Source organism: Mytilus galloprovincialis, chromosome 11 (genome assembly GCF_965363235.1).
Source record: "Mytilus galloprovincialis chromosome 11, xbMytGall1.hap1.1, whole genome shotgun sequence".
Lineage (NCBI taxonomy): Eukaryota > Metazoa > Mollusca > Bivalvia > Mytilida > Mytilidae > Mytilus > Mytilus galloprovincialis.
The window spans coordinates 48317177-48461355 of record NC_134848.1 but is presented as its reverse complement, the minus strand read 5'-3'; the positions used below and the strand labels follow the sequence as shown (position 1 = coordinate 48461355).

The 144179-nt window shown below is 32.5% G+C and overlaps 4 protein-coding genes across 5 annotated transcripts; 3 read left to right on the top strand and 1 right to left on the bottom strand.

Annotated features, from left to right (window-relative positions):
* Positions 1-21701: 21701 nt before the first annotated feature.
* LOC143052301 (uncharacterized) lies at positions 21702-40329 on the bottom strand. Of its 2 annotated transcripts, XM_076225316.1 has the most exons (31): positions 40234-40329; positions 38634-38663; positions 38159-38209; positions 37223-37264; positions 35877-35924; positions 35126-35182; positions 34539-34586; positions 33655-33861; positions 33217-33246; positions 32600-32650; positions 32349-32405; positions 31949-31984; positions 31504-31572; positions 30950-31012; positions 30439-30492; positions 28969-29076; positions 28592-28645; positions 28240-28293; positions 27903-27956; positions 27469-27495; positions 26972-27079; positions 26606-26686; positions 26163-26216; positions 25847-25873; positions 25525-25632; positions 25128-25208; positions 24557-24718; positions 24003-24092; positions 23440-23484; positions 22708-22767; positions 21702-22439 (listed from the first exon to the last, which is right to left on the bottom strand). In XM_076225316.1, exons 1-31 carry the CDS (start codon positions 40304-40306, stop codon positions 21769-21771), a joined length of 2700 nt encoding a protein of 899 aa, XP_076081431.1. In that variant the 5' UTR covers positions 40307-40329; the 3' UTR covers positions 21702-21768. The 2 variants fall into 2 exon arrangements, with proteins under 2 accessions (XP_076081431.1, XP_076081432.1); XM_076225317.1 differs by lacking the exon at positions 37223-37264 and having other exon boundaries at positions 40234-40321.
* A 31834-nt stretch (positions 40330-72163) lies between these two features.
* On the top strand, positions 72164-95812 carry LOC143052300 (uncharacterized). The gene is made up of 32 exons (XM_076225315.1): positions 72164-72246; positions 73890-73904; positions 74278-74295; positions 76171-76215; positions 77509-77568; positions 78234-78296; positions 78774-78833; positions 79322-79378; positions 79945-80082; positions 80470-80526; positions 81036-81092; positions 81553-81606; positions 82064-82099; positions 82448-82516; positions 83318-83380; positions 84490-84543; positions 84990-85016; positions 85449-85529; positions 86023-86076; positions 86480-86533; positions 87214-87294; positions 87706-87813; positions 88308-88442; positions 88655-88789; positions 89102-89182; positions 89364-89525; positions 91157-91246; positions 91605-91649; positions 92323-92373; positions 94236-94276; positions 94730-95030; positions 95403-95812. The coding sequence occupies exons 1-32, from the start codon at positions 72177-72179 to the stop codon at positions 95747-95749; spliced, it is 2709 nt and encodes a 902-aa protein (XP_076081430.1). The 5' UTR covers positions 72164-72176; the 3' UTR covers positions 95750-95812.
* Positions 95813-101612: 5800 nt separating this feature from the next.
* On the top strand, positions 101613-111509 carry LOC143050781 (uncharacterized). The gene is made up of 3 exons (XM_076223897.1): positions 101613-101642; positions 107389-109723; positions 111039-111509. The coding sequence occupies exons 1-3, from the start codon at positions 101613-101615 to the stop codon at positions 111485-111487; spliced, it is 2814 nt and encodes a 937-aa protein (XP_076080012.1). The 3' UTR covers positions 111488-111509.
* A 17708-nt stretch (positions 111510-129217) lies between these two features.
* Positions 129218-138926, top strand: LOC143052299 (uncharacterized). Its single transcript, XM_076225314.1, has 20 exons — positions 129218-129302; positions 130601-130648; positions 130988-131134; positions 131703-131777; positions 132170-132529; positions 132854-132907; positions 133200-133268; positions 133530-133673; positions 133985-134119; positions 134392-134499; positions 134802-134828; positions 135199-135306; positions 135579-135740; positions 136002-136109; positions 136320-136400; positions 136597-136758; positions 136960-137130; positions 137451-137464; positions 137860-138055; positions 138353-138926. The coding sequence occupies exons 1-20, from the start codon at positions 129242-129244 to the stop codon at positions 138850-138852; spliced, it is 2730 nt and encodes a 909-aa protein (XP_076081429.1). The 5' UTR covers positions 129218-129241; the 3' UTR covers positions 138853-138926.
* The last annotated feature ends 5253 nt before the right edge of the window (positions 138927-144179 follow it).

Below are 144179 nucleotides of genomic sequence, written 5' to 3'. Positions count from 1 at the left end.
ATAGTTCCTACGCATGAGTGTAAAATTCACAATATATAGGATATTTAGGTATTTTTGGCATCAAATGAAAGCTAAAGGACTGGTGATCATTGTAGAACACTTTTGGACTTTTATTTTTAAATATTAAAAAAACTGCACCAAATTTTAAAAAGAGGGTACATTTAGTCTGTTTGTCAGATCTGAAGTACCTGTTTTGGTACATCCGAAGTTCTGGGAACCAGTTTTTTCTTATATGCCATGTAAGGTATGTTGATTTTTTCAGTAGAAGACACCATAAAGTGTCGCTTTGAAATGCAATGATTGCCACTTTATTTAAAATTAAAATGAAAGAGGTGTGCCTGGTTGAAATGGAGGAATTTAACATAGAAAGTAATGGGACCATGAATTAGTGGTGTACTTCCATTATTATTATTATTATTATTATTATTATTATTATTATTATTATTATTATTATTATTATTATTATTATTTCTTCCGCCTAATTTTGTTCTCGCGTAAAATTTTTGTTTCGCAAGATGTCGCTTAGATATTTCTTATATAGTATCATACAGTTTATGAGCTTTTCATTTTTACCAATTCTAAATCAAATACTTTTCTTTGTAGGAGTTATGTCCCCGAACACTGTTTTTCCTCCGTAACCGAAAAAAAGCGACAAATTTATTTTATAAAATTGCTCGTTATATCCTTCGCATGATTTGTCCTGTTTTGACCGAAGCGATATGAACACTCCATATGAAAGTTATTTTCCCTTATGCATTTGATATAAGGGAAATGCATTTCTGTCTTGTAAAATATAAGTAATAGAGACCTGGGATCTTTTGATTTGAGGTCCTTGATAAACAAAGAATGAAAATTATGTCGAGGTCAGAGGTCAAGCTCATACTTTGGATTTTGATTTTGGCTTATTTTTAATTCTTTTCAAAAACCGTATAAGATATCGACAACATATTTTTACTAAATTGTAAGTTGCGACATGTCGTTACACATAAAATTTTTAGTTGAAAGTGTACGCTAAGATAAAATTGGAGTTTTTATAATGATATAACTCATTAACCATATATAATTAAGACCTACAGTCTTTTGATTTGAAACCCTTGGTTTGTGACCTTAAAATTGACCCCAAGGTCATAAGTAAAATGGACGTCCTAGATTTTGACATTTGCTTTTACCTCATATGTATACATGATAAAGCCATGAGACTTTTTGCATTACGTTGCAAGCCATTTGACCGTGGAAGAACCAACCGGAAGTGACCTTGTGTAAACTAAAGGTAGCTATTTTTTGTACTCATTGAACAATATATTTTTGGAATCAGTATCAAGTAAACTATCAAATAAAACCGGAAGTGACATATTTCAAACCGGAAGTAACAATTTATCTCCGTTATTTAGAAAAAAATGTATAGAAATCATATATTTTTTTAATCAGTGTACAATAAGCTATCATTTGACCTCAAAATTAATATATATATATAGATCCATTTTGTTACATCTTGTGATCAATTTTATTTGGCAATCACCAATGGCAGTCAGCAGGGTTAAAGAACATCAGTTGTTCGACCTGTTAGTCAAATGCGTTTTGTTTAAATATACTTTTTCATTTTTTTGGTCTTTTGGAAAATGTTGTTTGTGCTGTTTTTAGACACTTCTACAATGAAATTTGTTTTACATGCACACGTATAAAAATTGCGGTTTTCATCCAACGCAATCATAGGTTTGAACGTAGTTTTCGATTTAGACTTGTGTATATATATATATATATATATATATATATATATATATATACAACTCGTCTAAACATCAACCCAACAATGTTAGATCTGTAAATTTGCTTTCGCAAATTTTGGTTCTTCCCTCGCCGGGATTCGAACCCATGCTACTGTGATATCGTGACACCAAATCGCCTGCACTGCAGCCGTCCCGCTAGACCACACGACCACCTGGGCTCTCAAAAAAAGAGCTTTCGCTGGCCGTGTGTTACCTTTCCACGTCAGTTTTAATCTAGCGGCGTACTGCAGTACATGATATATAAGGCATGAAGATGTTATTGTTACAGATCAGCTAAATTATCTATAGTAAAGGATCCTACAAATGAATGTAAGATACAGTCACAGAAAATAATTATATTTATAAGTACGTCTGAGTCAGTGAAATATATATATATACAAAATGATGATCTTGTGGACAACATATTTACGATATGGTTCCAGTGAGGAACTTCGTGTTCGTAGCCATAACTTAATCTCTTTTCGTCTATTATTAAGTATCGTGTATTTCATTGCATGCAGTTCATTATTCAGTTCTACTTAATATGGTACCCAACAAATGATTTATTTTTTTTTTCTGTTGTTCTCTTTGTATATTTTCCTTGAGGGGAGATAGTACGGATAACTTGTATGGCGGAATGTGTGGGGAATTTACCGTACTTACCTTAAAGTCAGAAAACGAGACATTTTCCGAAGCACCTAATAGGAATTATCTTCTCATCAATCATTTTTTTTCTATTACACTAAATACGTTTTCCCTGTGAACAAAATTTGACAATTAAGCACAACATGTACATTACAGCTTCGTGACACATATTTTCATACCATTTAAAAAAGCATTATATTAACTATATTTTGGCAAATAATCGAAATCGAATAATCACACAGACTTTAGTTTAAATTAATGAACTACTTTAAATGACAATATATATATTATCGAAGATAACGGGAAAATGTAGGCATATACAATTTACTAATACATTAAGCTAGATCGAAATAATGATGCGCTTCTTGGAAGTTCTAAAGCACTTAAATGACCATTTTTACCAATTTTACTAGTTTGTATTACCGTTGTATCAGGAACATTGAAAACAAATATAGATATTGAACAAAAATGCAGCCATGATGATCAAAGACAGGAAAATATGTGACAGAAATCGATATGAATGTATGTTGGTTTGCCTAGCTGTTGATGTCTTTTTTCACTTATGATTTTTTTTCGTCGATCTGTTAGAATCGACCATTTTTTTTTTATCAGTTGATGTATTTCTTTACTTATGACGTTTTTGTCGATCTGTTAGAATCCTCTTACTTTTTATCAGTTGATGTCATTCTTTACTTATGACGTTTTCGTCGATCTGTTAGAATCCTCATACTTTTTATCAATTGATGTCTTTTTTTTACTTATGACGTTTTCGTCGATCTGTTAGAATCCTCTTACTTTTTATTAGTTGATGTGTTTCATTACTTATGACGTTTTCGTCGATCTGTTAGAATCCTCTTACTTTTTATCAGTTGATGTCTTTCTTTACTTATGACGTTTTCGTCGATCTGTTAGAATCGACTATTTTTCATCAGTTGATGTCTTTCTTTACTTATGACGTTTTCGACGATTTGTTTGAATCGACTATATTTCATCAGTTGATGTCTTTCTTTACTTATGACGTTTTCGTGATCTGTTAGAATTATCTTACTTTTTATCAGTTGATATCTTTCTTTACTTATGACGTTTTTGTTGATCTGTTAGAATCCTTATACTTTTTAACAGTTGATATCTTTCTTTACTTATGACGTTCTCGTGATCTGTTAGAATCGACAATTTTTTAACAGTTGATGTATTTCTTTACTTATGACGTTTTCGATACTCTGCTATAATCATCTTACTTTTTATCAGTTGATGTCTTTCATTACTTATGACTTTTTCGTCGACCTGTTAGAATCCTCTTACTTTTTATCAGTTGATGTCCTTCTTTACTTATGACGTTTTCGTCGATCTGTTAGAATCCTCATACTTTTTATCAATTGATGTCTTTTTTTTACTTATGACGTTTTCGTCGATCTGTTAGAATCCTCTTACTTTTTATCAGTTGATGTCTTTCATTACTTATGACGTTTTCGTCGATCTGTTAGAATCCTCTTACTTTTTATCAGTTCATAAATTTTTTTACTTATGACGTTTTCGTCGATTTGTTTGAATCGACTATTTTTCATCAGTTGATGTCTTTCTTTACTTATGACGTTTTCGACGATCTGTTTGAATCGACTATTTTTCATCAGTTGATGTCTTTCTTTACTTATGACGTTTTCGTTGATCTGTTAGAATCCTCACACTTTTTATCAGTTGTTGTATTTCTTAACTGATCACGTTTTCGTTGATCTGTTAGAATCCTCATACTTTTTATCAGTTGATGTATTTTTATACCTATGACATTTTCGTCGATCTGTTAGAATCATCTTACTTCTTATCAGTTGATGTCTTTCTTTACTTATGACGTTTTCGTCGATCTGTTAAAATCCTCATACTTTTATCAATTGATGTCTTTTTTTTTACTTATGACGTTTTCGTCGATCTGTTAGAATCCTCTCACTTTTTATCAGTTGATGTCTTTCATTACTTATGACGTTTTCGTCGATCTGTTAGAATCCTCTTACTTTTTATCAGTTGATGTCTTTCTTTACTTATGACGTTTTCGACGATCTGTTTGAATCGACTATTTTTCATCAGTTGATGTCTTTCTTTACTTATGACGTTTTCGTGATCTGTTAGAATCGTCTTACTTTTTATCAGTTGATGTCTTTCTTTACTTATGACGTTTTCGTTGATCTGTTAGAATCCTTATACTTTTTATCAGTTGATATCTTTCTTTATTTATGACGTTTTCGTGATCTGTTAGAATCGACTATTTTTTATCAGTTGATGTATTTCTTTACTTATGACGTTTTCGTCGATCTGTTAGAATCGACCATTTTTTATCAGTTGATGTCTTTCTTTACTTATGACGTTTTCGTTGATCTGTTAGAATCCTTATACTTTTTAACAGTTGATGTCTTTCTTTACTTATGACGTTTGCCTGATCTGTTAGTATCCTGATACTTATTATCATTTGATGCGTTTCTTTACTTGTGACGTTTTCGTCGATCTGTTAGAATCATTCTACTTTTGATCAGTTGATATACTTCTTTACTTATGACGTTTTCGTCGATCTGTTAGAATGCTGATACTTTTTATCAGTTGATGTCTTTCATAATTACTAATGACTTTTTCGTGTTAGAATTCTCTTACTTTTCATCAGTTGATGTCTTTCATTACTTATGACGTTTTCGTCGATCTGTTAGAATCATCTTATTTTTTATCAGTTGATGTATTTTTTTACTTATGACGTTTTCGTCGATCTGTTAGAATCCTTATACTTTTTATCAATTGATGTCTTTTTTTACTTATGACGTTTTCGTCGATCTGTTAGAATCGACTATCTTTTTATCAGTTGATGTCTTTTTTTACTTATGACGTTTTCGTGATCTGTTAGAATCGTCTTACTTTTTATCAGTTGATGTCTTTCTTTACTTATGACGTTTTCGTTGATCTGTTAGAATCCTTATACTTTTTATCAGTTGATATCTTTCTTTATTTATGACGTTTTCGTGATCTGTTAGAATCGACTATTTTTTATCAGTTGATGTATTTCTTTACTTATGACGTTTTCGTCGATCTGTTAGAATCATCTTACTTTTTATCAGTTGATGTCTTTCATTACTTATGACTTTTTCGTCGACCTATTAGAATCCTCTTACTTTTTATCAGTTGATATCTTTCTTTACTTATGACGTTTTTGTCGATCTGTTTGAATCGACGTTTTTTCATCAGTTGATGTCTTTCTTTACTTATGACGTTTTTGTCGATCTGTTAGAATCCTTTCACTTTTTATCAGTTGATGTCTTTCTTTACTTATGACGTTTTCGTCGATCTGTTAGAATCCTCTTACTTTTTATCAATTGATGTCGTTTTTTGACTTATGACGTTTTCGTCTATCTGTTAGAATCATCTTACTTTTTATCAGTTGATGTCTTTCATTACTTATGACGTTTTCGTCGATCTGTTAGAATCCTCATACTTTTTATCAGTTGATTTATTTCTTTACTTATGACGTTTTCGTCGATCTGTTAGAATTCTCACACTTTTTATCAGTTGTTGTATTTCTTAACTAATCACGTTTTCGTCGATCTGTTGGAATCCTCATACTTCTTATCAGTTGATGTATTTTTATACCTATGACATTTTCGTCATTCTGTTAGAATCCTTTTACTTTTGATCAGTTGATGTCTTTCTTTACTTATGACGTTTTCGTCGATCTCTTAAAATCCTCATACTTTTTATCAGTTGATGTATTTCTTTACTTATGACGTTTTCGTCGATCTGTTAGAATCCTCTTACTTTTTATCAGTTGATGTTTTTCTTTATTAATGACTTTTTCGTCGATCTGTGAGAATCCTCTTACTTTTTATCAGTTGATGTATTTCTTAACTTATGACGTTTTCGTCGATCTGTTAGAATCCTCATACTTTTTATCGGTTGATGTTTTTCTTTACTCATGACGTTTTCGTCGATCTGTTAGAATCCTTATACTTTTTAACAGTTGATGTCTTTCTTTACTTATGACGTTTTCGTCGATCTGTTAGAATCGACCATTTTTTATCAGTTGATGTCTTTCTTTACTGATGACGTTTTCGTCGATCTGTTTGAATCGACTGTTTTTTATCAGTTGGTGTCTTTCTTTACTTATGACGTTTTCGCCCATCTGTTAGAATCCTCTTACTTTTTATCAGTTGATGTATTTCTTAACTTATGACGTTTTCGTTGACCTGTTAGAATCCTTATACTTTTTATCGGTTGATGTCTTTCTTTACTCATGACGTTTTCGTTGATCTGTTAGAATCCTCATACTTTTTATCGGTTGATGTCTTGCTTTACTCATGACGTTTTCGTTGATCTGTTAGAATCCTTATACTTTTTAACAGTTGATGTCTTTCTTTCCTTATGACGTTTTCGTCGATCTGTTAGAATCGACCATTTTTTATCAGTTGATGTCTTTCTTTACTTATGACGTTTTCGTCGATCTGTTTGAATCGACTAATTTTTATTAGTTGGTTTCTTTCTTTACTTATGACGTTTTCGCCTATCTGTTAGAATCCTTATACTTTTTATCACTTGATGTCTTTCTTTACTTATGACGTTTTCGTCGATCTGTTTGAATCGACTATTCTTTATCAGTTGATGTCTTTCTTTACTTATGACGTTTTCGTTGATCTGTTAGAATCCTTATACTTTTTAACAGTTGATGGCTTTCTTTACTTATGACGTTTTCGTCGATCTGTTAGAATCGACCATTTTTTATCAGTTGATGTCTTTCTTTACTGATGACGTTTTCGTCGATCTGTTTGAATCGACTGTTTTTTATCAGTTGGTGTCTTTCTTTACTTATGACGTTTTCGCCGATCTGTTAGAATCCTCTTACTTTTTATCAGTTGATGTATTTCTTAACTTATGACGTTTTCGTTGATCTGTTAGAATCCTTATACTTTTTATCGGTTGATGTCTTTCTTTACTCATGACGTTTTCGTTGATCTGTTAGAATCCTCATACTTTTTATCGGTTGATGTCTTTCTTTACTCATGACGTTTTCGTTGATCTGTTAGAATCCTTATACTTTTTAACAGTTGATGTCTTTCTTTCCTTATGACGTTTTCGTCGATTTGTTAGAATCGACCATTTTTTATCAGTTGATGTCTTTCTTTACTTATGACGTTTTCGTCGATCTGTTTGAATCGACTAATTTTTATTAGTTGGTTTCTTTCTTTACTTATGACGTTTTCGCCGATCTGTTAGAATCCTTATACTTTTTATCACTTGATGTCTTTCTTTACTTATGACGTTTTCGTCGATCTGTTTGAATCGACTATTCTTTATCAGTTGATGTCATTCTTTACTCATGACGTTTTCGTTGATCTGTTAGAATCCTTATACTTTTTAACAGTTGATGTCTTTCTTTACTTATGACGTTTTCCTGATCTGTTAGTATCCTGATACTTATTATCATTTGATGCGTTTCTTTACTTGTGACGTTTTCGTCGATCTGTTAGAATCATTGTACTTTTGATCAGTTGATATACTTCTTTATTTATGACGTTTTCGTCGATCTGTTAGAATGCTGATACTTTTTATCAGTTGATGTCTTTCATAATTACTAATGACTTTTTCGTGTTAGAATTCTCTTACTTTTCATCAGTTGATGTCTTTCATTACTTATGACGTTTTCGTCGATCTGTTAGAATCATCTTACTTTTTATCAGTTGATGTATTTTTTTACTTATGACGTTTTCGTCGATCTGTTAGAATCCTTATACTTTTTATCAATTGATGTCTTTTTTTACTTATGACGTTTTCGTCGATCTGTTAGAATCGACTATCTTTTTATCAGTTGATGTCTTTTTTTACTTATGACGTTTTTGTCGATCTGTTAGAATCCTCTTATTTTTTATCAGTTGATGTCTTTCTTTTTTCATGATGCAGGGTGGGAGACAAGACAAAGAGGTTGGGAGAAAGGAGAGGAGGGGCGGGAGAAAGGAGAAGAGAGGCGGGACAAAGGAGAAAAGGGGTGGGAGAAAGTAGAAAGATACCCCCTTTCCGCTCCCTCCTATATTATATACAGATTTCGAATTGAGCATATAGAAAGTATTTGAACTACCTTTATGTAATATATACGGAGTTATTTCCTAAAATATCTTATATATGACATATACGGTAATAATAGACAGAAAGACAAATTTTATTTTACCTTGATATCGACTATTTTTCATCAATTGATGTCTTTCTTTACTTATGACGTTTTCGTCGATCTGTTTGAATCGACTGTTTTTTATCAGTTGGTGTCTTTCTTTACTTATGACGTTTTCGTCGATCTGTTAGAATCCTCTTACTTTTTATCAGTTGATGTCTTTCATTACTTATGACGTTTTTGTCGATCTGTTAGAATCATCTTACTATTGATCAGTTGATATCTTTCTTTACTTATGACGTTCTCGTGATCTGTTAGAATCGACAATTTTTTAACAGTTGATGTATTTCTTTACTTATGACGTTTTCGATACTCTGCTATAATCATCTTACTTTTTATCAGTTGATGTCTTTCATTACTTATGACTTTTTCGTCGACCTGTTAGAATCCTCTTACTTTTTATCAGTTGATGTCCTTCTTTACTTATGACGTTTTCGTCGATCTGTTAGAATCCTCATACTTTTTATCAATTGATGTCTTTTTTTTACTTATGACGTTTTCGTCGATCTGTTAGAATCCTCTTACTTTTTATCAGTTGATGTCTTTCATTACTTATGACGTTTTCGTCGATCTGTTAGAATCCTCTTACTTTTTATCAGTTCATGTCTTTTTTTACTTATGACGTTTTCGTCGATTTGTTTGAATCGACTATTTTTCATCAGTTGATGTCTTTCTTTACTTATGACGTTTTCGACGATCTGTTTGAATCGACTATTTTTCATCAGTTGATGTCTTTCTTTACTTATGACGTTTTCGTTGATCTGTTAGAATCCTTATACTTTTTATCAGTTGATATCTTTCTTTATTTATGACGTTTTCGTGATCTGTTAGAATCATCTTACTTTTTATCAGTTGATATCTTTCTTTACTTATGACGTTTTCGTTGATCTGTTTGAATCCTCTCACTTTTTAACAGTTGATGTCGTTTTTTGACTTATGACGTTTCCGTCGATCTGTTAGAATCATCTTACTTTTTATCAGTTGATGTCTTTCATTACTTATGACGTTTTCGTCGATCTGTTAGAATCCTCATACTTTTTATCAGTTGATTTATTTCTTTACTTATGACGTTTTCGTCGATCTGTTAGAATCCTCACACTTTTTATCAGTTGTTGTATTTCTTAACTAATCACGTTTTCGTCGATCTGTTAGAATCCTCATACTTCTTATCAGTTGATGTATTTTTATACCTATGACATTTTCGTCATTCTGTTAGAATCCTTTTACTTTTGATCAGTTGATGTCTTTCTTTACTTATGACGTTTTCGTCGATCTCTTAAAATCCTCATACTTTTTATCAGTTGATGTATTTCTTTACTTATGACGTTTTCGTCGATCTGTTAGAATCCTCTTACTTTTTATCAGTTGATGTTTTTCTTTATTAATGACTTTTTCGTCGATCTGTGAGAATCCTCTTACTTTTTATCAGTTGATGTATTTCTTAACTTATGACGTTTTCGTCGATCTGTTAGAATCCTCATACTTTTTATCGGTTGATGTTTTTCTTTACTCATGACGTTTTCGTCGATCTGTTAGAATCCTTATACTTTTTAACAGTTGATGTCTTTCTTTACTTATGACGTTTTCGTCGATCTGTTAGAATCGACCATTTTTTATCAGTTGATGTCTTTCTTTACTGATGACGTTTTCGTCGATCTGTTTGAATCGACTGTTTTTTATCAGTTGGTGTCTTTCTTTACTTATGACGTTTTCGCCGATCTGTTAGAATCCTCTTACTTTTTATCAGTTGATGTATTTCTTAACTTATGACGTTTTCGTTGATCTGTTAGAATCCTTATACTTTTTATCGGTTGATGTCTTTCTTTACTCATGACGTTTTCGTTGATCTGTTAGAATCCTCATACTTTTTATCGGTTGATGTCTTGCTTTACTCATGACGTTTTCGTTGATCTGTTAGAATCCTTATACTTTTTAACAGTTGATGTCTTTCTTTCCTTATGACGTTTTCGTCGATCTGTTAGAATCGACCATTTTTTATCAGTTGATGTCTTTCTTTACTTATGACGTTTTCGTCGATCTGTTTGAATCGACTAATTTTTATTAGTTGGTTTCTTTCTTTACTTATGACGTTTTCGCCGATCTGTTAGAATCCTTATACTTTTTATCACTTGATGTCTTTCTTTACTTATGACGTTTTCGTCGATCTGTTTGAATCGACTATTCTTTATCAGTTGATGTCTTTCTTTACTTATGACGTTTTCGTTGATCTGTTAGAATCCTTATACTTTTTAACAGTTGATGTCTTTCTTTACTTATGACGTTTTCGTCGATCTGTTAGAATCGACCATTTTTTATCAGTTGATGTCTTTCTTTACTGATGACGTTTTCGTCGATCTGTTTGAATCGACTGTTTTTTATCAGTTGGTGTCTTTCTTTACTTATGACGTTTTCGCCGATCTGTTAGAATCCTCTTACTTTTTATCAGTTGATGTATTTCTTAACTTATGACGTTTTCGTTGATCTGTTAGAATCCTTATACTTTTTATCGGTTGATGTCTTTCTTTACTCATGACGTTTTCGTTGATCTGTTAGAATCCTCATACTTTTTATCGGTTGATGTCTTTCTTTACTTATGACGTTTTCGTTGATCTGTTTGAATCCTCTCACTTTTTAACAGTTGATGTCGTTTTTTGACTTATGACGTTTCCGTCGATCTGTTAGAATCATCTTACTTTTTATCAGTTGATGTCTTTCATTACTTATGACGTTTTCGTCGATCTGTTAGAATCCTCATACTTTTTATCAGTTGATTTATTTCTTTACTTATGACGTTTTCGTCGATCTGTTAGAATCCTCACACTTTTTATCAGTTGTTGTATTTCTTAACTAATCACGTTTTCGTCGATCTGTTAGAATCCTCATACTTCTTATCAGTTGATGTATTTTTATACCTATGACATTTTCGTCATTCTGTTAGAATCCTTTTACTTTTGATCAGTTGATGTCTTTCTTTACTTATGACGTTTTCGTCGATCTCTTAAAATCCTCATACTTTTTATCAGTTGATGTATTTCTTTACTTATGACGTTTTCGTCGATCTGTTAGAATCCTCTTACTTTTTATCAGTTGATGTTTTTCTTTATTAATGACTTTTTCGTCGATCTGTGAGAATCCTCTTACTTTTTATCAGTTGATGTATTTCTTAACTTATGACGTTTTCGTCGATCTGTTAGAATCCTCATACTTTTTATCGGTTGATGTTTTTCTTTACTCATGACGTTTTCGTCGATCTGTTAGAATCCTTATATTTTTTAACAGTTGATGTCTTTCTTTACTTATGACGTTTTCGTCGATCTGTTAGAATCGACCATTTTTTATCAGTTGATGTCTTTCTTTACTGATGACGTTTTCGTCGATCTGTTTGAATCGACTGTTTTTTATCAGTTGGTGTCTTTCTTTACTTATGACGTTTTCGCCGATCTGTTAGAATCCTCTTACTTTTTATCAGTTGATGTATTTCTTAACTTATGACGTTTTCGTTGATCTGTTAGAATCCTTATACTTTTTATCGGTTGATGTCTTTCTTTACTCATGACGTTTTCGTTGATCTGTTAGAATCCTCATACTTTTTATCGGTTGATGTCTTGCTTTACTCATGACGTTTTCGTTGATCTGTTAGAATCCTTATACTTTTTAACAGTTGATGTCTTTCTTTCCTTATGACGTTTTCGTCGATCTGTTAGAATCGACCATTTTTTATCAGTTGATGTCTTTCTTTACTTATGACGTTTTCGTCGATCTGTTTGAATCGACTAATTTTTATTAGTTGGTTTCTTTCTTTACTTATGACGTTTTCGCCGATCTGTTAGAATCCTTATACTTTTTATCACTTGATGTCTTTCTTTACTTATGACGTTTTCGTCGATCTGTTTGAATCGACTATTCTTTATCAGTTGATGTCTTTCTTTACTTATGACGTTTTCGTTGATCTGTTAGAATCCTTATACTTTTTAACAGTTGATGTCTTTCTTTACTTATGACGTTTTCGTCGATCTGTTAGAATCGACCATTTTTTATCAGTTGATGTCTTTCTTTACTGATGACGTTTTCGTCGATCTGTTTGAATCGACTGTTTTTTATCAGTTGGTGTCTTTCTTTACTTATGACGTTTTTGCCGATCTGTTAGAATCCTCTTACTTTTTATCAGTTGATGTATTTCTTAACTTATGACGTTTTCGTTGATCTGTTAGAATCCTTATACTTTTTATCGGTTGATGTCTTTCTTTACTCATGACGTTTTCGTTGATCTGTTAGAATCCTCATACTTTTTATCGGTTGATGTCTTTCTTTACTCATGACGTTTTCGTTGATCTGTTAGAATCCTTATACTTTTTAACAGTTGATGTCTTTCTTTCCTTATGACGTTTTCGTCGATCTGTTAGAATCGACCATTTTTTATCAGTTTATGTCTTTCTTTACTTATGACGTTTTCGTCGATCTGTTTGAATCGACTAATTTTTATTAGTTGGTTTCTTTCTTTACTTATGACGTTTTCGCCGATCTGTTAGAATCCTTATACTTTTTATCACTTGATGTCTTTCTTTACTTATGACGTTTTCGTCGATCTGTTTGAATCGACTATTCTTTATCAGTTGATGTCTTTCTTTACTTATGACGTTTTCGTTGATCTGTTAGAATCCTTATACTTTTTAACAGTTGATGTCTTTCTTTACTTATGACGTTTTCCTGATCTGTTAGTATCCTGATACTTATTATCATTTGATGCGTTTCTTTACTTGTGACGTTTTCGTCGATCTGTTAGAATCATTCTACTTTTGATCAGTTGATATACTTCTTTATTTATGACGTTTTCGTCGATCTGTTAGAATGCTGATACTTTTTATCAGTTGATGTCTTTCATAATTACTAATGACTTTTTCGTGTTAGAATTCTCTTACTTTTCATCAGTTAATGTCTTTCATTACTTATGACGTTTTCGTCGATCTGTTAGAATCATCTTACTTTTTATCAGTTGATGTATTTTTTTACTTATGACGTTTTCGTCGATCTGTTAGAATCCTTATACTTTTTATCAATTGATGTCTTTTTTTACTTATGACGTTTTCGTCGATCTGTTAGAATCGACTATCTTTTTATCAGTTGATGTCTTTTTTTACTTATGACGTTTTTGTCGATCTGTTAGAATCCTCTTATTTTTTATCAGTTGATGTCTTTCTTTTTTCATGATGCAGGGTGGGAGACAAGACAAAGAGGTTGGGAGAAAGGAGAGGAGGGGCGGGAGAAAGGAGAAGAGAGGCGGGACAAAGGAGAAAAGGGGTGGGAGAAAGTAGAAAGATACCCCCTTTCCGCTCCCTCCTATATTATATACAGATTTCGAATTGAGCATATAGAAAGTATTTGAACTACCTTTATGTAATATATACGGAGTTATTTCCTCAAATATCTTATATATGACATATACGGTAATAATAGACAGAAAGACAAATTTTATTTTACCTTGATATCGACTATTTTTCATCAATTGATGTCTTTCTTTACTTATGACGTTTTCGTCGATCTGTTTGAATCGACTGTTTTTTATCAGTTGGTGTCTTTCTTTACTTATGACGTTTTCGTCGATCTGTTAGAATCCTCTTACTTTTTATCAGTTGATGTCTTTCATTACTTATGACGTTTTTGTCGATCTGTTAGAATCATCTTACTTTTTATCAGTTGATATCTTTCTTTACTTATGACGTTCTCGTGATCTGTTAGAATCGACAATTTTTTAACAGTTGATGTATTTCTTTACTTATGACGTTTTCGATACTCTGCTATAATCATCTTACTTGTTATCAGTTGATGTCTTTCATTACCTATGACTTTTTCGTCGACCTGTTAGAATCCTCTTACTTTTTATCAGTTGATGTCCTTCTTTACTTATGACGTTTTCGTCGATCTGTTAGAATCCTCATACTTTTTATCAATTGATGTCTTTTTTTTACTTATGACGTTTTCGTCGATCTGTTAGAATCCTCTTACTTTTTATCAGTTCATGTCTTTTTTTACTTATGACGTTTTCGTCGATTTGTTTGAATCGACTATTTTTCATCAGTTGATGTCTTTCTTTACTTATGACGTTTTCGACGATCTGTTTGAATCGACTATTTTTCATCAGTTGATGTCTTTCTTTACTTATGACGTTTTCGTTGATCTGTTAGAATCCTTATACTTTTTATCAGTTGATATCTTTCTTTATTTATGACGTTTTCGTGATCTGTTAGAATCATCTTACTTTTTATCAGTTGATATCTTTCTTTACTTATGACGTTTTCGTTGATCTGTTTGAATCCTCTCACTTTTTAACAGTTGATGTCGTTTTTTGACTTATGACGTTTCCGTCGATCTGTTAGAATCCTTTTACTTTTTATCAGTTGATGTCTTTCTTTACTTATGACGTTTTCGTCGATCTGTTAGAATCCTCTTACTTTTTATCAGTTGATGTCTTTCATTACTTATGACGTTTTCGTCGATCTGTTAGAATCCTCTTACTTTTTATCAGTTCATGTCTTTCTTTACTGATGATGTTTTCGTCGATCTGTTAGAATCCTCACACTTTTTATCAGTTGTTGTATTTCTTAACTGATCACGTTTTCGTTGATCTGTTAGAATCCTCATACTTTTTATCAGTTGATGTATTTTTATACCTATGACATTTTCGTCGATCTGTTAGAATACTTTTACTTTTTATCAGTTGATGTCTTTCTTTACTTATGACGTTTTCGTCGATCTGTAAAAATCCTCATACTTTTTATCAGTTGGTGTATTTCTTTACTTATGACGCTTTCGTCGATCTGTTAGAATCATCTTACTTTTTATCAGTTGATGTCTTTCTTTACTTATGACGTTTTCGTCGATCTGTTAAAATCCTCATACTTTTATCAATTGATGTCTTTTTTTTTTACTTATGACGTTTTCGTCGATCTGTTAGAATCCTCTCACTTTTTATCAGTTGATGTCTTTCATTACTTATGACGTTTTCGTCGATCTGTTAGAATCCTCTTACTTTTTATCAGTTGATGTCTTTCTTTACTTATGACGTTTTCGACGATCTGTTTGAATCGACTATTTTTCATCAGTTGATGTCTTTCTTTACTTATGACGTTTTCGTGATCTGTTAGAATCGTCTTACTTTTTATCAGTTGATGTCTTTCTTTACTTATGACGTTTTCGTTGATCTGTTAGAATCCTTATACTTTTTATCAGTTGATATCTTTCTTTATTTATGACGTTTTCGTGATCTGTTAGAATCGACTATTTTTTATCAGTTGATGTATTTCTTTACTTATGACGTTTTCGTCGATCTGTTAGAATCGACCATTTTTTATCAGTTGATGTCTTTCTTTACTTATGACGTTTTCGTTGATCTGTTAGAATCCTTATACTTTTTAACAGTTGATGTCTTTCTTTACTTATGACGTTTGCCTGATCTGTTAGTATCCTGATACTTATTATCATTTGATGCGTTTCTTTACTTGTGACGTTTTCGTCGATCTGTTAGAATCATTCTACTTTTGATCAGTTGATATACTTCTTTACTTATGACGTTTTCGTCGATCTGTTAGAATGCTGATACTTTTTATCAGTTGATGTCTTTCATAATTACTAATGACTTTTTCGTGTTAGAATTCTCTTACTTTTCATCAGTTGATGTCTTTCATTACTTATGACGTTTTCGTCGATCTGTTAGAATCATCTTATTTTTTATCAGTTGATGTATTTTTTTACTTATGACGTTTTCGTCGATCTGTTAGAATCCTTATACTTTTTATCAATTGATGTCTTTTTTTACTTATGACGTTTTCGTCGATCTGTTAGAATCGATTATCTTTTTATCAGTTGATGTCTTTTTTTACTTATGACGTTTTCGTGATCTGTTAGAATCGTCTTACTTTTTATCAGTTGATGTCTTTCTTTACTTATGACGTTTTAGTTGATCTGTTAGAATCCTTATACTTTTTATCAGTTGATATCTTTCTTTATTTATGACGTTTTCGTGATCTGTTAGAATCGACTATTTTTTATCAGTTGATGTATTTCTTTACTTATGACGTTTTCGTCGATCTGTTAGAATCATCTTACTTTTTATCAGTTGATGTCTTTCATTACTTATGACTTTTTCGTCGACCTATTAGAATCCTCTTACTTTTTATCAGTTGATATCTTTCTTTACTTATGACGTTTTCGTCGATCTGTTTGAATCGACGTTTTTTCATCAGTTGATGTCTTTCTTTACTTATGACGTTTTTGTCGATCTGTTAGAATCCTTTCACTTTTTATCAGTTGATGTCTTTCTTTACTTATGACGTTTTCGTCGATCTGTTAGAATCCTCTTACTTTTTATCAATTGATGTCGTTTTTTGACTTATGACGTTTTCGTCTATCTGTTAGAATCATCTTACTTTTTATCAGTTGATGTCTTTCATTACTTATGACGTTTTCGTCGATCTGTTAGAATCCTCATACTTTTTATCAGTTGATTTATTTCTTTACTTATGACGTTTTCGTCGATCTGTTAGAATCCTCACACTTTTTATCAGTTGTTGTATTTCTTAACTAATCACGTTTTCGTCGATCTGTTAGAATCCTCATACTTCTTATCAGTTGATGTATTTTTATACCTATGACATTTTCGTCATTCTGTTAGAATCCTTTTACTTTTGATCAGTTGATGTCTTTCTTTACTTATGACGTTTTCGTCAATCTCTTAAAATCCTCATACTTTTTATCAGTTGATGTATTTCTTTACTTATGACGTTTTCGTCGATCTGTGAGAATCCTCTTACTTTTTATCAGTTGATGTATTTCTTAACTTATGACGTTTTCGTCGATCTGTTAGAATCCTCATACTTTTTATCGGTTGATGTTTTTCTTTACTCATGACGTTTTCGTCGATCTGTTAGAATCCTTATACTTTTTAACAGTTGATGTCTTTCTTTACTTATGACGTTTTCGTCGATCTGTTAGAATCGACCATTTTTTATCAGTTGATGTCTTTCTTTACTGATGACGTTTTCGTCGATCTGTTTGAATCGACTGTTTTTTATCAGTTGGTGTCTTTCTTTACTTATGACGTTTTCGCCGATCTGTTAGAATCCTCTTACTTTTTATCAGTTGATGTATTTCTTAACTTATGACGTTTTCGTTGATCTGTTAGAATCCTTATACTTTTTATCGGTTGATGTCTTTCTTTACTCATGACGTTTTCGTTGATCTGTTAGAATCCTCATACTTTTTATCGGTTGATGTCTTTCTTTACTCATGACGTTTTCGTTGATCTGTTAGAATCCTTATACTTTTTAACAGTTGATGTCTTTCTTTCCTTATGACGTTTTCGTCGATCTGTTAGAATCGACCATTTTTTATCAGTTGATGTCTTTCTTTACTTATGACGTTTTCGTCGATCTGTTTGAATCGACTAATTTTTATTAGTTGGTTTCTTTCTTTACTTATGACGTTTTCGCCGATCTGTTAGAATCCTTATACTTTTTATCACTTGATGTCTTTCTTTACTTATGACGTTTTCGTCGATCTGTTTGAATCGACTATTCTTTATCAGTTGATGTCTTTCTTTACTTATGACGTTTTCGTTGATCTGTTAGAATCCTTATACTTTTTAACAGTTGATGTCTTTCTTTCCTTATGACGTTTTCGTCGATCTGTTAGAATCGACCATTTTTTATCAGTTGATGTCTTTCTTTACTGATGACGTTTTCGTCGATCTGTTTGAATCGACTGTTTTTTATCAGTTGGTGTCTTTCTTTACTTATGACGTTTTCGCCGATCTGTTAGAATCCTCTTACTTTTTATCAGTTGATGTATTTCTTAACTTATGACGTTTTCGTTGATCTGTTAGAATCCTTATACTTTTTATCGGTTGATGTCTTTCTTTACTCATGACGTTTTCGTTGATCTGTTAGAATCCTCATACTTTTTATCGGTTGATGTCTTTCTTTACTCATGACGTTTTCGTTGATCTGTTAGAATCCTTATACTTTTTAACAGTTGATGTCTTTCTTTCCTTATGACGTTTTCGTCGATCTGTTAGAATCGACCATTTTTTATCAGTTGATGTCTTTCTTTACTTATGACGTTTTCGTCGATCTGTTTGAATCGACTAATTTTTATTAGTTGGTTTCTTTCTTTACTTATGACGTTTTCGCCGATCTGTTAGAATCCTTATACTTTTTATCACTTGATGTCTTTCTTTACTTATGACGTTTTCGTCGATCTGTTTGAATCGACTATTCTTTATCAGTTGATGTCTTTCTTTACTTATGACGTTTTCGTTGATCTGTTAGAATCCTTATACTTTTTAACAGTTGATGTCTTTCTTTACTTATGACGTTTTCCTGATCTGTTAGTATCCTGATACTTATTATCATTTGATGCGTTTCTTTACTTGTGACGTTTTCGTCGATCTGTTAGAATCATTCTACTTTTGATCAGTTGATATACTTCTTTATTTATGACGTTTTCGTCGATCTGTTAGAATGCTGATACTTTTTATCAGTTGATGTCTTTCATAATTACTAATGACTTTTTCGTGTTAGAATTCTCTTACTTTTCATCAGTTGATGTCTTTCATTACTTATGACGTTTTCGTCGATCTGTTAGAATCATCTTACTTTTTATCAGTTGATGTATTTTTTTACTTATGACGTTTTCGTCGATCTGTTAGAATCCTTATACTTTTTATCAATTGATGTCTTTTTTTACTTATGACGTTTTCGTCGATCTGTTAGAATCGACTATCTTTTTATCAGTTAATGTCTTTTTTTACTTATGACGTTTTTGTCGATCTGTTAGAATCCTCTTATTTTTTATCAGTTGATGTCTTTCTTTTTTCATGATGCAGGGTGGGAGACAAGACAAAGAGGTTGGGAGAAAGGAGAGGAGGGGCGGGAGAAAGGAGAAGAGAGGCGGGAGAAAGGAGAAAAGGGGTGGGAGAAAGTAGAAAGATACCCCCTTTCCGCTCCCTCCTATATTATATACAGATTTCGAATTGAGCATATAGAAAGTATTTGAACTACCTTTATGTAATATATACGGAGTTATTTCCTAAAATATCTTATATATGACATATACGGTAATAATAGACAGAAAGACAAATTTTATTTTACCTTGATATCGACTATTTTTCATCAATTGATGTCTTTCTTTACTTATGACGTTTTCGTCGATCTGTTTGAATCGACTGTTTTTTATCAGTTGGTGTCTTTCTTTACTTATGACGTTTTCGTCGATCTGTTAGAATCCTCTTACTTTTTATCAGTTGATGTCTTTCATTACTTATGACGTTTTCGTCGATCTGTTAGAATCATCTTACTTTTTATCAGTTGAAGTCTTTCATTACTTATGACGTTTTCGTCGACCTGTTAGAATCCTCATACTTTTTATCAGTTGATGTCTTTCTTTACTAATGACGTTTTCGTCGATTTGTTAGAATCCTCATACTTTTTATCAGTTAATGTCTTTCTTTACTTATGACGTTTTCGTCGATCTGTTAGAATCCTCATATTTTTTATCAGTTGATGTATTTCTTTACTTATGACGTTTCCATCAACCCATTAGAATCTACTTTTTTTATAAATTCAATCATAGTCTTATTGTACAACTTGTCAATTTGCGTGTATAGCATTTTTTTTTTTTAATTGTTTGTCATCCTCTTGTTTACTTTATTATTGGTAAGTATAGTTCAAAGCGTAATAAAAGGTTACCAACAGACCAATTCTATGGGTTTGCATAACCCTGCAAGTCAACATTATGTATGTGAATGTCACAATCCTGCAGTAGATGTGCATAGTAAATATCAATTTTACTCATGTTGAAATTCGTACGGAGATATATAGTTGTCTACATCAATGTTTGATAGGTATCTTGATTGGTAACCATACTTCATCTCCATATTTTTATATTTAATTTAAATCAAAGCATTTTGATATGTTTATGTCATTTTCACCTCAATATACTATTATGATCCTCTTGTTTTTAATTAATCCATATTCATGGTGAATACATATGTTCTTGTAATCCTAGTTCAAAGGAAAAACCTCGATATCTTTTGTTATTTTCTCTGCATTCGGAGCACTAAAATTTAAGCATAAGACGATGTCTTCCTATCCTCTTTTAGATGTTTCTATGTGAAAATCATGTTAAGTACAGCAACGCATATTAGGGTATATGGCGGTACGATGTTATTATATGAGCTTTACGTTAAGTAAGTTTAAGCAGTCTTGTATGCTGTGTAATGTTTTCTATTAGTTGTATTGAATTTTCTGCAAGTTCTGTCGTGTTCCCTTTGATAATTTAAGTCACAATGATAAAAAAAAAATTTGTGTGTCCAAATATCTAGGACCTCGTTAGTGGGTGTCTGATGTCTTTATGTTTTGTTGTTTGGAGAGTTTAGTTTTGATGGCTGATTCATGTTTTCAGACTCTGGTAAATTATAATACATCTAGGGCCTGAATTGTTCATAAAATTAAGCGAACGTTACTGAAGGGATACTCAAACCCATAAGTCGAAAACAAAATGACAATGCCATCACATAAAACAACAAAGAAGACCAAAGGCTAAGCAACACCATCCACACCAAAACCGTTTGTGATTTCATTTGCTCCTGACATGTTAATTTATTATTGTAAACTATATACTAGTGTATGACCTCCAGATGGTCTTTAGTTAATTCTCTTGTTTGGTAGCATTTATTCACGTTTTCTACATGTGTTATGATTATTCGTTGTATAATCTAATGCATTATTGGTTATTGGATAAAAAGCGTGCACCAAAACGCTGTGAAAAGCCTACAACGTCTAAAATATTGAAATTCAACCAATGATATGACGTTGTTTTCATATTTTTTTTTGTCAGAAGTTATGCTAGCTATAATACCAAGTCAAGAATATGACACTTGCTTTCTATTAGTTTGATGTCTTCTCATGATTTTTCCATTAGTAACTCTCCGATTTATATTTACCATGGAGTTTGGTATTTCTTTTATTTTATTTGTTTAGATACGAGCATTGAGAGATTACCAATAGTCCTTTAGATTATGAAATGGCGAATTGAAAAAAGAACTATAATTACGAAGACTGCAGATTTTAATATTACAATAAACATTCATTTTACAACAAAGAAGTCAATTCAAAGTTAATATCCAGGTTTGTATGGACCTCCTCCATGACCTCCGTGACCTCCGCTTGAAGATGCATGGGCATGAGCAGATGCATGTGCTGAAGCATGTGATGGACCTCCATGATGGATCACACTGTGGAATACGTTGTGTCCGCCGAATGAGTGTGCGCTAGATGAGGAATGACTACCGGCTGAGGCACTTCCACCGCCGAGACCACCAAAAGCGTGTGCATGTGCTCTAGATGCTGCAGATGCTGATGCGCTTCCACCACCGATTCCACCTCCTGGTCCTACATTGAGTACCCCGAATGGTCCACCGCTAGATGCAGATGCTGATCCTGATGATGATGCTCCGGCGCTAGATCCTCCTCCAAATCCACCAAATCCTCCTAATCCTCCTGCTCCTCCTGGGCCACCTCCTACTCCACCTCCTACTCCTCCTGGGCCACCTCCTACTCCGCCTCCTACTCCGCCTGGTCCACCTCCTACTCCTCCGGGACCTCCTGCTCCTCCAGGACCACCTCCTACTCCTCCAAATGGTCCTCCGAATGGAAATCCACCTGCGTTTGCGTTAGCTCCTGATGATGAACCTGCTCCAGCGGATCCACCGGGTCCACCAGCATTTGCATTTGCTGAACTTCCTGCATTAGCTGATGCTCCTCCGAAACCACCAAATCCACCAAATCCTGTGCAATTGAAAATTGTAAAATCAAATCGTGTTGAACGGAAATAAAAGATATATTAATTTGATAGTCTATGTATTTGATGTATTTGATATCTAAATTTACATTTTATTTTAATATTTTGTATACTGTTCTTCTCCTTTATATTCTAGATAATAATACCTGTATATCGTTCTTTAGGAGATTGTCACATGCATTTGTTACAAATTTTGATCAATATGTTAAACTGGGAACCGTTTTTAGAAACTGTATTGTTTAAACATAATCTTACCTGGGAATTCTGCAACTTCTGGTCCTGTTCTCTGGTCATCGATAACAATACGAATAACACCTAGAAAATAAATAAGACATCAATGTTAGAAAACGATAATTTTGAAAACACAAGGGTTGTTGTTCTTTGTTCAACGAGTTGCTATTTCTGCTGTAAAGGGATGTAACTGTATCAAGCTTAAAGATACTGATTCAATACGTATTATAGTTCTTTTAATTGAAAACTGCTCAATGAAAGATAACTCCGTTAGTCTTGTGATCCTTCGTGCTATTTTTCGTTTTGTTTACCTCCCTTTGTATTAATTGCAGTGTCTGTACACAGCTTTCAATGTTGAAATATTACTAAAAAAATCAATCCTCGAGATCAATTAAAGAATTCGTGTTTGCTTGACCATAAAATGACAAATGTGCAGAATAATGAATACACATTTAGCGGCCAGCTGAAGACCGTCTCCAGATGCGGGATCTTCTCGCTGCGTTGAAGACTCATTGGTGATCTCGGGTTGTTTTGTTCTCTTAAATCTGGTTATTGTCTACTGTTGGGTTTTTATTTATTTTGGTAACTTTAACAACTTTATAAGAGTTATAAGACAACCGTATCTTTCCTTATAATTAGATTAAATACTTCAGATGTCTTTTTAATTATGACGTTTTCTGACAAACCGTCAGAATAATATCTGATGCATAATGATATTAATTTTCCTATCCTTTTCCCACCAAATATAATATTTACCTGGTGCTCCTTGGTCTCCACGTGGTCCTTTTTGTCCTGGTGATCCTGTAGAAATAATTAAACTTAAATTAGATAATTATCTCAATTAAATCAATAGGTAGAAATTCAGTTAGTACTTGGACTATTTCGTCCCTCTGCCTTTTTTGTACCAATCGAAAGGTTTTTCGATTTAATGACAATGTTTAATTCGTACAAAACCTAATTTATAAACCTGATATGAACCGTACTCATTTTATGGGAAATATTATTGTACATATTAGTATGGTTAAATAGTATGTTAGTTATTGGCATACAGTTTTTACAAATAGTCAAACTTCTTCACCAGTGCGTTTATTCAATATGAAAATCCATGTATTCAAATAGTTTTTGTTATCAAATAGTTATTACAGAACTAGTACATAATTTTGTTTAGGGGCCAGCTGGAGCACATCTGAGTCCCGAGTGCGGGATTTTCTCGCTGTGTTAAAGCCCCATTGGTGGCCTTTGGCTGTTTTGTGCTCTTAAGTCGGGTTTTTGACTCTTTGACACATTCCCCATTTCCATTCTCAATTTAATTTACATACCTCTTGCTCCTCTTGGTCCATGTGGTCCTTGTGGTCCTGGTTTTCCTCGGCTTCCTGGTGATCCTGATCTGCCGGGTGATCCGTTGCTTCCTGTGAAAAAAAACCATCGTTTAAATGTATTATTTATCAGAACAAATACATGGACAAAATGTTGATTTAAATTATGAGAAGGAGATTTCATTTTTTCCGTTCTAAATATATTTTTTTTTATTCATTACATGGAGTTAAAATACTGTTAATTGAAATTTCTTAGTGTAATGGCATTTTTAGAACTAGAAAACATATTATTTCCCTGTGAAAGTGTTTTCACATGTTAACAATCTGTCTATTTTACAATGTGACAAAAAATATCCATATTAGAAACAATTATGATTCGTCTGAACATTTCAGGTCAGATAGATATAAACCCGATGAACTATTAATCAATGTCAGATTTACTTGAAATGCTCTAGTTTCAGAGATATAACCAAAAACACTGCATTTTACCCCCTGTCTTCTATTTTTAGCCATGGCGCCCATATTGGTTGGCAACCGACACATAAACAAGCACTGACCTCTTGATCCTCTATCTCCTCGTGCTCCGTTTTTGCCTGGTGCTCCTGGTGATCCTTGGTTTCCTCGGTCTCCATTTGGTCCTTTTTTACCTGGTGATCCTGGTGCTCCGCGTTCACCACTTGGTCCTTGGAGTCCAGCTGGTCCTCTTGGTCCTGCTGGGCCTGTAAATCAAAGCAATATTTGTCATAATAAAGTTGAAAATAAATGAAATTAGAACTAGAAACAACACGATGATTGATGGAAATTTTTTTAGATATGTTTGGGTCTGTCCAAACTTAGGAAACTATAGCTTTCTTTAGTCAAGCATGTCTTCTTTTTTTTTGTTAATTTTATATATTTAAGAGTTTATTGTGGCTTTCATTTCGCTTAACCAGTATACATTAATGTGTAGGGGCCAGCTGAAGTAAAATCAAATATTAAAAGTGTGAACCAATAATTTTAAAATTGACATCAAACGAGTGAATAACTCACTGACCCCTACAAACGCTAATCGATCAATATATATTCTTTTGTAAAGAGATTATTTAATGTTTGTTAAGACAGATCGCCTGACTTGAATGGAATACCTACCACTTGGTCCTTCAGCTCCTTGTGGTCCTTGGGCTCCTCTTTCACCTCCTGGTCCTTGTTCTCCTGATGGTCCGGCTGGGCCTATATAAAGTAAACACCATGGTTAGACCATTGTAAGCAATGTGTTTTTTTAAACTAAATGGTAAATTTAAAAATTTACTATACTTAATAGATCTTAATGAGATTTTCTTTTGTGTGCATTTTTTGTGAATAATTTCGACATCACGAATTTCTAACAATATTTTTATGGAAACAAGTTAAAGAAGTGATAGAAACATTTTATACACTAAAACACTGTTCTATAATACACATGCATATGTGCAACATGTATGTTCTAAAATAATTAAACAGATTCCGTATTGAAGTTTATCGAACAATTGTATTTATATATTTTTACCGGCTGGTCCTTGTGCTCCTGTTGGTCCTTTTGGTCCTTGTTCTCCTTGTGGTCCACCTGGTCCGGCTTTTCCTTCTGGTCCCCTAGCTCCTTGGTCTCCAGCTGGTCCTAAAATTTTAAAAAAAACTTTGTAAAACACCTCAAATGTAATGTTCATCTAATGAAACTTGTAGGAACATATGAATTTATTCGCTTTAATTTGAATTTTGCTTATACTAAGATATATAAAAGAAACTAAATTATCTATTAACGATGACTGTACAAACGAACTACAATATGTATTTGGTACATAACTACTACAAATATAAATAAAATATATTACCTTTGACACCGTTCTTTCCTTGTGGGCCTGTAAATGAAAAAAAGTCAATATAACATACAGCCATACGAACCGTGAAACGGTGTTGTTTTTTTTTAATTGTATTGTTAAAGAAACTAAGGAACCAATGCATGACCATGGATGATTATATCTTCTATGTGCGCTTTTACATTTATTACGTATTCTTATATCATGTTTTTCCATGCGTTCCAATTTGCTATTAAACGTATTAATAGTTATTTAAAGATTTGGTGCATTAAAATGTACTTTTTGAAGCGTTTTATTTGTCTTTATATCAAATATTCAAGGGTATATGTACCTTGTGGTCCTGCGGGTCCAGATGGTCCTTGTGGTCCAACTTCTCCATTTGATCCTAAAGATAAAAAAAGGTACATTTTATACATTTACAATTAATTGTGCATTATATAATTATGTATCTTGGCACTGATTTAAATTTATGATTGAGACATAATATTAAAGCGAGTTTGACTTTGGTAGAAACGTAAAACTAAGTCAAGAAAAAAACTTAATAAGACCTTTATTTTTTTAAATTTCTACCTTTCAACCAAGAGGCGAGGAATAACAAAGGGATGTTTAAATTCATAAGTCAACAACAAAACTAACAACGCCGTGGTCATAAACGAAAAAGACAAACAATAGTAGACAAACACGTCTGAGAAAATCAAAGAATTTGCAGAACGACCCCGTCACATCCGGCGGAGTGATCTTAAGTGAAAATTTAAAGTTCCAGTGTTAACTTACCTTGTAGTCCTTTAGGTCCTGGTTTGCCTGGGATTCCTGGTAATCCTCTACCTCCTTGTGGTCCTTGGTCCCCTGGTCCTCCTGAAGACACATTTTGAATACACAGTCAGCATATAAATATCATATCATTTTACATGCTTTTTGGGGCTATGTTAGCAAATGAGGGAAGTTAAATTTCAAAAGTTTTAATAATTGCACAATTGGAAAAGTAAATCAATAATGCTATAACCTGTAATTATCTTGATAATAAGAGCTTTTTCTTATGCACTATTTATTTTACACAGAATTGTTTCAATATAAAAAATCAAGTTGAAAGGATGCAGTGACTATATATTAATGAATAGGTGTTTTAAATAATTGATATACCTGATGGTCCTGATGGTCCGATTGGTCCTCTTGGTCCAGTTCCTCCTGGTGTACCTGGTGCACCTTTGGCTCCTGGTCCGCCTGATGCTCCTGGTCCTCCGGCTGGTCCTTTAGGAATAAACCAAATAGATGTCAAGATGTATTGAAACTACATGTAAGAAAATTCCCCGTTTAAAAATCTAAAGGATTGTGGGTAATGTCATTGTTCGTAACTCAGAATGAAAATAACGTCCCTTCATTTATTGAATTCCGAATGCCCAGAAGGATGTAAGCCAATAAGCTTGTTAAAATTTACCCAGAATTCATTAGATTATTAAACTGAGAACTACAGAGATACATGTTACTTTTCCTTTTAAAATTGTGTTACTGTTTTATTGGTCGATTATTTTGATGTCTTTATTTTTATGATTCCGATTCTTCATCATTTATGTTAAGATTGTCAAAAAACATTTCGTTTTTCATGTTTACTCTCGGAGATAAAAAATGAAAAACATTACCTTGTGGTCCTTGTGGTCCTGTAGATCCTGCGAAAATAAATAAAATATATGTATGATACGTATGAAATATATGTATAAAACGTATACAATATATATATATAATACGTATGAAATATGTGTATAATACGTATACAATATATGTATAATACGTATGAAATATGTGTAATACGTATACTACTACGGATAAATGAAAACGAGATAGACATGTGATACGGGACACATCTCTTGAATTTGAGTAATCAATTTTGAGTAATCTATTTTCAAACATTATAGATCTAAGATACTAAAATTGTTTTATTAAAAAATAACGTGAATGCTTTAATAAAATTATATTGAAACTTAATCTGCATATGATTCTATAACAAAATCGTACACGAAAAATTATTTATTGCTACTAACCAAGGTTCAAACCCTTGATTGGTAATAAAACATACCTGGGCCTCCTGGAGCACCTGGATTTCCTGGCTCTCCTGGATTTCCTTTTGGTCCTGTTAACAAATAAATGAAGATTTTGTTATCGGCATTAAACTTCTAAATGGGTTACAGTGACATATCCAATTTAAATAAAATTATGTGTTCCGTAAATGGAGTTTCTTGATCAGAAGAATCAAATATTAATGATATGTAAAATAATATTCATTTAATCCTTTTCAATTTACCAATCACAAATGATATTGCATAATGCGAACGATTCTGTTTTTGGAGGTTTTGATTGGTCCAAAATTCATTAACAAGGACGGACTTAATAATGGAGTATTATGTCTTTCTCACCAATTAATCCGATGATTCCAGCTGGTCCTCTTGGTCCTCGTCCTCCGGTGGTGCCTAAAAATACAGTTGATGGCATTTAATAGACTGTTAATGAATAAACCAGTGAAATTAGTCATAGAATGTTTTTTCTTATTATTTTTTTTCAAGTTTCTAGATTGTTTTTCATGTATTTGTATTTTAAGTCTGGTACTCCTCGGCTTTGAAGTATTAATTTACCAGGAATTTCTAGTTGACTTTGTTTTGAGGTGTATTGTACACTTATAAAGTAAGATCAAATTAAACAATTATGTTCCTGATTGTCCTGGTATTCATTGGTATCTACGTAACACTTATGGGTATACAATTATTTTACCTGGAATTCCTGGTTGTCCTGGTGTTCCTGGGGTTCCTGGTGAACCTCGTGATCCTATCAATACAACACAAAACATTTGTTTAAGCTAATTTGATAATTTCTGTGTCTAGATTATGATTATCACAAACTTTATTAAAGGAATGAATCTAGGGCCATAAAAACTGTCCCAAAAATGTGTAATGAATTTAAATACATGACAAAAAAATCTGATTTAAATTATGTTGAGAAAATACAAATTTGACAGTTCATGCAATTTCCCATGGCAACAATTACAAACTGTTTATAATCAATTATTTAGGTTTTTTCTCCAATATCTTAAGTTCAGAATTTAATTGTAGTTATGAAGATGATTTTCAGTCTAGACATAATATACTGACCTGCTGTTCCTGGGTGACCTGGTGTTCCTGGTTTACCGGGGTTTCCTGGATTTCCGTTTCGTCCTGGTTGTCCTCCTGCTCCTGGGTGACCTGGTTGTCCTGGACCGCCTGTTATAGAAAACAACAGAGAATCAAATCTTTACCATCCAATCAATCTATCTAAGTTTATTTTGGCCAACATATATTGTGCATGTAATTCAGGATTCATTCCCAGTCCGTATTGGAAATATGGGCCCTATATTCACATTTGATGTATGTAATACAGCATTCAGAACAAATCTGTATTGATGATTTGATGTATGTAATACAGCATTCAGAACAAGTCTGTATTGATAATTTGATGTATGTAATACAGCATTCAGAACAGGTCTGTATTGATAATTTGATGTATGTAATACAGCATTCAGAACAAGTCTGTATTGATAATTTGATGTATGTAATACAGCATTCAGAACAAGTCTGTATTGATAATTTGATGTATGTAATACAGCATTCAGAACAAGTCTGTATTGATAATTTGATGTATGTAATACAGCATTCAGAACAAGTCTGTATTGATAATTTGATGTATGTAATACAGCATTCAGAACAAGTCTGTATTGATAATTTGATGTATGTAATACAGCATTCAGAACAAGTCTGTATTGATAATTTGATGTATGTAATACAGCATTCAGAACAAGTCTGTATTGATAATTTGATGTATGTAATACAGCATTCAGAACAAGTCTGTATTGATAATTTGATGTATGTAATACAGCATTCAGAACAAGTCTGTATTGATAATTTGATGTATGTAATACAGCATTCAGAACAAGTCTGTATTGATAATTTGATGTATGTAATACAGCAATTAGAAAAAGTCTGTATTGATAATTTGATGTATGTAAGTCTGTATTGATAAAGTTGGATTATTCGATAACAGTGTTATGAACTGGCTGTTTCTGTATTGATACTGGTACAGATTATCGGTCAGCTGTATTATTTGCAAATTTCATATAAAAATAAAATATTTACCATCCAAACAATCTATATAAGTTTTATCATATTAGTATGTTTATCTATGATAGTTTAAGTTGATCGTTTGATGAAAAGCCAGCAAACGTATTTTTGTTCTATCATGATTATAAACAAATGTCGGGTTGTTTTTATTTGTGATTTCTCTAATTTTTTGGGGGAAGGGGCTCAAAGCGTTTTTTTTTTTTTTTTTGTATAGTTGCCAGTGCGGTACTTATATTTCGTCAAATTAGCATTATTCAGTTTACTTTTAAAAATCGCGACGTGGATTGAGAGTTGTCTCATTGGCACTCATACCACATCTTCTTATATCTATATCTTATCAAATTTTAAAAATTAATAAAAGTAGATATTATGTTAAAACTAATAAGACAGCAATCCATCAACAGCATCGTTAAACAAACAATGGCATGTAAAGATCTACTTATGTCTCCAATATAGGGATAACATTACCTGGCTGTCCTGGTTGTCCTCGGTTTCCTGGTTTGCCGGGGATTCCTGGACGTCCTGTTAAATGAAATATACATGTATGTTTTCATATATATCGTAATATGACTTGTTTCGTATATTCATAGCATACAAGTGGTACTTGACCTTTGTCTCGCGAATATTATTCACGTATATATCAAAAACGCAAGACTTGAAAATCGTTTTTCTTTTTCTTGCTTATTTTTTACATGACAGTCATGAAATTTCTTTCTTTCCCGGAGCACCTGAGCTCATTTCAATTCTTCATGGCGTTCGTTGTACTCTATTCATTTGTCTGTGCCGTTTAAAATACTCTTCCATAAAATTTTGACATTAAATTAGGAAAAGAAGACAAAATTAATACCCATTATAGTTATCACATTTACAATCGACCCGAGATTTTCGTCTTTTTAGCATTTCACTAAAAGGTGAATCCAGAGAAGCGCATGCTCAGGCGCATGACATTTAAAGTTGTTATTTTTATTTTTTTACATACCTGGGCCTCCTGGTTGGCCGGATCCACCTGGTCTTCCTGCAGAGCCTGGGCGTCCTGGGTTACCTACAAACAATATATAGTATATAAGTATCTAATATATCTACATATAATACATGTTTACAAATTTACGTTTGAACTGTTTTACATTTGTTTTCAGGGATTTTTGTAACATACTATTTGTTATGGGTTTTACTCATTGTTAAAAGGCAAATGGTGACCTAGAGTTGTTTGCTTCTATATCTGGCAAAGAGTTGTCTCGTTGACACTCCTACCATACCTCCCTACATTTATGGATAGTATTTGACCTGGTCTAATTCTTAAAAGCTCATGTTACCATAGCATGTAAACATTTAAATGTTCTTTATAATTTGAAATATGACAGTTTTTAAAAAATGCATAATTAGTATGTTTTGTGAAAATAAAAGCACCATGTGTACTGCAAGACCTGACAACTTTAATATTGTTGTCATCTTGAAACATTTAAGTTGTCCTAATTTTACTATAATTGGAGCTTATGATTCAGCTTTGCAATTACATATTTAATGTATTTTTACCTGGTTGACCTGGTGGTCCGGGGTTTCCTGGTCGACCTGGTGGGGTATTTCCGGGACGTCCTGGTGCTCCTTTATAAAAAAAGCTTAATTTTTAATATTTATTTGTAAAACGAAATAAATACCTTGGTCTTTTTTAATACATGTATATCGTTATTCATTCGTTACAGAAAAAGCAACTTTGAAAAAATGATAGACAGATATCCAATTAACATAATTTGATATAAGAATAAAAGGTTGTGATATGATACGTACATTGTCAAAATGTATAGAATATAAAAGTATTGATCCCGTTAGCATGATATCGGAGTATTATAAATAGGTCGAGTATGTTTGCACACAGTTGCCTTTAAAATGACAGACAAAAACATTAGCTAATCATAAAACATGTTATATCCAAAATCAAATTAAAATGACATGGAACTGGACATTGGAAAAATATGTGTACCTGGTGCTCCTGGTAGTCCAGGTTGGCCTGGTGGTCCTACAATATATGAATGTAAAGTGTATTACATAATGCTATAGCATATACAAAAAATTGTTAAAAAAGTTCGAATGAAAAGAATATCATCGTCATTTTAACGTCACTATAAATACATTTTAAAACGAGTTAAAAAAAAAACGGATAAATTTTAAGCCATACAAAGTCGGAAATATTTGTGAAGTGACTTTAAAATGTTGTGTTAAATACTTCTTAAGTTTGTCTTTGAAACAATATTATTTCATCATAACACACCATTTGTTGAGAAAATATTCAAATTCGGAGACCGTTATCGATCTGTGTCTTATACGCCTTCGCGCATGCTTAATCGACGAACTTCCCACGAAATGTTAAAACAATATGTTACCTGCGTTTCCTGGGGTACCTGGTCCACCGAATCCTCCACCACCATTTGCATTTGCACCTGTCAACACAAAAAAACATATTGCTTAAAATAAATAGAAAGCCTTAACTGTGATAGGTTTCGCGCAATTTTTCGTGAATGTTTTGGCCGATTTTTCCCTAATATTTATTGATAAATCATAGAAATTAACAATAAGATAAGAAGTTGGCATATTGTAACTTTGTCTATTTTGAATGTTTTCATAAAATACTTACGTGCAGCTGCGTTTGCGCTTGCGCTTGAACCTCCTGGACCACCGAATGCGCCTAAAACGAAAAAACAAAAGTCACAAAAGTTTAAAATGGGAAAATATGTTCAACTTCAAAAGACACCTTGCCGAATTAAAAATTAAAAAATTGGGAAAATGTGTTGTTGTTTTTCATTGCCACTTGCCATCTCAAGTTGAAAATGTGTTCATTGCTAACGTCTACAGTTAATATGAGTCTATATATCTATTTGTATTTGTACTGAAAATTTGCATAAGCAGTCAAATTAATTCAAACACACCGAATTGACTCCTTCAATCAAATTATCAATTTAATAATCATATGTAATTCATGGAACAACCATTTAATTCAATGGGGATGATGACTTTAAAAATATTATTCTGATTCCCACATTGATGAAAGCAATATTTTGTTCAATTAGATGAAACAAAATAATATTCTGAATCAAGATTTCCCTATACGTTATAGTGTTAAATTTTGAAAAAAAGAATTTGATTCAGAGCGTTGAATTTTTTTTGTTTAAATCTGACTAAAACAAAAAAATAATAACCTCCTTGAAGTTAAATGGTTACTCCCCAATATTAACATTGAAATGAATAACTTACTGCCACTTCCGGATCCACTAGCAGATGCACCTACAACAAATAAACAATATATATTGAAATAATATTGAATATAAAACAGATTTACGATCCATTTTCTGTATAATCGAAGGAGACCAAAAATCCTATTTATAAATGCAATATATTGACAGAGTTTGTATTAAATGTCATACATATTAAGTTACTTTTCGGTCTTTAAATAGAGGGTAAAGTTTTCAAAATAAAAATGTTTGCTAATTATATCTGTATCATATTTTTACTTTAGTAAATTGAATTAACTCAGTCTCCTTAAACAAACTTAAAGTTAAATACAGTACCGAATATAAAAAAAGGCTATCTTTTTATAGATAGCTATAGCAAGATTGAAAAAAAACATAAAAAAACGCTGAAGATGGTTTTTAAATATAATTTAGCATATTCAAATTAAATGTGTTAGCTTACCTGGTCCGAATCCTCCTCCGAATCCTGGTCCGATTCCGATACCGCCATTACCGCCTGGTCCACCAACGCCGCCAATACCGCCAACACCGCCAACGCCGCCTCCGATTCCACCAATACCTCCTCCAACACTTCCTCCTGGGCCAATACCGCCAATACCGCCGAATCCACCGGAATGAGCGTGGGCGCTGGAACTGCTATGTGCATGAGCTGAAATATAATAAGTTTCGTAAAAAGAGTCGCTTTTTTAGACGAAATTATAATTTATGCACGCAAATGTTTAAAAGATGAATTTGAAGCAAAATACAAAAAAAAAGTAAAATCACAAAAATACTGAACTTAGAGGAAGATCAATTGGGAAAGTCCATAATCACATGGCAAAATCAAATAACAAAACGCATCAAAAACGAATGGACAAGAACTGTCATATTCCTGACTTGGTACAGGCATTTTCAAATGTAGAAAATGGTGGATTAAACCTGGTTCTATAGCGCTAACCCTCTCACTTTTGTAATGACAGTCTCATCAATTTCCGATATTTTTACATTGATGCGTTAAATAAACAGACACAATAAATATAATAGTCAAAATATGGGTACATCAGTCATCATCGTTTAACAATTTTAAAAGGAACAATTTAACAGAACACAAAAACATCTACTATTACGAACACATTTATTGAGTGTCTGACGTCAGAAAATAGTGGGATCTTGACAAGATTTTAAATTTCAAAAATTCAAACAAGATACCAAACATTTATCTGCTGTTAAACAGAAAAATACGTGTGTATTTTTCGGAATATCAATTTTGCGCTAGATGTTAAGCAGCCATTCATCATCATCAATTCGGAACTTAATAATACGTGGTCAAAATGCTAAGACACTTACCACTACCACCTCCTAAACCATTATGGGATGCTGATGCATGGGATGATGCTGTAAAAAACATAATCGTTTAAATTTGTTTACATATTCCATTGCTTTTTTAAAAAGCGTGCAATGCGGTATGCGGTTTTGCTCATTGTTGAGGGACATTTAATTACCTGTTTCTGTTAGCGTTTATATCTCATTTGGTCTCTGATTGAGAATTGTATCATTTATAAGCATACTAATTACATCTTTATATGTGTACATTTTAGTAAACCATTTTCGACCAGTACACAACAATGCTCTGGTTGTATTTTTGCATCATTTTATTTCGTCTAGAGACAAACTATGTGTGATTTCTGTTTCATTTATTTTCAATGCATTCGATTTTTTCTTTTTTGACTTCGTTCCTTAGTTTTGACAGGTCCATTCTCATGATTTCGATTTTGAACGTGATGTTTATACTTTCAGTTATTACCCTTTTAACTAACTTTTACACCGGAACAATTAAAAACTTTTCGAGACATTTGCATTGTTCTATATTCACAGTCAAGTACATCTGCTTTTTTGATAATTCGATAAACATTCGGAAGGTTACTTTTACTTACAGCCAGCTGATGCATGTGAAGATCCACCTGGTCCAAAATGGTGCGCATGGGCAGATGCTAAAAAAAATAACTCGTATTTGAGGCCAGTATCTTTATCATATATCAGTAAATTTTATTTTTCTAATTTTATAGTTTCTTTTTGTAGGCGCGTTGGTTTAATTGTAGTTGATTTCATAATCATAAACATTTTATAACTTTATTTAAAATCCTGGTTTAATGTTTCTGTTGAGAAGCTTCGTTGTTTTACTTGCAATAACAGGGGCGGATCAAACCCACCGGACCACCCCCCTTGGATCCGCCAATGAATGAGTAATGAGAACTTTAGAACACATTCAGATTTTATTCTTAAGAATAAGTAATCATGAAACAAACGAAAATAAAATTTCAAAGTAATTATAGGTATAATTATTAATTGATTTATTTTGTCCAGATATAAATATATTTTCTTCGAATGTACATGAAACAAATTGATGAATTGAAATAATACTGCATTGCAATATATGTGCATTGCAATAAAACTTTTAAAACAAATGTGCATTGCAATAAAACTTTTAAAACATATGTGCATTGCAATAAAACTTTTAAAACAAATGTGTACTGCAATAAAACTTTTAAAACATATGTGCATTGCAATAAATCTTTTAAAACAAATGTGTACTGCAACAAAACTTTTAAAATAAATGTGCATTGCAATAAACTTTTAAAACATATGTGCATTGCAATAAAAAATATAAATCATATGTGCATGTACCTGAAGAGTGGGCATGTGCTGATCCTCCTCCGATACCGCCAATACCGCCTGTATAAAAGGTATGAACAAATATTACAGATATATTCTGTCTCTGTTTGGTCTAAACGGGTATGAACTTAATAGTGCTCTTTTAGCAAATATGAAAAGTATGAACAACAATTATAGATATATTCTGTCTCAAAAGGTTTAGTCTAAACATGTATGCACCTAAGGGTGCTCTTTTAGCAAAAGGTTTACACCAATTTACTATTAACAAATGTTCATTTAAGGAGGTAGGTCCAGAAAGTATCTGTTTTATCCAAGCCCCTCTTCCTCAGATTGTAAACTTTAAAGTAAAAATATCAACCAATTGAATACCCAATGGAAGAAATGTTTATTAGGTGAAAACGTGTTATGGACAATTTACGAAATGCACCAAATTAAATGGAAAGGACTCGTTTTATTGGATTAAAATTCAGCATGTACAAATGTTCTACGCTCATATGAATTGCATTATCAATTACTCCGATATTATAAAAAAGAATAGACAACTTTCGAGTTCGCTGCATTTCCGTCAAAAACTCTGGTTTTAGTGAACGTCATTTGTGCGTTTAGGGGCGTCGTCACTTCCGGTTCAATGTTGAGCGAGTGGTTGGAAAACTATAATTCTATATTGTACGAATATTCAGCAAATTAAATTCTCAAAATTGACAATCAGCACTGCTGTCATTAGGGAATTGTCATTAAGTACCTACAGAACAACCATTATTTCTAGTTTATCCTGCACAACGACGATCACTAAGACGCTTGATGAACGTAAATAGTGCAGGGATACAGGCGATCCCCTCTATCTGGTAAATGACGTCATAAAGGCGCGCATAATTGCCGAGTTTTTGCCGGTGACGGATGAACTCGAAAGTGGTCTATTGCATCCAGCAAGAACATAGGCATATAAAAATTGGTGCGATCTTTTTCTCATTGCGTTAACTTAACAGCAAGATTTACTTTTCTTGTTTCCCATTCTTTGAAACAGACAGCATACTTGAGAAATCAAGCGACAGATGTAAAGCAGTTTAAACAAAAATCAGCTAAATAATCAGTTCCAATATATGCTATAGAGTTTCTTTTCAAAATGAATAAAGTTTTTGTAATACACAATTGATCTTTGAATGTTTGTATGCAGACAGCATACTTGATAAATAAAGCGTTAATGCAGTTAAACAAAAAATCAGCTAATTCATCAGTTACATATATTAGTATCCTATAAAATTGCTTTTAAAAATGCATGATCTTTTTGTATTACACAATTGATCTTTGAATGCTTGCATGCAAATGCAGAAATTATAAGTGCAGCTGAAAGCGCTTACCATGTCCATGTCCATGGTATGGACCACCTCCATGGTGCCAGCCTGCAAATGAAACAATTGCGTCTTCTTTAAATTTGCTAGTCATTATAATACGATACTGTATATTTGCGGAAGCTTTTCCAATTTTTTTTTTTTTTTCTTGCTTTAAACTTGTATTCATATTTATTAAAATCGTTAGCATTGATGCTTGAGCTGAACCAATGTGTTTTTTTTTTTTTTTTTTCATTAAAACATTTTAAAAAGTGCTGAAAACTCAAAAGTAAAAGGGTATGGAGAGAGTAATCTTGAATTTTTGAATTTTTGAATTTTTGAAGATATAAGCGCGCAGAGTTGCTATAAATACTTGTGTCTTGAGTTTTTTACATATTTATACTAACAAAAACCAAGTCAGCATATTTAAATAGTACAACATATTGCAATGATGCACATGCGGCAACATTATTTCGAAAAGTTATTTGAAAGATATGATTAACCCTTTGATTGCTTTTTCTCTATGATATCAAAGATGCTTGATTTTTGTTGCAGACGCATGTTTTTACACTCTAGTATTAATAAGTCGATAAACAAGTGAGAGCTCATGATGGAATAGTGCGTTTTCCCCATTTATGCGCTAGATTTGATTTGCAGAACTAAAACTTAACGATATTCCACGACAATGAGGCTAAGATATTAAAGACTGCATTTAAACTGATTTTTATCAATTTCAATTGTATTGATTATCTATGTTAGTAAAATGCTTTAGTTAAAAACAAGGACTCTGGGGATATATCCAACCTACCAACCCTATCCGTAGTTGATGTTTGTTCCCGAAAAGAATACGTTTTATGGATTCTAGATATCTCATTCTCGGATAATATAAATTAATGAATGAACATGGAAACAATGAAACAACAAATTAAAGATTGGTGCATGTTTAAATTTAAAAACAATACATACTTCCGCCATGGCCTCCACCGCCGCCACCTCCACCGCCGCCTCCGTGGTAGGCTGAAAATTGAAATAAGACAATATACAAATATTCTCAAATTCTAAATGTTGTACATTAAAAAAAAAGCAAATTAGAGGCTGACTGTAAACTGTATACATTTCTTCTCTTAACAATATTTCCAAATTAAAACGGAAAATGTAGTGTACTGAAAGCTAGTATGAAGTAACATGATACTTTAAATATTTTATAAGAATTACTTTTATATAAAGCATCATAAAATGTAACAATCTGTTATTTTTATTAAATTGATGACACGTTGAAACATTGGTACACTTTCAATAACTGTATTGGTCAACCCCAATTTTGCTTCAACAAGTTATTTCTATATCCGGAAACTGTAACTTTTTGGTGTTTTTCTCATATTAACTGGTAATCCTCAATGGCCGATTGGAGTTCCGCATACAAATAATAATAGGTACTTACGTACTACTTTGATTCCACCACCACCATAATCTGTAAAGAGAAAATATTTACGGATGAATATCCGGGACAGATTTCATAGTCGTTTCCTATATGCTTCAACGTACTATTCTGAGGGTTTCCTAATATGGACGTATCTGATCTCTGCGAAGGGGATTGTTTAAGTGTATCATTATTGAATCGATAGTAAACAAAGGAAAACTATATAATGTACGGTTTTTTTTTGTGTGAATATCAAGTATTAATTAAAACGATATAGTTTAGTACCGACTGTCAGATTGCTATGATTCGATCAATCATGATCGTATGTGATCATATTATCACAGATCATCACATAGGATCACATAATGTTGATTGATTAAATAAAGAAAAAGAGCTTTCTTGTTAATGGTTGAGCTTTTTAATAAACTCTGAGCTTTCAAATATACTAGAACACACCCGTATATCGCGATTCCTCACATTGTATTATTAAACCAAAGAATGGAGAGAAATCATTTGCAATTACCTCGAATTTTATTAATAAATCATATTCAACAATGCTTAGTTTCGAATTTAGATTGTTCCTCTATGTTATTAATCAACAAAAAGTTTGTTTATGATTAAAGTTGAAAAATATTATAAGTGCTGAGGAAAACTTATTGCCTACATCAAATATAAATGCTGATGCATAACTTTCAAGTATGAAAACGAAGTCGAATATTTTAAGTATATCCTAGTATTATTATAATTTTCAATATGGTGTACAAGTATATTAATATGTTGTTATTATTCATCTGATTAAATATCTGATTAAGTGTAAGTTATTCCAATATGTAAACATAATGTAAAAATAATGGAAATCTAAAGAAGCTGTGAAAAGACAACATTCGATTTTCTGTCAGTCATGAACAAACACCCATAATTCCTTTCGGTTCATTAACTTCCGTTTGTTAAGCCTTTCTACGTGACAACTGTTGCGTTTATGGGTCGACTTATGCCTAATGTAACAGAAAGGTAAGGTTAATTCTACATATGAAAATACTTAAGTAAAAGCTTTAACATCAAAACTAAAAAATAACAAAAATAAATAAATTTTCAAAATCATTGGAAAATTTAGTCAACTAGTAGAACAGTAGACACATGTACAACAGTAATTGCATATAAAATGATAAATGTTTAGTCTTGCATAAGTGGTGGTTGCTTTGTCATATTTGAATACATCAAATCATTTAGCTATATAAAGATGCAAGTTACAAGTATAACGATATACTTATTTTGCATCTTGTTGCTTTATTTCTTAGAGAAATACCAAGACATCAATATACAAAACATCAAACTTATGTATTAAAAAAAATTATTATGAAAACTAAAAACATATTCAAAAGAAGAGTAACGAAATAGTTTTTTAAAATGTAAAGTAGGATGATTCATCTCATTTGAATACACCAAATTATTTAAATATGTATAAATTCAAGTAAATTATTATCTTTGAATTTTTTTTAAAGAAATACTCAAAGACCAATTTCATAAAAGTAAAAAGTTCAAGTTTTTGAAAAAAATTTCCATGAAATTGGACAACTAATTTAAGTTTAATTAAATGAATTGCCAATTAAGTTCATCTTACCACTTATTGTTCCAGCGAATGCTGTGCTGGTGACAGCCAGTAAAAGTACCGATGCTAGGGAAAACCGAACCATGTTTAAAACCCTGACAAGTGTTGTCCTCGTAAAGTTTGGCTGGGACTCATTCTTTTATACTACAGTCCAACTCATTACCATACCGACCGGTAAGTACTGCGTCATGGCACATAATATCCAATAAGGCCCTAATTGGGAGATATATTTGAACATTTGAGGAAAATAGGATCTTTAAATATTCCACTTTGACATTTTATTGAATATATCATAATAAATTAGAAAAAAACATAGTTCGAAAAAAATAATAAATTTATATTAATTTTTCAGAAGTTTACAAATATTGCCCCAATGTTACCTTTTTCTTCAGATACCTTTTCATACAGCAACAGTTGGAGACAAAGGGTAAATACTATTTATGCATATTTAGAAGTTAAGCTGATATGGAGAGGGGGTCTTGACCCCACTTATTAATGTGCATATGAGTGATTAGAATGATTTAAATGTTCATAATAGTACCAAAAAATCTTAATGTTTTAAACTAGACTTCTCAACTTGTCTGCTTAAGGAATATTAGTAATTTATCTTATACCACTACAAATACCAATATTTCAAATTAAACCTTTCTTATATTACTTAACTGAAGAATATGTACAATAATGTTACATGGCAGTTTGGTGTGTTGTGGTGATAATGTATGTGGCTTTAAGATTCACTCTTAGACTATCTATTTTAGTTATTCCTCGCATACAAATATGTATTTTGGTCGGTACATTTTTAAAATTGCTTACTGGGACATTTTTCATGGACCGTTTTAGAGGGAAACACCTGTTGTTCGGTTTTAATTGAATATTTGAACATTTATAAATCTTCATTAATCTGAGGCAGTTGTGGCCATAGAAGTTATCTTTTGTACGTTATAAATCGTTTCATTATTAAATGATCAAATTGTAGCAACTAGATGAATTTATCAATATCAGAGTATTATAAATTAATCATATATGATATACGTTGAATATCATTTAATCAAAATATTAACTGAATACTACATGTCTGTGAAAATTTATAGATGTTTTCATCATATTACACTAATGCAATATTTGTAAATTGTTTTCTGGTATTAAATTGATAAAATAAACGACCATAACATATGTTTTGCAGGACAAAAGTATTATTAAGCATCAAAAACATGAACAAGTCCCTAACAGACACGGTTACAAGACATTAAAACAAGCTGTATGTTTGTATTCTTGATTTTCAACAATGTTATGACGTGTGAATTGTTGTAAATACTCCAAAACAACGGAATCGCTTCACTGTTTTGTGATATCCTGTGGTGACTGTCATTGATGTAATTTGTTCGTCGTTGTTCTGCTATATGAATGTTGTGTCGTCTATTTTATTATTAGTCGATGCCTTTCTCTGTGATTAATGTTCTTGCTTGTATTTGTGCTGTATTTATGTCACGTAGTATTGTCATTTTAGCGATTTTTGTTAACATTGTTATAAAGCGGAGATGTTGCTAGCTTTTAAATCGGTTCAAACCACCATGGTTTTCTTAAAATATCATATACAAGAAAGGAATATAGACGTTGTTATCAAATTGTTTGTTTCGACGTATGATGGCGTTTGTTTTTGCTGCACTTCATCTAGATACTGAGCATTGAACATTCTTATAAAATACTAGAACACACCCGTATATCGCGGGTCCGTGACTGAATTAAAGTATATAGCTATGCGCAAGCCTTATTTTAGTATTAGTATTGTCATCTGATAAATTATAAAGTCATGCTGATTATAATATACACAGTTTTCTCTGCTTTCAAATCTTTCTGTTTGAACCCGTCAAACTGGAACTTATCAATTATTGATAATATTAATTATTTGGAAAACAAAAGGTCCTGGAATGGAGTATTTTTTAATCAACAGCATTTTCCTATATTAGTTATACATATTGAATTCTTTGATTCGCTGTTTTACGTCATGCCCGCTAATTGAAAAATGTACCTATACGCCTTATTTTAGTCCAGATTTTTAGTATTCGTATTGTTATCTTAGAAAGTCTAACTGATTAAAATACTACAATAGGTAACAATTTGACAATTAAGTAGTGTCAACCCTGTGATTATGACCCGTGTAATACTATATAGCATATTAATCCTGAATACATCGTTTGGTGGTGCGCCTGTCAGATGCGGAACGTACAGATAAGGTAATCGGTAACAGGTGAATATACTATTGGTATCGGTATCGGACTCGACCCGGAACTTCTTAATTATTGGCAATATTAATTACGTGGAAAACAAAAGGGCGAGGAGTGGTGTAATTTTTAATCTACACCTTTGTACTATATTAGTTATATATAAAGTTGAATTCTTTGATTCGTCGTTTTTACGTGATGACAGCTGACAAATTGGACCTCGTAATTTTAGTATTATAGATATTATCATAATATATCTGATTGTACGCTATACATGTGTATATTTATCTTTCATAAAAAAAAAAACGATTTTTATTTTCTATGTCCTTTGTTGACATGTTGTACATGAACATGTACAATTTGCAGTTTTGTGTCGAAATTGTCTTTTAATGCAAATCAACTACTATATATGTCATGTTTTATCACAGTTATAAATACAACTATAAGAGTAGTTTGAAGAGAATATCAGTTAATTTTATCAGTTCGCAGATTGTGATGCAATCATAAGAGAACGCCGGGTTAACTGGCAATACGTAGTGAAACAGAATTTGCTCTCTGAAAATGCATAATATTTGTTGTAAACTATCGAACAATCAACGTAGTCAATATAAAAATATATATATATCATTAAGAAGTAACTAAAAACATGAACTAAATAAAACCAATATATGCACGGGTAATATGTCTTTAAGTGCCCTTCTGAAAACAAAGCAAAAGGTACTTATCGGCTATACAAAACCCTAACTTGAAAAGGGTCAGATAACTAAGCAAAACAAAAGAATAGACAAACAAAGCACTAAACAGAAAACTTATTATATCGATATGAATATGAACCAGTAAAAAAGATAGTCTGTGATATTTGACTGATGAATTGTATCATCTATTAATGTGGAGAGAAATTTAGGGCCAATAGTAGTTCAAAGCTCATAAATCCTTATCGAAAACAAGTTAAGATAAAACCAAATCTGAAGGAATCCCATAAACTCCAGAAGGAGCAAGATTTTGCGCGTTATGCATGCATCATCAGCCAGACCAATGCACAATGAGAAATTAGATACAACTGGCAGTTACCGCTCAGGCGACTATCCTTATCTATACTATTCAACGAGAAGACCTCATTTTGTGTGTCGCTTCTCTTCCTTCCACAATAAATTAATCATCATGCCTCTGTTTTATATAGGTACCATGCATAGTCGCATTTGTCATTTATTCTTATGACTAATCAGTTTTGGTTATATTGGGAGAAAAAAAATAAAGGCATCCAGATATTGTTTCCGTCATAAAATCTTTTACAAAATGTCTCCCTACAAGAAACGAAAATTATTGAATTTAACAGAAAACAAAAAAATAACAGACATTGGAAAAAAGTGAGAGGGTCTTAAAAATTGTCCTGTTTCTAAGTACCTATAAATTTTGTTATCTTTTCTGAAAATCTTTTACAAACATTCTCACTACAACAGTTTACAAACATTCAAACAAGCTCTAAATGCCCGCGAGTGTATTATAGTAAATATATATACATAATTCTAAAACCGTGATAAAAACCTTGTCGTACATGATTTTATACTTTTAAGGATGTATTCTTCTGACTTTTCAGTCTCGTTCAGTCTCGTTGAAATCTCGTTCTTGAATTATTTCCAAAACATGTAATACAAGTAGAAAATATCAATGAATTTTTAAAATGTTATAATCAAACATAACTCTGTGAAAAAATTGTGTATTTACAATGAAAGGTTTTGGAGTAATCCAGTTTTCAAATTTTACGACCAATCAAGTCAGTATTTTTAGCCAAAATTTTGAGAAAATGGGTGAGGGATACAAAAAGTGATTTTACAAGAATCATGTACATCCCATATCATTTTGCAATTGGTCTTTTCAAATTCTTAGATATGTATTTTTTCAATCATTTATCACCAAATAGTTGAAATAATATGCATTTTGTTTTTAGAAATGAGAAAAATCACAAAAATAAAAAATTGACTGCATGGTAAATTTTACACAAAAAAGCGTCAAAATATGATAAAACTTTCTTATATTAACACCTACCTATATTTTTTTTAAGTAAAACTTATTCAGATTGGTCCACTCCATCTTTAGAGAAAGTATGAAAAAAAGTTTAATTGTGGAATTGGATTTTTTTCACGATAATAGCCCAAAAATAGGTACAAATCAATGAAAAATGGGAAAATCATCAATTTGGGCAATTTCAAAGGTCTGTAGCAAAAAAAGAAGTGCACCACCATATGTTTTTTTCTTCACCAATTATTTTGTTACAGTCTTATAAACCCAAAAATCAGGTTAAGAAAAAAAGTTTAATTCTAGAAATTTTTGGCTCCTCAGAGGTGTACAAAATGGTGTACATCCTTAACAACTCACATTGGTCAACCAACTCACGAAAGTGACCTCAAATCTTGTGAAGTGTTTATTGTTTCTCATGTCTCTATATTAGCTTATTAATTTTTTTTTATCAAAAACAAGTACTTTATTCAGAGAGAATGACCTAAACATAGATGAATATATTACGATGAGACATTTGTTATAAGTCTTTCGAAAAATTTGAAGGTGACAATTAATGTTCTCATCAACCCAGTTGACAGCACTTCACTATAGTTGAAATGTATAATTATTGCCATATTTATAAATTTACTGTTTACCAAACTTTGAATATTTCGTTATCCCTGTATTTTTTTTAGGTGTTTTTATGCCCCATTTAATGGCTATATGTTTTGTGTTCCGTGCATCCGTTAGTCCATCCGTCCATTCATTTTTTCTATGATCGGGTTGTTGTCTCTTTGACACGTTCCCCATTTCCATTCTTAATTTTATTCGTCCGTCTGCTTGTCTGTTCATCTGTCCGTCTGTCCCGCTTCAGATTAAATGTTTCGGTCGAGTTTTTTTTTATGAAGTTGAAGTCCAATCAACTTGAAACTTTGTACAAATGTTCCTTTTGATATAAACTTTCTAATTGTAAAGCCACAGTCCAATGGACTTAGAAAATGAAAGTGCGAGTTTCAAGTTTAAGCTGTTGGTCAAGGTAGTTTTTGATGAAGTTGAATACTAATCAACTTGAAACTTAGTACACATGTTTGGTATGATCTTTCCAATTTAATTGCCAAAATAGATGTTTTACTCAATTTCACGGTCCATTGAACATGGAAAATGAGAGTGCAATTGGGACATTCGTGTTCTTTGGATACATTCTTGTTGTCAATCCTTTGGAAATTTGAATCCTTATATATAGCTCTTTATCATCGTATTTTATTTCCGTTTATTTTTATGCCCCATTTTAATGCCCCATTTATGAGCATTATGTTTTCGGTCAGTGCGTCCGTCTGTTCGTTCGTCCGTCCGTCCGTCTGTCAGGTTAAAGTTTTGGTTAAAGTTTTTGGTCGAGGAAGTTTTTGATGAAGTTGAAGTCCGATCAACTTGAAACTTAACAAACATGTTCCTTGTGATATAATCTTTCTAATTTTAATGCCAAATTAGAGATTTTATCCCATTTTCACGGTCCACTCAACATAGAAAATTATAGTGCGTCACTAGTGATTCCTTTGTAGACGAAGTCAGGAGCATCTGACCTATGTTAGGAATGTATTTTTTTTTAATTTTAGTTCATTTATATGTTTCAAGAGTTTAGTGTGACGTTTATTTTCGCTTAACTGTCACATATTTTTTGTTTAGAAGCCAGGCTCCGGGTGAAATTTTTTTTAGCTGTGTTGAAGACCAATTGGTGGCAAGAAAAGCTTGTTAAATCTTTTCATATTTCAAACCGATACTAATTTAAGCAATGTGTTACTTCTTGGTGTTTTTATTTTTTTTTCTATTGTCTACTGTTGTTTGTTAATGCGGTCTGTTATTCTGCATACTATTTTTGACGATTACTACTATCCTTTGCATTTAATTTTACGACGGATGTTGGCATATGTGAATATGGCGTATGAACGATTTATGGGCATTTTTAAGATAGTTTTTTACATATGGAATAGGGGTAGGAAGCCATGCTAGGCTTCCATGGGATTTTACAGAATTTTTTATTAATGATAAAGATGTCATTCCGTTATATATTTTGAGAATAGATTTTATCCTCTTTCCTACAGAAATGTGTTTATCAAAACGTTTCAATGTTCACTCGCCCTTTTTAATGTTCGTAAAAAATATTAAGGCTAGTTCAGATTAAAATCAACACCTTGTAAATAAACTCATCATAGATACAAGGATTACATTTCTTATACGTACGCCAGACGCGCTTTTCGTCTACAAGAGACGCATCAATGACGATCGAATAAAAACATATAAGTGTCAATTAAAAACAAAATCTGTTTAGAAAAAACTCTATTTCTGCTTATCTTATAATGCAGCATCAGTATTCTCTCTTCGTATATGCATTATATTCTTCTGAAGGACTAAAAATTAATTCCAAAGAATTATCAATGTGATTTAAATTGGTGGTAACTTTATGATAACATGATGTTGCCTTTCGTTGCATATCGACTTCATTATTACTTATACCTGATTTGAAAGAGCTTTCAATAAACTGCTTGACCTTGGCCGACGTCTATTCACCTTAATTCTATGAGGTTAAAACGACAGCAAACACTATTATATTGAAATCAAAATTCACGTATATACGCTTTTCATTATTCTACATCGACATATTATATTGATTTTACTGATACTGTATATTTTATTTTACTTATACTGTATATGTTAATTTTACAAATTTCATTCATCTTATTAATTACTTTTGTGTTAAACAGTCATATATTCATACATACGACAATTAATAAGCAAATACTATATATCGTGTTTAACTTTTCTACACTGTGTTTAATTTTTCATACACTGTGAAATCCTTTCGCTCTTAGTTTATTAAATTGGTTATCAAAGGAACCAGGCTTATAATTTAATACACCATACGCTCTTTTCGTCTACATAATGATGCTCAGATCAAAACAGTTAGAAAACAAAACAAGTATAAGGTTGAAGAGAATTGAGTACCCAAAACTCCAAAAATTTGTGCCTAATACTGCTAAGGTAATATATGCCTTGGATAAGAAAAACAAAAGCATTTTGAATATTTCATACTAAAATGTACTATTGCAAACAGAAATTTATCAAAGTGACCATAAAATTGCTGACTACTGGAATGGTGATACAATTGGGGACAAAACGTCCACCAACAGTGGCATCGACCCAGTGGTTTAAATAAGTATCAAAGGTACAAGGCTTATAATTTGATACGGTAGACGCTCATTTCGTCTAAATAAGACTCATCAGAGACGCTCAGATTAAAATTGTTAGAAAGCCAAACAAGTATTAAGTTGAAGGGCATTGAGAACGTGAAATTCAGGGAAAATGTGCCAGTTATGGCTAAGGTAATCTATGCCTCGGATGAGAAAATCCTTAGTATTTCGAATAATTTATACTTTTCCAAACACTTAATTTATGAAAATGACCATAAAATTGATATTCATGTCAACAAAAACGTCTTGAATTATGGACAGGTGATATCCTCGGAGACAAAATGTCCACCAGCTGTGGCATCGACCCAGTTGTGTAAATATCCGTCTTATACTTTGATACGCTAGACGCGCGTTTCGTCTTCATAAAACTCATCAGTGACGCTCAGATCGAAAAAACCAAACAGGCGATTTTAAATTGACCACATCGTACATAGGATTTAAAAGGACAATATAAATATAATTCTGTTTGTTAAAAATAAAAATCATTATCTTAATTCTGCAATGTTTTGGTATGGGCATTTTTCATAATGATAGAACTAGATGTTTTTAAATCGAAAATATTCTTCTTTTTTCAATTAGCCAGCTGCAAAATAAGGTTCAAAAGTGAGATACAACTAATACACGAATAACGTGAAGATATTCAGAACACGAACAAAAGATGGCTAAGTTGTTTTTTTTTTCTGTTATATTTCACCATATATAATTCCTATAAAGGAGCCTTCTCTTTGTTTAGAGTTAATTGTATTGTATATTAGTTGACATTGACCAACGTAAAACTCGTTTCACGTAAATGTTCCACTCTCCAAAAAAGGTTTCATGAAGGCGAATATACGAATAGGAAGATGTAGAATGGTACCAAAGATAAAAGATGAGAAACAATTTAACAATTTTATGTCACCATACAGCCTTTAACAATGAGAGAAATTGTGCATTTCCAAGTAAAACAATTATTTGGATGTTATTAATATTTGACTGTCTGTTATAACTGTTTTTCTTTTAATGCTGTCCGAAAACTTTATGTTTTGTGTTTATATAGGTCCACATGCAAAAGAAAAATCACAGAAATAACTCCAAGGAAAATTCAAAATGGAAAGTCTTTAATCAAATGGCAAAAAAGTTGAAAGCTCAAACACATCAAACGAATAGTGGAAAAACGTTCATATTCCTGACGTGGTGCAAGGCATGGTTATGTCGTTGTCTGTAAAAGGTGTTTATATGGTTAGGGTTTTCTTTGATTTTCAGTCAATATGGTGACAAATACGTACCTTCATCCATGTCACTTCAATTTTTTTAGCATTTTAAATAGGCAATCATTGCACATCTTTTTATCTTATATCAATGACAATACTGTAATGCTTGCTCATTGGCGGTTGGCATGGTCTGGGAGTTAAAATCAACTAGAGGCGTTAACACCTTATTAATACACGTAGTAGTGAGTGATACAAACGATTGCTGTAATCCTGAAGATTTTATGGAACAACTGTAGATCTTTCTAACCATCATGTTTATTGTGTTTAAACCGAAAGATTGAATGATTGGTGTGTTGCTACTGTAGATTTTTGACGATCTAGAGCAGAATTGATGCAGATATTCTTCAACATTTACCATTTCACGACCACCATATTTATCAGGGATTTACCAATCAATCTACTTTTCATGCATGTTTATGTTTTAGTTGAAAAGTGTTGTACCCCTATTTTTGATATTTTTCCCTTTTGCGTCTATTTGTTTTGTTCTCACATCGTTTTGAACTGTAAGCAAACTCCATACAGGTGAGAGGAATCGGGTAGCTATAAAACAAGGTTTAATCCACTTTGTTCTACATAAGAAAATTTCAATATACTAAATAAAGGCAACAGTAGTATACCGCTGTTCAAAACTCATAAATTTATGGACAAAAAACAAAATCGGGGTAACAAACTAAAACTGAGGGAAACGCATTAAATATTAGAGGAGAACAACGACACAACTTAAAATGTAACACACACAGCAACGGACTAAGCATTAGACAACATCCGATGAGAATAACCAATATGACATCAAAACCAAATACATGAATTTGGGATAGATAAGTACCGTGACACGTCTTATAGTAATGTAAATTCACACTCAAAAATAGGAGAAAACAAACGACACAACAGAAACACAACGTAAAAATGTTCCACACACAAAAACGTGTGTTACTAAGTCAGAAATATTACATTTGTTTTGTTTAATATGTTTGAGCTTTTGATTTTGGATTTTTATTAAGGATTTTCCGTTTTAAATTTTCCTCAAAGTTCAGTGTTAATGTGATTTTATTTAATACTAATGCTTATATTTGAATACATCAGTTGAAGAGACATTGACCTAGCAACAACGAAAACACCTCAATTTTTTGTGGTTTACCCAAATGGCTCTCCTCTAGCCATAATGATGTAAATATTTGTCAATAAACTTAGCATTATGACATATGTAGCAATAAAGAAATCGTATTTGTTTGTTGCAAACATTACAAACTGTATCATAAAAAAACAATTTAATAAAACGTTTATTTATTCAATGACGTTTAATCTACCGTCAACACGTTCTACAAAATTATGATTTTATGTTAATGTTTACATAATCTATTAGGATGAAAATTATGTACATCATACCAGACAATCAATTCACTACCACAACTTGTACTTGAAATGAAAAGGTATTTTAAGGTGTATTCAGAGACTATTATGTGGACTATTAGCAGAGCTGCTTCTGGAAAATATACATACAAAATGAAATATCACATTTTCTATCCTTTATCAGTTATTTCACGTTCCAAAGAATTATATTAAGCATTTGTACTAAATAAAACTTTCCTAACATTATTTTTTTTTAAATTATTTAAAACATAACTAAACATATATAGACATAAGAAGATGTGGTATGAGCGCCAATGAAATAAATCTCCATCCAAGTCACAATTTATAAAAGTAAACTTTAATAGGTCAAAATAATTTATTTGTTACTTAAAATTGTCCTTGCACCATGGCCAATATATGTGAGCACTTTTTTTTTAAATTAGTATCGTTTTTGTTGAATTCCTCACCAATTTGAATTAATCTCAATTCAATCGGTTTCTACAGTGTATTGTTACCGTTGAAAAACTATCTGACACAACAGTTTTGGTTAATTAATTGAGACTGCATCGTCTCTTCCGAATTGACTCACATTTTATCGCTCGTTTGCCTTTTATAGAATAATATACGGAAAGGTTTTATCATGACCTACAATTGCTCACATTGTCCTGTTGCCTTCAGTTGCTTTCTCATTGATACAAGACAATAATGCCATATATCCAGGTTGGTTAAGGTGGTACCTAATACTACAGGGAGATAACTCTGTAAAATCAGCTAAACGTTTTAATAACGTTGTGTAGTTAAGGGAATATTAAGCATCTCAATGATCAAAATAGGAGTTTCTCAAACTGCCATATAACCAGTGTAATTTTTCTGATAAAACGGTTGGTTCAAAATTTTTGAAATTTTTATATTTTTGTTAAATTTTATGAAAATTAAACGAGCCAAATAAATTTTAGCTAAAGTGTTGGGTACCACCTTAAGAAATATTCAATACATTATTATCTGGGGAAAAGGGGATGGTAAAAGCACATACGAAATTCACGTTAACTAAAATATAGATGTTGTGGGTCATCAGCCACTCTCAACAATACAAATGCATCCATACAATATGAACAGCTTTACATTACGTTGTGTTGTTAAAGGAGTATAAAGCTTCTCAATGATCAAAATTAGTGTTTGTCAAACTGCTATATAATCAGTGTAATTTTTCTGATAAAATGGTTGGTTCAAATTTTTAGAAATTTTTATATTTTTGTCATAGGGTCAAAGTAAATCGAAATTTTATGAAAATTAAACGAGCCAAATAAATTTCAGTGAATGTGTTGGGTACCCCCTTAAGGTATGCATGTTGCTATTACGAATATTTCAAAACAATAAAAAAAAAAATTAAAAAAAATAAAAGTCGGTACTACATGTACTATAGAAGCTTTAATCATGACATAAACAGTGTTTGAAAAATCCAGATTTGAATATCTACCCTTGTTAGAGTACGAGTGTTCGATATTATTGAGATAAATAAATGCAACAGCAGTATAAGCTGTTCAATAGTTATGAATCGATCTAGGGAAAACGAATCTAGGTCACAAACCAAAACCGAAGAAAACACATCAACTATAAGAAGAACAAATAGAAACGGACTATTTGGTAACAATTACCATATTCCTGACTTGGTACAGGATATTTGAATTGAAACTGGTAGGTTGAACCTGTTTCTATGGCTAGCTAAACCTCCAATTTCATGTTTTTGCATTGTCATTCTCGGTATTATTAGTAAGCATATTTCAAACTGTTTTTTTGGTAAAGAGAATGTTATGTGTGAGTTTTATGCTAGCTTCCATTAAACTGTGTTAACACAATATTGGAAGCCAAGAACTTTTGTGTATAATATATGGAAGATAATTAGCTACATCAAATAAAATCATTTTTGAAGACATAAGACATTTGTCTTTTAAATGACTCAATAGACATATTGTCCCTAGGTACCTTTGATTAAAAATAAACATATATAATTTAATTTTGGATGTAACACGTCTTCTGATTGGCTGACGTTATTTTGTTATGATCCCATATACATAATTTAGTCATGTGACCGTGACGTCATCAACGTTTTTTCATGATTTTCTACGGTTTAAAATGGAATTTAGGATTAAATTATAGGAAATGACTGTAATATTTTTTCTGTCTATTCGAAATAACATAAAAAATGTGGTGCACACTGTTAAATAACCCGCTACGCGCGTTATTCAGTGTGCACCAAATTTTTAATGTTATTTCTTCATAGACAGAAAAAATATTACAGTCATTCCTTAAATAATAAACTATATAAATTTTATAAAAATCACATTGAAAGATAAACACAGCTTCGAAAGTTATTCTTGGTACTCTCGAGTATTTAAATTAAACAACCCATGCACTAAATGGTAACAATACAAATCGCTTGTTGAAAGTGTTAACATACATGTTATATTTACAGCAGTGTAATGGAGTGAACTGAATTTGAAAAGTAACATGATAATACCTTTAAAAGGTTAATTGAATAATATTAAACCTTCCATCTATAAGTAAAGTCAGAAATGGTTTTATGATTATTCGTGCTATAGATCTTTTACTTAAATGTAACATATACTGTGCCCTTCTGTATCTAAGTTATGAAAGCGGTTTTTAAAATCATTTGTTTACGATATTTAGACAAACTTTCCACTGACCAGGAGAAAGGGATCTGTTCTGTATACTGTAAATTCTGGAATCGTTGCGTCCATTTATTATTGCGATTTTCTAAGATTGGACCACACTACAAGAGTAATTTAAAAAATCGGGAAACAAGTTTGTTTTGAGTCAAAATATGAAGTTAAGAAAAAAGCAAGTTAATTGGACGTCATAATTGAAGTTGATCAATCACGGACGGGAATCATACAACCTACTTGACAGGTATACATCTATGTGAAATATGATCAACCTGTTGGGAAATGTATAAATAAGGTGGAAAATCAGGGAACGTTATTATCGGTACTCTCACATATTCAGATTAAACAACCCATGAGACAATCTTGTCAATGATCTTCAACTTCGTACTATACATGTATTTGGCCTTTTTCATTCAAGCGTCACTCATGAGACTATATTAAACCAAGCGCGCGTCTAACGTTAAAATTCCAATCCTTGTATCTATGATGATTTCATTTGTATAAATGACAATCGCTTTATGAAAGTGTTAACATAAATATAATATTAACAGATAGGTGTAATGCAGTGAACTGAATTTGAAAAACATAACATGATAATAACTTGAAAAAATGAACCGAATAATGTTAATCCTTCGACCAATAAATATAGTTATCAATCGTGTTATGAATATCTTTATAATATATGTTTTACATAAATGTAACAATCATTGTCGATGTCTGTGTTTATGTTTTAGTATAAAGCAGAAAAATAGACATCTTTATATTCAAAGAAATAGCACAAAGACCCAAATGGTTGGGTGCTTATGCCTTTTGAAATATATATGTGAGTTAAGAAAGATCATTTGAGATGGTCGATGGACGGTTATTCTAAAAGCAGAGCAATTTTACATTTTGTCTAACTTGAGGCTAGTTTTATTCAGATTGTACTTTATCGTATTATCATAAATATCAGATGTACTACTTCATTAAGTGTGATGCGATATTTCTACAAGAGAGAAAGTGAAATATTCAAATTAATACCAAATGATTTGCTCATCTCTTAAAATATTTAAGAAAGAACAGTCAAAATATGAGAAATATCGTACAATACGATATTCTGTGATGGAGGAGTTTTCGACCTTTGAGACAAACGTTCGCCGATCAGCAAAAACATGTGTTGTTTACACTGTAAATTCAGAAATCATTTTGGAATTCCAATGAATGGACAAAAAGGCCAGATTAATTAAAAAATTGTTATTTAGGAAAATTTGCTAACAATCTGTTTCTGACGTCGTAATATCAAGTTCAGAAGAAATAAGTTAGTTGACGTCATACCTGAATTTGACCAAATGGAGAATTGATATCAAACGAACAACACATTGATTATGAAAATGTCATCGACCATAAGGGACAAATGTAAATAGGGTAAACATTTAGAGCTAGTTATTATCGATTTTCTCACGTATTAAGATTAAACAACCCATGCGAAAATTTTGTCAATTATCTTAAACGTCGTACTTTATTTGACTTTTTTAACGCTTTTTATTCGAGCGTCACTGATGCGTCAGTAGTAAACCAAAAGCGCAAATAGCGTAAAAATTCAATCCTAGTATCCATGATGATTTCAATTGTACCAATACCATCCGCATGTGAAAGTGTTAACATAAATATAATATTTACAGGGGTGTAATTGAGTGAACTGAATTTGAAATGTAACATGATAATAGTTTGAAAAGGTTAATCGAATAATATTAAACCGTCCATCCATAAGCAAAGTTATAAATCATGTTATGAATATCCGTATCTACGATATTTTACATAACTGTAACATCGACTGTTGACTTCTGTATCTGAGTCTAGAGTTTAACACATACATGTTTTGATATTGAAAACTTAACTGTCGAGTGTTTAGAAATATCATATTGTACAGTTCGGTGATGGAAGATGTTTCCTAATGATTTGTTTACGATATTCCAACAAACTCTTACATGATGAACAGAAAGATGTGTATTGTTTACAGTATATTTAGAATTTATTGTGATATTTTTTCTAAGAATGGACAACAATGCGAAATCAACTATTGAAATTTCAGAAAAATTTACATACAAATGGTGTCATTACGTCACAGTAAGAAATCAAGAGGAAAGCAGGTTTATTTGACGTTGTAATTAAATTTGACCAATAACAAAAAAAATCAAAATAACCACACGTTGATTATGAAAATATTGTCCCCTGGTGGGGAAAAGTGCGAATAGGGTTATAAGTTATGTTCGGTACTGTCACGTATTAAACAACCAATCAGCGAATTAAACCACCCATGAGCGTATTAAAATCCCATGAGCGTATTAAACAACCCACGAGTGTATTAAACAATCCATGAGACAACTTTTATCTTTATTTTGCCTTTATTTATTCGAGTGTCACCGATGAGTCTTTAGTTAACCAAACGTGCGTCTAGCGTAAAAATTCCAATCTAAGTATATGTGATCATTGTATTAGTAACATTAGCAATCGGTCGTTGAAATTGTTAACATCAATATAATATTTACAGGGGTGTAATGGAGTGAACTGAATTTGAAAGATAACGAGATAATACCTTGAAAAGGTTAATCGAATAATATTAAACCTTCCATTTATAAGTAAACTAATAAATCGTGTTATGAATATCCGTATCAAAGATGTTTTAAATCAATATATCTGTTGCTTTCTGTATTTATGTTTTAGTATAAAGCAGACTCATTGATACATAAAGAATCAGAGTAAAGACAAGTGATTGGGTGCAGCTACCTATGAAATATATATGCAAATTAAAGAAGATAAGCGGTCTTCAGACTGCAAACCTCTTTTAACTATTAACTGTTGAGGAATAAAATATATCGTATTGCACGGTTTTCGTTGATGGAACTGTTTCTCTGTCATTTGTTCCCGATATGTAAACAAAGTTGTCTGTAAACAGCAAATATGTGTCTTCTCTATACTGGAAAACTGGGAATAAGTGCATGCATGTATTATTTCGATTTTCTCATTATGCAAAAAAATGCCAAAAAATTACAAATTTAAATTCAAATTTGTCTTGACTTTCCAATATGAAATCCAGAAGAAAGCAAGGTAATTTGACGTCATAATTGAGAAAATTGCTTTGTCCTTTTGAACTTTTTTATTCGATCGTCTGTTGTAGACCAATAGAACGTCTGGCATTTACATTTCAATACTAGTATCTATGATGAGTTTCTTTATAACAATAACAATCGCTTGTTAAAAGTAAAAACATGCATATAGTATTTACAGGGGTGTAATGAAGTGAACTGAATTTAAAAAGTAACATGATAATACCTTGAAAAGGTTAATATAATAACATTAAACCTTCCATCCATAAATAAAGTTATAAATCGTGTTATGAATATCCGTATCAGAAATGTTATACATAAATGTATTATAGCATGTCGCCTTCTGTATCTGAGTTTATACTACAACACAGACATGTTTTATTTATACAGGAACAGTGTAATGACTTATGGTTTGGTAAAATTGTTATTGAAATATGTGCTTTAAATAAAAATGAGAACAATGAAGTTAATCAATCGGTTGATACTCTTAAAGAGAGCTAATTAAGAATTTGTCTGACTGGATTAATATCGCAAATTTTTACCATAACAACGTTTGACTATGGACAGCATGTACATATTTATGACAGTATTTCCCTTTATACTAATATGTATACGAATGAACGAATATCAACCCGAATGTAAGCGTTGACCGCCTGGCAAATTAAGACACTAACCCGAGTTAGTCAAATAAATGTAGACAAACCCTGCAAAGTTAACTGATAGTGACGACCGATTGGTCAGTTCACATACTGACCGGAATTATACGAAGGAATGTTGGAGAGTATCATTGTATATCAATAATGTGGTCATTTTATAAATTTCCTGTTTACAAAACTTTGAATTTTTCGAAATATAAAGGATTTTATTATCCCAGGCATAGATTACCTTAGCCGTATTTGGCACAACTTTTTGGAATTTTGGATCCTCAGTGCTATGCTCTTCAACTTTGTACTTGTTTGACTTTATAAATATTTTGATATGAGCGTTAATGATGAGTCTTATGTAGACGAAACGCGCGTCTGGCATATTGAATTATAATCCTGGTACCTTTGATAACTATTGTAAGAGTTGTATGCAAGTGCCAACTTTATTGATATAGTGTACAGGGTGATGGTTTAGCAGTTATTGTAATTAATAATGAATAACGTAATACTAATTAAAAATAATTCTTTATTTAATACAAATATGGATAAAAACATCAAAATATTACTACTAAATTTACATTAAAGGTTTCAAATTTACAATTACAATGAATATTCTGCTGTAATGTTACCTGCGAGACACTGCAGTCCTGTAAACCAACTAAATTTTGGGAGCGATTTATTTTCGCGACTTTCGCGAGAAGAAAAATAACGCGAATATAAATTGTCGCGAATATTTAAAACTTGAATATTTCCTTGTATAATAACGTCAAGAACATGTAAAAATCGCGATAATAAATCGCCACGAATGGACTAGAAAGGAATAAACGCGAAATAAAGTATCCGCGAAAATAAGTTGGTTTACAGTAATTGTCATTTAATTGAAACAAGTAATGACCAAGTAATCGGGACAAGTGCATGCAGCGAGCGTTTGTATTTGAACTTTAACATTTACATGTATATGATTAAGCACTAGTTTTGACTGATTTAAAGTAAATCTGAATATTAGTAAACAATAACTCAACTTTTTGCTTTTCTCTAGTAAGGTTGTTTTGAGAACAAACTGGTATTATCATTCTGACTTTGACGGATACCATTGGTTTATTTTGAGCACCTAGGATCACTATTGGTTTACGTTGGGAAGCGTGTTGGATTTTTTTTTAACTACACAATGTATTTACGATTTCCAGATTGTTCCATTTTCGTTACCGGCAACCGTCGATAATTTCGTTTCATTAAAAACTTCAAGTTTAATATTTTTCGAAAAACTAAGGATTTTCTTATCCCAGGCATAGATTACCTTAGCCGTATTTGGCACAACTTTTTGGAATTTTGGATCCTCAATGCTCTTCAACTTTGTACTTGTTTGGCTTCATAAATATTTTTATATGAGCGTCACTGATGAGTCTTATGTAGACGAAACGCGCGTCTGGCGTACTAAATTATAATCCTGGTACCTTTAATAACTATTTCGTATTTCTTATAGTAATCTTGCTAAATGATTAAGTCAGCGTATTGGGCTGCTCTATATTGACGAATAATCTACTAATTAATTCTCGTTTGCCTTAACTTAAATAGTTTACCATTCATACTGAAACCAATGATTCACTCAAATTGGAAGGAAATTAGACGAATACGACTTGTTCTGTACTCATATGAAGCTGAATTGATGGTTTGTCATTTCTCAGCAGTAAAATACTGTGGGTCTATAACTGTTTTCTGCATACTAATTTTAGTCGATGTCCTGGATAAGAGTGAATCCAATGTATTTCGTATCAAGTGAAATTTATTAACGACATTAAATGGAATAGAAGATATGTTACTGCTAATAAATGAGAGTTTCACAATTCAAAGTATGCAATCGGGAAGTTGACGATTGGAAAGATGAAATCATCACATTTGTCATAGATTACAGTTTAAAATATACCCATCGGAATCGAGAAAAATATTGTGATTTGAGTTTAGCAGAACTAATTTCCTTCAAATCCTTAATCACAAGTGCATATATACCCCAAATGGACAAATTTTAAATAAGTGATGTTTGGTTGGAGATAGCCATTTAAATTGTGCTGTTAAATTGAATAAACCAGATGAGAAAATAATTATCAACTTTTCGATATTTGATATATTGAAACAGATAGACTGATACTGGTTAATCATGGATGTAAAATACTACATTATTTATGAGTTTCGTCTACTAGAGCTGTGAATTCCTTGAATTATTTAAGCTTGCATCATGTCCAACAATCAAATATTTAAGTGTTTTATACTTTCTGACATTAATAAGCAATTTCACCACATTAACCTCATCAATGTAAAATGGGCACGGTATATTTACTATAAAACCTTATTGGTATTCATCATAAATCTTCTTAGTTATAATTTATTTAAATGGAGCTCGCGCCAACTAATCCAACAAGTGTCTATGGCATTTATTAAGCAACATCGATCATGAGACCTTGAACATGTGATGTGAAGGTTCTCACACTCAAGTGAAATGAGAACATGAACACTTTTATTATGCTAGTATTATTGAACGTATAATATACACATGGAAAAAAGTATTGCAACACTAAATTGAAATTGAAATTAAAAAAACACTTTTTATTTTTTTGTGATATAATTTGGTAAAATAGAACTAATTAAACATTATTTAAGTATCACCTGAGTTTAATCAATAAATATCGACTCGATAAGTTTTTATCTGCACATGCAGCTACTGTACCCGTAAACAGCAAAACAGATGTTTTCATCCTCATTGTTTTCAACACTTTAAATAACCAAGTTTTTAAAGTTGTGTGATTGACACCTTGTAATGGGTCCTCGACAACTCTAAACTGCAGCAAGATGGCAGATTATCAGCATAAGAGAAGCAGGGATGTCGCTGAAACAACTGCACGTATTTTTGGTCATCACCATTCCACTATAAGTCGTTTTGAGAATAAAAATAAGGCACTAAACGATGTTAAAGACCTTCCGAGATAAAGAAGACCCCCTATACCATTTGCTAGGGAAAATCAACCATAATGAAGGTTGGTCAGAAGGAAACCCATTGCATACAATACAATCCTAAAAAGAGAGTGGTGGGCATACAGGAGCCTTTTAACAAGAACTGTTTGAGATCGACTCATCGCTACTGGTTATCGTGCATTAATACCATTTCGGAGACCTTTGCTTACGAACAGACACACAGTTTTCCGTATCCAATGTAGTGCAAAGCTCGCTAAAGTTGAAAATTAGCATCGTGGAGGAAGATCCATTGTTCCAATGGAATTCGGTTCATCTTCCTTGGACGGATCGTAGCCCGGAATTGAACCATATCGAGCATATATGGGACACTATTGGGCGGAACGTGAGCGAAAGGACACCCCAGTTCAAACACATCATGAAATAAACAATGCCCTTCATCAGAAATGGTTGCTGCTACCTTAGCATCAAATTAGTCGATTTTTGGCAGGAATCAGAAGACGTTTAGATGCGGTTATCCGTTTGAATGGAGGCTGCGCACAAAGTACTAATTCTTTGGTGTATAACGATCAACCATGATGTGAACAGTCATCTGAAGATTAATTTTGAAATGTCTGACATTGTAAAGTTCGACTACAGTAAAAGTTGTAAAATGCATTTTTTGGTACAAAAAACACTTCATTTCGTTATTAAAATTGTGGTTATAAAAATCATTTTTTTTTTCAAACATTTTTTGTTCGTTTCAATGCCAATGTTATCATAAACTATGTTTCAATAATAATATACAACTATTTTATTATATTTCATCCAAAAAAAGAGGCTGATTTTTCAAATTTTAAAAAATCAAGGTGTTGCAATACTTTTTTCCATATGTATATTTCAGAAGACATATCTCAAACAATGTACTACTGACACTGGTAAAACAAATTTGAATAGAATCGATCTTTTTTATCTGTATAAATCGGTCTTTTGTTAACTATACAAGGATCAATTTTGTTTCCACTGTATTCGAAACAACATACCAAGTTCCAAAATTAGTAATCAGTGAAATATTTGTTGATATAAAGTATTTGCTCTGAAAGCAAACGCAAAATGTCACATTCGTTTGAAATAAGAACATGAACAATTTTATAAAACTAGTATCATTGAACCTATAATCTAACTGAAAACATATCTCAAATTATGAGTAACATTTGTAACTGGCACTGATCAAACGAATGGAACTGAATGAATCATTGTGCTCTGTTCTAATAAGTCAGCAAGTTTCTAACATAACTACCAAATGACCAACATAGTTTACACTATATTTACCAATATTTAAAAAAAGTAATCAGTAAATATTTGGCTGTTATAGTTTAAAACATATTGCGTTGTCAAAAACATTGAAAATAGGATTAGACACAAGTTTTGCAACTTAAAACTTTAAAACTCTATTCCATATATGTATTTGGTATATATCTGTTATATATTTCATTAAGTTTACTCTCAAGGCACCACCAATAACGGTCCTAAATAAGACAGTAAAAATTGTTCAAAGGCCTACTGTTTCTAATGAAAATGTTATTTCATTACAGGTATACAGATAAAAAAGAGATATACAGAGTGAAACTAACAGACAACATTATGACTTAAATAAAGACGAAGAAAATATAAACAATTTTCAGCCATAAATCTCTGGGAACACTCAAAGTTGAGCATTGCGAGTTCACTGCTCAATAAGGGTAGGCAGATCGTGCAAAACTTTCAGGTACAAATTGGCGGTTATGTTCAAGACAATTGTATCAATAAGTTTATATCAATACGAATAATTGGCGCTAAGTAGGATGTTCAACCAGCAGTATGAAAGTAATCAGATATGTCGTAGAATTGCCTTGTTAATATTGCTTATATATACCATAAAGTGTTAAAATTTGTACAATTCTATGAAATACCAACATGCGAGTTTTAACAATCGACAACTGTCTATACTAAAAAGCAAATCACCGCTAGTCTTAACAAATTTCAAATGCTAAGTTTAGCTTATATTTACTGTGTATAAGCTCAATTCACGTATTTCTGAAACTGCTGAGTCAAGGAAGAAGATTTTTCAAATTTATAAAATCTAACACAACAGAGCATAGTTTCCTCCTTACTGTAAACATTTCTGCTAAAAGTGTGGAAACAAGAGTACAATTGCAAACTAATTTGGGGCTACATTATCCTTACAAATCACTTTTGTGAACTTAAATGAGCTTGATTTATATTGTTTATATTTGCAGCGATTTGCATTTATTTGTAGATAAATATACTTAATGTGTGTTCTATATATACAAAAATACTACAATTAATACTATTTATGACTTTTAAAAAGTAATAAATGTGTCAACGGAGTGACAGCCTGGTGCATGGTAGGTAAATGCAAGTTTTTTCTTAATTTAAAGCTTTGTAAGTATTCAATGCTGACGATAATTTCCGATTCTGTTTGAAACATTACGGTTAAATTAACAGAAATAACACTTTTTTAGATGGGTGCGTCCAACACTTTTGTTGGTTTACCTCCTGAAGTGGCGCTATAATGTAGGTTTCACGACAATAAAACATGAGTGTCAGATGTGTCATTTGTTCAACCTATAGTTCAATATGTTTTGTTTTGTATACTGATGTTCGTTTTTTTTTTTATTTGGTTTTTCTGTACTTTGTCATGTCATTACAGTTTGTCATCGACTCGAGTTTGTATATCCACCTCTTTTGTAAAAAATTATTCATATTTATATCTATTGTTTCTGTGTAGTAATAATTTTATTCATCGACGCACAGTTTACTATTTGTTTGCACGATGCCCAGTCTTGCCTGTTTAACAATCAATGTACTAGATTTGAATATCGATAAACTACTGTTGCCTTAATTTTTCGCCAAAGGTACATATATTGAGATAATGCTCAATAATAAATTCTTGACGTAGTCACTTAATTTGAACAATCGGTGCGCAATTTTTCGTCTGTTAGTTTTCATGATTTCCTGACTTTAATTTCTAGCGTTCTTGTGTTCTATCTTTTATTTTAGGAGCAACACGACGGGTGCCACATGTGGAGCAGGATCTGTTGACCCTTGCGGGGTAACTTTTTCCAGTTTTTGTTGTTGTTCGTTGTTGTTTTAAGTCTTAAGTTTTATATATTATTTCTTGTGTCCTATTATTTGTCTGTTTGGGTTGGGGGTTTTTCGACGATTGCCGTATACGGTGCAGGAAATGCTTACCCTTCTGGAGCACCTGATTTCACTCCCGGTTTTTAGTGGAGTTCGTGTTGTTTCTTAATTTTTATTTATAACTGTTGATGTAAATGTCCTTTAATTTTAATCTTTGAGTTTGAATATCCCTCTGATATCTTTCGCCACTATTTTTTGTAGTCATTCCTTTTTGCTATTATGTATTCAGCTAAACACTGTGTCTGCCAAACAAGAATGTTTTAAATTTAAATTCCAATCTAAGACCAAACATCTTGTTTTAATCTGTATCCAACCTTCCTACATTTGTACCTTATGACGAATATTTCAATCTGCACTCTGTGATAGATAAAGAAAAAAACAAACAAAATATAAGAGTTAAATGCTCTCGTTTGTAACTTGATTCCAACAATGGAAGCTTAAAGTTTGTGAAGAGGAAAACTTAGCAATAACTCAGTCCATAACAAACGTTTCAACAACACCCATAAAAAAATTTCGTGTCATTCACCTTTTTAAAAACCCATTACTATATCAAAGCCAACCATCTGTTTCTTACTCATATACTTATAACAACTTTGTTTGATGTCGTGCAGTAAACAATTATTACTTATATAAAAAAGTCACTAATATAGTGAAATAATTTAAAGCATGAAAACAAACTAATTATGCACATTTGCTAATGGTGTTATGTTGTTTAGTAGTTCTTGATAAAAAAAAACAGTACTTCCATAAAAGTTAGCTCTTTACTCATTTAAGAAATATTCAATACATAATTATCTTGGGAAAATGGGTAAAAGCACATACGAAATTCACGTTAACTAAAATATGGATGTTGTGGGCCACTTTCAACAATACAAATGCACCCATACAATATGAGCAGCTTTACATTCATAACCTTGAACAATGACATACGAATTAACATATACAAACTTCAACTCGATTATTTCTAAATTACAAACCCATAATCCACTGATATCAAAGTAAAAATAATCTCCTTTTATGTATTTACTATGGTTGTAAAATTATTTTCAGATCGTCGTACATAAAAACGTGTTTACTCGTATTATAAACTTTCTGTACCAAAATCATACTTATTGTCAACGTTTAAACGTTAAAAGTGCTGCTATATATAGACGACTCTCACCACATCTTCCTATATTTATGAAAACAACACTTTATAAGATGCATGCGTTCAAAACGTTTGTTCGGATTTGATCTCATCAGAAACGCTCGAAACCATTTTTTGAAAATAAAGGATACACGAAACAGTTGACGAACTCCATGATTAAAATAAAATAGACGGATGCCTCATGTTGAGCATGATCTGCCTACCCTTATAGGGCACCTGAGATTGCCAAATTTATTTTTGTGTTCCTCGGATTATAGTAACTGGTGTATGTCTCATTTTTTAGCCATGGCGTTGTCATCTTTCCATATATTTTTTATCATTTTTTTATCTGTCTTCTCTCTTTCATAAAATTCATTTAAAATCAATTTAGGTACATAAGACATCAATATATATTATTGAGGTATTTATGTCATAGGCTCGTGCAAAGCGTTTAAGAAGGCTAAATTTCGAAAAGCTCATTTTATTGAGTAAATGAAGGAGATGGTATAATACGAATACGAATAAGAGTTTGTTTATTATAGTGTCATTGTGTGTATATATACAATATAATGATAATTTATGTCAATACAGTGTTTGTACACCCGACCCAATGTACCTATAAATCACTTTAAAATATATAAATCTAAAAATCATTGCATAGTATTAGACCTTTGGTTTTCCCGTTTGAATGGTTTTACACTAGTAATTTTGGGGCCCTTTATAGCTTGTTGTTCGGTGTGAGCCAAGGCTCCATGTTGAAGGCCGTTCATTGACCTATAATGGTTTACTTTTTTTAAATTATTATTTGGATGGAGAGTTGTCCCATTGGCACTCACACCACATCTTCCTATATCTATCATGTAGTTCAATTATTTACATAAATAAATTGTCTGCGTTTTGTAAATGCTTGTGAAATATTTTTAGCTGTTATTTTTGGAAAACAATTAAGAAGTTGAAGAGCCTACTGGGATTTTATTCTGATTGAAGCACAACCCGAGTTTAAGTATGACGACCCTGTTAATAAACTTACATTATTAAGAGGAGAACTGGTAACACATATGTCAATAGAGAACCAACCATGTTGACCCATGCTGATACATATTTGACCCATATTTATTGACTAGACCTGATCCGTCATATATTCTTATTATTTACAATGCATTTGTAGAGAAGCCTTGTTTTAACTCTGAAAGAGTGAGTTTGTATTCGTTAAGGAGATGAATGCCCATAGACAATTATGTGTTTGTAAATGTCTACCCATTTGGTAGTGTAAAAGGTTCAAGGGCATGCATTTACATCCGTCACAACTATTATAACTAAATAAAAGAAATCGACAAGATATGTGATTTTTTTTCTTTACTCCATCATCTCCTATGGGAATTTTATCCTCTTAAAATCATTTGATATTCAATGCATATATATTGACATTACCCTGTTTATATAACTGATACAGTCAAATTCCTTTGTTTTAAAGTTAATAAGCTAGACAAATAATTATTACATACACCTCTCAGTAACTATTTCAGTTATTTCTTGGTATATGTTTTATTTCTTTTAAACATACAACTCAGTTTATAGACAACAGATTTTCATCTACGGAGGTATATCAAATGTCCCAAACTCTCATAAATGATAGTTTTGTCGTGTTAGATAACAATATAAATTAATGGAAACTTTTTTTTATATTTTGTAATGAGTTGATACACAAGAGAATAACTGGTAACTGAAAAGGCATTCTTGGAGTTAATTAATTGTGTCATTTTGCTCTATTGTTGAAAGTTGTCTTATCATCATATCACATCTTCTTTTGTATATTGGTATAGCGTGAAGCTATGAGAGAGAAATCCTCTCTTTGTTAGTCTCTTTTTGACATACTTCCACGTCTCCGAACGTTCACACTCTTTATTTTCTCTTAAACTGCTACCTGATTTTAATCGTATTATCACAAAAAGCATTTATCTTATTAAATATGAATACAATTTTACGTTAGTTGAACAAATTATCAATTATCTACGTAATACCATGGATTTTGGCTTAGTTGTTTTCTTTAAATTTGCAACACGTATCATTGAAGCTTGCAGACTCTGCTTGACTGCATTGGGGTTGTAACGACATGATTTTTCAAGATCTAAGAAAAAAATCGAAAACACACTTATTTCACATTTTTACGACTCATATCAAATTTATACTATTTTGACATTAGCGGAGGATAATTTAATGATTGAATTACTTCTGAAATGACAGTTTTCTATTGTATGTCTAAATATTTATGGATACATATGATAGTTACCATACACATACATATTTGTATTTTGGGGGGATTTTATTGTTCAGTAGTTCCTGTTTTGTTTGATATGTGTACTTATTTATCTGAGTCTGTTTGGACACTTTACAATAGACATCAAAAGATTAGTGCCAACGAGACCACTGTCCATCCAAGTCACAATTTAAAAAAGTACAATCTTCAACACGGACCTTTTGATCTCATCGAACAACACGCTAAAAAGGGCCCTAGACAATTACTAGGGTAAATCCATTCAAACGGGAAATCCAATGGTCTAGTCTATATGATATATGTGTACTTTACTGAAAAATCAAAAGCCAAAATAAATACCTGACATATCAATCAGCATGTATTATACGATCTCTAGAGAGGTAAATGTTTGATCTTCAATGCTCCCAACATTATACTTGTTTTGCTTTCTCACTATTTTGATCTGAGCGTCATAATGAGTCTTATGTAGACAAAACGCGAGTCTGGTGTATAGAAATATAAGCCTGTAACCTTTGAAAACAAATTATTCCTTGCCACACATTAATTCAAAAGTTCTGAACTGTCAGTAAATCCACTATATTATAAGATCAATTCAATAAAAACAAGAATATTTATAAAAACTTTATGTTTTCTATATCTTCTATAAAAATGAGACTTTGTAATAGAAACAACGGTATTTGTTGTCACGTTTCCTTTTCGGAATGCCGTTTAAACATCAGAGTACAGTTTTGAAAAGATTTTTTTCTAAAAAAGATTTCACAAGCATATAATTTATTACTCCGTCTCATTATTAGTTATATTAAATCGGTAAAATGTCAACAAAGACGACAGGTTTTTACCTTTTATTAAAGATGCTGGTTTTGTCTACATATTAGTTATCAAAGGTACCAAGATTGAATTTTAATACGCCAGACATGCGTTTCGTCTTCATAAGACTCATCAGTGACAATCAGATCAAAATAGTTATAAAGCCAAACAAGTACAAAGTTGAATCGCATTGAAGACCCAAATTTTCTAAAAGTTGAGCCAAATACGGCTAAGGGAATCCACTCCTGTGATAAGAAAATCATTTTTTTTTTCGAAAAATTCAAAGTTTTTTAACAGTTAATTTATTAAATGACCATATAATTGATATTCATGTCAACACCGAAGTGCTGACAACACTGGGCTATAAAACTGAATAGTGGAATTCAAACAAAAACAGTTGAAATACCATATCGAATGCAAAGTTACAGAACTCTCCAAAAGTTTCTGGTGAATCTGGCAAAGTCCATTCGTGCATACAGGGAAAACAGCTCCGTTGTTATAACTAAACAATTCTATAAATAGAAATTGAAATAGAAAAGATACTAACACCTCAAAATATATATATAGTTCCATGCAAATAGAAATCGTGAAAAAAAACATGAAAAGGCGATAAAAAAAACATTTAGAATGTATCTCCCTCATGCAAAGCTCGGATTCTTTTCACGGGTTTGGCTATACTTTTTGAACCTTTTGGATTATAGCTCTTCATCTTTTATATAAGCTTTTGATTTCAAATATTTTGGCCACGAGCATCACTGAAGAGACATGTATTGTCGAAATGCGCATCTAGTGCAAGAAAATTGGTACCGTTAATTTTATTAAAAACATTGCAATGGCTTCATAAAATAATCTTCCTTATGTTAAACAGATATATTTATATATTCTGAAAACGCTTCCTTTTACATGTACAACGTACACCTCAGTAACGACACAAGTTTACTATTGAAAAAGCTTTTATCCTTCATTAGCACTTGGTTTGTGTAATATTATGAATGGATTTTCAGCATATACTTGTGTTGTAAATATTTGTTATATATAAGTTGTTTTTCAAATGTTTAATTCTGTGTGAAAACACCGGGACAATGACCGATTTCCCTACATTTTTTTTATAATTGAGTGTAGTCAGGTTGTCTACGTGTACAGTGTTTGATTTTGTTGAAATCTCCTGAATCAAACAAATTTAGTTAAGACAAATTAAAGTGAAAAGAATTTACCGATGAGATAAAACTTCTCTTATTTGAGAAATCATACGAGTTTTTGTTGGGGTCCGTGTTGCTTAGTATTTAGTTTTCTGTGGTGTGTTTGGTGTAGTATTAGTTGTCGGTGTGTCTTTTCTGTTAAAAGTCTTGGCGTTGTCAGTTGTTTCGATCTATGAGTATCTATCTCTCCTTTATGATTAGAGCTGAAACATGCATTCCCCATAAGAATACACACGAAGTCAAAATATTACAATCAAGAAAAGAACAAAACTGAGCGGGGGTATAAGACGACTATGGAACCTGAGACCATTAAAACAAGACACTAGTGAGTTGCGACACTGACAACCTGTATCCACCGATTCGTGATGGTGACTGTAAGTGTCCGAAAACTAGTTCCACTACCCAAACGCATATTGTTAATTATTACACTTCTATCCGAGCCAGAAATTGACGTATGGAGACTTGAAGTGATGATTAGAAGACATAGCCTAGATCAGATAGGCTGTTCATTCCCTTCCTTTTATTTTCTTCACAAACTATTTACATTTTAGTCACTAACTTGCCCTGTATTACAAATAGTAGCTGCATTCTCCTTTTTCATTGTTACCTTATATTTATTTAAAACTATTATTAATTTGCACGTGACCTGGTCACTTTTTTCCGTGCATATAAAATGTCCATATCAATGTATGTATGAATAAACCTGGTGACCTGCATATTAACAAGATTTGTCTATTCGTCAAATTGTTGTTATCAAACGTAGCGGATAATAACCTACATACATAAATAATCCCAAGTTATTACATTTTTTGTAATGAAATAAAGCGACATCACAATATCTTATTGAAATCATATGAAAGTCGCCGAAAATGAAAGGTGTTTTTTGTTAAATAAATTTTGACAATCTGGTTGGTTCAGATTGACTTCAACGAAATCTATTCAAATATACTATTGATGGAGATAAAAAAAAAAACATATATTCCGTTATTTTATCTTACTCACTTTTTTTTTACTCGTTTTATTCCTTAACGACCCTTATATTCTATGCTGTTTTGAAGGTTGCCGGAACTGTTGCCGAACCTATGGTATTTATTTGAATATTGTATGTCTCATTTTCTTTCAATTACCATGATTAAAAAAATGTGTCACTCCTCTTACCGATTTTGTATACATCTACTAAATTAGTTGAATAACCTCAGTCTCAAGTATAGCAGTGACAATCTCTTATGCTTCAAATATGCTCAATAAGTCATATATTTGTTCCAAAAAGTAAAATAACAAAAATACCGAACTCCAGAGAAAATTTAAAACGAAAAGTCAAAATCAAATGGCAAAATTTGATTATATACGTCATATTCCATATATCATCAAACAAATATCTTTGCGTATACAACGTAGTAAACATAATGTGAATTTACAAACAACAACACATAATAGATTGATCCTGCGACATTTACAAATACGGGTATACTTTGAAAGCATCGGTCTTAAACAGAACGCACACATGAAAGGTCTTCTGCATAATTATAAAATAATTGACATTTAAAATATAGAATGTCTTTCTAAGTTATATTACTATTTGCTTGCATTTGTATTCAAGTGAAACGTTCACGTGCTGTCTTCATTTTGAATTTTCTGTAAATAAACACAATTTATAATCCACGAAGTTACTATCAAACAATTGATTTTTTAAAAGAAAAACAAATACGGACATTAACGACAAGGCTATTCTATTTGCCAATGAAGTATATCAATTTTAAGATATCTCGTCTCAGAAACAATTTCTTGATTTTATTTTATAATGAACGCTAAAACCTTAAACATAGACACTAAGGGTACATAATTGATAGCTTTTGGTCGTGTTCTGCATTTTGGTCGGGTTGTTGTTTCATGAAACAATCTACGTTTTAATTCTCTATTTTGAAAATGCATAAATTTAATAGCACCTGCCTACAAGTTTCTCATTTCCTTGTTGAGCCAGTGAAAATAAAGAACAATTTAAAAGATCATAGCCGAAAGGAGATAGAAAAGAAAAGACAATAACCAATCTACAATTAAAAATAAATCAAGTGTGTGTATAACCATACTTGATAATAATTTAACAAGAACACTTAGTCAGGAATGAAATGTCTTTGAATGTTATACGTACCGTTTAAGTAAAAAGCATGATATCCATTTCTCAATATAATATATAACACTGTTTTGAAAGGATTGAAGAAAAATAAAACGTTTGCATTTAAAATTGCAAAAATGTTGTTTGGTCTTGTTCCCTTAATTCGCCGTTTCAGAATCTAATGCATCCTGGGTAATATTTTCAAAAGCGTACACCAAAGCGTTTTGATTGGTTTAAAACGTTATAAACAATGGAAATTCAACCAATGACGTAACGTTATTTTCACTTTGGGGTACGAACAATGAAATTACCCATGATGCTTTAGATTCTGAAACGGCCAATTACTTATTGCTAAATAAAGTTAGTGCATTAAAGTAAAAGTGTTTGTATCTACACAGACATTGAATAAATGGTAAAATAGATGTGTCTAATAATGAGTTGATTCTTAATAAGATCCCCATAATGTTTGATTATTACATGAAAGCACTTTATGATTTTGTTTGTCCGTAATAAACTTTATTAAAAGTGTGTTCATTAGGTTGGCGATAGTTCTTTAAAAGTAATAGTTATGAACTATAGTACAAACCTCGCTGTCGAAATTAAAAAATATTGATATGGTATGCGTAGCAATAAAAAAAACATTGAGACATTGCCAAAAATGTTTACCTTTCAAACGAGAACATATTAAATTTAAAAAGTTTAAGATAAATGTGTTCATGTTATCTTAGTTTGTATTTGACAATAAATACTGATGGAAATGTTAGGTCTTGCTTTAGAAAAGTTATTCGCCAAAGATGCGAATACGCACGAAGAACCAAAGTATTTTGGTTATTTTTTTAATTACTTGTAAAGTATCATGTAAATAGTACATAATTAGCTTATCAAAAGAGTAGGGCGATACCAAACAGATACTTGAACTCATCAATCAAAGACGAACAGACAACGTCATCGTAAGGGAATATGAAACGAGATCAAACAAACAACAAAACCTAAAATTGAAAACTAAAGATTGACGAATTAAATTGACTAATTAGATTTAAATCGTCATTCTTGAGTTCAATTTAATAACATGATAAATAAAAATGAGTGTACCTGCAACTAATACAAATATGAAGCTTGCTAACATTTATAACTGCATGGCATAGTTAGCCCTGTTATGACAGATTACAGTTCCACTACATTTAAAATGTTAGTGCATAGCATTAAATGCATTGCAAACAATATGTCTTTTTGGACATGTATTTCGTTAGTAAGAAACTAAAATAGTTGTAAAAGCCAAGTATGTAGCAGTTTTAAGTATCTCCTTATTATAGACCTATTAAACTACTTTGTATGAATTAAATGTTTTCTACAAAAGTGAACAATTATTTATCAAGTTACGACAAATCTCTTCTAACACAGAATAGGAGCTTAGACTTAAATTATGCAGAAATCTTACATATAGTTTTGTCCCCAACTGTTGCAAAAATGAATAAGTGATTCCTAATAATCAGAATCCCTGGTGAGGGATTGATTGGGTTAACATTTTGATACAAAATAAAAATAAAAAATAATTTCAATCATAATTTGGCTAATTTTTGGCATTTTTTTTATATTTCTGGACATTGTTTGAACTCAGAAATGTGCTGTATCAACATCATACAGATATATTGCGTTTGAAAAATATTGTTTAAGACCTGTCCTAAATGTTCCCCTCCTTTGCTTAACTGTAGACGCAGTCAATTTGTACGCTCTTAGTAGAACATGTGACCATACCGAAGTATAAAAGCGATAGTTGTAAAATATTATACGTACAAGAACACCAGAACAATGGTCCATAATTTCCTGACTGTGTTCCTAATAGCGGCTATTGCCCGCACAGGACTAGCCGGGAGCATCGGTAAGATCACGTTATTTTCGGATTTCAGATTTTGTCATATTCTATGATGTAAGGTAAGACGGGAATTGTACATTGTCATATCAGCCATAGACGATAAGTGTTTCACTGAATTGTCCAGTTATATTAATCCGGATTAATTCAATTATCTAATCGATTATTACTAATTAATAATTAATTTTCCGCTTGAATAAATAGAGTAAATTTGACTTTAAAAATGATTGATTTGTTTCTTATACTTCACTTTTTTAAATGTACTAAACGATTACTTCATATTTGTTTAAAAAAGATATTTTGGCAAGTATATAGCAAGTCATATGAACAATATATAAAGTGAACACATAGACTAAACTTGTTTGGAAATCTAAATCAATTCAAATATTGTAAAAATAAATGTAACCTTTCACAAACATTTCATCTTGACAACTGTGAGTAATTAATTGTTTATTTGTTTCATTTTTTTTTTAATGTAATGTAATGTTTTCCAGTCTATAAAAATAAGTGTTTCACATTTCAACATATCCATTTAAATTCTCGTTTATTTTACTAATCATTTACAGTTGGTTTAACTTTCAACATTTAATCTTCCTTAAATTGTAATTTAGATAATCGTGTATTTAACATCTGGAAGCTGACACGCCTTTATGCTAATATGAATTTGTCCACGTGGTCAAATATTGAATTTCGATTATCCCTTCAAATTGTTTTTTTTTTTGTTTTTTTTTTCATTATTACTGTTGTTTGAATATAGTTCGAATAAATTCATGTGATAGTTTCTAATTATAGTTGTAATATAATAAATAAAAACAGATACAAAAACAATCAAAACGAGGTTATTCTTTATTTATTCTATCTAGTTTTTCATTTACTTATGCAAGGGGTGGAAAGATACAATCAGGCTCTTTTGAAAGACATCTACAAATTTTAAAACAAACATTTCATCAAAATTTTAATATGAAAACACAAAGGTTCGTTATTTAGATTTGTTTTTTTCTTTTTTTTTTTAGCATAATCAGAACCATCGTTTTTCCTGCACGTAGAATATTAAGTTCTTTAAATATTTCAGATGGTATGCCTGTGGATAAGAGTATTTACGTAGTGAATGTTACCATTCAAATCAATGAAAATCTTCATAAAATCCGATTCAATGTTATGTCTTCAGACAAATTCTAATATTTCGGATTTGTATCAAATTAGAAGTTTGAAAGGCTAAATTTTGGTATTTGGGTTCTCCAAAATGAACCGCAATCTGTTTTTATTTTTATTTTATACAAAAGAAAGGCTATGATATTCTCAGATGTTTTAATAATAGGAAATACAACTTTTTTTCTTTTTTTCGACCCTGATTTCATAACATTGTTTTAAATTGAGCTATCCTAAGGGATAAAGCTATAATAAGAATTAAAAACAGCAAAATAGGGACGAAAGATACCAAGGGGACAGTCAAACTCATAAATCTAAAACAAACTGACAACGCCATGGCAAACTAGACAGTGTTTTATAACTTTGTTAGAAAAATAATGTATTAGTATTCGAATAAAAACAACAGTTAATAACTGATTATAAATTGAGAAAACTCTGCATATCATACCTAATTAGATAAATATTAAGTAACTTAAATATCTTTTTGTTTTCTTTTTGAACAGGATATGGCAAACCCGGTAAGTTATCTTTTATATTTATATAACATGTGCATCAAATATATGACACTGAATGTTTAACATCCAACAATCAACCAATAAATTTGATTTAGTAGTCAAATGACTGGTGTTTAATAATAATAATACGTTATTCAGAAGCATTACAGCTTATAGAATATACATGTTTACAATATTTGTTTAATGCAACAGTGTTTAAACTTAATTCATTTATCAAAAAATTAACTAAATGGAATTGAATTATTTGAGTGATCACATTTTTATTTTTTTCAATCAGACTGTTATTTTTCTAAGAGAAAAAAAAACAAGTTTTCGTACTTGAAGTAAAAAACACAGTAGGAAAATAAGTTTATATGTTTACATTTATCTATTTTAGGATACGGTGGTGGTAGAGGTATGTTAATACATAATATTGTTTTAGAAGCTGGGCTTTGATACATTTTTGTTGAATTATCTTTTAAGGTGGTACCTAACACTACAGGGAAATAACTCTGTAAAATCAGCACAACGTTTTAATTACGTTGTATTGTTAAGGGAATATTAAGCTTCTCAATGATCAAAATAAGTGTTTGGCAAACTGCTATATAACCACTGTACTTTTTCTAATAAATTGGTTGGTTCAAATATTTTGATTTTTTTTATATTTTTGTCAAAGGGTCAGAGTAAATACCTTGTCAAAATTTTATGAAAATTAAGCGAGCCAAATTAATTTAAATGTAGGTGTTATGTACCACTTTAATTGGTTTTACTGCTAAATATTAGGTTTTTACAAAACGCTATTTTAAAAGCTTTTGAAAATTGGCTTGCTAAAATTTGTAGATATTCGTGATGCATAATGTTTTGGTTATTGCATTGCAATAATATTTAATCTTATCCTGAATATAATTGAAAACAATAATGATGTAAGAAATACAATTATGACGTAACAAATATTGAATTTTAAAAATTGTTTTATATTATTACTCAGCTACAGAAACATTTCCTGGCGTAGAATTTATTTCTGGAGGAGGTATAGAAATTTAAAAAAACACATATGTATCGAACTATACATTAATATATCAGCATATATTTATTACATATATCTGTATATCGTCTATGACGCATGAACACGTAGTATATTAATTCATATTATGCAAATTGCAGCAAATATGATGATATTTTAATAACGTTGCATTAGCGCAAAACACTTGAGACATCATAACACCTTATAAGCTTAAGTTGTGATTGATTCTACACCTCTTTTACATAGAATTCTTAAGGAACTATAAATTTATTTACATGTTATTATAAAAAAATCTATAGCAACAAAAAGGAAAAATAATAAGAGTCATGAGAGGGACAAATATCATCTAATGCAAATCGGATTTTAATTTTACATATGAAAGACATGCTCTAAAGTTCACTAGCATTTCTATTTGTTGTTTACGAAGAAATTTCTTTCGTATTAACATATGTAATCTTCCATACTAGTATTGTCCGCAAAGAATTCAGCTTTTTATACAAAAGATTGTTTTTCAATGTTTCTGTTCAACAACAAAAGTTGTTTAATTTTATATTATTAAACATGTATCTTGAAGTCTTATCCAACACGAAAGTAACTTCTTTAAAATAACAATATAATGTTTATGACTAGAAAAACATACGAAACTACGCATTATGTACTTCAATTAAGTTTCTTAAGCGACTACTTGTTTATTCGTAACATTGTCATTTTGCGAGCGCTGTAAATAAAGTAAAAGTTTGTGCGCACTATTCATTGCCATGAAAACACACAAATGATAGTACATGCGCTTGTGCATGCACTATTTGTAGTTTCATGTTACAATAAGATGAAGGAGAGATTTTTGTATTTGACAGTTTGTTAAGTGATTTAGATGACCTTGACCTTTAACAAGCTGCGAGATAAAATCCCAAATCTTCTTGCCCTTTAAATTGTATCCTATAATCTTAACAGCTATAAAAATGAGACATAGATTCCGAATATTTGGTCTTACAAAATATATCTAATTTTTGTCAACATTTACTTGGGTGTCTTTTATAACACGTTTATCTTTGTAATCCAAATGTAATGAAAGTGACCCGCTCCATAAACGTTTCCGACAAACTTGTTGGCTGGTCCTTTTGCCAGAATACAAATTCTGCCCATATCCGACACTAATCTTTTTTCGACATGCACTTCTTAAAAGCTATGGTTCAGGTTTTAGGCAAATCAACTGGTAAACTATTTTTTATTTCCAAAATAATTCGACACGATCCCTCTTGCTTACAGATTTCTTTAACGGCCACGGAGGAGGTCATGGAGGTGGACACGGAGGTAATGAGGATCACTCTGTCGTGAAAGCATTTAGAAGTCCTCTTGATCGCCATTTTTTAAACGCTTTACAAATTATGTATTTCACTAGCTTATCATAAAGCGTTGCTGCTTAGCTATATTTGCAAACAGGCGCGGCACTGCTATCCTCGCTAAGGTGCTACATTAATGTATCGTTGATCTTTTGGCTATATTAGTCTCAAATGTATGGGATGTGCCCTCTATAATCATATATATTCATATATAATATTACCTTTTGGTTTTATTTGATAATTTATTTATGATAACAATGCATCAATTGCGTCTGTGCTTTCTGTGATATGTATGCTTATTCAGAACGAAAAAAAGTAAAATACTGCCAATACATAACAGCTTATTTTGGTTTCGCAGTAAATGCATGAAGTCTTACACTGCAATGTTGTACTTAAATCATATACTTGTCTAAACTATATAATTTACTCTAAGCATGCAAAATATATACTCAATATCAAAGATTATTTTACGTGGTTTAATTCTATCATTATGACTCTTATACAAAATGAGTCGATTCTTTATAATATACACGTAGGTGACTTGGATCTGTATGAAACAACATGGATCTTTTTTTCAAAGTAACCTTATAAAAATCTTTAATTTAACAATTAAAAGTTTTGGAATTCTTTTATACTAAATCTTGTATATACTTGTGGCCGGTTTAAACAGTTGATCGGTTTATGCAGGTTTCTTTTTTGATATAAAGCTAACATTTACCGATAAAAAGTTTTTAAACCCTATTACAGTAAAACCTGTATATCTTTAATTCTGTAGTATCATTGCCTATTAAAAATACGTATTACGTGAAACATTTCATCAACAAGAACTGGAAAAATACGTTGCAAATCATTATATTTCAAATCTATATTTTAATGGTTAAATTTTGAATTTAATAGATAATAGTTCAATCTTTATATATTTAAAGATAAAGTGTTTGCCTTTAAGCAGGATATTTGAATCATTATCGTGTGTGTGGTAACATTTTGAAATTGTTAGAACGATTGTTCAATCTTTGTTATTTTTATTGTAAAGTGTATGTTTTTTTTAGACTGATATTGAAATCATAATATTTTGTGTATTGTTCAATGTTTGTTATTTTTAGAGTTAAGTGTTTGCTTTTGTTTAAACTGATATTTCAATCATAATATTTTGTTACATTTCAAAATTGTAAGAATATTATTTTAATCGTTATACAGTCTTTATAATATTTATGGAACAATGATTGACACTGGTAGAATGATATTCGAATAATATTATTTTTAGGTGGTCATGGAGGAAGTGCTTCAGCAGCAGCCCATGCAGCAGCAGTTGCAAATGCTCTAGGTATGTTGAACATTTCACAACAAAATTTCTTCCTTTTTGACGTATAAATTTTCTGACTCAGACACGCTAAGCAATAAATGTGATTTTAAATTGATAGATACTTTTTTGTAAAACTGTTTGTTTAAAGATTGTAACACAGGGATGACTGCTGTATCCATATTTTGACTATTTTATTCTTTTGTTCACGCATTGTTGTAAGTATAACGGAATTTGATGAGACTGTCGTACAAGTGAGAGATTTAGCGCTATAAAACCAGGTTCTATTCACTATTTTCTACATTTGAAATGCCTGTACCAAGTCAGCAATATGACAGTTGTTGTCCATTCGTTTTTTATGTGTTGCTGTCATTTGATTTTGCCATGTGATAAGGGACTTCCGGTTGAATTTTCCTCGGAGTTCAGTATTTTTGTAATTTTACTTTTTGATATCATTATATTGGTTGTAATAAAAAAAAAATTGAAATCGTCAGAACAATGTTTTAATCTTTATAATGTAAATGGTAAAATTGTTACTCTATTCGAATTATCCTTGAAACATCATATTGTGAATGGTAACAACTTTAAATTGTTAGAATAATGTTTTAATCTTTATACAATCTTTTTAATTTTAATGAAACTAAATGTTTGACATTGTTAATATGATATTTGAATTATTTTATTTAAAGGTGGCGGTGGAGGAGGAAGTGCCTCAGCAGCAGCCCGAGCTGCAGCTGCTGCACGTGCTCTAGGTATGTTGATTAGAATGATTAACAACATATAAACAAAAGAAATATTCGTTTGACCAAATAGGTCCAATTTTCGAAATTTTCCATCAAGATAGAACATGTTACCTTTGCAGACAATTCAAATTAAAGATTAAGTTAAAGAATTATGTTTAAAATGCTTATTGAGAAGAAGAATCAACTTAACATAAACACTGTTGTCATTTTTAACTTTTGTGAAATTTTAAAACGATAATCTAGTGTTGCCTCTTACTCTTACATAATATTTATATTTCTATAAGGCTGAAAAGCAAGTACAACAGCACGTGCCTATGTCTACTCAATTGTCAGTGGTTTTAGAATTATCCTTGAAACATCATATTGTGAATGGTAACAACTTTAAATTGTTAGAATAAAATTTTAATCTTAATACAATCTTTTTAATTTTAATGAAACTAAATGTTTGACATTGTTAATATGATATTTGAATTATTTTATTTAAAGGTGGTGGTGGAGGAAGTGCCTCAGCAGCAGCCCGAGCTGCAGCCGCTGCACGTGCTCTTGGTATGTATATTAGAATGATTAACAACAATATAAACAAAAGAAATATTCATTTGACCAAATAGGTCAAATTTTCGAAATTTTCCATTAAGATAGAACATTTTACCTTGTAGACGATTAAAATTTTCCATTGTATTTTTATCAAATTATTTGTTTTAGTAGCATTTTAAAATCCTTAATTATAACAATAACAGTAAAATCTTTACTATTTAAAAAGTAAATTGTTTTCCCTATTATAAATATGTTTTAAACATTATGTTTTTATTGGTTACTTATGAAATTGTCAAAAGAACAGTTCAATCTCCGTATTATCTTTATAATTTTTATTATAAATTGTTTGCCCTATTATAAATATGTTTAAAACATTATACTTTTATTGGTAACGTTAGGACATCATTAGAAGAATGGCACAATTTTTATACAGTCTTTATAGTTTTAATGGCCAAAAGTTTGACATTGTCAAAATGATAATTGAAATATTATATTTGTAGGTGGTGGTGGAGGTGCATCTGCAGCCGCCCGTGCCGCAGCAGCCGCAAGTGCTCTAGGTATGTTTATACTATTAATAGAATGTTTAGATATTAGACAATGGTGTTAAAGATTAAGTAAACGGAATATGTTTAAAATGCTTATTGAGAAGAAGAATCAACTTAACATAAACACTGTTGTCATTTTTAAGTTTTGTGAAATTTTAAAACGATAATCTAGTGTTGCCTCGTACTCTTACATATTATTTATCTTCCTATTAGGCTGAAAAGAAAGTGCAACAGCACGTGCCTATGTCTACTCAATTGTCAGTGGTTTTGGCAGTGCGTTGGCTGAAATAATACAAAATAGACAAAAGGGTTATTCCAAAAGTCGACCAAAATAAACAAGAGACAATACGATGACTCATACGAAAACGACTAACAGATAGTTAGAAGTTTTTAACAAACTTAACATCAAACTGAAGTCTATGCAACACAAAACCTTCAGCATGTTTCATCAAAAATGTTCTTCTTGCATGTGAAGATGTTTTACCTAGAATAAATGATTAACTCAATTTCATAAGACAAAACTCACTTTAAATTCTGAGAAGAATGTTTTTAAATGATATTTTGTACACTTACAACAGGCGGCGGTGGTGGTTTTGGAGGTCTCGGCGGTCTCGGCGGAGGCGCTGGAGGCCTTGGCGGACTTGGAGGTGGACTTGGCGGACTCGGAGGAGGTGGAGTCGGAGGAGGTGGAGTCGGAGGAGGTGGAGTCGGACCTGGTAGATAATATTACCTTTTTTACCATACAATATAGATTCACCTTTCGACATGTGGACCTTACATTGTTTAACGTTTACTGTACATTATCGATACCCCATTATAAAATTGACTGTACATTTTTGACACATCATTATAAAGTTATGTTGAACAATATGGAGAGATCATTATAAAGATTATTGTACATTATTGACACATCGTTATACAGTTTACTACATATAATGTACAAATTATTATAATGTTTAGCAAGCATTATTGATACATTATCGTAAAAATGTACAGAACACTATTGATACATCAATATATAGGTTTGTCGTAAAACGTTGACAAATTACTGTTAATGCAACTGTTATGTATGTATTGTGATTTATCAAAACTGTTTATTACAGGAGGACTTTTGGGCGGCGGCGGTGGCCCTGGTAGTGCAGGTGCATTCGGCAACGGAAGTACGTAAATGTCATACTAACAGTTATACACAAATGTTTTTCATTACATGTACTGTGCGAAATACAAAAACGTATCACATAGGACTACTGATATCTTGTCAACTCATTATTTAAGACATGAACAATGAATTTAGTATATGGGTTATGATTAAACTTTAACAGAAACTATTCCTATATAAAGGCGTTATTTCTTTTGGTTATATTGTTTCCTGAGAATGTAACTAGTATGTACTATTATAAAATTAACAACATAACCAATGATTTTGGTGCAATTGAGATTTAAAAATTAAACGCATGAAAATATTCATACAGAGTCATATGGGCAATTTGCTGAGACCTTCTTAATGTATTTTCTCTGAGAAATAAAACAACCCGAATGTGATCCTATACAATATGGCACACTATATCTACACTACAGAAACAAAGCAGCCTAAATGGTATTTATTATTGATTTCTGTATTTTATATCATACCAGTATCCATCATTGTTTTGCTCTTTCATTTGTACAGATGCAGCTGCTGGACCAGGAGGCGCTGGTGCAAGCGCTAGTGCAGGAGCATTTGCAAGTATGTACATTTTCAATAGCAATGCCATCCCAGATATACATTCGTTCATTCAAATATGTAAAAGAGGGACGAAAGATACAAAAGGGACAGTTAAACTCGTAAATCTATAATAAACTGACAACGCCATGGCTAAAAATGAAAAAGACAAACAGACAAACAGTAGTACACATGAAACAACATAGAAAACTAAAGAATAAACAACAAGAACCCTACCAAAAACTAGGGGTGATCTCAGGTGCTCCGGAAGGATAGGCAGATCCTGCTTCACATCTGGCACCCGTCGTGTAACTTACACGAGACCAGAACGGTAATAACGCATAATTGTAATATAAGTTATATAATTCCTTTTATGTTTTCAAACAATTTCATGGTTTTCATACAAGTAATATGGAAGTCTTCATTTTTTCATTTGACTGATATGTATAAGAATATTATTAACAGTTATGTTGTGTTGTTTTAGCTGGCGGAGGAGGATTCCCCTTACCAGGTGCACCCGGACCACAAGGCCCAAGAGGTAAACATTACTTTAAATTTTCAGAATTTTGATAAGATGTTAAGTCAAAATGACCGTTTAAGACTACACTACAATTTGTATTGTAACTTTTTATTTTGGAGTTACAAGTAGATGTTACATGCAGATTTTTTTATAATCGTCACACGACATGCTATATTACATCATTAAAGATTACAGTTGATACGTCAATTTTTCCTTTTCATATGCTTTTTTCAATTTAAAGAATACCTAGTTGTTTTCCGATCTTTGAATATCATGTGTTTGAGGCCTAACTTCTGCAACAAAAAGTAATTGTATTTATCAATTATGGACTGCAGAGTTTCGCTGGATAAGAGAATATTTTAATAATGTCAATATTTATAGAAACTTATTTGTCATACAATCAATATCATTTAATAATTTTCGCATATTAATAATTAATTAATATTTGATGGTATTTTTTTTTGTACTTTTTCAGGACCAGCTGGACCACCCGGTGACCAAGGACATGGTGGTAAGTTTTTTTTTCATTATTTGTACCGCTAATTTTGCTTGGATAACGTCAATTTCAATCTCAATTGCATCAGTTAGAATTGATTCTTTGAAAACACGCAAACACGCAAACAAAATCGATTTATAACAACAGATAGTAGGTGTATTATTTGACGTTGTTTTAAGACAGTACATTAAACAGAATACCACTGCAAATTTCTTGCAAACAGGTGTAAATAAATGCTTTCGATAACGTACAAAGTTAACTATATTATGTCACATTTCAGTTTGAAATATATATATATATATATTTTTTTTATAATTTGCTAGACACCGTAGACTTTTTTTAACAATTCAATTTCAATTTAAGGACCACCAGGACCCCCCGGACACTCACCACAAGGACCACAAGGTTCCCGAGGAGCTCCAGGAGCACCAGGTACGATATTTCTGTAATTATCTAATATGTTTGTGTTAAATGAGTATAATTCCAAAAATATGTAAAGACACTTTATAAAAAAAAGCAATCAGTTCGTATAAGGAAACCAGTGTACCATCAAGATTTAAGGTGGTAGACCTTGGTTCAGGGAGATAACTCTTTAAATCAGTTATGTGCTTGTTTAAGTCAAGTTTCATCAATGTTTTTCAAGCATTTACCTGAAACAGATTGAAAATAATCTATGTAACCTAGAAGCTTAGACTATATTTTTGAAAATGGTTTACACAAACGTACTGATGATTTTAAGAGTAATTTCCCTTAACCTAGGTCTACCTCCTTAAATAAGATAAATCTTTGAGACAGAAATAAACTTTCAAATAGAAAGGTTAACTTTGAGCTCAGGACAGGAGAAAGTAAAAGCAGTGTATCTTTTTAAATGCTAATATCTTCTTAGCATATTAAAAATTTCATGATAATTAAATTCTATTGGTGTTGTATTAAAGTTTCATTGTGCAGAGAAAATTCTTAGCATGATTTGAAGTAATAATAAAACACTTAGAACTTTATTTTTCTATTCACGTTGTTGATAAACTTACATATTTGATATAAACATGAAACAAAGTTAATAACTGAAGTAACGATATATATGATCTACTGTAAGAAAAGGCTTTAAACAGTAGGATGAATAATTCTGTTTTTTATTCAGAAGAAATATTATGGCTTTAATGATTTATATATTCCCATAACCATGACATTTTTTGTTTCTGATATTTTAAATGGATTAATATTGTTGCTTTGTAGGTGAACAAGGAGCTAATGGAAACCCAGGACAACCCGGAAACGCAGGAGCACCAGGTCAACCAGGTATGTAACGGAACGAGTTTTTTTTTATTAATTTCCGGGTAAAAACTTCTTTCTATGAGGAAATAAGGGGCATTGATGCAATACATTAAAAATTTACTTTAATTGAATTTCTAAAATATTTCAACACGTATTTAAAGAGCTGTGTAAAATATTATCAGATTATTACATGGCATTTTTCATATCGCATGTATTATCAGCCCTAGGTTCAATATCAGCCCAAGAGCCGCATGGCTCGAGGGCTGATATTGACCGAGGGCTGATAATACATGCGGTATGAAAAATGACATGTTATGATCTTTTTATCATATGCTTCAACAGTAGAGAAAAATAACAGTTTCATATATTGATCCTTCTACATGGTTCCCGAAAAGAAGTTGAAAGAGTAAAAAGTTCACGGACGTTGGACCCAAAATTTGATACATTCAATATGAAATCTTTCTATCATATGCCTCAACTGAGAAAAAAAAAACATTTAAATATTGACGAATCGACAAAAAATAATTCAACAACATACATAATGAACATTGTTTGGAACAGTCAACTTTTTTAAAGTAACTTTCTAAATTATGTTTCAGAAAAACTTAAAAACTGCATTTATTTATTTTTTTTTTTTTTTTTGATTTAATTTAATCATTTTACACAATATATTTTCCACTATTCAAATAATTGTTTTGTACACTACTTTGTAATGTTTTTCACTGAAAACGTAGCATTGAGGTGTATTTTCCGGAATTTGCCGAGTATCACCGGAATGCCATGTGATAACGTTACGGAAAGGCATGTGATAACAATCGAAGCATGTGATAAACTTTTCATATCAGCCCGCTAAGCACCAATTCGGAAAATATGGAAAATACTTTAATTTAATGCTATTATCATACGGTAAAAATCATATGTTATTTAGTCTAACTATATGATAAGTAAGAATATATACCAACAAGATGATTTTTGTCTTTTTATGTAAATAGTTTTTAAAAAGTTTCAGCGATAAATCAATTTAGCTAAGGGATAATATATCTCTCAAACTTTTAATGAATAAGAGGCTGATAAAACCAAGCTTATAGTTCTTTGTGAATAAAATATTATTTATATTTATTTCTCCCTTCAAGGAGCACCTGGCCAAGCTGGAGCACCAGGAGCAAGAGGACCATCAGGAGCTGCAGGTATGTTTATAATACAGTCGTAATATACAAATCTGTGTCTAAGGGATATTATAGGAAGTGGTTTTATGAATATAATGATAATTCCCTGTTCAATACGTTCTTCCTGTATCACACTCTTTAGTATTAAACCTCTATAAAAGAGGGACGAAAGATACCAAAGGGACAGTCAAACTCATAATCTAAAACAAACTGACAACGAGAATGGAAATATACATATAAAATTCTATACATATTTTATATAATTTATAATACAATTTTAGTCATTAACCAAAAGGTTGTGATTAGTTCGGAACGTCAACAACAACTAAAATTCAACCAATAGCATACCGAAACTTTCATTTTGATTTTGGTACAATACAATAAAACATAATTGAGTAGATTCTGAAACGGAAATAATAAGATGAATGTGATGTGATCTATTTTAAAGTTTAATTTTGATATTGTAGGACATCAAGGAGCACAAGGAGGTGTCGGTAAGTTGAATTAATTGTTTAATTTTCCAATCCTGCAGGTGCCATGTGACGTTACCACGTGACATACCGATAAAATAATCACACTTTCAGGAAAATGGATATGTTTTGTTATTTGATAAAATACATAATAACTAAAATGCATTGGCTGATTGTGTATAATATAAAATATTGATTTCACATTTCAAGTTGTTTATCTTTCAAGTTCAATTTATTCAATATACTTTTATCTGTTTCATGAATTACGATATTTCCTAGTTCAATGACGTGATTCGTATCTTTTTTATTTATTACTCTTATTAGAAACAATATAGTATAAAAAATAAATTCTGTAACAAAAAATCATTTTGCTTGAATGTAAGTGATTGGTCATTCCCTAAAACCAAACGAAAATGTTTTACAAGACAGATGCATTACTAATTCATTATCTTTCAGGCCAACCCGGATCTCCTGGACAACAAGGAAGTGCTGGACAACCTGGAGCCCCAGGAAATCCAGGTGCCCCAGGAGCACCAGGTAATACATAGTTTACTTTATTTAATAAGCAAGTCAAGTTCACTAAATTAAAGAAAACATATTTATAATTTAAAACAAAACAGAATTGGCATTAACCATTTAAATGTCGATATATGTGTATTATTAAATACTGTTGCAGTTGATGCTTGTCAAAAGTTTATAAAAATATTTTTGTTGAGAGCAATATATTATTACAATCGCTAAACATCACGTGATGATGAAATGATTATCGATAGAATTTTTTTTAAATTTTATAACGTCAAGACTTATTGTCAACTTAAAAAAACAGATTTACAAACAACTATTAAATCCACACCCACTCATTTCTTTTTACTTATTATCACAATCTAGACAACGATCAAAAATAAGGGACGATTACCTGAATAGCCTAATGTGTGTAGTGCCGGTTAAGGTAAACATATATCTATCAAAATTCTAATATTGTTAATTTATCAAGGTAAGCTTTAAAGGATTTTTCATAATTTGTTTTTAGGACCAACTGGACAAGCCGGAAGTGTCGGAAACATCGGAGGACCAGGAGAACGAGGTAAAACTAATAATTTAAAGTGAAACAATGCTCACACGTAACCTCAGGAATATATTATCCTACCTTGGTTTTTTAAACAAAACCTCGCAATTGCGAGACTTCAATACTCTTCAAATTTGCCTTTAAATTATAAGTCTATTGCAGACGAAATTAACGTCTAGTTTATAAACTTAGCAATGTGATAAACTTCATGAGTTTGGTATGTACTGGGAAAACATTATGTGTCCAAATGCAAATTATCGTAGATAAAGGACAAATCTGTTTTACAAAATAATCAAGTTCACAGGTCCTGTAAGTAATAAATGTATAAAATATTTTTTCATTATATTAAATGTTTTGTATTGTGCCTATAAAATAAAAAGTGTTCAAATCATTTCTTAAATTGTCAAAATGTAACGTTTAGGTGCACAAGGATCAGCTGGACCACGAGGTATTCAAGGCAGACCAGGATGCAAAGGTAAATTGAATTACTATATGCATTTATTGTTACATTTACAAATGACTTATAAGCTATACAAATAAAATTTTGTTTTGGGTTTTTGTTCTTAATAAAAAAAATATTCTGAATAACATTTACAATTGTAATGGGTATATATTTTAAAATAAAGACTTTGAAATCTTGTCTTCAATAGATACGATAAATCTATGAAATGATACTTTAATCTATGTTATTAACAAACTTTTCCATTGCTCCTTTTAAAGAGTTCGTGCATTAAGGTGGTACCCAACACTTTCACTAAAATTAATTTGGCTCGTTTAATTTTCATAAAATTTGGACAATGTATTTACTTTGACCCTCTAACAAAAATATAAAAATTTCAAAAATTTTGAACCAACCGTTTTGTCAGAAAAGTTACACTGGTTATATAGCAGTTTGACTAACACCAATTTTGTTCATTGAGAAGCTTAACATTCCCTTTACAACACAACGTAATTAAAACGTTTAGCTGACTTTAGAGAGTTATCTCCCTGTAGTGTAAGGTACCACCTTAAAGAGTTCGTGCATTAATCTCAGTTTATGCTTGTTATCTTGATGTGTATCTTCATGATCAATTTTGAACATTGATTAATTACTGTTACCTCAATATTAAAATCTTTATACAATGATGTAAATTTTTCAACAACGTTGTATTACAGGACTTCCAGGACCAAAAGGACCAGATGGACCCCAAGGAGCACCTGGTAAACCCGGTGCCGATGGACCAGCAGGAGTTAGAGGTAAAATTTAATTTATTACACATCTTTTCATTTCCTATTTTTGAACAGGTAACGCAGAACATTATTTATGAACGGTTACTTCTTACAAAACAAAGCCAGTTCAAAACTATATTACCAATGAATAATGAAATGATATATGTTAGTCATAAACAATTGTTTGAGAAAAAAAATAACATATAAATATATACAAATGTGTCTAAATAATGTGGATTCAAACAAATAATATATTTTTTAATCAAGTAAAGAGACTTTTTCAATGATTTTAATGTGTTGCACATTTTTGAATTGAAAACGACGTCATTTATTCATTCATCTTTTTAAACCTTTAGACGAAAAATCATTACATTTAACATTTATTACAACAATTAATACTTTTTATTCCAATTTAGAACTAACATTTGCTTTTTTTAGGCCCAATGGGACCAGCTGGAGGAAAAGGACCCACAGGACCCAAAGGAGCACCAGGCGATGTTGGACCAGAAGGACCAGAAGGACCAGCAGGTGGACCAGGACCAAAAGGTAAAAGATTAACTACAAATAAATCTGCGTTTAATACGGAAATCATACATGTATCAGTGCAAACACAACTTTCAATTATGTTGTATTCTTTACTGTTATGTAAACTGTAAACTTTCAGCGTTTGATTGTTTAATGGTTTGAAACAGTGTCATAGGTTGTAAATTATTTATTGCATCGACTAACTACCAATACTTGTTTTATTACGTCTTACCAGGATAGTTGATATGGCGCCAGTAACAACAATCGTGACATATGATTGGTTAACAATTTTATTGAGAATAACAACTTGCAAAAACATTTTCAAGTTCATTCATTCAACATCTTCGACATTTGGGTTGATTACATTTAAAACAAGATCGACGGCTAGTAATTTGTATTGCGAGTTTTGTTTTATGCACAAAAATACGACCCTCAACTTGACAAAATTTGAAACGTTGTCTCTTTGTTTGTTTACTTTTGTACTGGGTTTATTTACACCTATGTTTTTCTTTAAGGACCAACCGGACCACAAGGTGCAAAGGGATCTCCAGGAGAAGATGGAGAACCAGGAGTCGAGGGCGAACCAGGAGCAAAGGGAGGTGATGGTTTACCAGGACAAGCCGGACCACGAGGAAATGCTGGTCCACAAGGTTAAATTATTTACTAATTTTATTTGTTATCTTTACTTAACAATTCTTACTGTTAACAGAAGATAACTTTTTAAGTTCCTTTAATGAATGCCTATGTTAACTGAGACATTAGATTGACAAGAACGAAATAAAAAAATATTTGAGTTGTATTATTTACAATACAGAAAGAAATTTTGTATTTGCTAACAATTTGTATATGTTGTGTATTGCAGGACCAGAAGGACCAGTCGGAGACAAAGGTGCTCCAGGAGAATCTGGCGGACCCGGTGCACCAGGACCACACGGCCCACAAGGACCAGCTGGTGAACAAGGAGACCTCGGAGAAGTTGGACCCGCTGGTGAAGCAGGTAATATTTACTTGTTTTCATTTGTTGTTCTACTGCTTTCTTTTGTCATTATGTTTCTTGTTCATGATGTATGATAAATATTTTCGATAGAAAGACATTGCTTGTTAGTTTTCTTTTTTTTTTTTGTGTCATTTCATTCTTATCATAGTTTTTTTTTTAAAGTCTCATGAAATTCATGTTCAGGTTTATGGTGTTACATACGAAATATAATCGTCAATTTCGTTAAATCAAGCGGGTCTTGATATATGTAATATGGACATTTATATAGACCGGAGAACCAATTTGTGATTTGTTTTCTTTTAAATCTTACAGGAGCTGCAGGAGTTCCAGGCGCCAAAGGAATTCAAGGACCAGAAGGAGAACTTGGACCAGTCGGCAAAGAGGGACCAGCAGGTAATTATTTTTAATAACCTCTTATTTTTAAACTGGATCCTTACTTTAAAAACACTTAAATTCTTTGGTATATAAAAGCATAAGATTTACTATGACATAGTATTGTTATCTTTAAGAATTAAAACAAATCTCAGAGATATATGGAGTAATATTGCTTATCAAAGTGATTTTCTTTAATTAGGAGAAGCTGGACCAAAAGGTAGACTGGGCCAAAAAGGACCTGCCGGAGAACCCGGACAACCAGGAGAAGAAGGCAAACAAGGAGATCTTGGAGCACCAGGAAATAGAGGAGCAACTGGTGTTGGTGGTGTCAAAGGACCAACAGGATTCCGAGGAAACAGAGGTACAGTCTATATAATTACTTTTTTGTGCCTTTTTACTACTTCGTATGTGACGTCATTTTATGTTGAGGCCTGGACCAAGTCGGGAGTGTCTTTTTTCTGTGTTGGTCTTCAATGTATTATGTATTCGGGTTTTGTTTTCTGTAATTAGTTAAGACGTCAGTTTTATCATGTAAATCTTTTATATTCATTTGATAAAATTAACTGTTTGCAATAGCATAATTGTTCTAAATGATAAGGATGTTATCACTAGCAGAAAACCCTAGCCGTATTTGGCACAACCTTTTTCAACTTTTGATCCTCAGAGCTGTACAACTTTGTACCTTTTTTTTACTTTCGAACTTTTAATTCTGGGCGTCACTGGTAAGTCTTGTGTGGACGAGGCGCGTTTTTGACGTATTGAATTTATACTTGATGCCTTTTGTTATCTATATTATTCATGTCTTTCTTTGCCTAATACGTTCTCCTATTTATTTGTATTGAAGTCCCATATTATTATGTTGTCATTTTAATGTTATATTTAACAATGCCGTTAAAGTGCGAGGTTTGGCATACCACAAAACCAGGTTCAACCCGCAATTTTTTTCTTTAAATATGTCCTGTACCAAGTCAGGAAAATGGCCATTGTTATATCATAGTTCGTTTCTGTGTGTGTAACATTTTTACTTTGTGTCGTTTGTTTTCTCCTATATTTGAGTGTGAATTCACATTACTATAAGACGTGTCACGGTACTATTCTATTCCAAATTCATGTATTTGGTTTTGATGTTATATTGGTTATTCTCATCGGATGTTACATTTTAATGTTGCGTCGTTGTTCTCCTCTTATATTAAATGCGTTTCCCTCAGTTTTAGTTTGTTATCACGATTTTGTTTTTTGTCCATAGATTTACGAGTTTTGAACAGCGGTATACTTCTGTTGTCTTTATTTACTCATTATGCAGTAATTCATCGTTACAAAATCCAAAGGAATATGGGTTATTTCATTGGTCTTAGCCAAAAGTGAAATTAAAGTCATAGTAAAGGTTGGAGGTTGAATTCACATTGTTTGTAATGTGTTTAGTCTATTCTCATGATTCTAAAGTATTTGTGTACGTTTTTAGATGCAGTAGATTCTGAAATGGTAAATAACATGAATATTGTTTCGTTTCATTTTTTGTTTCACAACTTTCCTTGTTACGTGATGCAGTGCAAACAAAATATTAAATGAGGTATTAAACATTCTGATATGAAAAATCCACTTCTTACGTATTACTAGATTAAGTAATCTGTCGATCAAAAGCTTCTTTTTTTTTTGTGTCACAAAAGCACCAATAAAAAAAAGAAAGCTTTTGAACGACAGATTATGTCACAAAAGCACCAACAACAAAAAAGAAGTTATTGAACGACAGATTATTCGATCTAACGTATTACAAACACATTTTATAATTCAACTTTAAAAAAAATATATTGTAATAACTTCAGAGATTACATTACAAAGAATCAACTGAGGCAAACGGATTTCGACTGTTCAATGAAAATATTCCAATGTATTTCAACAATGGGTTACAGAAAAATATGTCACATAAATGACTTGTGTTAAACGGAAATATAAAATGTTATTATTTATATCGTTGTAACTTTAAAATTTAAGGTAAACCCGGAAATGCAGGCAGACCAGGCAGACCAGGCAGAAATGGACCAAGAGGACCAACAGGACCACAAGGTCTACGAGGAAACCAAGGTATTTACTATTTACCTGTTGTAGATAGGCTTAAAGTTATGAATAGGACCGTGAGTTTTGAACAGCGGTATACTACTGTTGCCTTCATTACTATTCGTTTGTTAGGTTGATAAACGTTGAGATTTGTCAGTTCATATTAAATGACTCTTCTAGAATAACCTTCGAGTTCGATATTGTCTTTATAATTACCTTCTGATTGATTTTAATTCGTTACTCCTTTTGTCGTTACATTGAATACATTTTGTTTTTACAATTTTGTTTATTTAAATTCGGTACTCCTTTTGTATTTACAATTTGATCCTATTTGATTTCATTTGGTTACTCCTTTTGTCTTCACAATTATTCCTTGTGATTTTAGGACCTGATGGTGAACAAGGAGGATCCGGCGTCGCAGGAGTTGGAGGTCAGTAAAGGTTATATGATACGTCATTGAATTTGTTTTAAATGTTCAGCAAATACACATAATGCCTTAACGTCGAAAAGAAAATAAAAAAAAATCTACTATTCAGTATGTAGCATTCAGCTTCAAATCATAGATCGATCTACGTGTTTGGTCTCGTAAAATATACCAACGATTAACACTAACAATAAACGAGCATATTGTGACATCAAAACGAGACTGTTCATCTGGCACTACATCAATGCACCATAGGGGTGAAATTAAATTCTAGATATAAAGTTACATATATCAACCCCCTTACAAATACATGAATATTAACATTATTGGATTTAATAATAGAAGCTTACTTAATCTTGCTTGACATAAAACGAACAATTGTTTTGGTTCTTCTGATAACACTTTCTTAATCGGTGCAATCAAGTCAGTCGTACTTTCAGTGTTTATGTTTTTTATCCAGCAGACACATGTTTTATAGTATGCTTAGCCCCATTAACAGGTTGAATACACATTTTTAGTTGATTGACGATTTGCGTATATTTTGTAACTCCATGTCATATATCACATGCATATAGGTATAGAAAAAACATCAAAACTATAATTACTTAATTATAGTATTTCTAAATTAAAGTTTTTTTGGTATCATGCGTTAAACATATTCTTTTGTATTTTTTTACAGGAACCATTCATATTATTGTTGATGATAATGGTGCTCGATTTGGAGACTTCGGTAGGTACCATTTATGTGCAAATATTTATTGTAAAGGAGCGTTTGCTGAAGACCAGGTTTGATTCCGCCAATTAAAATTTATGGATTCTGCTGTTCCACCAAGGAGCACCAATGCAATGAGTTATTTAAGAGCAAAGGTCATTTAAAGTTTTTGTAAGTGAAATGTTCTGTAAATGACATCCAAACGACAATTTTAAAATGTAAACTTAAATGATATTTATGAATACGTGTATTGCAGTTCAATAAAATTATGATATGAAACTTTTAATGTCCCTTTCTCAAGCTGGGATTATTCTATTCTTCAATAGATCAGTTGAATTTTTCAGCAAACGCTTTATATCAAATGTTTATAACTATTCTATCAATGTGACCCTTTGTTTAGAAACATAATAATTTAAAAAATTATTGGAGCTGTAATTGATATATACAACTACATTTTTTTTTTTTTTCAAAAAAATAAAACATTTCATCGATTCATTTTCAAACTATAATATGTAATTTTGAAAGTTGATTTTGTATTTAATAAGTTGACTTTATAATCATTATATCCATCACGTGATCAGTACAATCAGTCATTCCTATACATATGCAATAGGATATTTTTTCATCTCATAGCGCTGCATACATTTTTTTTTAACAATATGATCATTTAGCAGAATCATACGCTCATTATGCTTAATTCGATAACATGCTCTTCATATGCTCAAATTGATACAATTGCGAATGCGCAGATCATTACCATATGCTAGTTTTGTTCAAATCATTACCAAAATTATCCAAAACTGCTTTTAATATATTTGACGGACATTGTTTTATCTATGATGCACTCCTATTGTAGTTAGTACGGTTGCCGCCATTGTGTGCGTTACCTTGAGATGTCTCCTTAAAAAAGAGCATCATGGGAAAACATATAAACAATAGTAGAAATGACGTAGCAATTAAGAGAATAAACAACTGAACTATCTCCATTCAAATCCTCATGTAAAACTAACTGAATAGTAACATATTGTCCCCATCTTACAGAAAACTTGTTCTACTTCTGTGTTGGGGAACACAGCATATCAAAATTGTATTCAAAAATAAATTATTTCTTTGAGAACGCGATATGGACTTGCATAAGTTGATTTAGTCTTATTTTGGTCTTGGAAACTTTAAGTGGCCTATAGTTGTAAACATTCTTTCTTGTCATTTGTTCTCTGTTTTGTAGGGGTTTGTAGTGGTTTCATGAAACTAAACGTTTGAACAGTACTGAATCGTCTGCCAAAACAAAACCCTATACTATAAAGAAAAAGACAATTTTGATGTCATGATATTTGAATCATTGCAATGACTAAATGACCACTCAAGACTTAAACTCTTCCTATAATAGTGCAGGAACTACATGTACATGAAAAATAGATACAGAGGAATTGGAGATTTAAGTTTTCAAGAGCGTTTTCCACTATTTGTATTTGATGTGTCGTTGGTAGTCATGCCACAATTCCTTATTTTATATTACTTCAGGTTTTATTATACCTGTTTTACTATTGGAATGCATTTAGGTTACGTTATCTGGGCTCTTGCAAACGTCCTAGCATCATACTAGCTCTGTAGTATCAAACAAATATATTGTCTGTCAGTGGTTCATTTGATACGCATGCGCTGGCGCTTAACTGCATTTAGCATGCATTTTTGAAAATGGCACAAAATTGTGAAGTTACGTTACATAGGTATTGCAAATTCGCCTAGTTGCGCGTGCCTATTTGCCGGTTTAAGCTGATCGATTGCGTGTGCTTTGCGTTCTAAGCTGAAGTGTGACATATACGTATGACATTGTAAGCCCGCGCCTAGCTTCATTAAGGAGTTGTCATTTTATTTTGCAGCTGATATAACTGGACCAAACAGCAATGAAGTAAACATGCAGGTAGGTCTTTTACCTAACTAGTTCATTCATTAATTTTCGCAGGTACCAATTTTCGTTGAATAAGTAAAAATTATCAAAATTTTCCAACAAGCCTTCATAATTTGAGTTTTTTGTTAAATATCTAATTTCATAACTGACCCTAACCTAAAAAATAAACAAATGTATGAAAATTGGTATTCCAAGAAAATAATGAATCCACAGTAAACTCAAGTAACAAATATTATTCAATAGATCTACATTTTTCAACTTTCTTCGATGTATCAGGTTCACTTTTTTATGCCTTTATTAACCTTTCAAACTATAGATGATCTTTATCACTCTTAATGATATACATAATATGTTTTGCTTTTATGTATTGGTAAACTATTTCAATTATTCTATAACGCATGTTAGAATTACGCATTAAAAAGTATTCGACATCTATAATAAATATCATTTTTCTATTTTTTATAGCTTGTACGAGAATTCATTGGAGATCTTGATACATTCCTGAGCTTGAACGGCCCAGGTGGACCAGCTGGAGTCGGTGCAGGAGAAGGCGGAGCCGGAGGTGCCGGTGGTGGTGCTGGTGGAGCCGGTGGACTCGGAGGTGGAGCCGGAGGAGCTGGTGGACTCGGAGGTGGATTTGGAGGACTCGGTGGTGGAGCAGGTGGACTTGGTGGTCTCGGTGGTGGAGCAGGAGGAGCTGGTGGAGTCGGAGGACTCGGCGGTGGAGTCGGTGGACTCGGAGGAGTCGGAGGATTAGGATTTGGAGGTAATTATCAAATATTATTAATTTCAATTTGTTAGAAAATGTTGCTTAGATTCGTACTTCATTTTCAACCAAATGTTTCAGCTTCAGAAATCACTTTTTTACAGATGTTTTTTAAATACTGTGAAAAATTACATTATACATAAAGATTAATATTTTTATAAATTGTGGCGTTGATGGAGAGTTGTATCATTGGCACTCAAACCACATCTTCTCATATCTAAATATTATATGTTGTTAAATGTTTATCAAATACAGGAAAAGCTATTAATGACTAATAATTTTGACGAGTTTCTTTATTAGTGGTCCTTCAATTCACCAATAAAGAATACAAGTGTATACACAAAAGTCTTCAATATTTATTTTTATTTCCAGGAGCCGGTGCAAGTGCAGGAGCAGGAGCAAATGCAGGAGCAGGAGGTGCAGGCGGTAGTGCCAGTGCTCATGCCCATGCACATGCCCATGCATCATCAGCAGGCGGACTTGGAGGAGGATCCGCTCACGCACATGCCGCAGCACACGCACATTCAGTAAGTCACGCCGGAGGATCACACGCACACGCAGCTGCCGCAGCACACGCACATTCAGTAAGTCACGCCGGAGGATCACACGCACATGCAGCTGCCGCAGCACACGCACATGCTGCATCTCTCGGAGGATCTACTGGAGGACACTCACTGCACTACAACGATCCATTTTATGGCAAAAAAGCCGACTATTGACCTTAAATGAACTATATTGTAAATGAATATGTTTTATTAGTAATAAAAAGTGCAAGTTCCTAATATGTGTTTGTGATATCAGTATGCAGTGCACCACATTGTTTCGGTTATTTCGAATCAACCGAAGACATATTATAGTCATTACTTATAATTCCATTCTTAATTCCATTTGTAAGGAATGAATTTTGAAAAAAAAACGTTGGTAACGTCACAAAATTATGTCAATAAACTGATAGACGAAACACTTTCAGCTAATCAGAAGACGTGTCACATCTAAAATAGAATTAATAAGTAATAAAATGTGCAAGTTCCTAGTATGTATTTGATATCAGTATCCTTACATCCAATTACAGAGTCAACAATATATTAGAAAATGTCGGCTTTTACAAATATATAAAAGTACATGGAAGAACTGTCATCGACATCACATTTAACACTTCTTAGTTAAGTAAGAATGTTGTGGCTTCTTGGTACCATCATCTGCATTAGCCTTTCTGGTAATAGATATATTAACACCAGTGTGTGATATTTTTAAATGTAAGCTTTATCACTGTTTGAAACTAAGAGTTAAGACAAAGAATTTTAAAAGTGTAAATTTAAATAGAAATTTTTAGAAAATAGCCCTGCTGTGAATTAAATAAAATGGAAATTTGTCATAAGTATTTGCCCATTTCTACTTCCTCTTTCGAAATAGAACATTCATAGTGACCTGTGTCCTTTTTAAGACCAATATTTCTTAGAATGATTTGTATACCAAATGTTTGCCATGCAAGACTTTATTCATTCTGTTTCTTTCTTTGTGTTTGGTTGTGATTTTGCCTTAGCTAGTTATATTATGTGCTGTTTTCAGATTGTTATTAACCCTTTCCAAGATGATTATCTGTACACTCATTTGTAGGCACGTTTGAGATCTTCATAACGATTTTTTCATAAAAAGAAATTAAGATCGATATCCATAGTTGTTCAAAACATATCTAAAACATCGACATTTCTTGGGGATGGTGTATGGATTTGATAAAAAAAAATACTTTACATTTTTTTTTAAATTGTAGAAAGCATTTTTGAAAGAAAAACAATCACAGCTGCTCAGATTAAAGATGCCATTGAGACCTTAACCCTTTTAGCACTATTTATGTCAACGCCTTTAAGTTTAAACTCAAATTTAGAATGGAAATGGAGAATGTGTTAAAGAGAACGCGACCCCTACAAAAAAGGTAGACAGTAACTTATCCAGTGAAAGTGGACGTCAAACCAAACTCCAAAACATAAAAACGAACTAAAATTAAAAAAACTAAAAGACTTGTATATATAATTACAAAGACCATAGGATCCTGAATTGGGACATGCACAAAAAACCGGCGGAGGTAAACAGACTTGTAGGGACGTTTGAGATCTTCTTGATTAGGGTTGATGTTTGCCTGACTATACATAATTATATTCATTTTGCAGTTTTCGTATAAATTGCATGTATCAGCAATTTGACAAAGGAGTAAGTCCGGTAAGGGCCGATTTTGGCCCAAAATTTCAGGTTTATTTTACAAAAGATTCTGGGCACTTTTTAAACACTTAAGCGTCTATTTCAGTTGATTCAATTAGTTTTTGTGAAAGACTTTATCTGTTTTAATCATTAAAAACGCTCCGATTAAAGCTTAAATATGAAAAATCTATCAAATATGCCAAACAATGTCACTTTTCAGATGGTTTTTGTCAAAAATAAAACTGATCGCATCCGTGTTCACCCTCAACGTTTATATGTTATGTATAATAATCAATTACAGCTTACATTTCAATATTGAACACAAATGCAGCTACTTTTATTTAAAACGGAAACCGTCCAAAATTTAACTAAAATTTTTAAATTGTGAAGATTTCAGCAATTTAGCATGACTTAATGATGCTAGTACTCGATTTATGTGCACTGTATTGTCGAAAACAGCCCATATTTATGTAGAATGTCCAATAAATAACTGAAAGTTTACATTTTAACAATTTTGTAAAACTGCTATAGTTAGGGGCCAAAAAGGGGTCTTACTGGACATACTCCTTTCTTCTTTTTTTCCCGTCCTATTTAAAATCAGATGATGGCGCTTGAAGTAAAGGATAGCAACATTTAATTATGAATCACGATAGACTTAAGATCCGCGTCTTAACACTTGGGTGAATGTTCGAACGATAGACTTAAGGGCATACGATACAGTTTTGATCCATTTTTACAGTTTGATGAACATTTCCATATAGGCTATTTTTTTGCCTGATTAAATCAAATATGTAATAAAAAATATACCTTCATGTGCTGCTTTTTGGGTTAAAAAGGTCGAAATTTTGTGTATTTGCTCAAAATTCGGATTTGTGGCAGTATTTTCCCTTTCGAAAGATAGCCATAACTTTTTTTTGTTTTAGAAGATAAACACAAATTATTTTTTGTTAAATAATTTGTAATTTGTAATTTCTGTATTTTATAAATATCCTAAAAAGTTATGCATTTTTTATTCAGAAATAACTCATATTTATCAAATAGTCATGAATTGAGAAAAAAAAACGTATTTTTTGCAGTATATTTATCAACATTAAAATATTGCACTATTTACAGTTTTATAAAATTTTGTTCACATTATAATCTCCCTGCAAAATGAAACAAAATGTCGTTTTAAAAAATATGTTCTAACGATAGACTTACGATTATCATCTCAACACTTGGGTGAATGTTCTAAGGATATCTTGTCACGATAGACTTAAGAATAGTGTCTCAACACTTGGGTGAATGTTCTAACGATATCTTGTCACGATAGACTTAAGAATAGCGTTCCAACACTTGGGTGAATGTTCTAACGATATCTTGTCCATAAATTGTCAGTTGGTAACATAGTAGAGCTCTACATGGGGTTGCTCTGAACATCATCAATTGCGAATCTTTGCAAGACGATAGAAAGTTTTGAGTTTATTACTACTGTAACAAAACATCCGCCCAGCATTCAGTTCTTTGATTCTAGAATGATAAAAACAAATTTTGTAAATGTACTTTTTGAGTTTCTCAGTTTATTTTATTGGGTCCCTCAAGCAAAATTGTCATGACTTGGTTGGTTTGTTTGTTTTTGCTTGTTGGTTTGTTTGTTTGTTAGTTTATTTCATTGTTCTATAATGCCATACTATGATCTCATACTTTTTGTAAGGATCTGCACGAGATTTACAACATATGCATTAGCTTGAGAAACAAGCAAACAATAGAAAAAAGGCAAAAAAGTAACGAGTCAAGATTAATGGACACATTGACATTGAGAACACACTAACATTTAGATGGAGAACACATTAACATTGAGAAATGAACAATACAAGAATACAAGAATCACCATGTGATGCCCTCTTTTTATGTATTTGGTATCCAAAACTTTTGATTTTGAGCATTACTTTAGAGGTGTATCAGACAAACATGTTGCCTTTGCATTTTACTCGATACCGGCATACATTAATCTGTCAATATACTGTTTGTCATTGAACTGGGCTGAGTTCAATATCGTATCAGCTACGTAGTGCTACGTAGATTTTGACTATTGAACGTGTAGCTATAGACTAGCTGCTACATAGATATTGATAGCAGCCACGGAGCTGCTACGATATTGAACTCAACCCTGGCCTTCAGAAACTGCGAGTAATCTTTTATCGGTACTTTGTGTTTATTGTGGTCATGTTTGTTTTGTGTTTGTGTTTCGTAGTACTGATCAATTGAGTTTAACAATTTGCAACTGCTTTTTACAGTTTGTTCTTATGTTTTGCAGTCACAATACTGTAGCAGGTTAGGGGAGTGTTGTGATAACAGAGATGTTTAACATCGCCACATTTGTGTTCCCGTCCCAAGTTCGGAGTCTTTGATTTGGTATTTGTCTTTGTTCTTTGTCTGTCATATCTGTTTCCTGTAAAGTTTTATAGATCAGGACGTTAGTTGTTTCACAATTTGGTTTTATTAGCTGTCTATATTGTATGTGTTTTTCTCATTGTTAAAGGCCATATGGCGGCCTATAATTATCATTTGTACTCGTGAAAAATTGCAGCACTGGCAATCATGTCATATCTTCTCATTTTTATATATTAGCAATTTCCTGTTTATATATATTAAAACAGGGGGATATGGTAAGTTTGCCAGCGAAACAATTTTAAGGACATGGTTTTAAACAGGCTTTTCTATAAAACTATAAACGATTAGAATAAGAGCAAAAACGAAAACATGTACATGTAAGTCTCATGCTAGAGTATAAAACAAGCATAATTAATTACTTGTAGTACAGATTATCCAATGCTGGTCGAACTATATGATTTGTAGTGATAAGAATTCGGGAATCGGAGTAGTATACACATTTTTATGCTAAAGATTCTTGTGCCATATTCTTAAAGGGGTTAACTTTACAGAGTCTGAGTCTGTCAAGGAAATGGCAAATGGAATGAAAATCGTTTGACCCTTAGATTAATTGTTAATGGTAAAAGATAATTGATGCATTCTCATGTAATTCCTAGTGTTTAATCCATCTTTTTCACTGGATAAGTAACGATGATAAAAAAAAAAGCATTTTTCATCGAAAAGTTGAAAAACTAAAACTACAGCTTGTAACAGTAAACGAAATGTCAGATATTAAAGGTGAAGGTACGAAATCCGCGGTGTGAACGTAGGCTCTGCGGACTTTCCCGTAGTCTAATCAACTACAAAAAAAAAAATCATGCATTTTGAACTAGTAAACAAGAACATTTGTCAACATGAAACCACACACTGCTCACATCATCATATTTCCATCTTCAGTACTACATCTGTAACAAAATAAAAAAAATATTTCGTATATTTATTTTTATCGTTTCACATCGTTATAAACATATGTACCATAGTTTCACGTTTTTATGATATGTGAGAACAATTTCATTGTGAACTACATTAAAACCAAACGTTTGTGTGATGCACACTATAAAATGAACGGACGTGTACAGCTCGAATCGGAATAACGAAGAGACACACAGGCGGGCGCCAGAATGTACAACCCGAAATCAATATAATGACGTTATAAACTGTCACTCAAAAGCATCACACAAATCTATTGTCGAGTGAACATAAAATTAGCATCAAAGGTCTCCTGTGACAACTGAACTCAAAAGCTATTGCTGTGTAAAAGTGAAAAAAAAAGGATACCAAAGGGCCATTTAAACTGATAAGTCGAAAATTAACATGACACCGCCATGAACGACAAACAACATAGAAAACAAAAAACTAAGCAACACGCGTACATACGACCCCAACTAAACACTAGTTGTGATCTCAGGTGCTCTGAAAGGGTAGGCAGGTCTGCTCAACATGTAGCACTCGCCGTGTTGTTCTGTAACTATAGGCAACCAGTGACGAGTTTGACTGGTTAGATAGTTTGTTAAAACACATTCTTTCCCATGATGCTTTTTGGGGAGTCTCTGGTCCGACCAAAGAATGTTTGGCTTGCAGTAGGTTTTCTGAATAAATGCTAGAAGTGCAATAATTTAAAAAAAATGTTTTAATGTTAGAAAGAATGACAATTATCCGACACATAGCTATTTTTACGTTGTATGATGAAGGTTCATAAATTAAAAGAGTAGAGATTAAAAAAAAACTAATAATATTATCAGACTATTTTTTGTCTAGATTTCATTTTGTTTTGTAATAGTTTCTTCTTGTCTTGATTAGTTTTATCTAAATTTTTTTGGCTTGATTTCTTTTCGTTTTGTTATTGGTTTCTTGTCTTATTTTATTTTAAATTGTTTTTGGTTTCTTCCTATCTTGATTTTGTCTCGTCTTGGTATTTTTTTGTCAATGATTTGTGATTGTCCTGTCTTCTTCCCTTTCCTCTCTGTTGTTCAAATGCACCGACAGTCTCTAACCAGCAAACAGGTAAGTGATGATGAAATTTTCTTTACGAATAAATTACAAATTAAAGTACATGTAATGCGTTACCTGTATGTCAAGACTATTTGGGAAACTATCTACCCTTTTAAAGCACCTGTGTTCACTTGGATATTTGTCGCTGTGTTATTTTGACTGATGGCTGTGTTGCCGTTTTTGTTTGTTTTTTTTCGTCCAATATTTTTTTCTTCTTTTTTTATTGACTCCTCGTATCTTCCCTTTTTCATAAATTGCTTTTTGACTCAAAACTGGCTCACAGATTTTAGATTAATATCTTTGAAAATCTCTTTTTTTATACACAAATGTCAACTAGTATGTAGCTAGAATTCACTAAGTCAACTTTAGATCATTATTTTGATTTTAGTTTAACAAACATCTCATAATCTTTTTCAGAAGATCTAAACGGTCCAGGCAGTCTCGACGATATAACAAAGGTAAAATGAATATAATTGGTTAGTCAGAATAATGTTTTGTCGATCGGTAAACCTCGGCAGATTACGTTACTTATCTTCCGACAAGTGCCGAAATAATGTTTTGCCATTTCGTTTTTGATCTATAGCAAAGACCAGACGTGTTTTGTAAATTTGGGTTTCATCTATTATTTTTAGAAGAAACAAAAAACTAAAGAAAAGAGAAAAGGTGCCCTTACAATTAGAAAATAGAGAAAAAGGCATAAACAGTCAAAGAAAAGAGAAAGATGGCCCAAACAAATAAAACAGAGAAAATGGCCTAATTAATTAGAGAATGGAGAAAGATTGCCGAAACAAGTAAAAGATAGAGAATATGGCATAAATAATATAAGAATAGAGAAAGATGACCAAACAACAATAAAAAATTATAGAGAAAATGACATTAATAATTAAAGAATAGAAAACGCGTCTTTTTAATCATTTATAACTTGTCTTTTATTTAATTCAAGTCGTAGATAGTTATCCGATATAGTATAACATACCTTATCTGTAAATTTTAAAGATTTAGGTTATTATTCACAACCTAACATATATATATCGCTACAAAAGTCTAAAAGTCTAAAAAGACCAGTTTTTGTTTTAATTTGCATGAACTTTTACTCGACATTCTCCAAAAGTATGACTTGTGTCTTAATTTTTCTTAACAAATTCTCATTTAAATTAAATTTGTATGAAAACTCGACATATTCTCGACAGTCTGAATATGGTCTTAAAAGTTCTTGACCAATTCTTTACATTTGAATACTGTCTTAAAATTGCTCGACATATTCTTGACATTCTTATTTTTTCTCAGTATGGCTTGACATATTCTGAACATTTTGAATTGTGTCTTACATTTACTTGAGAGTTTTGAGCTCTACAAATCACGACCAATATTCATGATATAACACTAATCTTTATTTTTCTTTATATTATATATTGTTGTTTCAAGTTACACTTCTTACAACAAGATTAAAGGTGGGCATGCAAAATAATTGAAAATTTGGATATATTAATATTTTTACAAATGCAAATATGGCTGTTAATTCTAAAGTATGAAATAATTGAAATGTGGTTTTTTGAATAATTACAAATTTTCATTCCTAAATCTTATAAATTAAATGATTAAAACAAATCATGCTGTAGACATATTTCATTAAACATTCATAATATTCAATGTTAATATGATACAGCCCGTAACAGAGTGGTGATCGAATTCGCGTTTCTTTACCGTCAGAATAAGTTACGTTATCGACAAACTTATTTCAGAAGTGACATAATTTAATTTTCTTCATCGACAAAATATTTCATGTCCAACGTGTAAGTTTTCATTGTTTAAGTCGAAGTTTTTTTAACACAGTAAAACATTTTTTGTAATCAACCTCTGTCATTTGCATTTTCATTTTAACGGTAAAGGATCAAATACGGGATCTCCGAAATTTCTATCATTTGTTACGAGGAAAGATTGCGATTGTTGGTTTATTCACACTTTTGAAGTATTAAAATTATTTCAGTGTTTATTTAAAGTTAAATTTATTTTCAGATCTCTTCTGTTTAAAATTGTCGAAACTTCCGTTTAAGATTTCTGTTGTAAACTATCTATTCTATAGTTAGGACAATTTTATAATAAATACCCTTTTGTACAAGAATACTTTCTTTATAGAAGTATAGATCTGCTGGTTATAGATTTTTTTTTATAACTTTCATTATTGTGACGACGCGCTATGAAATTCAGATTAATTTATAAATGAAGTTGTATATAAATTTTTGGTCATAAACACAAATCTTTTAAACAGTTCGACGAGTGCGTCAATGTTTCAGTAGTCTGTTTACTGTAAGTTACTAAGCTTGGCCCGATTCATCTGTCATTTATGGAAACTAATTCACCACTTTCTGAGACATTCATTTTTATTTCACCATCAGACATGAAGCTACATTTGTAACTAAAGGAAAACTCTCAAATTAAAGAAATTTGACATGATATACCGAAACTTTCTTATAATCAATTAAACGACTGCTTTTCTTAGATATGTGATTTTTCACTGTCAAACTTTTTCATTGTTAACGGACATTTTGAGATTTTTTATTGTAAAAAAATGGTGTTTTTTTAAAGAAATCAACATTCAAAATTTAGAACTTCATGAACATGTACAGGAAGCTGAATTATTGCACATCTATGTACTACTTAAACTTGTACATCGATCTGTTGCGTCCTTAAAATGTTCTGACCGTCCTAAGATTTAATGTACGGAAATGTTTCGGTAAATAAAATTCAAATCCGAATTGAACGTTTATGACACACAAAAAGAGAAACCTTAATATCTTGATGACCAAACGTATGAACACGTTGGGGCGATTTAGAGCTTTTCAGAAGGAGTGAGATTGCACCCTTGTTGAAACCCTTGCGGAGACCTCTAGATTTTTAAATTCCCTCCGTTTTTCTCATGGATGGAGTGTGGTGTCTCTGTAAATTACCCCATATCTTTTCATTTTCCTATTTACCGAAGGTTCCATGTGAAAATTTCCATTGGATCATATCTGTTAAACTAAATGTACAAAACAGGCTCAAGAAAAAGCGAAATTTCTTTTTCAAACCTGAACTGGAAATCCATTTTTTTTCTAATAGAGCACCTTACATTATCGTCAATGAGTTCAGGCATGTGAAAAATTATATAATCATACACAAGAAAGAAACCCTGAACAGGCTTTCAGCAATATTTTTTACCTATTTAATATTAAGAAAATATTAACATGTACATGTATTTGATAAAGTACAGATATAACAAAGAAACTGCCCGGTATCCGACGTAAGAGTACACTTTTTACTGCATGCGTAGTCGGGTGCGTTCACTACGAGGACACTTGTACCCAACTACGCGTGAAGTATGAGTACAGAATCGTCACATACAGGACATTTTCTATGTTATCCTAGTATATTATCCAACAGTTAAGAATAGAATCTGGTCAAATTTTGAAGTTGAACATGTGGGAATTTTTTATTTTTGCCACGGACCATTTAATTTTCATGGAGGAAGGGGCCTGGTAGTTTTTAGAAAACAATATTCTGACCCTGATTTTGACTTAAAAAATCTGCTGCCTCAATATTTTAATTTTGTCATATGAAAAAAAAAATTGTCAACAAAATTTTCCTGTATAAACTGTAATAGAAAACAGAGAAGATATGTCTATGAGACACAGATGCTCCCGCCAAATAGGAAGTAGACGAATGACAGACCTGAAAAGGGGAGACACGGTACAATTTACCTTGATAAAGCTGCAGACCAAATATCAAACCAATCCGACATACACAAGCCGATATATATTTGACAAAAATTTTATAGACCGGACGTACAGACGTACAGACAAGGGTAAATCTTAATGCCCCGTCGCCTAAAGGCGGGGGCATAAAAATCTGACCAGCGAAGCGGTTATTAAAATATTTTGAAATATATGACTATATACCCCCCCCCCCCTTTTCCCCTCCTGAAAATCAAACTGTTTCGTGCCTTAGCAGATGTGTGTTATTTCAGCGTGGCGACCAAACATTTCAAGAACTCACTGGAAACGATCAAGAATCTATCAAAATTTGGTTCCTATTTAATTAGTTGTTTCATTTACACAAGCACGGTGGGCCGTGGAAGTATCAATGCAAAATGTTCACACTTCTTTGTCACCTATAGAGCACATTTTTCTTTAGAAATACAGCGTCTAAATTGAATTAGTAGTACTCGATATACAATGCAATGAATTATTCCAAACATTTAACAAGTATTCGTATCTTCAAAATTTCTGTGCATGAAAATACCAAACTTTTTGTTTCATATTATTAGAATTATTTTTAATATTATCAGTATTAAACTTGATTATCGACACATGAAAGTTTGTCAGCATTGTCAATCTTTTTAACGTTAAAGTACCAATAGTTCGGTCACTACTCAATTAAGTTTGTCGATAACGTAGCTAATTTTGACGGTAAAGAAACATCAATTCGATCACTTCTCTGTTACGGGCTGTAAATAATTATTGTAACAAAATGTGGTTTATATAAATAGCAAATCATGATGATATACAAATCATTCATTTAACAGAAGAACAATTTGTGTAATGTCATCTGTTGGAATACACATGGACAGGATGTTCCCCATAAAATTAAGAAATGTAGGACAGAAAGTCACAGGACAAAAAGTCACAGACAAAACGTCACGGACAAAAAGTCACAGGACAAAAAGTCACAATTCATTTTTTCTGAATATTTTCTATGAATAAAAAACACTTATTTCTACAAGAATATTTTTGTATTTTGTTTTAACTATTGTATATAAACCAACATTGTAAACAAAATTTATTGAATATATGTATTAAAAAGTAAATATTTCAAGATATTCTTCTTATATATTCAAATAATTGTCAACAGATTATTTGTGACTTTTTGTCCTGTGACTTTTTGTCCTGTGACTTTCTGTCCGTTTACCAAAATTAAGTTATTCCATAACCCAGAGTTCACGCAACTGTCAAATAGAAATTACTTGTTTACCTGTAATCAGCCATACAACTTAGCAGTTGACTCACCATGTCACTACAATTTAAAAAGTTTGTTGATAGATGAAAATGTAAATCATCATTTTGATGATGAAAAATTGAACTAAATTGTATTTTCTTCATCAAAATTTTGAAGTTAATTATTTTAACATGAAAACAAATTGAATAATTCCCAAAGATTGAAAGCAAATTGTTATCTACTCCAGGAATAATAATTCTGTCTACTTTTCAGGCGAAATTTATTCTGTTGAGATGGTGTCAAGACATATTTAAGACTGCCAGGAATGTGTTGAGACATATTCAGACATTATTTAGAATGTCAAGAATATGTCAAGACATATTCAGACATTATTAAGAATGTAAAGAATATGTCAAGACATGTCGAGACAAATTTAAGACAGTCAATAATTGGTTGAGACTAATCCAGACTCTTATCAGATGATACAGGAAGTGTCGAGAAATTTTAAGAAAATGTTCATACTGTCAAGAAACTTGTCAAGAAAAATCAAGAACCTTATAATACAAATTCATACTATGTCAAGAATTTTTAAAAATTATTCAGGCAAATTAAGAATGTCGAGTAAAAATTCATGCTAACTCAAAACAAAAACTGGTCTTTTCAGACTTTTTGACTTTTGCATGAGTGTAAGGCTTTCCTGGTAAACCATAAAATTTGGCATGTACCTCAACGACAAAAGAAGAGAGAAAGATAAAAAAATGACTTATTCGTTTCTCTTTCTTTTCAGCAAATCAAAGATTTCATTGGACCTCTTGATCAGTTTTTGGATCTAGCAAATTCCCCTCGAATAAGTGCCGGCCCAGCTGTAAACATACGGCCGGGAGGACAAACCGGTACAGGCCCCTCAGACATTGGACAACCTGGAGGGGTCCCTAGTACAGGTCCCTCGGATGGAAGACAACCCGGGGGTTTCCCTGGTACAGGTCCCTCTGATGGTGGACAACCCGGGGGTTTCCCTGGTTCACGACCGTTTGGAAACAGGAGATTTCCTGGTACTGGTCCAAACGCTGGCGGAAATCCCAATAGAGGTGGATTACCTTCACTAGGACACAGGGGTATTGGACCAACGGTAAGTGGACAACCAGGGAGACCACTTAATCCGAATCAAGCTGGATTTGGACACCCTAGAGACCAATTTTTAAATCTAGGACTGTCACCAAGATCACCAACAGGAGGTCATGGCAATATATTATTAAGACCAAGAATACCAGGAGGCATCGGTCCTTTGCATGCTGGTCATCCATTGTTGAGACATAGAGGTATTGGTCCAACTTTAAGTGGACATCCCAGACGGCCATTCGATTTGAATCCACGAGATTTTTTAAATCGAAGATTTCCATCCAATAATGGACAACTGAACATTAGGACAGGAGAACCAGACGGACAAACAGGTACAGGACCGATTGGTACTGGACATCCTGGGCATGGTATTGGCGGACCAGGCGACGGAACTGGAAACCCATGGGACGGTACTGGTGGACCAGGCGACGGAACTGGAAACCCATGGGACGGTACTGGTGGACCAGGAGACGGAACTAACCGGCCATGGGACGGTACTGGCGGACCAGGAAATGGTAATGGCGAACCAGGAAATGGTAATGGCGGACCAGGAAATAATAATGGTGGACCAGGAAATGGTAATGGCGGACCAGGAAATAATAATGGTGGACCAGGAAATGATAATGGTGGGCCAGGAAATAATAATGGCGGACCAGGAAATGATATTGGTGGAACAGGAAATGATAATGGCGGACCAGGATCTGATAATGGCGGACCAGGAACTGGTAATGGCGGACCCGGAAATAATAATGGTGGACCAGATGATGGTAATGGCGGACCAGGAAATAATAATGGCGGACCAGGTAATGGTAATGGCGGACCAGGAGATGATAATGGTGGATCAGGAGATGATAATGGTGAGTCAGGAGATGATAATGGCGGACAAGGATCTGATAATGGCGGACCAGGAACTGGTAATGGTGGACCAGGTGATGGAAATGGCGGACCAGGTAATGGTAATGGCGGACTAGGAGATGATAATGGTGGATCAGGAGATGGTAATGGTGGGTCAGGAGATGATAATGGCGGACAAGGATCTGATAATGGCGGACCAGGAACTGGTAATGGTGGACCAGGAGATGGAAATGGCGGACCAGGAACTGGTAATGGCGGACTAGGAGATGATAATGGTGGATCAGGAGATGGTAATGGTGGGTCAGGAGATGATAATGGCGGACAAGGATCTGATAATGGCGGACCAGGAACTGGTGATGATGGATCAGGAAATGGTAATGGCGGACCAGGAAATAATAATGGCGGACCAGGAAATAATAATGGTGGACCAGGAGATGATAATGGCGGACCCGGAGATGATAATGGCGGACCCGGAGGTGATAATGGCGGACCAGGAGATGGTAATGGCGGACCAGGAGCTGGAAATGGCGGACCAGGAGATGATAATGGCGGACCAGGAGATGGAAATGGCGGAATAGGAAATGGTAGTGGAAACGGCAATGTTAACCCATATGATGATACTGGAAACGGAGACGGTAATGGAAACGGCGATGGCAGTGGAAACAAGAATGGTAATGGAAACAACGGGGACGGTAATGGAAACGGAGACGGCAGTGGAAACGGAGATAATAATGGAAACAACGGGGACGGTAATGGAAACGGAGACGGCAGTGGAAACGGAGATAATAATGGAAACAACGGAGACGGTAGTGGCAGCGGAGACGGTAGTGGAAACAACGGAGACGGTAGTGGCAGCGGAGATGGTAGTGGAAACAACGGAGACGGTAGTGGCAGCGGAGATGGTAGTGGAAACAACGGAGACGGTAGTGCCAGCGGAGATGATAGTGGAAACAACGAAGACGGTAGTGGCAGCGGAGATGGTAGTGGAAACAACGGAGACGGTAGTGGCAGCGGAGACGGTAGTGAAAACAATGGCGACGGAAACACAGATGACGGTACTGGAAATACAGGAGATGGTGATAACGATGGGGGAGATGGTAAAACAAAAAGTCCCACTGATGACGAAGATCCGAGGAACGGTGTACCAGGTAATTCTACTGCAAAAGATAAAATACTAATGCAATTTATTAGAGCCAATTGCAATATTAAGGGTAACAATTTAATGATAGTACATGATCTCGTAACGTTCTAAAAGAGTTGATATTATTACATACAATTTCATAGATTTATGTTCTTCAGACTAAACGGAATGAACTTTTTATAATAGTTTATTGCAATGATGACTTCAAAATATAGGCGAAAGATACCAATAAGACATTAAATATCAGAAGTAAAAAAAAACACCTGACAACGCCATACCAAAATACGAGAAAACAAACAATTGCAAAAAACACAACACAGAAAACAGAAGACTGAGCTTCATACACCCCCCCCCCCCCCCCCAAAAAAAAAACAGAGTTGATCTCAGGTGTTCCGCAAGGGTAACCTCGAATCATGAATAAGACCATTCTACATTATAGTCAATCCATATAAAAGCCTGATGAAATTAGCATTTTGAGTAACCATATTATTATTTTTATTGTATGTTCTTTTCAAATAATGCTCCAAAGTCGACGAATTTTATTCTCATAAAGAAAAGATCAGGTCCGTTTATGTTTGTGACCAACCGATTTTCGGTTTGAGATATCAAAAAATAAACAACAAACATTTTCGATCTTTTATTACCCGTTTTTTATTTCTTTAAACGTAAAATCGAATTGAAGGAAAAACACATGGAACCTTATATGAGTGTCTGAGTGGTATGGTTTATCCAAATAAAGAAAAATGGTTTTGGGGAGAAAAAGAGCAAAATTATAATGAAAACAAAAAAAGGCAAAAAAAGGCAAGAATAGGCAAAACAATAAATAGAATATTAGGATGATAAATTATAAAGATTAAGAGGCAAATGAAAAACAAAATTAAAATGGCCTAAAAACTCACTTTGAAACGATTTTCCTACTCACTGTACTCATTCAAGAAAATGTCTGAGTTTTGTATATTCGTGAAGATTAATATGTGCGTTATTTTTCTACAGTAACTCCCGAAAATCATTTCGTTTACATTATATATACATTGTCTTCTCATGAGTTATTTCAAATAGTTAATTTTAGCTGTTTCTTCAACATTACGAGAAAAGTACCTCAAATAAACCTTCATAATTGCGTGCGCCAAACGCGTTTTACTGGATTTACCTACATCAGGAACATTTATACCAAACCATTTAAAAGCCAATAACGAACAAAACATATGCACGTGAATAACTAAATGCCCCCAAAAACAACCAAAAAAACGAAAGTTTCGTGATAAATGCATTGCTCCATACAATCTATTATTTTAAATGATTTTTTTTTGTTTCAATTGTAGGATTTATAGATCCATTTTTTACGCACCATAAAGGCAAACACGTTGCTTTCGTTATACCTAATTTAACCCACGCTTTGAGAAAGCACATACCCGGACATGAACATGACACTACAAAACAATCAATTAAACCAACAACTCCAATGCCAACTGTCATGTCTTCAAAACCAGGAAGTGGTAATTCGAGACCAATGAATAACAGAGGAAGATCGCCATCTGGTGGAGGACCGAGCTCTGGTGGAAGATCACCATATGGTGGAGGACCAAGATCGGGATACGGAGGGGGCCAACCTAAGTATGTACCAAGACGACACCCAGTTGTTCAACCGAGATATAATCCACATTACGGATTCGGTGGACCAGTAGGAGGATATGGATCAGCTAATAGACATGGATTCGGTTCAATGAGACGACCAAGTCCAAGGACATTTAAGTCAGACTATGGAAAATAATAAAACTGTAACTAGTTAGCTGATCTAACGTAAATAAATTATATATATTTTGAGAACTATAAGTTTCAATACTGCATTTATCATCCTTATGGACAAGTGAAAATCTAAACTTCTTAGTCATTGAAACACCGAAAAAAAAAAACACATTTGTCATTTCGGGTCCTTTTATAGTTGACAATACGGTATGGTTTTTTTGCTCAATGTTGAAAGCCATATGGTGACCTCTAGTTTTAATATATCTGGGGGGTCTCTTGTGGCGAGTTTTCTAATTGGCAATCATACCAAATCTTCGTATTTTTATAAACATTTTTCTACAAAACAAATTTTACACTGAAAACTATAGTCCTATGTGAATTGTGGTGCTCCGGAAGGGAATGCTGCTCCTGCTCCTCGTGAGATAAAGTAGATCTTTAAGTTTTTTGTGGTAACTAAATCCACTATCAAGTTGATATACTAAGTATGATGACCTACTTAACTATTCATAAGACGACACAAAAAAGGTAGGCTAGGGCCAATTTACGTTTACTTTTTCACACTAGAACCATTTTCATTTATTTTTAAGTACATTTTGAGGTTGGAATAATTCTATGCGGTATTTCTGTAACCATATCATAAATTATTATAGTTAAAGGTTGCTTATTGATATTTTCAAATGCATATCGCAAGAATTGTGAAAAAAATGGGTAAAACGGAAATTCAAAACCAAAACTTACGTTCTATCTATAGTAAAGATATGGGTTATTATTGTATAGCAATATAATATTTCCCACAGAAAGTAACCAAAAATTAGCGTGCAATAAATTATAATATTGCACTAGTGCAATAAATCTTCAAAATTCATGACGTCATCAACGACAAAATCTTAGTTTAAACCAATTTTTACTTTTAAATATTATATTGCTATACAATAAAAGGGTTATTGCATGAATATTGGGGAATATTGTCCCTCGTAGAACATATATTGCACTCGCAAGCTCGTGCAATATAAAATTCTACTCGGGACAATATTCCCCAATATTCATGCAATAACCCTATATTATCAGATATTTTTGTTATATAAAATAACAGATGCCAATTAATAAACAATCAAAATGCATCAATCGACGAAAAACACAATATCGTTGTAAAATGAATAATGAAAAATAGCAAATGACAAACAGCAGTCTATAAAATACATCTAAAATAAACACGAACTCTGACAAAATTCTTTGGATATATTATGTGATAAGGAAGGGTAAGAATCCTGTTCCATATGTGAAACTTGTCACGTTGCTTATTGAAAGTACAACTCAACTTTCACACTAGGAACCCTTAAATTAGTTCAATAGCTTCATGTTACGCAAGCAGTAACCTCTATATAGGATTTTGCTACTTATAAATAAAAAATTAACTATAATCACTTAATTAAGGAGGATGTCCATCATCACAAAATGTTATAACAAAATTTTTATGTTTCATAATTTAAATTGTCTTCAACAACAAGGTAATTCATCAAATAAATTTGTTATGAACTCATTGAGGTTCATTATACAGTGTCATTCTTCTATGCTTCCTTATCTCTAGTTGATAAATATCACAATGGACAGAGGATATTGTGTTGTACCAATCAACAATGGTGGCGGACTTTCATTTTTTTTGTCAGGTGGAGGAAGATCTTTCGAAACTGAATATTCTGGCCTTGAAATAGTCGGAAATCAATAACCTTGCGTAAGACAATTTGATTAAAAATCCAAAACCACAAAATACCGGAAAAAATGTATAAAAAACTGGGGTGGGGGGGGGATAAGCATCCAAAGAAATATCTTTTGGTAATCAATAGATCAATATATTCTTATTTTCGAATTACACAATGTTGCTTCCTTACTACTTGTTAATTGAATGTTAAGAGAGATTTTCTAAAGACTTCAGAATGAAGAAGCCCAGTTTTTGGTCATCCTCCAACTCATAAAATTGAGAATGGAAATGGGGAATGTGTCAAAGAGACAACAACCCGCCCAAATAAAAAACAACAGCAGAGGGTCACCAACAGGTCTTCAATGTAGCGAGAAATTCCCGCACCCGGAGGCGTCCTTCAGCTGGCCCCTAAACAAATATATACTAGTCCAGTGATAATGAACGCCATACTAATTTCCAAATTGTACACAAGAAACTAAAATTAAAATAATACAAGACTAACAAAGGCCAGAGGCTCCTGACTTGGGACAGGCGCAAAAATGCGGCGGGGTTAAACATGTTTGTGAGATCTCAACCCTCCCCCTATACCTCTAACCAATGTAGTAAAGTAAACGCATAACAATACGCACATTAAAATTCAGTTCAAGAGAAATCCGAGTCTGATGTCAGAGGATGTAACCAAAGAAAATAAACAAAATGACAATAATACATAAATAACAACAGACTACTAGCAGTTAACTGACATGCCAGCTCCAGACTTCAACTAAACTGACTGAAAGATTATGATTTCATCATATGAACATCAGGCACAATCCTTCCCGTTAGGGGTTTAGTATCATACCATCATAACATATATGAGAAGAACATAACCCGTGTCATGCCAACAACTGTTTTTAGAATAAATGTGTTTAGTTCCGATGCAAAGACCTTATCAGTGACTCAATATTAACGCCAAAATATGCAATCTTTAATGACTTGACAACAGTATCGTAATTATATCCCTTCTTAATAAGTCTATTCAAAGGTTTTGTAAGTTTCTGAGGTGAATAATGACACCTTTGTGCTTTATAAAGAATATAAAATTTATCAGCTAGCATAATTAGAATGTAATCGAAAATCATATGTAGAGGTTCCTGCCTTAATACAGGATTCAAACATTTAAGGATTCAACTGGTTCTTCAGTACAAATTTCTGTCTTCCTCAAAGGGTAGGTATTTAAAACACAAAGACATGAATACAAACCACGAATCGTGTGCAGAATAATTACTAGTACATGTAAATACTTGCAAAAAAAGGAATTTACAACGCAATAAACAATACCATTACTTTATTAGTTGCGCTAGCTTCATAAAATAACCCCCGCGGTAAGATGAAACTAGTTTTTTACTTTTCAATTATTGAAACACAGCTTTTTATTGAGCCCAATTCTTTTGACGTGATAGAAAAAAACATTTGACGATTAGTTACGGACAATAAAATCTGACTTAGAATCCCCATGTGAAAACAATACAAGGTTATTATTACATGTGGATGCCGATTGCTACAATTTAACAGTACAATTCTATTTCCATTTAACCTTTTTGAACTCCATTGTATTTTTTTTTTTAATAAATTCATTTTCATTACATTAGGGAAATCATTTCAAACTAGTACACCAAACTCATATCCGTAGCCAGGGGTCCCCCTTGAAATCAAATAAGCACTGTTAAAGTCAACGTTTTGTTCAAATTGTGACTGTTAAAGTCGAGTTCATGAGTCCAACGAACGCCCCCCCCCCCCCCCTTGGAAATTCCTGGCTACGGGCCTGAAACTAGCAGTACAACCATGTAAGAGGTGCATGTCATACCAGCAGTTATTACCAAAACAGGAAACTGCGCTTTTTCAACAGGATGTAGGGATACAATCTTTAGTTTTCTTTATTCTAATTTTTTTAATATTTTTTTATTTGGTCGTCTGTCCCACCTCGATTAAATACTTTCTATTGCTCTCTTGGTATCACATTATTTTTAAAGTTAAATTCCTTGTCTTACGATTATCCGTTTAAACGATTTGTTACGCAACTGTCTACATAATTATGTTAAGGCTGGATATTGTTCTATTCCCATGTACATTTATCATTTCCACTATTTTAAATATCTTGAATTCTTCGTACAGAATAAAAATAAATGAACGAGAAAGACAAAAAATAATGTAAAAGTGGTCACGATAATTGGATTACCCTTTTCCATAATTATTATCTTTGATGGTAAAATTACTTCCAATTTTAGTGGTTGAAAAATAGTCCAAATATAGCTTATTATAAATAAGAAATACATATTTTTATTTGCTGTGTTATTCTGTTGAAAAATTCCAACAAATAGCCTCCCAATCATCTTCATTATACATAAATTGGACTTGTCCTCGGCAGTTCAAACTCCCACCACGCCTTTTTATAAGTCGTGTGTTGTCGTTTGTCGTAGTATATGACAATCTGTCGACTTGTGATCATTTCCGGTTCATTTAAATTGAACGTGTCAACCTAATCACATCATTTACTCATTTCACACTACACCTAATATAGTACATGTTTTTCGAGAATGTTGTTTTATTTCGATGTTAACAATTGCAATATTTTTATTTTATTATGTTATAAAAAGGATGATTTGTCAACAAAATTGATTATCTAGAAAAATGCAGATGTCTACCTTGTGATTCTTATAAAACAAATAATAGTTTATTATCCTTTTATTATTCCTCAATACATATTGCAGTTAATATAATGCCCAAAAAAATCACGTATCAAATGTTCAAAGAAACACAGTGACGAGTTTAAAAGGTTGAAGGACTTTTTTTCTGGTTTTCAGGTGTTGTCTTTGATAAAATCTTTAGTTAGTGTTTTGGGAATTTTTTTTTTTTTTCATTTTGTCTTTTAGTATTTTTGGCTGTTATGTAAAGGTTTCTATCGAGTTATTTTATAGTAGAATAGAAGCGGTTTTAACATCGACATACATAATATTTATCTTTTTATTGGAAGCATACTATTCATCCTTTAATTTTCGTCTTTTGTAACGTTCGTTGTAAGACATGTAGGCGTACACCACAGATTGTCTTTTATTCATATCTTTTTTACAATACGTGTTCCCTTCTTCTTTTCTGAATACGTTTAAAGTAACATTATATCTTTAATTTTTAAAGATTATAAATTTCAATATATGCGAGTAGAAATATAAGTTTAGGAAATGAATGCTTCTTCATTTTTGGCATAATTTGTAAAGGCATTAAAATAGACCTTTTATATTATATATACATGTATTGCACATTTTATATCTCAGCTGCATTATTCGCTCCTTATATATATTGACAATTGCGAAGAGAAGACCTACACCAACTCAATTTACATAATAAATAGAGATCATATATCCATGTTTCGATTACAAGTGTCTAAAACATCCATACTACGTTCTATCTTCTGCTCTGGTACAAATATATAAAACAATCATCCGATGAAATTTCAGCATTCAAAGTTTTAGAGGTATGTCTCATTATGTTAAAACTACAAGATCCCATTAAGTATTAAAAACAGATAGCACTGAGAACAGAGCGTTGTCCGAAGAACTAGACAACAAAATTGTGTGACCAAACGTAAACTGTAATGACCGATCGTTCGAAAAAGGATCCAGCTGGCAGACGGGAGACGTTTTTAGCAATAAACATTTTACGAATATTGGAAAATAAATTGAGAATGGAAATGGGAAATGTATTAACAAGACAAAAATCCGACCTAAGAGCAGAAAACAGCCAAGACCACCATTATTTGACGAAATACTTTGACTAAAGAGTGGAACGGGGAAAGTGTTGAAGAGATAACAACTCGACCAAAAAGCAGAACACAGTCCGATGTCAACAATGGGTCTACAGTGCACCGATGAATTTGTATTTGTATGATAAAATGGCTTTTAAAAAACATCTTAGAGAAGTGAGCCGACATATTTCACCAACTAATGCCATAATTAAAACTATACGATAATGTCCTTATTCGATCTTTTCTTTTGCTATGTTTTCATATTTTACAAAAAGGGTCTAATCCCATCAATTATATGTTCTACTCTTTTAATTATGTCATAATTATAAAGTTACAATGTACTTAAATTATGAATAAAGTTTAATGCAAGCACAAATTTAACCTCAAATGTAAATTATCAAGGGCCGGAAATGTTTTTTATTTTCATAAAATTGGGCAAAGTTATCTGCGAAACGTAAGGTATCGTAAAAAAAACAAAAATTCACCAAGAAAAGCCATGGGACCATGTATATTTAAGAGCGGTTAAATCACAAATAGATATCGAGCTCCAAATAGACAGCAGCAGTTTTTCCATAAACATTTAATCAAAAACGCCATTTAAGGTGCTAATTGCAAAAAATAGCATTACCGGCAATAGGGTCAACATTTAGTACTTTACATTCTAAAATATGTACCCGGCTTTGTTCTCAACTGACATAATATGCTAGTTCACAAGATAACAGTACGCAGGACGTAATGTCACACTTATACAAGGCACAATGTTCAAACTCTGACCAATCATATTTGCTCTTGAATTCCTTAATCCCGTATGCTTACCGGAGAAACAGCAAATACAAATATACAAACTTAAGTTTAACCCGGCTTCGGATCGTTCACACGACCATGCAGCTATCGTGACCAGATCACTTTCACGAGATCAACGAGGCGGCTATATATATAGACGTACTTATGATTATTTTCTGTGACTGTATCTTGTATTAATTTGTAGGATCCTTTACCATAGATAATTGAGCTGATCAGTAACAATAACATCTCCATGCCTTATATATCATGTACTGTAGTAGACGCTAGATTAAAACTGACGTGGAAAGGTAACACACGGCCACCGAAAGCTTTTTTATTGTGAAGCCCAGGTGGTCATGTGGTCTAGCGGGACGGCTACAGTGCAGGCGATTTGGTGTCACGATATCTCAATAGCATGGGTTCGAATCCCGGCAAGTGAAAAACAAAAAAATTGCGAAAGCAAATTTACAGATCTAACATTGTTGGATTGATGTTCAGACGAGTTATATATATATATATATGTATATATAATGTCGTGTACATTTTATTATTTTATACAGGTTATTACTTGTACAAAAAAATTGTACAAGTAATTACTTGTATGATGCCATCATTCAAGTTATAATATGTACAAATACAATTGTACAAGTAATTACTTGTCCAATTTTTATTGAGAAAAAAATAATAACTTGTACAAATCATTTTTTTACCTAGGCTTATTTGCTGTTCACAACAAATGTTCCTTTAAAAAAATAATTTATTACTAATGCAAAAAAAAAAAAAAATGAACTTGAAACATTTTAGTACTCTTTGTATAATAAATGTGTTAGCAAATCTGTTCAGTTTAATGAGCATAACTAAAGTGTTAAGATGGAAAACATCGTAGAAAAGAAATTTCATGATGAAATAAATAAATTAAAAAATGACAATAAAATCTTCTAATAATATAATTCAGTATTCACACGTGAAGGATACAGAGAGACTATAAGGAATGTAAAGGAAGCAAAATCAAGTTCCAAAAATCAGCACTTAAAAATGGTTCTTGAGACCGTATGATGTTCTGAATGTAGCAGAAATTTAAAAAAAAATCATTTGCAAAGGAGAAGAAATTATTTGTATAGTTGATGAACTTTATCCTCTGATAAGAACAGAACATTTTGGAGTCGGTCATTCGAGGCATATTCCAAACTTATGAGGAGTTAGAAAAACAATTTGCCAATATCAGCAGAGAAATGAGCAGGATTCCCAATCAGATGTGTGAACATTTTGAAAAAAATGGCTAAGAGCAAGAGCAGCCAGAGTGGCTTGCCATGCAACTCACTTACATTTGTTTTTACTTTTAGGAGCTACTCATATCCTGCAAAGTGATAATGGAAGAGAATTTACGGTTATTGTAATTATAGATCCTAAACTTCTTTGGCCACGGCTTGAATTAAACCCTAAAAGTCAGGTGTTCGTTTAAAGAGAAAACGCAGACATAAAGTCATGGACACATGAGAACATCTAACATTGTTCTGAAGTAGTGCAATTCCATAAAAAAAACAAGTATAATCATAATCAGATTAATAATAATTAAAACCCAACTATAAAATATTTTACTCTATTGTAAATATTATAAATCAAAATAATTGGTAGTAGTCCGTATTAAAAAGGGGCACTAGCTGTCAAATTCATGGTCACCAATTTGACTAAAATTCTCGTATTTGATTTATAACAATGTAAAACAAACGGAGGTATTAAAAGTCTTAAATAAACAATTGACAGGGCATAGGCATAATGATACATAGCTTTGTTTTGTGTGTATTTTAGTTAAGACGCCATCTAATTAACTATCTGATGACTATATAAGCGATGTTAACATAAATATAGATATAAATGATTAAGCAAAATCGTGCTATAGGATATTTCTTGGTCTGTTTAATTTCATATTATAGATTACAAATATATGTTTATCATCGCTTTTACTTGTTTAAGAATATTTTTTTGTGGATCGAATCATTCAATCAAGTGCATGATATACATTTGTTTCACTTCCAATGTTGACTTTCTTGTCCTTTAGATAACTTTTCACGTACAATTCGCGTGTTATCCATATATATCAAAGGGGTTAAATTGAAGTTCACATGAATACAGATTCAATGAGGTCGAATTATTCACTTGCAAGTGAATAATTCGTCATCATTGATTCTTTGCTTATTTTGACAAAATTGAACCATACTGACTGCTAAAAGCGAAAAACCATTTCACTATTTCACGTTCATTAATAATTGAACAAAATCATATATATTAGATTTTTATATATCTAGTAGCTATTCCCCCTTTAAAGTGGAATAAATTTTGCTAAGCCCACTTTGCTCAAGGTGTCATGCTAGCTGAAGTTATTTCCTTAAAAAGCAGAAGGAAGCGTACGGAAGAAACAAATATAACTCAAAGATAGCGTGTTGTACAAGTTATTATCTTTTTCTCAACAACAATTGTACATGTAATTACTCGTACAATTATAGTTGTACAAGTAATAACATTTGGTTGGACTGGTGAACTTTAACTTGTTTTAAAATATACTGTAAATTTCTGAGAGAAAAGTTTACTTATTATTAGTATTATCTCTCAATGTTTAATAGTTTCTTGTAAGACGAGAACGTTCGCTGAACTCGCATCTCAAAGTAGTAGTATCGACGTACACTTGCAAATTACAATTTAGTTAATAATAGATATGTCGGTAATCGGTCATTTACGAGGTAAGCAGTCAACAATCTGTCGTTTAACATAAGGTATTATTTTTGTCACAATAGTCTTACTGCTGCATTATAAAATAATTAACAACGGCGAGACAACAATTATTTGTTTTACAGTTGACTTCTGTTTAGCATGTCAGACTATTTAATCTAAAGACAAAATATTATTTGAATGACTAGGACTTTATTATATAGGAGTGTTTAGTGCAATCGTGTTCGTGTCATTGCAACTTTAGATTAAAGTACGTGTGATTTTCCAGTGAATGAAACTATATATAAATACATAAGGAAGCAATTTGCATTTTTAACTGAAATATAGATTCAGTTCATTGTTCTTACTAAATGTTATAGTTTTTTGTTGTTTTCTTAGTCACTATGTTTCATGAGTTGTCGGTTTTCAAAAACTGGTCTTTTGTCTTTGGTGATAGTGAATTGACCCTCAATCGGAGACTAATTGAGGGCATAGTTCAGTGGCGGATCCAAAAATTTTCATAAGTGGGGGCCCACTGACTGACCTAAGAGGGGGCCCGCTCCAGTCACGCTTCAGTGATTCCCTATATAAGCAACACATTTTTTTCCCAAAACCGGGGGCCCGGGCCCCCTGCCCCCCTAAATCCGCCTCTGTAGTTTATCTTTTTGATCAGATTTCACTTAATATAAAATGTATTGTCACTTGCTTGATCAAAGCATTTATTAATATCATTTCGCATAGATCATTGATACATGACAGGTGTTTTGAAGTATTTGAAAGCAGAAACATGCCAATCAGAAATTATTCTGCATATCCATATTAAATGTATACTCCCATGTATGGTCGACAATAGGACCTGTATGCATTTAAAAAAAAACTACATGCATTGTATATTGGCTGAGCTGCATCTAGATCGGCTTATCTATTTTCTATATTAAACACAAGTATTTCTTGCTTTTTAAGCCGGGGGCAAAATGTTAATGTCCATCTGGTTTTACGAAAATATATTCATTGTAAGAACCTCTTGCCCAATCTATAATTTGAAATGGTTTCCCCCTAACTAATAAACAGAGTATGTAGGTCAGCAGATGATAATTGTAGCGGTATATCATATTTGTATTTTTCGTTCATTGGTTTTTTTTTTTTTTTTCTTCAATAAATCAGTTTTCTCGTTTGAATGTTTAACAATGTCATTTGGGGCTATTTATAAATGACTATGAGATATAGGATTTGATCATTTTTGAATGTCATACAGTGACCTACATGTACAGTTGTTCAATTTTATTTTATTTGGTCTCTCGTGTCATTTAGGCTCTGGTGAAGAGTTTTCTAATTGACAATCATACCACATCTTATTATTAATCCGACCAAGTTGCATGACAATTTATGGAATATTCAACGCTATTATAAATCGGTCATTTACTATGCAAGAATTTCACAATGTTTCGCTTACGATGAGGCATTACTGTACATTATTGAATAAAAACAACGGCGAGACATCAAACATTTTTTTTACAGTTGACTTCTGTTAAGCATGTATGACTATTCAATCCAGAAAACAATTATTAACTTAATAACTGGGGTCTAAATATCGTTGGAGCGTTTAATACTTTAATTGTACGTGTCATATTGTATCGTCAGATGAGCGGACGTGCGGTTTGTCATGGAAACTAACAAAAGCTTTTGATATTAGTCATTACTACCAAAGTACATACTATTTTACAAATTTACTTGGTTAATATTTATATACAACTAGTAACGATACCTCTAAATTAATACGTTTAACTAAATTTAATGATTGATTTGGTGTGATTGATAACTCTCCACCAGGGCCCAAATGACGAAGAAAATCATAGGTCACCATACGATCGTCAAAAATAACCAATACTGCAAAGCAAGTTACAAAAGGCCTCTAAATGACAAGGGGCTATACGATATGAGTCCAATATATTGAGTTCTTATGCTTAACGAATCAGCTTTGGCTTACTAGTATTTATTATGACGATCGGCATTCAGAATGATAATTTTGATTGTCTACAGTTTTAGTAACATTAGAAGTTAGTGTTAGCATCGGAATACTTTAACAATCCTTCATGTAGTTCTACATTTGCCATGGTTATGGTCGCTAGTAATTGATCGTTATATCGAGTCTGGTAAATAATGAGGCCAGTCGTCACTTCGGCATTCATTTTTTTTTTGCATACGAAAGTTTTGCTAATTGTATTGACTGTTGTTCGGTTGTCAGTCTTTTTCTTTTTCCCTAATTGAATTTGACTTATTGAATGTTTGATATCATCTCCCCTGATAAGTGGTGTTGAAAACTTTTGAAGAACAGTCTCGGATTTTGATTTCAGATATTTATTTGATATATTCTACAAGAAATATGCATAACGAAAAGTGTCAATTTGGTCTTCAGTTTTATAACCATGTAAATGTCAAACTAATACATCTTTATGTACTCATCATGAAAAGGACAAAACTTATATTTGTCCCGAATTCTTGAAATTGTCTGACAAATAGATTATAATTTCTTCTATCTTTATTTGATATTATGCAACTTTAAAATACTGTTCCGTTTATTTAAAGGTCATTTGCACTGGGGAGAGTGGACACAACATTTGCATAAATATTGTTAATATTTTCCTACTGCTGTATATGATCAACACATTAAACCATATTCCTGACTTGATCGGACATTTCCTTATAAAGAACATGGTGTGTTTAATCTGTTTGTTTTAGCTGGCTAAATCTCTCACTTGTCAAAGAAACACTTTAATGGAGATGGGGGATCTTCGAGACTAACATGACGGTAAAATAGAAACACAAGCGCAACCAATTTTTACAAAAAAATATGATACCGTTTAACAAAATATTCTCAGTTACTGAATACAAGACCAACGTGCTATAGAAATAAAATAGCACAAATACCGATTTCAAGGAAAATTCAAAACAGAAAGTTCCCTTATCAAATGGCAAACACAAACACTCCAAAGACATCGAACGAATGAAAAACAACTGTCATATTCCTGACTTAGTACAGGTTATTCCTTTTGTAGAAAATTGTTGGATCAACCTGATTTTATAGCTATTAGAGATTCATTTAATATTCTACAAGCAATATGCAATGCGAAAAAAATATATTTTGTCATTAGTTTTTCTTCACATGTAATTACGTAATCATCTTGAAAAATACATAACTGATATTAGTCCCAAATTCTTGCAATTACTAAAACAGATAGATTACAATTACTTCTATCTTCATTTGATATTATGCAGCTAACTGTTCTGTTCGTTAAAAGGTAATTTTGCACTAAGGAGAGGGGACACAACACCTGCATAAATGTTTGCATTGTTAACATTGATGATATGTGGATGTTTTACGTCCGGCTATTCTGTCTGGATATTGCGAACTGGAAAATCCTATTTTACAGACATGTGTCTGTTTGTCTTTTGGCCCTCATTTTACTCCGACTGCATTGGTGTTGCTGGTACGGAGTATCAGGTCGTGCTGCTATCATGGCTGTTTGTATTGCCTCTTTGGAATCTACATTGATGACGGGCGATGTGTGTGGTAGTGTGCGCAGTAGGTCTGGGTCGTTGATGTCAAACCCTTCATCGAAGTCGATCCTACTGCGCTTGCCTCTGTCATTTGTGGAGTTGTAGAATACCAGGCGATGGCAGGCCTTTTTGGGGTTGTAAGGATTGGTGACAATATCCCTATTATAGGTACAACGGTTGTTTTGTTTGCCATCCACTGGTCGTAACGCTTGGCGTCCCTTCTCCTGGTGGATGGTGGTTTACCCTTTTTAAGGGCCGGTTTGGGTTAACTGGAGGATGCCTCTTGTTCCTTAGCCTTGGTCAATGTCAACTGTACTATCACCTGGTCAGTACTTGCCGAGAACTTCCAGGCAGATTCTTACCAGACAACTTCATGGCTGCTAACAAAGCTTTCAATTCATCATGGATATCCATGATGATTTGTCTAAAAAGTGAGTAATGTTTAAGCTGTGATCAGTATGAGTACATTGTGTACATTTTTGTATTTTATTGTTTATATATGCCTTCAACCCCTCGGGTTATAAATGTGCAATTCATTAATAAGAATATATAAATTCAAAATGTAGAACAAAAGCAATAACAGTTTATAACGAATTGAACTTGACCTTCATTTAGTCACTGGAAACAACATATCTAAATCTTTAAAAAAATGTTTTTTCATGTTATTAAAAAGACCCTTTTGGCAGCCGGCCGTCCACCCGCACGACCACCTGCCCTACGTCCCTAAATCAGTACAAGATTTTTCTTTCGAAAATAGTATTGTAAAAAATGCTTATCTGCCTACTAGAATAGAATGCATCTAGACGTATATTACCGATTTCGTGTCGAGCATTACGTGTTTCGCATATAACCTTGATCAAGTTTATTCAAAACCAATTATTCAGGAAGTCGTATATGTATATATATACAATTTGTAAATGTATATATATGTAAGCCATATATTTCCACCAGTACCAACAGGGCATAAACTAGAACACATCAAGGTTTCTTTCATTACGCAACCGTAAAAGGCATATGGAAATATTACGTATAACTATATATCATTACAGTTTACGCACATGCTTTGATTGGTGTGAGTACCCATGAGATAACTCTTCATCAAAGTCACAGTTTATAAAAGTAAACCGTTATAGATCAAGTTACAGTCTATAACACGGAGATTTTAATCACACCGACCAGCACGCTATAAAGGTCCCCAAAAAATTACTAGTGTAAAACCATTTATATGGGAAAACCAACGGTCTAATCAATGTAAAAAAAAGAGAAACGAGAAACACTTATGAACCACATCAACAAACGACAACTACACTGAACATCAGATTCCTGATTTAGGAATGGTGCAAGCTAACTTGTGAGTGTCTTTTCATCTAACATGACTGTGTACTTTGTAGAATAATTCAAAACTGTCTCTGACAAAGATAATTGTTACCATTTTATTAAAGAATATGGTCAATTGCTTGTTTTTTTACTTTTTCAAATCTTGAATTATATCAAATCTTATCAAAGACATCAGTTTTCAACTTTGTACTTGTTTGGTGAACTGAGCATCACTGATGAGTCTTATGTAGGCGAAATGTGCGTCTGGCGTATTAAATTATAATCCTGGTACCTTTGATAACTATTTACACCACTGGGTCGATGCCAATGCTATTGGACGTTTCGTCCCTGAGGGTATCATTAACCCAGTTGTTAACACTTCGGTGTACATATGACTATCAGTTATATGGTCATTTTTATAAATTTCATGTTTACAAAACTTTGAATTTTACGAAAAACTAAGGATTTTCTTATCCGAGGAATAGATTACCTTAGTCGTATTTGGCACATCTTTTGGGAATTTTGGATCCTCAATGCTCTTAAACTTTGTACTTGTTAGGCTTTAAAACTATTTTGAACTGAGCGTCACTGATGAGTTTTATGTAGACCAAACGCGCATCTGGCGTTTTGAATAATAAATATATGGTGAAATCATGTTCAAATGATCACGTCCTGTATTCATTCCGTTCGTTGATATAGTCGATAAAGCGTATACGTTCATCTAGTTGTTCTTATGTAGTCATGTTGCCGGATATTTAATTCTTTGTGTATTGCTTCATTGATTATGTGGTGGAAGGGATGGGGTGGGTCAATTTTCTATTATTTTTTTTACAATTCCGTTGACTGTTCTTCAGTGCAGAGCTATTAATTCAGTCGACATAAATGCATCTTGAAATAATTAATTATCACATATAGTTTCTGATTGGTTGCTTTATGATGTGGCTGAGATACAACAACAGCTTTTGGCTTAAATGCGATAAAGAATGACAGACTTTTCTCGTCTCAGGATAAGACATCAAATACCGGGAAATTATAAATATGCGTACTTCAGTTCCGATCAACTGTCATTAATTCATGTTCGTTCTATTATGCAAATATATTGCACCCTGAAATTCAATACTGAAATATTAATTATTAACATGTGTTAATCTAGACACACCTTCAGAGAGACACACCTCCAGAATCGTGTCTATTTGTATATGTTTTAATTTCCAACAAGTATTTCAAAAACATGGGCGTTACGCAAAAAAACTGAACAGCAAGTTTGAAATTTTAGAACAGTTCATCTTATATAGATACAAAAATTGATATTCCAATTTTAAGACATCCCTTTTATATCAATCAGTTTCTAAAAATACCACATTTCCAATTCTACAACAACCATATGCATACATATTACCTGAAATTAGGGCAGAGCGAAGGAGCCCATACCATTTAAGAAAGCTCAGACTTGTTTGATTTGTGTTCCTTATTTGCAAAAAATATAGTCAGCATTTCGGTGTTGACATGAATATCAATTATATGGTCATTTTTATAAATTTCCTGTTACAAGACTTTGAATTTTTCGAAAAACTAAGGATTAATTTTATACATGTAAAAGAGAACCTTCTAAAGTAGAAAAAAAGTAATATAACAAAAATACCGAACTCCATCAAAGAAAATTCAAAACGGGAAGTCCGTAATATTATGGTCAAGTGAAAAGCTCAAACACATCAAACAAATGGAAAACAACTGTCATATTCCTGACCAGAAAAACACAGTACTTTAACATAACGGTATAAAAGAAACCCAAGAACAAGAACAAGAAAGAACCTTTAACAACTAGCATGATACAGTTTAACAAAAAATCCTCAGTTACTGAATGCAAGATCAATATCATCCTGTTTGTATGAAAAGTAGTTTCACAAAAATACCGAATCAAGGGAAAATTCAAAACGAACAGTCCCTAATTAAATTTCAAAAACACACACTACAAAGTACAAACAGATCGAACGAATGGAAAACAACTGTCATATTACCAACTTGGCATGGACATTTACTTGTGTAGAAAATAGTGGGTTAATCCTGGTTTTGTAGCTAGCTAAATCTTTCACTTGTCAAAGAAAACTAAGGTGTGTTTTTTTTTTCTAGAAAACAGTACAATAACAAAAATACCAAACTCCGAGGACAATTTAAAACGGAAAGTTGTAGTATAATGGCAAAAGCAAAAGCGCAAACACATCAAATGAATGGAAACAACTGTCATGTTTCTGACTTGGTATAGGCATTTACTTATGTAGTAAATAGTGTGTTAAACCTGATTTTGTAGCTAGCTAAACCTCTCACTAAAGTGGAATTTTTCAAAAAACACAGATACCGAACTCCAAGGAAAATTCAAAACGGAAAGTCCATAATATAATGGCAAAATCAAAAGCTGAAACGAATTGATAACAATTGTCATATTCCTGACTTGAAAAGCATGGAACTCTATCATAACAGTAGAAACACAAGTACAAGACCCTTCAACAAACAACATGATACCGTTAAACAAAATATCCTCAGTTACTGAATGAATGCAAGATCAATGTTCTAATCCTGTAAGTATACAATCATGCCGTTCTCCAATCTAAAATCAGTGGCTGTCCTTCATAAAATATTTCCTAGATCGTCGCGTTTGTAACATTTCAGGGCCTTATTTTCGAATGGAATGTTGTTGTTCTTTTTTAATTTCATAAAAATATTATTCATTCTAAACTCATAAAACCAATAGATCCACGTAATCAAAATAAAAAACAAAAACTCTGCAAATTAAAGCTACAATATTGACATAAGGACAATTTCCCCATACAAAATTAGACTGAAACATGTAAATATTAAGCTCTGATATTTTCGAAACTAGTCCTTTTACATAGCAGAGAAGCGCACTAGCATAGAAATAAACTAAGCAATTATACTCAAATGGTCCTATGTCTAAAGTCTATCTTACAATTTCTTAATGTAAAATAGTTTTCTGTTGACAATGGAAAACCTTCATAGAAATAAACTGGAGATGTGGTATCCTTCAAGATCAGAAATCACCCAACAAAAATACACATCTATAGAGAACGGTATAAGTTTTTCCTCGAATGCATAACGTGTACCTATCCGTTTTACTAAAATTTGTAAAGTATTGAAAATAGTTTTACGTTCAAACATAATTTAATATCAAACGGTTGTATTCAGATCTTTTAGTATCTCTACTTTTAGCCGAAAAGAGAAACCTACTTTCATTTAGCCCATCTAGAATCCAACTAAAAATAAAGATTTTCATTCAGTAACTCCGCAACTATGTAACCTCAAAATGCTTCTGAAACATTTGAGCTGTCGCCATACTTCTATCACGTGACAAACACTTCAAGCTTCTTAGTGATTACAAACGTCTTTTGGATGTTTAAGCAATAATTACCGGTCCTTAAAAACATATCGGATAAGGGTTTACATTAAACATAAGATTTGTGGAGATAAGTATTTTTGTTTCTGGATATATTAACAATTTTACACTAGGATGTACAAATCCTAAATATACGCTTAATAATGATTATGCACAAATTTGACATAGCTTTAGATCCAACTGTTGCAAAATAAGCAGCAAATATAAAAAAGGGTACAACTGGGTTACGTTACTACACCAAATGTTTAAGATATTAAAATAAATTTTGAAACAATCTTTAAAAAAAAAATTAATTTTTTAAACCATAATTCATGGATCGTTTTTCAAAAAGCATTATTTAAATATAAAAAACAATCATAAAAATCGTAATTAATGTAATAAATTAACCCAATAAGAACCCCAAAAGGTCTTCTCCTGACGTCGCAAATTTCGCGGACAATTGTAAACGCAACGGGAAGAGAGCAGTATATAAACCCCGGTGAGAGTGTTCAACAACGTAACAGGGATTCACTTGTCAGCAATCAACATGGTCTACAAACTCCTGACCGTGTGTCTTGTAGCATCTCTTCTAGAGATTTGCTTAGCTGGTAAGTATAAATTACATCAGCATTCAGCATTCTTAGAAAACAGTCGACTTTAAGTATTTCAACTTGTCTTTTAAACAATTTAATTATTTAATAATTTAATAAAAAAAAAACAAGCTTTTCATACTTAGAAATCTAACAAAAATTCAGAAATAAATCAATGTCTGCTTTAACTTTACTTTAAGTATTTCAACTTGTCTTTTAAACAATTTAATACTTTAACAAGAGAGCTAGCTCTTCATTCTTAGATTTTTTTTCAAAATTACAAAAAGAATCAACTCCTGCTTTAAATTTTATTGTTTAACAAAAACAAAACAAAGTCTTCTTTAAGTATTTCAACCCGTCTTTGATAATGTAACAAAAAAAACTAGCTTTTAATACTTGTAACATTTTCTAACAATAAGAAATGAATTAACAAATATCGTTTTTCAAAAACATAGTTTGCCTTAAGAATTGCAACTTGTATTTTATAGTTTAACAAAATCATCGAAATCAAATTTTACTTTTAAGTATTCCAGTTTTTTAGTTTAAACATATTTATTTATAGTGGATTGGGAAACAAGTTTTGCAACTTATATTAATCCCTTTCCACTTTGCGGTTGCGAGTGCTGCCTTGTAGCGGAAGTAGCCTGCTCTTTTCGAAATCTACAAGGGTGTCTTTAACGTGCAAGAGATATGACTCTCTCTTAATACGGCTCAGTTTATTACATTCAAACTACTTTTAATAAGTTCTTGAAACATTTCTGACAAAATATCAGGGTTTTCTCGATGAAAATAGTTTCTACTTATTTTAAATTATTAGTAAGAATAAAGTTGGCCATCAACTCTTTGTACTGTATTTAATTTTGTGATTATATTTGTACAAATAGTTTCTACTTATTTTAAACTATTAGTAAGATTAAAGTTTGTCATCAACTCTTTGTACTGAATCTAATTTTGTGATTATATTTGCACAATAACGATTTGATTGGGTAATGGTTTACAAATATTAAGGATTTGATTGGGTAATGGTTTACGTACATTGAAGATCTGATTAACTAACGATTAACTTGATTGGCTAATGATTAACCTAAATCAGTCATCTGATTTGATACAATTTTACAAAAATTGAGGGTTCGATTAGATTAATATTTAACATGCCTTGAAGATTAAATAAAAAATCTTTTAATAAGCAAAATTACAGCATTGGACATCTGAATGGATAAAAAAGTTCTATATTAAGAGCCTGATTGGATACAAATTATTAAAAACATTGCAGTTCTCTTATCTTAGATCTTAAAAAAGTTTTTGTTCTGTTTCAGACTATCACGGTAACAAACAGTATGGCGGCAGATACGGCAACAGATTCGGTAATAATATATTCTCTCGCATTGCCTTCTATACATTTCACACTTAATTCAAAAGCAGTCATTCAAACACGGGTTAAATGGATACATTTATTTGATTATTACAAATCTATAAAATCCATACATTTCGCAAGTAATTCGGCTCATTTATTTAGTTATCATTGGAACATGGAACGATTTTAAAAATTTGATATAAATAACATACTGTAAAGAAAATATCTACATTACCCTTTAACTACAACTAATCAGTTGATTGGTTAATATTATACCACTTGAAACTTGATAAAATCTACCGTATTTAGGTTAATATATTGTATTCATTAAATATTTTCCTCGGTTTAGGAGGTGGTATTGGTGGTGCAGGAGCCGTAGCCCATGCCCATGCCCATGCCCATGCTAGTGCCGGAGCAAACGGAAGAGCAAGAGCACATGCACGAGCCTTGGCCCATGCACATGCCGGTGGTAGCGCTGCACATGGACACCCAGGATGTAAGTTTTTTTCATTACACATAACCTCTTCGGAATGCCTCATTGTTTTACTTAAGTTTTTGATAAATGAACACAACTACATATCTACTCCTGTTTTTCTAATTAAATGAAAATAAACGATTGTGCACTTTAAGACACTAGACTATAATCTAGGATAGCCTGGATGGGGATGTACAGGGTAGAAACTAATGGATATAAAAATAAAAAAATAGAGTATAATGGGGTGCTATAAAGAATTTATATTAAATAAACAAGCACATTAAAGGATAGAGAATACCGTGGGATCCCAAAACATAAAAAATAAAGAAAATGTGGATACCAAAACATACGGATTAAAGAGAAATATGGGGTACCAAAAGATAAAGAATAGAGAACAATGGGGTGCCAAAATATAAATAATAACGAAAATTTGAGTACCAAAACATAAGGAATGAAGAAAATAGTGTGCCACAACATGTTATCTCTGTTCTATTTACTAGTATACTAGCTTATATAAAGAATGCAACTCGGTAGAGATTTACAGCCTGAACGAAATAAATATATAAATTCTTACATTTCTTCATTTCAGTCCCAGTTGGTGGTAGCGCAAGCGCAGCCGCACGAGCAGCAGCACGAGCATCAGCAGGAGGATTAGGAGGACTAGGTTTGTATAACACACGAACATTTTTTTGGTTGAAATCTACCAATCACATTCCAGTTCTTAAGTTTCAAATCGTCCCACTTGATTCAAAACTTCAAAAAACCAGAAATCTCCCTAATAATTGCTATATTTCGAACTTGAATAATTAAATGAAGATTATTTCTCTTTTCCTTATGAAATTTCTTTATTGCTTTTATCCTATTAATGACTATTTAAAATATATAAATTCCAGTTTCTCTAAAGATTATATTTATTATAGCTTGGAACTCATCATAAATTATATTCAATGGAGATATAATACTTTTATGAAATGCTTTACTTGTTCCGCCGAACCATACTTTTTTATCTCCCTTGGTGGTTATCTCTTTTGATGGTTATCTCCCTTGGTGTTACAGGTGGATTCGGATCAGCAGCAGCCAATGCAGCAGCAGCAGCAAACGCAGGATTTGGTGGATTCGGTGGATTCGGAGGAATCGGAGGAGTCGGCGGTCCAGGTCAACCAGGCGGTCCAGGTGGTCCAGGAGGTCCAGGAGGTCCAGGCGGTCCAGGTATGCCAGGCGGTCCAGGAGGCCCATCAGGTCCAGGTACCGGAGGTCCAGGTCAACCAGGTGGTCCAGGAGGTCCAGGCGGTCCAGGAGGTCCAGGAGGTCCAGGTATGCCAGGCGGTCCAGGAGGTCCAGGTGGACCAGGTATGCCAGGTGGACCAGGTGGACCAGGAGGACCAGGTGTTGGAGGAGGTGTTGGAGGAATCCCAGGTACTTTGAATTTTAATGCTTATTTGGTTATTAACTTCATTCCCCACAGATGTGAAAAGCACCAAAGTGAAATTTAAACTTGATATTAACGAATATAAAATACTAAGTATATTGTTTCTACCTGATTTAAATAACATTAAAGAATACTTCAAGAAAGAATAGCATGACATCAGCATCTTTTTCGATATCTATTCTGTAGAGCGGGAAAACAATAATATAAAGTAAAGTTATGTTTTATCAAGTTAACGTAGTGCATAAAGATGACACATATATGTGTTCTGGGATTTATGAATTGGGAGATAACTCTTTCAATTTTTAATTTAGGCATGACCGGACCAGCAGGACCACCAGGCCCAGCCGGACCACAAGGACCAGAAGGTAATTTATTATCTGGTAAACGAAAGACAAGATCTGTTTAAATGGATTAATTTTAATTGAGATTAATTTCTGATTTTCTGTTATTTTTCATATTGAGGCTTTCTCGCTTTCTTCTCATTGGTTTAATTATCAATACTATTCAAAAATGTTTAAAACTATGTTTTTAAAACAAATTACCAAAAAGTAAGGATATGCAAAGTTTAGCTGTATTAAAGCCACAAAAACAATATTAGACAGGAACCAAAAGGACTAATTGGGTTAAATCATACCTGAAAAATTATCTTTTTTTTAGGCGAACAAGGACCACGAGGACGAACCCCAGCAGGAACACCAGGCCCACCAGGCAATCCAGGAGAACCAGGTGAGCTATGTTACTACCGAATATTATAAACCACAAAGTGGATTGGGAATACAATGCACCTTCATATTTTAATTTTGGCATTCTTTGCATTGGGGAAAATCTTTTAAAGCACCAACTCTATAAAATAGTGTTTTAATTTCAGTAATGAACGCGAAATTATCATTATCAGTATCATTTGAAAAAAAATATTTGAAAATTGTCTAAAAAAATAGTGCAATAATTGAACTGTATTTATAATTATAATAATTTTTCCTCCCAAAGGACAAGCAGGAGCACCAGGCGCACCAGGAGCACCAGGACATGCCGGTAAACCCGGAACCGCAGGACCAGCAGGCAAAGCAGGACGCCCAGGACCAAGAGGACAATCAGGAGCATCAGGATCATCAGGCCAACACGGCGCATCAGGTAAAATCAGGAATACTCCCCCAATGTAGGGTGAACATCAATGAATCATCATTTCAACGACACAAAAATTAACGAAGTGTTTATCATTTGTTTGGTCAAGGAAAATTTATTTAAATTTATACATACGATGTCTTAGATTTCTATATCTGGAATAAGTTTACCTACAAAGATCGATAACCTTTTATGTATTACTTAATATAAGAGATGAGCATGAACATTATCCTAGCTTTCTATTTAACTTTCATACATAAGAGTCATTCCAATTATTTAAACGATAATATCACTTTCAACTCATTTGTTATATCCAATAGGAGCACCAGGTCGTCCAGGTAACCCAGGATCCACCGGACGTCCAGGAGCAACCGGAGACCCAGGTCGTCCAGGAGCAACCGGAACAACAGGAAGACCAGGACCATCAGGAGCACCAGGAAACCCAGGAGCACCAGGTAAACAACAGTACTTTTGATTGGTCGGTAATGCAAGCTGCAATGTTTTCTTCTCAGATCATAATCCCAAACTAGTATGACAACTGGTGACATATGATTAGCTTTCGTTTAATTAGAATTTTTTCCTGCAATGCATCTAATTTGCTCTAAAAAAGTTAGAAAAAAGAATTAGCTTAAGAGCCATGAAGATTAATATGAATATCAGACAGTAACAAATATATACATATACCTTTATTTATTGTTTATTAACTGGTACCCATCTTTGTTTTCAGGAGCACTCGGAGCACCAGGACCACGAGGAGCACCAGGATTTGTCGGACTTCCAGGACCACGAGGATCCCCAGGAGAACCAGGAAACCAAGGACCAATCGGAGGCCCAGGTATAAAAACTACTTGTTCTATGAAATAGATTCAAACTTTCCCTGTCAATGAATTCTTCATTCCGAAAATTTATCATGCGCAATATTTAATTTCCGATTTTTGAAATTTTAAATCGTACTTTAATCTGTTCGTTTATCTGTTAAATCTTTGCCATCAACATCAATGATTCGTCGTTAACTGACTATCTGGCTTTGTAGTTTTAGCACATATAATCAGAATGGCCCATTTAAAAAGTTTATATTGTAAAAATAATTATTTGTACAATGTACAATACTAACCTTTGTCTTTTCTTCTATTAAAGGATACCCAGGACCACGAGGACCACAAGGTAATAATAAATCTCCAGTATAATTTTTTACATCAAAATCGCAACTATAAATCGACAGTTTTGATTGGTTACGTCAATATCGCAATTATTAATCGCCAATTTTGATTGGTTACGCCAATATCACAATTAATAATCCCTAGTTTTAATTGGTTTTACATCAAAATCGCAATAATAAATCACTAAGTTTGAGTAATCAGCTCAAAATTGCAATGATAAATGCTTAAACTCACACTACATTTTCCTATATCTACATGTATTTACAATATAAATTTATGAGTTAACAATATTATAATTTGCATCGAAGATTTGTATATTACTTAGGAAACCTACATTTCAAATCAATTATAATCTAAATTGTATGATTTTGTAGGACCTGATGGCGCTATGGGACCACAAGGACCATGTGGAGATAGAGGAGCACCAGGAGTACCAGGCAAACAAGGACCAGTAGGAGGACAAGGACCAGCAGGACCACGAGGTATAAAATCAATTTCGTAACAGCAATTATTTGGGGCCCTTTTCATTATTATTCATTCAACTAATTTCAACACAAGAAACATTATTATCGGTAAGCATTCATTGGTAATCAGTTATTAAATAAAGATAATCAGAAAAGCATTCCAAAAAGCCCTGATTTTTACAGGCCTAACAGCATTTTCACAAGACTGGGCTGGTGGGCCTGTGGTTGAGCTTAATACTGCAAGATTATACAAAATTCAAAAACATTATAATGTACCTTTCTATTTTAAGGACCACGAGGAGATGAAGGACCAGTTGGACCAAAGGGCGAACCAGGAGCAAAGGGAGCTGATGGTAAACCAGGAGACAGAGGACCTGATGGAGAAACCGGACCACAAGGACCAGCTGGACCAAAGGGACAAGTAGGAGACCAAGGCAAACCAGGAGCAAAGGGTAGGGAGAACTTTTATAAAGCCTCAAATTATATTATTTGATTTAAATGTGTCATCCATACTCTCAATAGTACCATTTTTCAAATGTGCTTTCCATTGTTCTATATGACACCGGGTATTTTGTTGTGTCTTAATTTAAATTGTTTGAATAATTTAATGATTTTAACACTTGAATGTAGTTTTAACATGTTTGGCTATTATATCACTTTAATAATGGAATTTTAACTGCATACTTAAATGATTTTTTCCTCTTTTTCAATAGGAGAAACCGGAGATCAAGGAGCACGAGGTGAAGCAGGAAAGGCCGGAGAACAAGGACCAGGAGGCATCCAAGGACCAAAGGGACCAGTAGGAGGACAAGGACCAGCAGGTACCATATCAAATACAATCCAATATTTTTTTCTTTGAATTTTTATGAACTGTTTACAATTAATTTAAGATTAATAACAAATAATAACTTACCTATATATTTTAGGAATATTACAGTAATAGTATTATGGTATTAGTAAATATTTAAATAAATATATATGATGTACTTGTACATACACGGGGTGTCTCATCTTACTCTTTATATTCTTAGGACCAGCCGGACCACTCGGACCACAAGGACCAATGGGTGAACGAGGACCACAAGGACCAACAGGATCAGAAGGACCAGTTGGTAAGACCCCAGTTTATATCTTAATCAGATGTCCATTCTCTTTATTTTGGTAATATTATATTTATATATAACTAAATCTTGATAATTGTTAACATTCATTATCTTATCTTTAAAGTCGGAATCTTGTTCGTGTTACGTCACAATTCAACCATCTTTGTTTTAACATTTATAACACACACTTTCATTTCTACAATAGGAGCACCAGGACCAAAGGGATCAGTTGGAGACCAAGGAGCACAAGGAGACCAAGGAGCAACTGGCGCTGATGGCAAAAAGGGAGAACCAGGAGAGAGAGGACAACAAGGAGCAGCAGGACCAGTCGGCCGACCAGGACCAAGAGGAGATAGAGGAGCAAAGGGTATGTAGCACAGTTACAATCGCTTATATACTGCGATGATATTTTCAATAATGAAATAGTCAAATGTATGATTATGTGATGAAATAATATTTAAAGAAATTTTATATAATTAATCTCAATAAAATTACTTAGTAACGTAAACCAGTCCAATTTCACCATTTTGTAACTTTAACTAATGAAACTCTTTCTTTTCCCCAACAGGAATCCAAGGAAGCCGAGGACGACCAGGTGGTATGGGTAGACGAGGAAACCGAGGATCCCAAGGAGCAGTAGGACCACGAGGAGAAACTGGCCCAGACGGTAACCAAGGACAACGTGGAGAACAAGGAGCACCAGGAGTTATCACCCTTGTCATTGAAGACCTCAGAACAGGTATTATTGACAGCCTTTGTTTTTCTTTCTTTACAATTACCATGGTTTAATATTGGCATTTGAAAATAAACATTTATTGGTTGTCTTGTTTTCTCTTAGAAACCGATGTTACATAATTTAAATCTTCCTTTCTCATTAATTGTTTTACTTAACTTGTCTTATCGTTTGTGACAGCGTAAAGGGTCGATAGTTCTTCAAAGATTTATTTGCCACACTTAAACTTAAATGTTTTAATAATTATTCATTGTACTTCAATTTGATCAATGTTAAATTCGTTTTGTTAAATTGAGTATTCATGATTCTATTTTCTTTATTTTCAGCCGGAGTAGAAAGCGTAAGTAACATCACTGCATAAAGCAATGACGTATTACTGATGTTTAAGTTATTCCAATTTTTCTGAAGACGCAGAATGCTACGTCATTTACTAGTATTTGATATGCATGTGTTTCTTGATTAGAAGAATTTACTTATATACATACGTATATGATCTTTGAACGCATCTCTCGCCTACAGTAGGAGTGCAGTCTACAAAATTTACAATTGGTTTCGTAAACGTCATAATTGATAAAGATTTCCGTAAAAAATGTATCTTACTACTAAAAAGTAGCAAATCCTTTCTAATAAAGAATTTATGGCTTGCCATACTATATCGGGTTTGTTCATTGGTGATGGTTGAAAGTTGAACTTATTACCTTCTATATACTTTAATGTATAACCTTCTAATTTTAGCCCGTAGAAACATTTGACGCAGGAGCAGGAACCGGTGGACCAGCACCAGGAGTAGGAGCAGGAGCAACAGCAGGAGCATTTGCAGGAGCAGGACCAGGAGGAGCTAATGCAGGAGGAAACGCAGCCGCAGGAGCAGGACCAGGTGGACTCGGAGGAGCAGGACCAGGAGGACTCGGAGGACTCGGAGGACTAGGAGGTAATTATATACGCTCTCAACAGTTCAATTTTACTTATTTAAAAACAAATCGGCAGGCCTCGCGCTTTATATATTAAAATGTAAGCTTTATATATCAAAATGTAAATGTTTCGAATGAAATATTGAGAATCTATATATATCTCTCTATTAAAAGCTATTACAATTTAGTACCGCATTGTTACATGCTTAATTACGTTTTAAATATGAATAAATTATATCTTGGCTATGGCTATGTCTATAAATGTAAAATATTACTCAATTGGGTTAATTCATATTAACTATTTCTCACTTGTTTAGGTGGACTCGGAGGACTTGGAGGTGGACTCGGAGGATTAGGAGGAGCAGGAGGTTTAGGTGGTGGACTCGGAGGATTAGGAGGAGCAGGAGGTGGAGCAGGTGGAGCAGGAGGAGCAGGAGGAGCAGGTGCAATAGCAGCTGCAGCAGCACAAGCAGCAGCAGCAGCAGGAGCAGGAGGAAACGGTGGAGCAGCACAAGCAGCAGCACAAGCAGCAGCATCAGCAGCAGCAAATTCAGGACTTGGAGCAGGAGCAGCAAGAGCAGCAGCATCAGCAGCTGCAAGAGCAACCGTAGCAGGACGTGGAAGTGGAACCGCCGCAGCAGCCGCCAGCGCAGCCGCACAAGCACATGCAGCAACACGAGGACAAGGAGGATCACACGCACACGCTGCCGCCGCAGCTCACGCAGCCGCAAGTAGCGTAATCCATGGTGGTGGACATGGTGGACATGGTGGTGACTATCACGGAGGCGATGCCGGCTATCACAAACCAGGATATTAAGCTAATTGACAATAATAGACATTAAAATATTGTAAATTGAATATGTTACTTTATCAATAAAATCTGCAAGTGTTTCCATTATCTATTACTTATTGTTTCTCACTTACATATATGGATATTAAAATATACAAACAGATACGAAATTTTACGAAATTTTAAAAGTAAAATTGATGTGAGGTATTATGCATCAATGATACAATTATCCAGCTACACAATAGAACCAGCTCAGGTTATTTTAAAGCACAGTGGAATAGTTTCAACAGTTGACAATTGTCTATACTGCAGCTATGTTCTTCTGTGAGGTATTCATCAATTATATAGTTATCCAACTACACAAAATAATCAAACTAAAGTTTTATATTAATCATTTAATGTGACTAAAGCACTGTGGGCTAAAGGTCAGCATACGGTTTCAACAATTGACAATTGTTTATACTGATGTAAAGTTCTGAAACAATCAAAGTCTACGAATATACGAATATTATCAATCAATTTAACAGACTACTTAAATTGTTAACTAAAGATGTTTGTTGGTTGGAGGAAATTTGAGGTCTATGATAGTACACAGCAGTAACCAAGCACAATACACAACAATAACAAGCCACAGTGAGGTCACACCAAAGAACAACAATAACCACCAAAGTGTGCAACAATAACCATTCCCAGTAAACAACAATAACCATTCCCAGTAAACAACAATAACCATTCCCAGTAAACAACAATAACAAATGACCCATTCCCAATAAACAACATTTATCCACCATAGTACTTAATAATAACCAATCAAAGTACACGACAATAACCAACCGGTGTTTGCAACATAACAATTCACAGTACACAACAATAACCTATCAAAGTACACGGCGATAAACAACCATTGTTAAGAATAATAACAATTCACGGAACACAACACTAACAATTCACAGAACACAACAATAACCATTCACAGAACACAACAATAACCATTCATAGTACACGACAATAACCATTCACAAAATACAACAATAACAATTCAAAGTACACAACAATAACCATTTACAGAACACAACATTAACCATTCAAAGTACACAACAATAACCATTTACAGCACACAACAATAAGCTATCAAAGAACACAACAATAACCATTCACAGTACACAACAATAACCATTTACAGAACACAACATTAACCATTCAAAGTACACAACAATATTCAACAATAACCATTCACAGAACACAACACTAACCAACCATTGTTTACAACAATTGCCATTTATAGACCACAACAATAACCATTCACAGAACACAACAATAACCATTCACAAAATACAACAATAACAATTTACAGAACACAACAATAACAATTCACAGAACACAACAATAACCAATCCCTGTACACAACAACGATCAATCACAGTACACAACAACGATCTTTCAAAGAACATGACAATAACCAACCATTTTTTACTACAATAACAATTCACAGTACACAACAATAACCTATCAAAGTTCACGACAATAATCAACCTTTGTTTACAAAAATTCAGTTCACAGAACACAACAATAACCATTCACAGAACACAACCATAACCATTCAAAAAACACAACAATAACCATTCACAAAACACAACAATAACCATTCATAGTACACAAAAAATAACCATTCACAGAACACAACAATAACCATTCACAGACCACAACAATAACCATTTACAGAACACAACCATAACCATTCACAAAACACAACACTAACCATTCATAGTACACGACAATAACCATTCACGAAAAACAACAATAACCGGTCATAGTACACAACAATAAAAATTCACAGAACACAACAATAACCATTTACTAAACACAACAATAACCATTCACAGAACACAACAATAACAATTTACAGAACACAACAATAACAAATCACAGAACACAACAATAACAAATCACAGAACACAACATTAACTAATCCCTGTACACAACAACGAACAATTACAGTACACAACACCACTCTATCAAAGTACACGACAATAACCAACCATTGTTTCTACAACAGCAATTCACAGAACACAACAATAAGCTATCACCGAACACCACAATAAACAACCAATTTTTACAACAACTATCATTCACATATTTAACAAAACAATAACAATTCACAGAACACAACATTTACAATTCAAGGAACACAACAATAACCATTCACAGTACACAACAATAACCATTCATAGTACACAATAATAACCATCCACAAAACACAACAATAACAATTCACAGAACACAACAATAACCAATCCCTGTACACAACAACAAGCTATCAAAGTACATGACAATAATCAACCATTTTTTACTACAATAACAATTCACAGTACACAACAATAACCTATCAAGGTAAACAATAAGAACCAACCATTGTTTACAACAATAACAATTCACAGTACACAACAATAACCTATCAAAGTACACGACAATAATCAACCTTTGTTTGCAAAAATTCAGTTCACAGAACACAACAATAACCATTCACAAAACACAACAATAACCATTCATAGTACACAAAAATAACCATTCACAAAACACAACAATAACCATTCATAGTACACAACAATAACCATTCACAGAACACAACAATAACCATTCACAGAACACAATAATAACCATTCATAGTACACAATGATAACCATCCACAGAACACAAAAATAACCATACACAGAACACAACAATAACCATTCATAGATAGAACACAGCAATAACCATTCACAGAACACAACAATAACCATTCACAGAACACAACAATAACCATTCACAGAACACAACATTAACCCATCTCAGTACACAACAATAAGCAATTACAGTACACAACAACGATCAATCACAGTAAACAGCAATAACTTGATTAAACACAGTATTCCAGTGCATTATTCGGCACACCTCGACATATTTAGTATGAAGTAGGGTATTTCCAAATATGCCGATGATTGCCAATTGCGTCATGCATAATACATATATATCAATTCTTACCCTTCCAGCAGTTGTTAATACCTTGGCTGCTTATGAGATTCGGACTCTACTAAACAATTAAAGAAAACATTTAATATACAAAAACGTTACAAAACGTTACACGGAAAACACAATATTGGGAAATTTGATATAATTGATTGTCTAAAATTAACATATTTAATATTTTATGTTTGCAGACCTGAAATGTTGGAAACGTTGGGTTGGATGATTCATTCAATTATTTACATGTATTAACTTGGAACGCGCTGTGTTTGTTACATAAAAAGATTCCCCTGACGGCAAATATGATTCATTCAATTATTTACATGTATTAACTTGGAACGCGCTGTGTTTGTTACATAAAAAGATTGCCCCAATGTCCAATACGTTCTTCCCGGTGTCGACAAAGATAATCGATTATCTCCCTTATACTTCAAAAATGAATCTTGATAAAAAAAAATAGTTTGCAAAAAATAACTATTAATTTCCCAATAACCGACAATGATAGCCTTTTTTGAGGAAAACTTTACGTAATTTGCACTTCCTGTCAAAATGAGTGAATAGTTTTTGATCACTAAACACTTAGAATAGGAAAAGAAAATGATTTCGCCAATATTGTTTCTTATGATTTGCAATAATTCTCTTTTTTAAATCAAAGTATCACTTAAAGTAATTCATTAATTATCACTTGAAATTGTATTGGTGCATGCATGGTGTTTGGGTCGAGGGAAACTGTTTAACGATTCTGTTTCCAGTATGGATCATCTCATTACATTGATGCGATTTGTGAGGCCCCTCATGGGGGGTCCTAGTAATCACATAATCACCATTTTTTTGCCAATATAATCACATAATCATTAAATATTTGCTTATCTTTAGTAATCAAATAATCATAAACTAAAAATACAGTCCTAGGTAATCAAATAATCATGAAACATTTGGCTTAATAATCAAATAATCATTAAAAAAACGGCCAAGTAATCACATAATCAAAAACCCCATGAGGGCCCTCATTTGTTAGTTGTTTAAATTCTGTAATGTGAACAGAAAACACTTAATATACATATTGGTATTTATACTGCACTCTTTCTATTTGAGTAGTCAAAATGCGTTGACCGTATATTTCTATGTCATATACAGTCACTGACCTGATATCACTTTTCCTCATGAATATTTAAATAGAAATTGCCAAAATTATAATTTATTATTCATACGACCTATTCAACCTGTTCTTGTTTCCAGTGTATACAACGACTCAAACTTATTTTTTTGGCAATTTTTGGAAAAAACATATTTCACTTGTTTTAAATATTTTGGGTTGCAACTGAAAATCATTATGTTTTATGCTTATTGTTGATTTATATAATAGTTCTTGAAAAACTGGTCATTATCGTGATATATGGACTGCCCACAGGACAGTGGTATTGACTAAGATAGTGATAATGACTGAGCCAAAGGCGAGGTCATTATCGCTGTCGCAGTCAATACCACTGTCCTACGGGCAGTCCATGTATCACGATAATGACCAGTTTTTTCAAGAACTATTATGTTTATTTCATTGAGAAACCATGTTTTTGAAAATTCTCGTAAATTCAAAATGCCTAAAGCGAACTCGGGTAGTTGTACGATTTCTATGACAAAGAGTGAAGACCAGTCGTAGTAATACTGCCATTCATTTTAGTGCAATTTTTCAGTATATAAATACTTAATCAAGTTATCTTTAATTTTATATTTAACGAAAACATATAATAAACAATTCAACAACTTAAATACAATATTAAAATCAGGAACATGTTTCATAAAAGGTAAATCTCTCTAAACAGAGAAGCCACGCCCCAGCGGTCATTAACAGAGAAATCACGCCCCAGCGGTCATTATCAGACGGAAACCACGCCCCAACGGTCATTATCAGACGGAAACCACGCCCCACCGGTCATTATCATGTAAAAGTTCGTTAACGACCGGTTTTCTGGTCCGTTTTTTTCTGTTAATGACCGATGGAATTTATTACTGAAGAACAATGAATGCCATGTGACCCCTTTTTATCCAATAAGAGAATCTTATTCTCAACCGATATGAAATAAAGTTAGTTCATTCTCAAACAAACTCGTTCACCAGGTTTAATATGTACATTTCATTGTGTTGTATATTTCTCCGCCTGCATGATATGAGGCCTTTTTATAAAAGGGTGAAGTTTTCCAATATCTAAATCAAATAACAACATTAACACATCAAACAACAATTATCTATTGAAAATTTATTTTTTTAGATTGCAGTATAAAGACAATAATAGTGCATTGACTTGACATATCAACGATATAAGGATTCGACCCGAAACGGGGAAAAGCTCGGCA

Bases quoted from the DNA above. Each gene is read 5' to 3' on its own strand.
- LOC143052301 (XM_076225316.1), bottom strand. From the start codon at position 40,306: ATGGTTCGGTTTTCCCTAGCATCGGTACTTTTACTGGCTGTCACCAGC. The intron at 35,183-35,876 runs GTACATGCACAT...TATTTTTTTTAG, and splicing joins AGCACATGCCCACTCTTCAG to CATCTGCCCATGCGCACCAT. The intron at 30,493-30,949 runs GTATGTAAAAAA...TTCATTTAACAG, and splicing joins CGGCCAACCAGGAGGCCCAG to GACGTCCAGGAATCCCCGGC.
- LOC143052300 (XM_076225315.1), top strand. From the start codon at position 72,177: ATGGTCCATAATTTCCTGACTGTGTTCCTAATAGCGGCTATTGCCCGC. The intron at 87,295-87,705 runs GTAAAATTTAAT...TGCTTTTTTTAG, and splicing joins TGGACCAGCAGGAGTTAGAG to GCCCAATGGGACCAGCTGGA. The intron at 87,814-88,307 runs GTAAAAGATTAA...TTTTTCTTTAAG, and splicing joins AGGTGGACCAGGACCAAAAG to GACCAACCGGACCACAAGGT.
- LOC143050781 (XM_076223897.1), top strand. From the start codon at position 101,613: ATGCACCGACAGTCTCTAACCAGCAAACAG. The intron at 101,643-107,388 runs GTAAGTGATGAT...CTTTCTTTTCAG, and splicing joins AGTCTCTAACCAGCAAACAG to CAAATCAAAGATTTCATTGG. The intron at 109,724-111,038 runs GTAATTCTACTG...TTTCAATTGTAG, and splicing joins TCCGAGGAACGGTGTACCAG to GATTTATAGATCCATTTTTT.
- LOC143052299 (XM_076225314.1), top strand. From the start codon at position 129,242: ATGGTCTACAAACTCCTGACCGTGTGTCTTGTAGCATCTCTTCTAGAG. The intron at 133,269-133,529 runs GTGAGCTATGTT...TTCCTCCCAAAG, and splicing joins AGGCAATCCAGGAGAACCAG to GACAAGCAGGAGCACCAGGC. The intron at 134,829-135,198 runs GTAATAATAAAT...ATGATTTTGTAG, and splicing joins AGGACCACGAGGACCACAAG to GACCTGATGGCGCTATGGGA.